General features: G+C 42.4%; 7 protein-coding genes across 25 annotated transcripts in view; 4 read left to right on the top strand and 3 right to left on the bottom strand.

Moving 5' to 3' along the window:
* The first annotated feature begins 13,876 nt into the window (after positions 1–13,876).
* col10a1a (collagen, type X, alpha 1a) lies at positions 13,877–19,712 on the top strand. The gene is made up of 3 exons (XM_062523578.1): positions 13,877–13,966; positions 14,691–14,831; positions 17,293–19,712. The coding sequence occupies exons 2-3, from the start codon at positions 14,705–14,707 to the stop codon at positions 19,134–19,136; spliced, it is 1,971 nt and encodes a 656-aa protein (XP_062379562.1). The 5' UTR covers positions 13,877–13,966; positions 14,691–14,704; the 3' UTR covers positions 19,137–19,712.
* A 4,332-nt stretch (positions 19,713–24,044) lies between these two features.
* fyna (FYN proto-oncogene, Src family tyrosine kinase a) lies at positions 24,045–36,303 on the top strand. 4 transcript variants are annotated; one of them, XM_062523181.1, is made up of 12 exons: positions 24,045–24,118; positions 26,518–26,774; positions 27,506–27,602; positions 28,986–29,084; positions 29,458–29,561; positions 29,832–29,981; positions 32,115–32,279; positions 32,837–33,016; positions 33,624–33,700; positions 34,441–34,594; positions 35,028–35,159; positions 35,550–36,303. In XM_062523181.1, the coding sequence occupies exons 2-12, from the start codon at positions 26,528–26,530 to the stop codon at positions 35,756–35,758; spliced, it is 1,614 nt and encodes a 537-aa protein (XP_062379165.1). In that variant the 5' UTR covers positions 24,045–24,118; positions 26,518–26,527; the 3' UTR covers positions 35,759–36,303. The 4 variants fall into 4 exon arrangements, with proteins under 4 accessions (XP_062379165.1, XP_062379164.1, XP_062379162.1 ...); XM_062523180.1 differs by having other exon boundaries at positions 24,079–24,230; XM_062523178.1 differs by lacking the exon at positions 24,045–24,118 and adding an exon at positions 24,483–24,556.
* Positions 36,304–40,525: 4,222 nt separating this feature from the next.
* Positions 40,526–85,449, top strand: si:ch211-266g18.10 (titin). 16 transcript variants are annotated; one of them, XM_062522497.1, is made up of 53 exons: positions 40,526–40,787; positions 42,551–42,715; positions 42,946–43,017; positions 43,284–43,388; positions 43,677–43,766; positions 44,055–44,159; positions 44,498–44,611; positions 44,774–44,869; positions 45,239–45,346; positions 45,512–45,541; positions 46,935–46,961; positions 51,858–51,923; positions 52,008–52,091; positions 61,010–63,367; positions 64,533–64,580; positions 64,877–64,918; positions 65,063–65,104; positions 65,942–65,983; positions 66,766–66,813; positions 67,006–67,041; positions 67,160–67,201; positions 67,387–67,428; positions 68,286–68,327; positions 68,521–68,562; positions 68,656–68,697; positions 68,823–68,864; positions 69,088–69,129; positions 69,658–69,699; positions 71,644–71,685; positions 71,813–71,854; positions 71,976–72,017; positions 72,158–72,199; positions 72,378–72,416; positions 72,615–72,656; positions 72,856–72,897; positions 73,025–73,066; positions 73,450–73,491; positions 73,683–73,724; positions 75,544–75,591; positions 76,213–76,260; positions 76,420–76,458; positions 76,567–76,614; positions 76,876–76,917; positions 77,373–77,414; positions 78,138–78,179; positions 78,287–78,334; positions 78,565–78,612; positions 78,919–78,960; positions 80,195–80,242; positions 80,439–80,477; positions 80,762–80,809; positions 80,959–80,997; positions 81,113–85,449. In XM_062522497.1, the coding sequence occupies exons 1-53, from the start codon at positions 40,766–40,768 to the stop codon at positions 81,196–81,198; spliced, it is 5,160 nt and encodes a 1,719-aa protein (XP_062378481.1). In that variant the 5' UTR covers positions 40,526–40,765; the 3' UTR covers positions 81,199–85,449. The 16 variants fall into 16 exon arrangements, 15 of the variants coding, with proteins under 15 accessions (XP_062378481.1, XP_062378483.1, XP_062378480.1 ...); XM_062522499.1 differs by having other exon boundaries at positions 68,653–68,697; positions 80,442–80,477; XM_062522496.1 differs by having other exon boundaries at positions 68,653–68,697.
* Positions 85,450–90,437: 4,988 nt separating this feature from the next.
* fabp7a (fatty acid binding protein 7, brain, a) lies at positions 90,438–91,659 on the bottom strand. Its single transcript, XM_062522488.1, has 4 exons — positions 91,498–91,659; positions 91,215–91,387; positions 90,886–90,987; positions 90,438–90,764 (listed from the first exon to the last, which is right to left on the bottom strand). The coding sequence occupies exons 1-4, from the start codon at positions 91,565–91,567 to the stop codon at positions 90,714–90,716; spliced, it is 396 nt and encodes a 131-aa protein (XP_062378472.1). The 5' UTR covers positions 91,568–91,659; the 3' UTR covers positions 90,438–90,713.
* Positions 91,660–96,546: 4,887 nt separating this feature from the next.
* gja1a (gap junction protein alpha 1a) lies at positions 96,547–99,102 on the bottom strand. Its single transcript, XM_062523431.1, has 2 exons — positions 98,919–99,102; positions 96,547–98,371 (listed from the first exon to the last, which is right to left on the bottom strand). The coding sequence occupies exon 2, from the start codon at positions 98,353–98,355 to the stop codon at positions 97,252–97,254; it is 1,104 nt and encodes a 367-aa protein (XP_062379415.1). The 5' UTR covers positions 98,356–98,371; positions 98,919–99,102; the 3' UTR covers positions 96,547–97,251.
* Positions 99,103–99,963: 861 nt separating this feature from the next.
* On the bottom strand, positions 99,964–110,004 carry si:ch211-266g18.6 (synaptotagmin-like protein 2). The gene is made up of 15 exons (XM_062523224.1): positions 109,654–110,004; positions 109,047–109,192; positions 108,797–108,854; positions 108,517–108,559; positions 108,382–108,424; positions 105,920–108,112; positions 104,770–104,828; positions 104,134–104,235; positions 103,234–103,406; positions 102,402–102,504; positions 102,023–102,184; positions 101,719–101,797; positions 101,516–101,615; positions 100,729–100,934; positions 99,964–100,382 (listed from the first exon to the last, which is right to left on the bottom strand). Exons 1-15 carry the CDS (start codon positions 109,779–109,781, stop codon positions 100,243–100,245), a joined length of 3,735 nt encoding a protein of 1,244 aa, XP_062379208.1. The 5' UTR covers positions 109,782–110,004; the 3' UTR covers positions 99,964–100,242.
* A 1,579-nt stretch (positions 110,005–111,583) lies between these two features.
* fam184aa (family with sequence similarity 184 member Aa) overlaps positions 111,584–132,500 on the top strand; it is a 35,706-nt gene continuing 14,789 nt past the window's right edge. Inside the window, exons 1-10 of the mRNA XM_062523586.1 lie at positions 111,584–112,277; positions 113,364–114,218; positions 114,663–114,798; positions 115,985–116,166; positions 117,653–117,838; positions 119,015–119,137; positions 120,472–120,633; positions 121,355–121,476; positions 123,251–123,401; positions 128,727–128,939. Coding sequence (XP_062379570.1) covers positions 112,095–112,277; positions 113,364–114,218; positions 114,663–114,798; positions 115,985–116,166; positions 117,653–117,838; positions 119,015–119,137; positions 120,472–120,633; positions 121,355–121,476; positions 123,251–123,401; positions 128,727–128,939 — 2,313 coding nt within the window. The 5' untranslated portion in view covers positions 111,584–112,094. The remainder of the gene's footprint in view (positions 112,278–113,363; positions 114,219–114,662; positions 114,799–115,984; positions 116,167–117,652; positions 117,839–119,014; positions 119,138–120,471; positions 120,634–121,354; positions 121,477–123,250; positions 123,402–128,726; positions 128,940–132,500) is intronic.

Genomic DNA, 132,500 nt, shown 5'->3' with positions numbered 1-132,500 from the left:
TCGGTTTTGGAGAGCAGCCACGAGGGGGGGGGGGGGGAACGCTCGGAGCGGACCACTGGAGACGCCAGGCAAAGTGGCCGCCGCCACAGGCTCCAATCCTGGGCCCGGGCTCCCAGACGCGGGCTACGCACCCGCCCCAGAGCCAAGCGGAGCGGTCCCACATCGGGTCAGGGCGGCAGGGCGGCAGGCAGAGACACAGGCAGAGACACAGACACAGACACAGACCCAGGCGGAGAGAGAGGCATAGATCATGGGGTGACCCCGCACCACCATATTTGCATTGTCTGAACATGCAGTGGTCGGACTGTCTAAACACAGGCTGCTCTGTTTTGCTCGCTCGTCTCTTGTAAGATTACTGCCTCAGATGGGGATTTATGGAGGCATTTTCATATATGATCCTCGCTGCAGAAACTACCACAAAACCATCTCAATGTACCCAGATGAACTCCAGTTATGATATACACTGCATACACTGTATATGGACAGGTGCATAAACAATGTTGTTACTGAAGACATGTTTACAGCTGTTTTGGTCAGTATCAACCCAATGGGCAATACATATCAAAACAAAAATATTTTCCACAGATAAAAAAATATTTTCCTCAGATAAATTCTGCTTGGCTACTGATCTAGATCAGGAATTCGATTGTATTCATAACTGCAAAACCTTTTTTTCTCTTTATCACCTTGTTGAAGCCTACAAATATGAATAAATATGTTTGAACAGAAAGCAATGTTAGCATGTGTCCTGAAGTCAACTGGCGAGCATGATCGTCTAATTCTGTCTTATCAGTCTTTAGCAATCTGCACAGCAGGCAGCAGGTGGGGGTTGGTTTGTGCACACATCTGTGGCCTGACACCAAGCATTACCCCCTTTTCCATCTTTTCAGTCGCTAATGACCTGTGGGATTTCAAAAGGCAGGAACTTCCAACATTTCAACAGTCTGCCCATTCTTCGCCTCGTTCACCTTCTTTTTCGGGGCCTGTAATGATGGATAAGAGCTGTTATGCAGGGAAGTGATTTTCGAGAGTTTCTTCAGGCACGCTGACAAAAGCGAATAAGCGAGAGCTTCCAGAGATCCGACCCAAGGTGTGGTTGTGTTCGCTGGGTCCTGAACTCGAGGCGATGAACGCCTGGCTGCCCCGGAGTCCACTCTAACCACTGTCCCTCCCAGAGACTCCGTCAGATTTCTGGGAAGAGCTCCAGAATTTTGGGTGCTGCATGCTGACTCATGCAAACTCTCAAACTAAACATTTGCCCCATGCGAGAGCTATAAACAGCCTGGACGGCCCTCTCCAACCCCACCAGTCACTTAGAGCACTTTAGCACTGTCAGCAAGAAGGCTCTTTGCTTTTTTTTTTTTTTTTTTGACATTTACATACTGGTGATAATTGTCAAATGTTATCCGACATAATAAGATATTTACCCTTTTTGCCACTGAAAACAGGGCTGGGTGTGTTGTAGATTAAACTAAACTGAATGTACAGTAATGATTCCAAGGCCTTAAAATACACTGCGCAAAATGGCAGTCAAGATGGTATCTTTTAAAGTCATGCATTGCATATAGGAAATGCTTGTGCAAATGGGCTGTGTAAAGTGCACGGAACGCATGTATTTTGTACACTGATGAATGATTATCGGCCTTGATCTCCAGCACAATGGGTTAACGCTGTTGCTAAGCTATGCCAGGCTACAGTATCTTTCAGAAGATCTTTGAAAATGCTAACAGTAGCGTGGCCATCATCCAGAGTACAGAGAGGACGATCTGCGTTGACTTGTGGAAAGTTTTTGAGGCGGGAATGCCTTTCGCGGAGTCACGGTGGTTTGAACGCCTGACAAATACAACAAAATATTTGTGCAAACACACACACACACACTGCCTAGTGATCGGCCTGTTACTGAATGGTGGGAAAGTTCACACCTGGAGTTCAACTGCAGAGTAAGGAGTCGTACACGGCCAGCAGAGAAAGCTGCCACTGACCACAAACAGTGGCTTAAAATAAGATTACAAAGCAGTGAAAATGTGATGTGAAACAGGTGGAAAAAAAACACAATGGCCAATAGTTTATTGTTTTCCAGGGCAAAGCATTTAAAGGAAAACTAGGATAGGAGGCATCTTGAATCATCCAACACAGATCAAATGTGCACATAAATGAATGTACTGTACTGCAAATGTGCATTTATTCACTTAACTTAAATACGACTAGCGAGAACAATAACTAACTGTTACAGTGACTCCACCTTGTCTGGCGTTTCAAATCACCTTCCATACATTTATACGTTTAAATACGTTTATCATTCTGTCAGATAATTATGGAGAAGTCAGTCCGAAGTCATTTCTGCAATGTCATAAAGTCCAAATGTATTCAAGGCATCAATGAAATACAATGCTGTAATTTGCCCGGTTCTGAAAGATGTCTGTGGCATCTGGCAACCCCAGCTGTTCAATCTTTCACCTGCCGGTTGCCAGTAAGGCCAGCATGCAGTGACTAAGCAGAATCGGGAGTGGTTGGCTCACCACAAATGTAAAGGTAGTGTGAATGGAGAACTGGTTTTAGCAGATGCAGCGTGTACTTACTCCGGACAACGCTGCCAGTTTCAGCTGCTGGCAAAGGCCACACTAGCGCTTGAGCTGGCTTGAGCCGCTCTGCTTCGGCTGCACGTTTGGGCCAACGGATCAGATCTCAGTGTATAAAAACATCTGATGAGATCATAAGATCATAAAATCACAGAGAGGGAGCGACTATGAACAGATCTGCACATAATGAAAAGTAAGACTTTGGCCGAGGCAGACTTGTGTTTATTTCAGAATGAGGAAGAGAAGAAAAGGAAAATCTTCCTCATTCATCTTTTGTAAACCTGATCTGCAGAGTCGCTAGAGGATCAGTAGAAATTGCTGCATGAATGACCACATACTTCTTCACTCATTTGAATCTTTAATCTTCTCTGTCTGGCCTTCACCTCCAGAAAATCAATCATACCAAGAAGCCTATCATATGCTGCAAGGCATACACATTTGCCTAAATATATACATGACATTAAAGCAACACTAAAGAGTTTTTTTGTACCTTAAAATAATGTTTCCAAAATCATTTCAGTGGTTCATTAACAGATCGTAACAGATCATAACAGGGGGAACGGTACTTCTGCATTCGCTTCGCGGCCCTCTATCGGCTAAAACCGCACTATTTAAAGTAACAATAAGCTCTTTTCCTCTGTTGCACGCATGCTGTTTATCCACCTAATAACGATGTCCACAGACAAGCATGTTGCATGATTTTATGAACGTGTAATGTGTTGCGACATCGAAGCAAGTCAAATTTGTAGTTTCTTAGGTCTCATTTCATCTAACTACAGGGACGCTACCTGATCTGGTAAAGTTACATAGTGTGGTTTTAGCCGATAGAGGGTCGCGAAGTGAATGCAGAAGTGCCGTTCACCCTGTTACGAGTTGATGAACCGCTGAAATAATTTTGGAAACATTATGTTACGGTACGAAAAACTATTTAGTGTTGCTTTAAGTTTACCAGATCAGGTAGCGAACCTGCAGTTCAATGTAATGAGACATAAGAAACTACAAATTTGACTTGTTTTGATGTCGCAATACATCATACTTTCGCAAAATCATGCAACATACTCCACCTTGTCTGTGGACATCGTTATTTGCCGGATAAACAAATAGCATGCGTGCAACAGCGTAAAAGTGCTTTAGTGTTGCTTTTAAAGAAGAGAAAAGGAACAGTCAGAACACTTTTTATATATTGAGGAGCAGTATCTCACATGTACATTTACTTTCATTCATGTCAGACGCTTTTATCCAAAGCCACTTACTGTACATACGTACATTATCATTTCAGTGGTTCATCAACTGGTAACAGGGGGAAAGGTACTTCTGCATTCGCTTCACGGCCCTCTATCGGCTATAACCGCACTAGAGTCATTTCCCGCATATAAGCCGCATTGTGTATAAGCCACAGGACAGTGTTTTATGCAAGTTTAAAGAAACAAAACCATATTAATACCATATTAACTGTTTACTTTTATTCATGTCAGACGCTTTTATCCAAAGCGACTCACATATGTACATTATATTACACAATTTTGGAACCCGAGGATTGACTCGCATTGTATCTAACATACAATATATCAACACATCCGTCCAAGATGTGGATTTGAGTTGTACATCAAACATTTCTACTTGTGCGATTTATAGGGGCCCCCATAATGCATCTTGCATGTTGCGGCTACGAGGGCTGCAAATCAACGTGCCTGACCTGAAGTGCCCCTGGGAGACAGAAGCGTGTGTGTCGTTAAGATCTTCTCTGGGAAGAGGCCCAGGGTGGGGCCCTAGCGGTTCCCCAAACAGTAGTGCAAACAGAACATTTGCTTTCAATTGTTCTGTCACACGAGTCGAGCCACAAAGAGTCCTCCACACACAGATCCTAATCACTTTTAAAACCCGAGCAGCTTCGTTTAACTGCGGCTCCATGGAAACAGTGGTTAGGTTATGCATTCAGTAATTCACTGTAAAAATAGACCTGGTATGAGCTTAGCAGTGCACCCTTAAGAGATTAAACCTTCACAGCTCTCTGTTGGAGCCCGCAGGTAATTTACTTCTTTAAAAAAGGGGGGAATATAATCTGCCTCTGCTAAGCAAATGTATAAAAATAAAATAAAAAACCCTGAAAAGACCCTGTCTACCCGTGTGAAAGCACACTCCCCTATCCTCCCTGCTGTCTTACACTCTCATCTACCTGTCAGCTTCCCCACAGCCTGAAGAGTGATAGCCGTGTGTGTGTGTGTGTGTGTGTGTGTGTGTGTGTGTGTGTGTGTGTGTTCAAGGCCCCTTCTCATTAGGAGTGGGCAGAGAGCAGTTTCAGGCGGCTCTCCAAGCCCATAGATTTCACTGTGAGATAGGCTGAGAAGCCTGGGTGGACTCGCTTCCAAAAAAGCTCTCACACACACACACACACACACACACATACACACACACACACACACACACACACACACACACTCGGCTCGTAATGTCAGGCTCTGGCACTTGTCAGTCCTTTAATTTGGAGAGGGGTGTTTCAGTGGCGGCGTGGAGAGCCTGTTGGGGCGTAATGTATAGAAGTCAGAGGAGAGAGAGTTTCCAGGCGCGAGTATAATTACTTTAATTTGGGCTGAATGCGGCACTTGATGGGAAACTGTAAATGGGGTATGAAAGTGATAAAAATCTGCAACTCAGGAATTTTTTGGAGTACAAAGCTCCGAGACAGGTGATGCGCTACACAACAGCATGGAGCCTAGCTGTTGATAGTTACCTGTCTGATGTCATTCTGCCACGGTCTGACTGCGTGCACTGAAATGAATCTGCCTTGAAACTCTGTTTTCTAATACATGTGTGGTCAGTGTTCATTAGAATCACCAAAACCCCAATTCTACTCAACAAAAAATGGTGCGGCCTACAGACTCAACAGTGCAGTAGTTCTGCTCTGATGTTTGAGGATTAAGATTGACAGTCTGATTAGAATCGTCGGGAAAACCTCACATAAACAGGTTTAAATCCTGACCATATTAGAGTTATTTTCCATGGAATCGCTACAAATCTATGTCTTCCCCCCGTTTACCGCAGCGGGATTAAGGAATGCCGTAGGTGCATGTCCGTCTGACCAGACGCGGACCGCACTGTTGAATCGGGTCCAAATATAACCAGGCAAAGGTAAACTCCTTAGAGTCACATCCTGGGATTCAGCGGGAGCCGTTTTCTCTCTCTCTCTCTCTCTCTCTCTCTCTCTCTCTCTCTCTCTGCCAGCAGACCAGAAGGCCCCATATTTAGGGCCCATGCACAGAAGGGCAAATACCTGAGATGTCTTTCAAGCAGAGCATGAATGTTTGGGAAATAGCTCTCTCGTGCGAGAGCTTCTGTTCTTTGCAGTTGTTTCAGCTCCAGAAAGCAATGACCCTGGCCTTCCTTATATGCCTAGAAAGTTAAGATGTCAGTTCTTCAGGTTTTCTCTGTGTCTCTTCAACTCTAGAACTTTTTAAGGAGGATTTTTGGCAAATATGCACAAACAAAGGGGGTTTTTGTACTGTGAACGTGAACAAAGCTTCAGAGAAGAACCAGGTCTTCTAAAGAACTCACTCAAATACAGTCCCTTGATTGATGGCAAGGGTGGCAGAGCTTTTCTTTAACTTGAATGGAAAGGCCAGTGGCAAATATAGAGGATAGGACCGTAAATACCGCCGAGTTTCACAGTAATCATGATTGTATACATGAAGCTATTGAGGAAAAACCACGGATGTGACGTCATAATTATTACCTCGGAGGGAAGGGAAAGTCTTACATGTGGATGTGCCTGGTTAACAGCACTGCTGCTGTGGTAACTAAGAGCTGCTTTTGCACAAAACTAAAATTACAGAGATGACTCAAGGCTCCTGCTCACTGCTACAGTCCCCTGGGGTTATTGCAGGACCACATGGGGTAGACTTTCCACATGGGGTCCGTTTGCTCAACCAAACCTCAGCTGTCTTCGTGTCCTGACAGCGTTCATTGTTTAGCGAAAGAGAAGACGCTCTTCATTTTGTGTGTGTATAAACCCAGAGCTCCAGCAATACCACCTACCCAGTGGCATACAAAAGGAAACTACTATATGTGGAGAACCGAGCAATTACTGTACGGTACTGAGATCATAAAACTACCTCACAAGCACAATTCAATGGCTAATTTATAGACTAACTAATCCAGTATGTCCTACCCATAGACTGTATATGTCATAATGTGTGTAAATGTGGATGTACAGTACTGTATTGTTGCAGCCTACAGTATCTGGATAGGTAGGACCATAGAGTGTACTGTATATACTATCCAACCTATCCAGATAGGCTGCCCACACAAATGAAGCCTGCCTCAATAAATCCACATTTACACACATTTATCATTTTGTTAATACACTGGAAGCTTTCCTGATATTTTGGATGAGGTCAAATACCTGTCCTTACTGGCAACCGGCAGGTGAAAGATTGAACAGCTGGGGTTGCCAGATGCCACAGGCATCTTTCAGAACCGGGCAAATTACAGCATTGCATTTCATTGATGCCTTGAATACATTTGGACTTCATGACATTGCAGGAATGACTTTGGACTGACTTCTCTATGGACCATTCAACGTCAAATAGAAAACCTATAACATCTCAAAATCAAAGCAATTATTAGGCTGCTATTACATACTGTACCATAATAAAGAACATGTGCATTTCAGGCGACGTGGGGTACAAGGACTCAGTCTTGTAGACAACACTGGGAGCTTTTGCGAATGACCAACATAGAGCATTTGGTCAAACTAAAAACCAAAAGGCAAACACATCTTGAAGCTGACTATGTTGATTCTGCACACCCTATTTCAAAATGGCCTATAATTACAGCCATATTTGTCACGATTTATTTTGGGTTTGCTTTGCTTTCATGGTGAATTAAGAGTGATTCCCATGGCTTAGAGTTCCCTCTTCTCAGGGGCCATCTTCTGAAAGTTAATTTAATCAGTGTAGTTCAAAAGCCCATCTAAACATTCCCACTCACATCACAGGCCCTGAGCTACCGGTGACCTTACCCTGCGCTCAATAAGCTCCCGTAATAATAGCAGAGGAAAGAAATGATAGTTTAGTTACACGTCTTTGTGTGTCAAACATTCTGGTTGCAGGTGCAGAGACACACAGCTGGCCCGGACTGGCGGCCATTAAAAACCACTCCAGGGACCACCCTAGGTGTAGCCTCGGTGAGCGTTCACACGTCGATGGCGCTCTCGTCACGTTCACAGCTCGCCTTCGGCGTGCGATTGTGAAAAAACGGGACACACTTGATCCCCGGCAGACAGCAAGCTAGTGCAGACCTGTAATTTGCACTGGCATGCAATCTAAGATTAGTCATTATCTTTAAATACAGGATTTCACCACCGACACTTAGGCCCTGAGAAGACTATTAGGGTTGCTTTATTTAACTTTGATTCCTTTAATTGATACCACAATAAGCACGGGCGAAGCAGTCATCTTTAGAGCTGCCTTTGAATGATGGACATTAAAGAAAACCCAAAAAGACAAACAAGGAGACAAGTTGCAATGGCAGTGAAAATAACCAAAAAGACACAAGTTAATTGTTACAGCTTTCTCCCCCAACAGAGAGCCCGACAGATTAACTTAGTTGAGACGGGCATTTTACTTTATGATCAAATGCGTGTGAAGAGATCATCTCACTCTTTGAGCGGGACGCCTCATAAAACTCTTAATGGACCAGACGGGAGCCATTGCTTTGAGTGCACGCGTCAGCTGATCGTCTGACGGCCAATCAGGAGCCAGCTGCAGTACAGGAATGCACCATATGTACGTACACATGTAACATGCTCTGTGGGATTGCATGGGGGTCCTATGACATGACAGATAATAGTGCGACAGATGTAGCGTGCTGTTCCCAGGCCCCCACTCATGGCCCCTGGAGGAGGACAGATGATTTACGCACACACACACACACACACACACACACACACACACACACGGTCACACACACACACACACACACACACACACACACACACACACACACACACACACACACACACACACACACACACACACACAGTCACACAATCCTCTTAACTACACCAAGTCTGCGTCTGGAACTAGAATATGATGATTGATGTTCAAATGTATGCTTTTTTAAATCTATTTATACTGGCAATCATCATTAAATCACAACAATGCAAGGCCGCCAGAACACCATAAGCACGAAGGAAAGCCACAGGAGCCATTCCCTGACGCCTAGCGTGGACACAGAAATGGTTCCTTTGCGCCTAGCGCCGACACTTTTGACAAGTGTGTCTAACACTTCTGTAAAGGGAAGAGAGCGGTATTTCACTGGACGGCAATCGGAACTTAACAGACGGAGAACGGGCAATTTCCATGTTTTATGGTGAGACGAGGAGCTGGGCCAGAGTTTTGAGGAGTGAAGCGTGTTGTCAGTGGTTTGTACCGAGACCTGAGATAGCAAATTGCCGCTGGTGAAAAATGTCCTCCTACGCCATGCGCTGCAAAAAAATAACGTTTCCTCTGTGGTGTTGCGCAATACCTGAACTGGGCATCAGACTCTGATGCCTCTGGAACCAACTCATTAAAATGTCCCGGTTGACAAATAAAGCCTGGAGATTTCAAGGCCTCAAATGAACATGAAGATTATACCTACCAATTTGCCCACAATAACATTTCCCAAACAATTGAATTTTTTTTTCAGCCTATGAGGACTGCCAGAGGACTGTGTCAAGTGTGTGCATGAATTTATGTGTGTGTGCGTGTATGTGTGTGTGCATGTGTGTGTGTGTGTGTGTGTGTGTGTAGCAGCGTGCCAGAGATCTAGCCACCCTGCAGGGGAACCCATCTGCTCAGGTGAGCTAGAGTGTCCAAATGAACTTCCCACTCAGACACACAGTCATGGCTGCTACGCTCAACACATCAAATACTTCTTCTGTTGTCATCCAAAGCCGTCACATAACACTAGTATCACCACAAATAAACAAGGAAAAAAACTAATAAAAATGAAAAAAATGACAGCTCTGCATGCAATAAAATCATACATCAAACCCATATACAAATGAAAATAAACTGTCTCAAAAGCAAAGCCTTGTCTGTTCTCTCAACTAGTAGACACACCTACAGTAAGGTGTCAGGCCTATGCTGTGACATTAATGTGCACCAGGTGTAACTAGACAAAATATTTTGACTGGGATTCTTATCAGCCCCCAATTCCAGTGAAAAACATTCACATTTATTTGCCACCGACTCCTTGAACTGACGACGGCAGACGTGTACCAGTGCTGAACCGCATCACCTTGTGCAGTCAAACACGCGCCACTATTTCATGGAGGTGGAGCTCATTCTCTCTCTCTTGACACCTCTCCTCTATAATTGTGACACCTTGATCTGCGAGCAGACTTGCCTGGGAGCCCCCAGGGAGTCTAAAGACAGGTTCATGGAGTGTGCTTGAGCTCATCGCTGATTACACACACTATATTCAAATTCAGCCAGCGTCTTTATCCCCTGCAGAGCTGATATTCTCCACCACCGAATGGGAAACCAATTACAGGCCCCATGGATCACGCAGATTTGATCATTAAAGGCAATCAAAATGCATCTAGGAAGAAATAGTTATGGATTGGCTCTCTCTTCAACGCTTGAGCCGTGCTGATCTGTGTACAGTACAAGCACCATTGGCATGATATGTTTACATCCATATGGAGCTATAGCCCTGCTTCCTGTGTGTATACAGTGAATGGTTTACATCCGGCCGCCAACTCGGCGTGGAGTGCCATTTTGTGAAAGTCTGTAATTTCTCCAACAATCACACCGGGGGGACACGGCCAACCCTGCCATTCATGAGACTGAAAGTGGCTCTTAGTGGTGTGTCGAATGTATCAAAATCTCAAATTTGCTTCCCAACCTATAGCGGATATCTTTAGCCTTCACCTCACGTGTGAGTTGTGGTCGAATCAACTGACAATTAGGGTATGTCCTCTTGGGTGTCTGAGACACACCAGGAAGGAAAACCAGATAAGTCTAAGTTTGAGTCGTGAGAGTGTGCGCAGACTGCGCACGCACGCACACACACACACATACACACACACACACACACCTCCCCACCACTTCAATGACCTCATGGGGACTAATGAAATTTGTGAGGCCATGAGGCCCACAATCCTTTGGTGTTCTTTTTTCCTCTTTTTTAGAAACAAAAAAAAAAACACACACGGATATACGGTCTGCTGTGTCATCACTTCTCTCACTGAATTCTTGTAAGACACCCCTCCATAACCTATTCATCTCCCCCTCCTGCTGTTTTCACAGTCTGCAGCACACGTAATGAAATTGTTAATATCCAGACCCAAAACTGCAGCCTACAGTACCCCCCTTCACCCCCATCCCTGCACCCCCCCCCCCCAGTCCCAGTACATGGCAACCAAACAGACATGTTTTACTGAGCCCCAACACAGTAAATGAAACAAGAGCTATGTCATTCCGTTTTAATATCTAAGTGGAGAGTCCTCTCCCCACAGCGGTTATCACAATGGGCAAGCACTGACCACATCAGAGGCCCTGGGATCGGGTAATGGCTTTAGCAGAGCATCCCACGAAGACCTGCCCATGCCATCATGGCCGCTCTGTCACAGGTTTCCATAGAGTCGGCTAAAGTTAAAGATACAGCCATGTCTTCCATAGCCTCTTCTTCTTCTTCTTCTTCTTCTTCTTCTTCTTCCTCTCAGGGAAAATGGCGACAGCTTGGCACATGTCATTCCATACTGTGCGCTATATGCTGTGGTACAGTATAGTGCACAGGGTGGCCAGAGTAAACAAGCTCTGTATTTTCCCCAACACGTGCCTCAATGCAAACAAAGATGTATTTTGGCTATGAACAAATCTTTGTCAAAAAATAGGACCAAAGGAGGAAACTATATTTTGGGGCTGTGTGGTTTGACAGTTTTTTATACACTGAAAAGGAGAAGAAAAAAAAAAAAACGAGCTGGAATTATGTGAGGCGGCGAAAAAAAAGAGAGACTCCACCCGCCAAAGCTCTGTCATTTGGCTGGATGTTACTAACGTTAGCTGAGTCTAGCCTCTCTTGTGGGCAGTAAACACAAACATAGCCTGGAGGAATAACTGACTGATACCAGGGAAGGTGGCAAGGGCAACACATTTTGGGAAGTCAGGAGCCAACTCAAAAGTTGACTTATTAAGCAGATGCTTTCTACACAAGAAAAAGATGTGCATAACAAACACAAACCTGTTCAGGAGTTGAATTGCTTTTGAGACGTGTGTTGATTGATCTGTCTAACTATACATTTGCTGTCACCTCGCAATCATGTCTTAATGAATGTGAATCATCACTCCTGCTGTCTCTAAAGCAAGCTACAAAATGTCAAGATGGTGTTCTTTTTTTCTTGTCTTTCAAAAGACAATTTCACCTAAGAAGAGGAGCATGCACAAACAATGCCTCTCAGCTCTACTTAAACGCCATAACTACACAGCGCAGCAAAGCATCACTTTGGAAAATTGTACTTGATCGTCTGATTCTTAGAATTTAAACGCTCAAACACGCCTTGTGCTCACGGAATGCTTAATTACAACCCTATGCCTAGGCAGTCCCCCCTCAGTCGCAGTATAGGAATCTCCCACATAAACCTGGTAAACCCCGACGACACAAATAGATACGCAAATTATCAGGCAGCAGAAAACGCCGTCGCGGAATCAACCCAAAAGTGTCATTATGTACAAAATGATTTACAGCACAAAGTGTACATTGACAATTCTAATCATACTTGTGAGAGGCCCTTTGGGTGTGTACACCTTGTCATCATTGGGGTGTGTGTGTTTCCTGTGTGGCCAAACACAACCGAATCAAATAATTGCAAGTGACAACCTAATTGAGAAAGTCCCGTTTGGCGGGTTGGATGACTAAAACCAGGGATGTATATGGACACAATTGATTGATTCAGATGAGCTGACGATTACAGGCTGGGGAGTGAGGGGCCTTTGATTATGGATAAGCCAAAGTGTGTAGGGTCTAGGCAGAGAAATGAGACCGCAGCTCTGAGGCATTTTCAGCATCAGGATGCCGTGAGGCCTCAGAACTCTTTCTGCCCCCTGCTGGAAGTTTTATAGTACTGCACCTGTGACCTGCACACTATGGCGCTTTCAGCATGAAAAATGTCAAGCCAAACTGGATGTATTTTCCAGCGCGTCTTTTTATATCTTTATTAGCTGTTTCTAGGGCAAAGTACTTACAAAAATACACAAGCAAAGGACTATAAACTGTTTGGCCTGAAATAGTCAATTTAATGAAAGCCTCACTATACCCTGCCAAACAGGCAAGCTGACCAAACATAACCGGGGCAGTGCCACTGTCCATCACAAGCTGAGAATTAGACTAAACATGTTTGCCCCCTGGGGAGCTGTATTAGGATATTAAGCTTGATAATCACCAGGGAGATTTGAAGCTACTGATGAACGACACCAATGATTTATTTACAAAAGATTCCCTCAAAATTGTTACTAGGAGTTGCCATTTATTCATATATAAATACTTATAAACTAAATGCTAAGGTGGTAAAAAAGCTGTCTTTGAAATAGTCAACCAGAAGAGGATGAACTGTATGTCTATAATGTGCTGTAACTCAGAATCAATGTCTTTTTTCATGTTAAATGATTATTTATTAGCTATTGGTTATTTAATGTCTTTGTCCTTGTCTTTGAGGGACATTCAAATAAGATTTTCATAGTCAATATGCTGAATGGTGAATGTAAATGAATATTGTAACATGGTTCAAAATGCCTTGCCTCCATGTTAAACATTGTATGTCTGAGTGTTAAGGTGACTTGAAGATACATAAACTTATGCCTTATAAAAATAAATATTTGCTGTCTGGCTACAACTTATTTCAGTCTAAACGCACCAGACAGTGTTTTGATGTCTATATGCTGAAAGATAGAAAACATTTCTAAAACATGAACATACCAGTGCAAACACACTCTCTCTGTTTATTTCTATCTTACTGTAATCAATTTGTGAATATGGATGAAAAAAGTGGAAAATCGTAAGATTAAAGAAACATAAAATGCACCCTTATGCATCCTCATATCTCAAAGTTAAAATCTAATCATGGGGTCTAAAAACAGAGAGAGCACACAGCTCTTCCTGACGTGACATGCCAACTTTGGGCAGATCGTAGTCTTAATTATAGCCCCAGTTAGAGATGGGAGGTTCTAGTGTGGTAGGTGCTTTTTTAATGATTCGAGAGAGAGAGGGACAGATACAGTATAAATACCCTCAGTATTGTCCTGGAGAGCAGCAGTTTCTGAACGGGCTCCTCACCCAAGGATATACAGAGGCAGGAGCACCAGGGCTGTGATTTCTCTTTTTTTGTTTGGATCCAGGGCTTGCCGGTAAGAGCCACTCTCCTTACTTCAGCTCAGCATCCTCACAAGCAGCTTTGCTTGCCTGAGGGATGATACTTAGTGCCTTAGGGCCTTTACACTCTATGTCTAGTGATGTCTAAAATGTACTGTTTTCTTGCATGTGAACTTTGTTTTATTGTTTAAAAAGTTTTATTTCAAATAAATGTGTTTAGATTCTAAATACATTTATTCAGATGCTTGAATAGTTGCAGACTTAGGGACTGTGGAAGTGAATACTGCTTGCACTGAAGACAGAGACAACAGCACTTGCTGGGCTCACTGCACACAGGAGCCCCAGAGGGCATCACTCTCTTGCAGTGACTTTGTGAGCTCAGCAATACTGGTTTGCATGTGACTCCTCAACGCAAGAGCACAAGGAAAGAGAATGATCTGGCCTCACCATCCTTGTTTAGGTTTAACACAGCGTTTAGAAACTCAAGGGGAATAGCCTACTTGTAGCATAGCAGAGATACATTGACTTTATTCAGCACTTTGCAAGTAATGCATGTGGAATGAAACCAATAAGAGATCATTCTTCATTTTCTATTCATTTCCACTGTTCAACTACATACAGTTCATGCATCTTTTTCATGCACAGAGATGCTGCCATACCGGCAGCAATCACAGCCAAGTCATTTCATTTGAATCTCAAGAGGAGACTGAAACACTGCATAACAATCTCCCATCTCCTGTTCTCTCCCCTGTACTGTAGATTTGACCTCAGAAATGGACCTACGAGTAGCAACCATCCTCCTCCTGTCCGTGGCCCTTGCGGCGGCCACTGGAAAAGGATACGTCGTCAAGAAGGTGATGAAGGCCCCCCAGTACCAGCCCTACTCCGTGAAGAGCCATGGTGAGTATTGCAACTCCGTACTGACACACAGAGGTGTGTGTTGTCACTGGCCCACACACACACACACACACACACCACTCTTCTTTAGCACAGAATTTGACAACAGAAGTGCTCTTGCTTGAAGTCATACAGCCGCACAGGTGGACTGAGGCAGGAGCAAGATGTGAGATGCACAAGCTATAACTTTTAAAATTGCTCAGCTTTAGTCATTTTGTCAAGTTTAGCCAGTTCATTGCTCAGCACTGGACTGCTTCAACACACAGCCTGTGCATGAAAGAACCTGAGCCTATTTTCATGATAGTTGGAGACCACTTTCAATTCAATTCTGTGTAGCTACTTTTTGTTTCATTTTGAAGTAAAATGGTCAAAATTGCAATGGAACACAATGAGAGTTAAATAGTGAACTAGAGCAATGCATTTACCAGCTACAATATTTCATTCTGATCATCAACTGGGATTACAGCATCTAAAAAGGCACTGAAACTAACTGAATCATTTTCAAGTGAAAATGAAAATGATTCACTGAATCATTTTCAAGTTTTTGTTGCCTTCAGATATATGCCTAAATTTACTGCACCATTCAATATAATGGCCAATTTGATGTACATTTGTATAACTGTACAATATCTTCTCTTACTGTATATTTGGCCTTCCAGTTCTTTTTACATTTGAAGTTCAGCAACATGCAGTATGTGAATAGCTACTGTACAAGACATTCAACATTATACAACATTTTGTAAAACATTAACTGTAAGCAGTGTGCAAAGAAAGCAAGAAATATATAAAGTGACTTATTTGAATCATAGACTGAAACTTACTTAATCATAGTCTCAATACCTCTTGCACTAAACTAAAGTTAGGAGACAAAAAAATCGGAAATACAATCTCACCCAAACATGGTTCAAAGGAACCGTGGAAGACTGGGGCCACTTGAGCATGTGTACACCTAGTTGAAAAAATAAATCATCCAACATCTGTTTTGGTTCATAGAAGTCATGTCTCCAAAGTTGGCCGATGGGAACAACAGAGTTTACGCACTGTTGAATGTGACCACATTAAGACGCCCATAAAAAACGGGGGCCTTCAATTTCACCCCGGGGGCTCCACACACGCACTCCCACATCTGCTGGTGAGAACGGCCGTAAACGTGAACACTATTTTTGGCTCAGAGTCTGGAGTCATTGCAGCCGCTGAAAACCACTGCAAAGTGCTCCAAACCTGCCCCACCAGAGGCAACCTGAGGGTGTGGGCTCGGTGAGCAGCTTAGGAGCGGGTGTGGCCCAGTCACGATCCACATGTACTCCTGGCTTGGCACAGAATTAGCGGCCTCAGTCCCCCTGAGTACTGTAGATGTGCTGTTTACTAACTGACTGACTGCCTATTCTATGGAATGTAAATCCTCTCTAAGCAGACTTCTAGAATGCATTTGGAATGGCACAGTGAGCTTCTGGAAGAATCCATTCCACCATTCTTTCAAAACATGCACAACTTTATATGCTTGTTCTGAAAGTAGTAGAGATATGTTTGCAGCAAAATAGCCAGTAGTGTAAGGCTAGGATAAAAAAAAAAGTCTCATAACAGCTTTGGGGTGAAATACTGCACTGGAAATACTTGTTCAGGATGATATGCACCTCTCCTCCAGTGTTGATAATACTGAACAGATTAAAGTAAGGTTGTAAAATGTAGCTTTCAGAGGGAGTTAAATATGCTCTGGATAAAAAACACACATTTTAAAACATGTTATATTAACTTTTTGATGTTTATACCATCTGAGGAGCACAGTTAATGAGTATATAAAATTATTATTGGCCATATTAACTCGACTTAATGAAAATGAAAAATGCCATGAAGAGACTGTAACAACCATTGCACTGCCTCAGCTCACTGTGTTTCAAACAACACTGTGGGCATGGCACAGTTTCTTTTGTTTACAGTCTGGGGCACAAGGTCATATGACTATTTTTCATTAAAACGTGAAAAAAAAAATATCTGTATTCAAAATTGCTTCAATACTAATAAAAAATGACATGAACAACATCTTTAACTAGCCTAAAAAGACCACCTACAAGACACTAACACACACACACACACACACACACACATACACACACACACACACACACACACACACACACACACTTACTTTACTTACACATAGTTTATTTTGCTGATAACATTTGGTCTCAAAGAAAACCACAACTGAGCCTTAAAATAACATCTGAGAGCATCAATTGACAAAATGCCAAAATGTGTTAGTGCTACTGCTGCCACTTATGGCAATCACTACAAACTTGCTGTTGTCACTGTAGATGTAGACACTGTAGATACATTTGCTGTATCTAAGCCACACACCTGTCACTATAACTGTTACTGTCTACATACACCTGTGATGCACCTGTTTCTGCTACCCCTTGACACACCTGTCATATCACTCATGGCGGCCCTGTTGTTCTTCCTGCAGTGGTGTCCGTGGCTGGAGAGCCAGGAGCACCAGGTGAGCCCGGCCCAGCTGGTCCCCCCGGAGCCCCCGGCCCCGCCGGCGAGAACGGCATCGGATACCCCGGCGCCGAGGGACCCGCTGGACCTCCCGGACCCGCTGGCTACTCCGCTCCCGGCAAACCCGGCACCCCCGGCGGCCCTGGCAAACCCGGCTCCAACGGTGCCCCCGGAGCCAAGGGAGAGACCGGTCACACCGGCGCCCAGGGACCCCGCGGCATGCCCGGCCCATCTGGAAGCCCCGGACCTGCTGGCCTCTCCGCCACCGGCAAACCCGGACCCTCTGGCATGCCCGGCGCCATGGGCCCAAGAGGAGAGCAGGGCGCCAAGGGACACACAGGTGCACCAGGTGCTCCAGGACAGAAGGGAGATAGAGGTGTCGGCTATCCCGGCCCACAGGGTGCCACAGGTGCAATGGGTCCCATGGGTCCCTCTGGCCCCGCAGGTGAGCCAGGTGTAGGAAAGCCCGGCAGAATGGGTTCCCCAGGTGAGCCAGGAAAGGGAGGCGTGCCAGGTAGAGATGGTGCTTCCGGAGCCATGGGTGCCCCCGGCCCCAAAGGTCACACCGGCGCTCCCGGTGTCGGTCTCCCAGGTAAGCCAGGTGACAACGGCGCCCCAGGTATGCCCGGCTCCGCTGGTGCCAGAGGCCCTCAGGGACCTTCTGGTTCAACTGGTGCTCCTGGTACCCCAGGTTACGGCAAGCCCGGTGCCAACGGTCAGAAAGGTGAGAGGGGAGGTGTAGGCAGCCCAGGAACCACAGGTCAGAAGGGAGAGCCAGGTGCCATGGGTAGCACAGGTGCCACAGGTGCAACCGGAGCCATGGGCTCATCCGGCCCCCAGGGAGCTAGAGGTTTCCAGGGAGAGAGAGGCGCAACTGGCCCCAAAGGTGATGCAGGTGCTGCAGGTATGCCCGGACACAAGGGCTTCAAGGGAGATCAGGGACCTCAGGGTGTTGAGGGCAAACAGGGATACACAGGTGCCCCCGGCTCAGTCGGCCCAAGAGGAGCTACCGGAGCCACTGGCGCTAAAGGCGAGAATGGTCACCCAGGTGCCACTGGCGCCCCAGGTTCCTCCGGACCCGCCGGACCCAAGGGCAACACCGGCTACACAGGTGCTGCAGGTGACAAAGGTGACGCAGGTGCCCCTGGACCCAGAGGCCCAGTTGGCCCATCAGGACCTTCCGGTTCTCCCGGCCTCAAGGGTCACCCCGGTCTGCCCGGCACACCTGGCCCCGCTGGCGTAACCGCCAAGGGCATCCCCGGACCCCAGGGTCCTCCTGGACTCCCAGGTACTGATGGCCAGGACGGTATCCCCGGCCCAGTCGGTCCCCCCGGACCCCCTGGCCCCCCTGGTGAGGTTATCTTTGAGAAGAGCATGGGCATGGGCCCTGGCGAGATCACTATGGTCAAAGCCCCCATGTCTGCCTTCAGCGCCACCACCTCCACCCCCTACCCTCCCTCTGGCGAGCCAATTAAGTTCGAGCACATTGTGTACAACGCTGAGAATCACTATGACCCCGAGAGCGGTGTCTTCACCTGCCAGGTGCCAGGAGTCTATTACTTCTCCTACAACATGCACGTGAACGGCGCTAACGCCCTGGTCGCCCTGTTCAAGAACGAGGAGCCCGTGATGTTCACTTACGACGAGTACAACAAGGGCTTCCTGGACCAGATGTCCGGCAGCGCCGTCCTTCAGCTCAACGAGCAGGACACCGTGTACATCAAGATCCCCGATGACGAGGCCAACGGCGTCTTCGCTGCCGACAATGTCCACTGTTCCTTCTCTGGCTTCCTGATCGCCTCTACGTGATAACGTGATCGAGCCATTCAAGCCACCATTTCTAAATCCGTGAAATGTTTCTCTTGAGTAAAATAAGTGGCCTGTTGTGAGTTGACCAGACAGGATGCTCTTTATTTTTGAGAAATAGAGGCATCTTGACTTGAAACTCCACGCAAAAAAGGGTGCTGATGAGGATAAGGTAATTTATAAAAACAGGTTATCAGGGATTGGATATCAACAAACAGCATGATCAGAGATACTGTTTTTGTTTTGTTTTGGGTATTTGTTTTTTTTTTATTATTTTTTTTATTTGTTTGTACTTGCTTTGTTTTTGTGAGTGGATACAGCATGTGAAGGTTTAAGTTTATTTTGTGTTTTGGTCATTTCCTATCTCCAATTTTCCTTTTTTTACACCAGGTGCTCAAAATGTGTTAATGTCCGTTTTTTTCACAATGTTTTCATGGCCTTTTTAATAACTATATTAAATTACATAACAATATGTGATACGTTTATGCACAATGTTGTTTCTGACATCATTGTATCTGACTTGAATATTGTGAAATGGTCAAATTGATCATCAAGAATCATACGAGATATAACACAAAAACAACAAGGCAAACTGTGTCCCATCCAGGTTGTTATATCAACAAGATTCATTGTGCTATGTAAAACATAATGGTTGAAATAAATACTGTTTTAAAGAACACACCGTCCTTGTTGTTTCCTTTTTCCTTCCTATGCACACATGAATACCACATGGTCTAACTGCTTCAACGACGCACAGTTTTAGAATTTAAGGGGGGGGAAAAGGAAGGATATTGCAAGCATTTGGTGCTTCAAACCATCACATAATAAATCCCTTTGAGGTGAACATGGAGAAGCCAAAATAGCACACGTAACCCTCACTTGTACCGAGGAAAGTAAACAAATATGTTTGCCATAATGGTCATAACATAAGTGGCTTGTCTCTCACATACTGTATGTGCGCCAGCATAATCCCGTCTGTGACATCAATAGGGAGTCAATAACCAAATACAAACTATACTTAAACTGGCTCTGATCGACAGGAACAGTCGAATCACTGTGGAAACCTGTCTAATGTGGATTCCTTTACTGAAAAAAACTGGGATCCAAGTCAAGGAGGCAGTGCACCACAATTTAGGGTTTTTACTGGGTGTTGGTTGGCCCCACAGTTTGCAGAGGTTTTCTTGTTCTTCCTTTTTTGCGCAGAAATAGCTGGAGGTTGGCAGTAAATCTGGGAGTAGGCACAGCGATGTGGAAGTACTGGATGTGAAAGAGACACTCTCCACAAACACACTCACCACAGACAAACACACACACACACACACACACACACACACACACACACACATATACACCTATACTCTCTCTCTCTTTCTCACACACACACACACACACACACACACACACACACATACACACACACACACACACACACACACACACACACACACACACACACACACACACACACACACACACACACACACACACACACACACAGGCTCTGCTCCAGACACAGAGTGTTCCCGTGGAGGTAATTTGGGCCTGCCTGCCACAGGCCACAGACAGCTGAAGTGACAGCCATTTTGAGAGAGAGGAGAGAGGGAGAGGGAGAGGGCTGTGGTTTTAGCGAGGCGCGGTAAGAGGTTGGTGGTGAGCGCTTGGAGCCATCATGAGAGGGCAGGCACACGAGCTCTCCGTACATGTGAGAAAAGAATGGGCACAGAGCGAGAGAGAGAGGCAGAGAGAGAGAGAGAGAGAGAGAGAGAGAGAGCTGAAAGCCACAAGAGCTAGCTCCAAAAACGATACCCAGAGCAGGCTAGGGGCAGCAGTATTGGGTGAAAACACACCCTTCCTGTGGCGACTGGATTAGTAGTGGGCGTGTAATCTGGGAGCGCTGAGGTTCTAGGTTCTAAATTCTAGGTTTAAAACGGGCACAGACAGCAAATGACCGAAAACCCCCAAGTTATGTCTTCAAGTCATTTCTCTGTACTTTGAAGTACTGCTTTCAGTGAGGTTTGGATGGGCAGCGGTATTGACCAGAATGTGACGGTCAATTTCACTGTGTTCCCCAGCTGAACCGAGGATGTGTGTGTGTGTTTCTGGAAAATCATGAGACTAAAACAGAAGTCTGGAAGGACAGTGTTATTGTCTGATTTGTGTTTTTGTCCCAGGAACAACCCGGAAACATCCCACGAAAAGCCCAAGAATTTTTATCTAAGAATGGCAATGTGTGGCAAACAACCCAGAGACATTCCACAAACTCTCCAAGAATTGTATCTAAGAATGGAAATGTGCGAAAAAACAAACAAGAAAAGCACAAACACTCAAAAGGTCATATTGTTGAATGACAACAAAACATCTTAATATTTTGTATTGCTCCTTTATCTTAAGGATAATCATTCTGGAGATATCAAAAACTTTTCTTTACTTTGAAGCATTCTGCTTTCAGCAAAGTTGTATAAAGTATCCAAAGCCCACATTTGAGTAGAAGTACAGATATATGATCAGAAAAAGACTTGCGTCAGAGAAAAAGTAATCTGTATAAGCATACCAGCTTACTGTAAGTAAAAGTCTTAAAGTGTCTACTATTTACAGCAATTAAGTATGACAAGTAGCCCATAATGAAACATACTTAAGTACTGAAAGGTGAAGTACAGTACAATGTACTTCTTCAAAGGCTTTTAAGGCCAGATGGAGGGACAACTCCCTCCCTTTGCTATGTTTTTAGGGGGGAAATCTCCAATGCGCATAAACAGTAGGCCTAGTTCTAAATACAAACAAACAAGAGACATGCCACAAACGCCACAATAATTGTATCTAAGAACAGAAATGTGTCATCAAACAAGAAACATTCCATGAACTCCACAAGAACTGTATCTATGGGAATGTGACACACAAACACACACACACACAAAAAAAAACAAGAAAAGCTCAAACACACAAAAGGTCCTAAGTACGTCGTCGAATGACAACAGAACATCTTACTCTTTTGTGTTTTGTGTAGCCGAACACTCTGATCCCTCAATAATGTATTAAATGATTATGAGACCAGAGTGTGCGGTTTACTCTGTCTTCAAATTGATAATCTCCTGGCCAGCACCTCTTCTTGGGTGTACAGTACATTCCTCCTCCTCCTTTTCTTCATGATTTCAAAAACACTCAACAACAACAATCAGATGGTTAGCACTGAGTTTTACAATAGCAAAATAAAAATGCCATTTAGTCCAAGTATATCGTGTCAATGTTTGTCTATACCGGAGTTCCATGAATAGCGATTCTAAATGTGTGTGATAATGCATTTGGAGCAAATTCTTGTTATAATATTCAGCAGACACATATTGAAAATGGGGAAAGTTTTACAATGTGGTCTTATACAAATGCACATGTTTAAAAGGATGGGTACAAGGGGGCTTGTGTTGGCTTTGTAATACAGTATAATTATGCTTGTTATCTATATTTTCCTATCTTATGTTGGTTCAAATCACCTTTTTTCACTCTTTGGCCCAATTGGACAGGACGGCTTGTTAATGTAACATGTCTAGTAAAAGATCAGTTGTACTCTGCATCTTAACCACAGGATGGTGCTGTGTGCACAAAGACAACTGCAGGTGCCACTGTTCAGAGACTTACTTTTATCAGTTCTACTGTTTACCTGTTACATGCAACACCAGCCAACATCTGTACCTACGTTACATGTGGATGCTTATTCTTTAGAGGACAATATTTTTCTCATTGGGCCTACACATGCTGTTTACAGTAACTGATATTATTTAAAGAAAGAAGATTCATTCAAAATAAACATCATACTAAATTATGTTTTTATCCTTTATAGGTGGGGAGGGTTTAAAGACAGGCTTCCAGATAAACATAATACATGTAGATATTTCTTGATATAGTGTATCACCATTCATCAGATTGGGGAATACAGCATGTACTGTAGTGCCAATGAGTAGAACTAAAAGGCATGAACTGTCATTTAGACCTTTTAAGGTGTTTTTAAATGATATTATAGTGCTTTATAAGTCTATATCCTCCTCCTGTTTGATGCAATTCAGGTTGCATTGTTTTAATAATAGTGATTTCAATAGCAATCAATCAATAACATAATATCATCAATCAATCTGTCAGTGAGTGTGACCTAAATTTGATGGTAGGAATAAACAACAATATTCTTAATGCACAGTAATTTCAGCCTGAGCCAACTGTTCACCTCCATCCTACAGTTCAGTTGTCATCCTGGAGACTTCAGAAGTGCACTCTCATCATGGGGTTCAACCCATCACCATGGTAACTACTTCAGAGGGGAAGCATCAATCTATCACTCAGCAGACAGCAGAAACACTGCAAAACGTTCCACATGTCTTTATGCAGTACTTCTACTTCAACTGCAATGGTCTGGGTAACATAAAACATGATTTCCCGTTAGCATGTTCTCCATGTTGTACAATAAGTGTAAGTGAGTTTGTGCGAGAGCAAAGGTTGTACCATAAGCCTTATAAACAGACTTAACAGAGAACATGTGACTTTTTCACATTTTTTTTTTGGTTTTTTTTACATTTCCATAGGCAACCGCTTTGACAACAGCCATCATCATAAAAATCAAACTGTGAAAACATGTTATCTGTTTTAGGCCTACTTTTTCTGCTCTCTGAACTGTGTTCTGTAGCCTAGGTTAAGACACAAATCAGAATTTACAAACCTGTAGGCTAAAAAAATATATAGTAGGCCTACTTCTGGAAAAGAAAATATTATTCTATCATTATTTATACAGATGTCGTTATCATAATAGATAGCTTTAAGGCCCGAAGCCAGGTATTTGTCTCACAAACAGATGTGAATAGTAGGCGAGGTGGTGTCTCCACTTGAACGCAAGCGTATGGTGATCGCCGATTGGTGTTTGCTGCTGTCAATCACACCTTTCCATGAATCCGCTTCAACATCGCCATCATCTGATGCTTCGCGGTCACAACCGTCTAAAGCATTAGGTTAGATTATGTTATTTTCGTTTTTCATGTTATAAAATATACAAGTAGCATTGCGTCGATGTACTTTGCATCAGCAGAAGAGCGCATAATGTTTTAAACGGCTTATTTCATGGTAAGCACATGCTTTATTTCTCCTGCATTTCTGCATAGTGGGTACATTCGTCTGGTCCCCCCTTCTACAGATTTCAAGTTAATTCATGGGGGCGATGCGGATAATAGCCTACCTCGTATTATACTGAGTTTACTGTTGTTTCTGACGCTAGGCGTCTTCTATTAAGAGCATATTGTGCCGATCGCAGTCACTCAAAAGGAAGTGGTTATCCATAAATGACGTGATTGTGCATGCTTCCCATTCGGTACCGGAGCGGAATCGGCGTTGTCTTACTGCAGCGGCTGATGCGCAGAGCGGAGGGCAGGGATGGAAAACCTATATCGCCTGTAAATAAACTAGCCCAAAGGCCAACTTTAACGGGAGTGGTCAACATGTTTTCTCCGGTTCAGTAGAGGCTTATGTCAATGAGTAGTAGTGTTGTAGAAGATCATTCTGCGCGTTGCAATAGGGTTGCTGTGGCTGTCGGATGAACTGTTGCAGGGCAGATCAATGGGGTACCGTAGGCTTGTCTTTTAGATATGTTGTTTTTATGAATATCGAGCATATTCATTCTGTATTTCCGTGAGCATCATGCCCCAGAGCGCCGTCGTCATGTACGTTTATGATAACAGACGGCCTCAAATTAAACCTCTACTGCACACTGGCGCATCCTGATAGTGTTTATCGAAGCATCTGACTTGATAGAGTGCTATCAGGATGTCTGGTAAATCGAACGTAGGCCTGCTGCATGATGAACCAGTAAACAACATTACATCAATGGGTGAACCATGAGTGCCACAAGGGGATGTGGCACCCACGTCTCTAAAGGGGGAGGCGGTACCAGACACTGCTGGCCATAGCGTGTTTTCCTTTAGTGCACGTTTCATACGCAGTTTGCTGGCTTTATGGCACGACAGGCCCTATGGGTACATCCACATCCGAACCGAACCTGTACAGAACAGGGCCAGATCTCCAGCACGGGGCCAGCGGCCTCCCTGAACAGTTCATGATGTTGTTGTTGTTTACCAATGTTTACAAATCCTTTTGGCTTAAGCATGCAATGGACATTAGCACGTGATATAGTCTGAAATGAACTGAGGTTCATTCAAGGTTGTAAAACATGCTGAATGCTATAATCAGTCTCCGATTTTGGAAGAGAACTCAAGTCTTTAAAGCTTTGTACAACTCATCTGTTTGCAGTTTTGTTATGCCATATAGCCTACTCTATCATGACATTGCCCAAAGCCATAAAATATCTTTAATCTAAACCTTTATTTAACTGCATACCCGTATTTAACATGAAAGGAACTTCTGCTATATAGGCTGGGGCCTACAGTATATGTTGTTTGAACTCCCTGACAAGTTGATGTGGAAACTGATGCTAATGCAATTATGTGGCCTGCTGTGAGGTTGCAGTGGACTGGGCCTAGAGAGACACCAGTAGACATTCATCTGACATAGGCTACTGTACATCTGCCCACCCTGGGTCACACTGCTTACTGTACTTCCCTGATCTAGGCTATCTGTAATGGAACACATTCTAGGGATAGAAAGTAAACTATCTGTAGACAATAAATATAACTAATGTCCCCTTAGTGAGCATCCTGGCAAATGGCTAACACGTGAAGTCAACTTCATTGTTCCTTTGTAATGCTATAACATCAATCTTTTGTTATAGCTTTTTCCTCAAAGTGCCTCATGTTTATTATTTATTTATTTCCATTACTGATTTATTTCCAGTTATGACATTTGAATGAATGTGGGTCATATGATATGATTTATTTCATGTTATTTATTAATTATACACACTTCTTGGCTATTTCTGACCATTAGCTGAATGCTGCTCGTCAGAGACTGGTTGATTGAGTTGTGTTGACATAATGGGGTCTCCGCTAATGACACCCATTCAGCTAGGTTACACTTGGGAGCTAAACAGAAGTAAGGTGCCCAGTTACACAGAGCAGTGACCTCATAAATCTCCGGGTTGGAAAGGACAATGATTTTGACACTGTGGAAAGTATTTAAGCAGGGGTGAAGCCATTTCTGTGTTTGTTATTGTACATTTCTTGGAGATATATCTATTCAGGGCCTTAGTTAACTGAGATAGTAATAGACATAATTATTATCCTCGTGATAAGACAAAATGATTTTCATTTTAAAAAAAAAAAAATTGAAAACAAAACATGATTTATGAGAGTCGCTGTCATACGAAAGTGAGAATTGAATTCTCGAAATCCGATTTGTCATGTTCTAACAACGTTGTCGGACCTAAAGCGGATTCTCTCTGCCTTTCCCCTCCCACTGACAGACGTAAAATAATGGGCTGTGTACAATGTAAGGACAAAGAGGCCACCAAACTGACGGACGAGAGAGAGAACAGCATCACGCAACACTCGGGGTACCGCTATGGCTCCGACCCCACCCCCCAGCACTACCCCACCTTCGGGGTCACGGCCATCCCCAACTACAATAACTTCCACCAGCCCGTCAGTCAGGGCGTGGCCGTCTTCGGGGGCGTCAACTCCTCCTCCCACTCCGGAACCCTGCGCTCCCGGGGAGGGACAGGTAAAGCGGAACATCGCTGTCAGAAATTGTTCCTGTGTCGCTCATAGTTAAGGGTAGCCTGGGTGTTCCCATGCTGCCTTGCGCGCGATTTTATTCAAGCTGCTATAGCAGTCTGGAAACTACCACCCTAATTTTTGCCTGAGACAGGGGACCAATTACAGAACAGGGGGGCAAGCAAGACGATGATGAGCTATGCACAGACGCATTTGATAGACATCCGTGGCGCCCAATGAACGGATCTGGGCATTTTTTTCAAATACAAGAAAATGAACGTTTGGTTGCCAGACCACGTCTCATTTGAGTTAAGGGGGGAATTCATAGCTGATGACAGGCACTGCAGGTCCGTCTGGAAACAATCCTACTGACATCCGTTTCCGAACATCCTGTTTCATGACTTCCAGGGGGACAACCAGCAGTGAAATTAAACTTAAATTGGAGCATTAAACTCTTACCAAATCATTTCAGAAATGCAGCAAACACATCTTTCCTTGATGTTTACTCAATTTCTAAGAAAATGCACATTCCTAGGCTTTCGGTGATTAGGAAACAGACATCAAAGGGCTTCTTTCTAGACCAACCTGCAGTGTAAATTCAAATTGGGTTCACCTTGGCTATTAAAGTATGAGTCCTTGTGATATTATCCTGTTATAATCATGTGTAGTTTCTTAGGAGTGTTAAATCATTCAACATCATGATCTTTTGTCATGCTAATACCATTTCTGTCCAAATAGGAGTCACCCTGTTTGTAGCACTTTACGACTATGAGGCAAGAACAGAAGAGGACCTCAGCTTTAGGAAGGGAGAGAAGTTTCAGATACTCAACAGCACGTAAGTCTTAACAGTTACTGACATGCCTTAGAAGTCTACTCTACAATGCTACACACATGTATGGTCTGTCAGGAGATGCACAGGCACAGGGCTCAAAGCAACGACACTCTTAAAACAAATGTGTTGAAAACAACACAACTTGTGTCCAAATAGGGACAACACAGTTTGTGTTGCTTCCAACACTTTGCTTTTGTTATTTGTTACACAATATATGTTGAAAATAGCACAACTTGCGTTTTCTTTTTTAAACACATCTCTGTATCCAGATAGGGACAACACAGTTTGTGTTGTTTCCAACACATTCATTTTAAGAGTGAATGTTTGAACCCTGTGTTTTACTCTCCCAATTCATGTTTTGACTGTCCAAGGACCATGCTGTAGATTGTTGTTTATGTTTGAAAGTGTTGCACCACGACTGTATGCAGAAATCTGTATTTATGGAAAGGAAGGAAGCCTGAGGTCTGACCAAGTCCACACTTCTATGAATAGTATGCATACATATACAGTACAATGTATTGCTATATGATGCTGTAACCACACTGTCTGGGACTTTTGTCATTTCACATTCGCAGAATTGTGGAATGGCTCCCATGCATTGCACATCTTTACACTTAAAAATCTCTTGAAATAGCAGAACTAGACGTGATTATGACATTCTAAAATACTGCTTGTCTGTTGCTACCATGCACAAAAAAAAAGAAAAATGTTATAAAAAGTGTTCAATATTCACATGAAATTACACACCACAGTGTAGGTAGAGTGTTTGCTGTCTGTGCGATGCTTTCCTGCAGTTTACCAGCCTGTCCCCATTAACCAAATGAGCTCTGGGCATAGGGAACATGGATTTCCTATCTACTGTAGTTTGGTTTGCCTATTGAAGACATGAGCAGTTGAAACATTACAACAATGAATTCTGTGGGAGCATAACGTCAGCGTTAGGACGGCTGCTGTTTTTTGTCACGCCATTTATTGCTGCCAGTAAAAGACGTGATAAAACCGATGCAAAGTGCCAACACTGTCTTTCCTTTTATTGTTGCTGATAACTCCTTCTTGCCAACCTGTTTGCTTCTCTCGGCGTCAGAAATCTCAGAGTTAGAAAACGTTTTTCTTTAGTGCCATTGCAGGCATAAGTGTGTGTTTCCAAACCAACCAAATAAAATAAGAAAACGTAACTGTCACAAAAATATATGATAAAAATTAGCTACAGAAAAGTAACAATATCAGTGTAAGAAGATACACTGAACAGGTACGTAAGGTATACCAAAAGGAAGTGAAGCTGTACAATATGTGAAGGTCTGACCACCACACAGTATGACTTAAACACGATGTTGAATGATATAATGATACATCTTTGATCATATCATACTATATGTCTCTGTGCAGTGAAGGGGACTGGTGGGATGCCCGGTCCCTCAACACCGGTGGAACAGGCTACATTCCCAGCAACTACGTGGCCCCTGTCGACTCCATCCAGGCAGAGGAGTAAGTTTGATTACTGTTCTCTCTCTATCCTTACATCTATTAATCAGCAACTGCAAACAGAGCCACTGTTTACTACAGTAGATAACCTGTTGGTGAGTTGGTAGAAGGCCAGAAACCAAAGGTTGGAACCCTGCTTGCAGCTTCAGCAGCTCTCTCCTTTTAGAGCGTTGATATTTTTAGAAAAGTCATTAGCACTATATAATTTAAGCAACTTTGAAATTGGAAATGTATATGTGCTCTCGTCATCACCTCTTCGCATATTTGCACAAACTCGAATTTGCACTCGTCGAGGCTGTGTGCAAAGTGAGCCCTGACTCCGTAATCCTGCTGTCTATTTCTGCCTGACTGTGTTTCGCCCTGTCGCCCTTTTTAGCTGGTACTTTGGTAAATTAGGCCGCAAGGATGCGGAGAGACAGCTCCTCTCCAATGGCAACCCCAGAGGCACGTTTCTAATAAGAGAGAGCGAAACCACCAAAGGTAGTTGTGACAAGCTATTTCTCACTTCCAGAATGAACCGCATCCACCAAGTCATTTTCGTATGGTCTCTAATATAGTGTATGAAATGAAAATCTTGATAAGACATGCTGTGATATTAAATCTTTGCGGGATGATGTGATGTTACAATCTATGATGTGCTTTGTGTTATCAATTGTTGTACTGTAGGAAGCAGATAAGCAAAATTGAAACCTTACATGAGGTGTGATGTGGTGTTATGTGCTGATAATGGCGTGGTGTGTGTTCTTCCAGGAGCCTTCTCATTATCTATCCAGGACTGGGATGACGTAAAGGGGGATCACGTGAAACACTACAAAATACGCAAACTGGACAACGGAGGATATTACATCACCACTCGGGCTCAGTTTGAGACTCTTCAACAGCTTGTGCATCACTACTCCAGTAAGATCAGCGTACTGTATACTAATGTCCAGTTTCCCCCACACACAGATGAAAACTAGCTATAGACTTCAGTGAGGAATCTTCACTGAGAAAGCTTTCAGTCAAGGACTCCAGTAAGATCATCATACTGTAGTGTACACTAATGTGCAGCTTCCCCAGACACAGATGAAACATAGCCGCAGACTTCAGTGAAGATCTCCACTTCGAGAGAGCTTTTAGTCCAGGGCTCTGGTAAGATCATACGCTAATGTCCGATTACCCCAGACACAGATGTAACCTCGCCGTAGAATTCAGCGAAGAACTCCACTGAGAAAGAGCTTTTCGTCTAGGACTAGGCCTTTTAGTCTAATCCTCACCTGGGGGAAAAGAATCTAAATGATGTCATTCACACACTTTGGTCCAGTAAGTCCAGTGCTGGAAAGGGTGTGACAGTTTAATTGTGTTATGGTGTATTGCAAATGAGATGAATGTAACACAAGCAATTGCATAGCAGTTATTACAGACCAGGTAGGCTTTTAGGCTTTGCCACGTACAGTGAAGCCTCTGTATCTGAGTGGAATATGTTCCAAGACCTTCAGCAGATAGATGTCACTGTGGATAATAATGAACAGCGTATAGAAATGATGGTTTATAAACAAAGTTTGGGGGTAGCCTATAGGGTTGATTGACAGCCACTCACCCCTACTTCCGTTTGTAGATGCAACCCTCTTTACTTCCCCACTACGTCACGCTCTGGAGTTGCATCGTCCTCCCCTTTCCCCCTCATTTCACTCTTAGCCCTAAGCTCATATTACTTATCCATAAGCGGGTGTCAGCAGACATCACTCACATACTGTATACTGTAATCTCCACGATTGGCATCCCAGGACCATGGCCAGCTACCAAGACAAAACAAGATTATTCTCAGTATTATGAGACTACTTGTTTTTTGAGCCAACGACATCTTTATATGTTATGAAATATACTTTTTGAAAAGGATAATAATTTAAATCAGTGTGACAAGGGCTGAATAGACCTCCACTCGTTCCTTTCTTCCTTCCTTCGTCCTTTGTTAGCTTATGCCCTAGCTCTTCCATTATACAGAATATATACGTATGTATATGAAAAAAAAAATATGTTAAAGGGATGATCCTAAGTTAAAACAACCTGGGGTCTATGTATGGATGATAACGAGTTCAAACTTTTGTTTGTGAGCAAAGCTACGTTAACTGGTGGAGTTCTGAGCTAGACCGTAGTTTGCATTAGCTACAAAACGGTTTATAGCCTGTAGCGGTGGGCATGGAGCCATGACAAAATAAAGAGTGGATAGGAACCCTACAGACAAAATTAAGCAAACTCTGTGAACGTTGAAAGTGTACAGAGAGGCTATAACAAGGACTGTTTCTGAAGGCAGCTTATTGCCTTACTTTGTGTTCCGGTAACATCAAATCAGTGGGATTTCTTGCAGTGCTGTGCAGATCTGACTGACATCTTACAAACATTACAAACTAGCACCATACTCAGCCAGATCTGCACACTGCTGGAAGAAGTTGAACACGGCCACTGATTTGACGCTACCGGGACACAAACTACCACACTGTACATACATTTAATTTCCTCATTATCCTGTGTACTCTCATATGCCAATCTCTGTGTGTGTGTTTATTATGCTGGTGGGTCCTCCTATGTCTCATATTCATGTCTGTGTCCCTGATTGTCTGTTGTCCTTATTGCTCATATTCTAGTCTTCATCCCTGACTGTCTGTTGTCCTTATTGCTCATATTCTAGTCTGTGTCCCCGTCTGTCTGTTGTCCTTATTGCTCATATTCTAGTCTTCATCCCTGACTGTCTGTTGTCCTTATTGTTCATATTCTAGTCTGTGTCCCCGTCTGTCTGTTGTCCTTATTGCTCATATTCTAGTCTGTGTCCCTCGCTGTCTGTTGTCCTTGTCACTCATATTCTAGTCTGTGTCCCTGTCTGTCTGTTGTCCTTATCACTCATATTCTAGTCTGTGTCCCCGTCTGTCTGTTGTCCTTATTGTTCATATTCTAGTCTGCATCCCTGACTGTCTGTTGTCCTCATCTCTAATATTCTTGTCCGTGTCCCCGTCTGCCTTGTGTCCTGATCGCTATACCCGCCGTGTCTCGTCACAGCCAGGGCCGCCGGGCTGTGCTGCCGTCTGATCGTGCCCTGCCACAAGGGCATGCCTCGGCTGGCAGACCTGTCCGTCAAGACCAAAGACGTCTGGGAGATCCCACGGGAATCCCTGCAGCTGATCAAGCGGCTGGGCAACGGCCAGTTCGGGGAGGTCTGGATGGGTACGCTCTCGCTCTCGCTCTCCCACCACACCGCCACAAGCCACATCTAAAGGCAGGGCTACTGTAGGGCACATGTTAACAGGCTGCTTCATAAATGCAGCTATCAGCTACACGTTTGATTCAGTCTACTGTAGTACAATGAGTTCCGTAGAAATCCACGGAAACTCTGCTGCCATACAGGATATTACACTGACATTTTCTCTGTTACTGTGATTTTTCTCTACTCGGCGGAGTTCAGTTTATCTGTTCGTCTTAGTGAAGCCTGGAGATTTAGCCGCAGGGAGCTTTGCATAATGGAAAACGTAAAAGATTAAGATGTTGTTTATTAAAACCGGTAGCATAAAAACTGAGTGCCTGGGAGAGGTTTTCATTTATTTTCATTTAGACATTCTTTTTCATTTCAGTTGCTTAAGTTTGTTTTTCATTTTTGTTATATCAGATGATTTAAAAGTCCAGATCAGACAATTGTTCCTGGAATCATTTCAGGCTTGCCTTCTAAATACTGCTGCTGCTGCTGCTGTGTGTTTCTAACTGTCTGTCTGTCGCGCTCCTGACAGGTACATGGAATGGCACGACTCAGGTGGCGGTGAAGACTCTGAAGCCGGGGACCATGTCCCCCGAGTCCTTCCTGGAGGAAGCGCAGATCATGAAGAAGCTGAGACACGACAAGCTGGTGCAGCTCTACGCTGTCGTGTCCGAGGAGCCCATCTACATTGTTACCGAGTTCATGAATAAAGGTCAGTAATGTCCATCTACATCGTTACCGAGTTCATGAATAAAGGACAGTAGTGTCCATCTACATTGTTACCGAGTTCATGAAGAAAGGTCAGTAGTGTCCATCTATACCGTCCACTCAAATATTGTGAATAATGTGACATGGACAATACCATAATTTCCTAACTGTTAGCCGCAGCATATAGTACATTGATTTGGCAACATTTCTTCAGCTATGAGGTTAATACACGGGGGGCAGTTAATATGGTATTAATATGATTTTGTTTCTTTTAACTTGCATAAAACCTTGTCCTGCGGCAAATACACAGGGAATTACTGTAGCAGCATTTAGTCTTATTCTCTAATCAAGTACAGACTATCAATTGGGACCATTTTAATACTGAAACAAAGACATATATCCATGATCTTTCTTGCATTTTATTTATTAAGTAAATAGATTTTTCATTAGCTAGGCTCCAGTCTCCCAAATGTTTCCTGAGGTACATCTGATTTTCCACTTCATATAGCCTCATCACTACAGTAATGCCAGTAAAAATGGCCAAATCACTTCGGTGCACATTTTGTCTGATGTTTTGCTGCTTTGACTGACAGCTTGTTTTGGATTTGCAGGAAGTTTACTCGATTTCTTGAAGGATGGCGAAGGGCGAGGACTTAAACTACCAAACTTAGTGGACATGGCAGCGCAGGTAAGGTCATACAATATATCAGTCTGAATAATGTTTGGGGAAAACGCTGCATTGTTGTGTTGACACGCCATATTTAAAACGCTCATGTATATTTGCTTATTTATGCAAGCTAATGTAATTAACCTTGAAATGTAGTTTGTGCCCTGTCACCTCGTCGCCTACTGTACTTCCCAACGGTACTCTGGTGTGTGCTTATTTTTCAACTCAGTTCAGTTTACTGTTCAAAGGCTGTATGTGGCGATGGCTTACACTCAGTAGAAGCTCAAAACCACAAGGCCTTATGGGCCAGTTTTAGTTGAGCACTTCATCGAAGTTCACTTTTAAGGGCCGTTCACACCAAGAACGATAACTATAACCATAACAATAAAAGTGTTCACTCCGACCAACGATATATATTTTTTAAATAAATGTGATGACTAAAATGCGATGGGTTCTGATCGGCTGTTAGCTTTGTATCGGTCTCAAAATCGCTCTGAAAGTGATCCCCAACAACATCATTCTTCATGTCGTTATCGTTATAGTTTATGTGTGAACGTCGTCATTAACGAGAGTGATATTTGTTTATAGTTATCATTATAGTTACCGTTCTTGGTGTGAACGGCCCTTTAGTCTGGTCCTACTGTACATGTAGGCTTATTTCATGATCAGGAAGCCAGTCCTATGCTTGATATTACAGCGTTACCCTTCCTGTGGTGTGCTGATGCATTGGTGGTCTGATGCATGAGACTCTCTATCTGCAGGTGGCCTCGGGGATGGCTTATATTGAGAGGATGAACTACATCCACAGAGATCTCCGCTCTGCTAACATCCTGGTTGGTGACAGCCTGGTGTGCAAGATTGCTGACTTTGGGCTCGCTAGGCTGATTGAGGACAATGAATACACAGCCCGGCAAGGTACAACCACTTCTCACTCCAACACAGGAAAAGAAAAGAAAAAGAAAAAACCTATAGTTTTCACAACAGCCCCCGGATAAGAAAATGCTAGCATATTTAGCAAATTGTGTCAGTTACTTCAGTCTGAAGCATGGCATGCAATTAACACTTGGAAAAGGATCCATCTAGAAACTTCAATGTCTTTCCACATAGGGAATATCAGAAAGGTGACACATAAATATTATAATGGCCCTAAGTAGCACATACGGTGTCTGGAACAGGTGAAATAGCTATAACAAGTAGCTACTTGAGGCATAACAACTTTTAAGATTATAAAATACAATCGCATCTTGCTAGGCTGTCAGGAGACCTTTTAGTGGCTCTGTCACGAGTGCAAGCTGAGTGAGGTGGAAATGGCCTGAAGGCTGCATGTGTCTTTTTGGGTCTCTTTCAGGAGCCAAGTTCCCCATCAAGTGGACAGCCCCCGAGGCGGCTCTCTATGGAAGGTTCACCATTAAATCTGACGTCTGGTCCTTCGGGATACTGCTCACGGAGCTGGTGACCAAGGGAAGAGTGCCGTACCCAGGTGAACTACACGTGCCCGCTCTCCAGTTTACTATAGTTCATACAGCATTGTATTTTTGTGTCTGTTCATGTGTCCATGTTTGTGAGTGTAGATGTACTAACTATCGTATATGCATGTTGTTGTCAGGTCTCATTAATCTCTATCTGATCAAGGCCTACCTTATGTCCACAAATAATAAATTATCATGATATATTAGCAGTTTGTATGTATGTATGTATGTATGTATACGAGTCACATATATGTCATTGTCTATGAATATGTTTGTTTAGCTACAATACTCACTAAACATTGCCTCTATGGTGTGTGTGTGTGTGTGTGTGTGTCCGTGTGTGTGCATACGTGTGTGTGCGTGCGCGTGTGTGTGTGTATGTGTGCACGTGTGTCCACCAGGCATGAACAACCGTGAGGTGCTGGAGCAGGTTGAGCGTGGCTACCGGATGCCGTGCCCCCAGGACTGCCCCCTCTCCCTGCACGAGCTCATGGTCCAGTGCTGGAGGAGAGACCCCGAGGAGCGGCCCACCTTTGAGTACCTGCAGGCCTTCCTGGAGGACTACTTCACTGCCACCGAGCCCCAGTACCAACCCGGAGACAATCTCTAAACGCACCACACGATCTCTCCACCAGAGGACGCTCTCTCCCTTTTGTAATGCTATTACTACTATACTTATGATGATGGTGATGATGATGGTGATGATGATGATGATGATGATTATTATTGTTATTATTTAAAACCTGACTGACTATTTGACGGGACACGGACCCGCCACGGTGAAGCCAACGTGTGACAAGAGGCTCTTCCATACTTCTCATCGAATCTCATCGCTCTGAAGTACAAAAAGTACGAGACTCCATCTTCCATCATGATGATGTGAAAACAATGCTATTAGGAGAGTCAAAACAATGTTGTTGGGGAAAATGCAACCTCTGTGGCTTTGCCCTCCCAGTGTTTTAAGAGGAACTCTTAAACGTGATGGTGTGCTTATACTTACTGTAAATATCACCTGTGGGTTAACTGAACCTCTGTTTATTTTTGCCTTGTTTACATTCGTTTACGTTTTTTGCAACCCCCCCTCTCACACAACTCCCGCCCCTCTGACTAGTCCGCTGTTGTAAAGCATTAAAAAGCATGGATCAGGATGCCTAACGGGTGTGATGGAATGACAAATCTATTGTGAAGACTGACTGTGTGGTACAGTAGCATTCATCATCATTACATTTTTTGTGTGCTTTAAGGCCAAACGAGAGAGCAGAGTTTTCTACAATGGGGGCATAACTGGAACACAGTAAAGGAACACTCCAGCAGTTTTCACATAGACCTCTGTTTCTCGAGGTCACCGAATACTGTTGGTATGACAACAGATCGGCACTACCTACAGTAGCTCGAGTTGCAGCTGCCAACAGCTAGAGCAGACAGGCAGCTACAGTGCTGATACACTGTCCACTGGGGGCGTGATTTTAAATATGCCCCCATAGTGTAACACTGAGGTTGCTACAGTGCTGCTACACTGTCCACTGGGGGCGTGATTTTAAATATGCCCCCATAGTGTAACACTGAGGCCGCAACAGTGCTACACTGTACACTGGGGGCGTGATTTTAAATATGCCCCCCATAGTGTTACACTGGGGGCGTGATTTTAAATATGCCCCCATAGTGTAACACTGAGGTTGCTACAGTGCTGCTACACTGTCCACTGGGGGCGTGATTTTAAATATGCCCCCATAGTGTAACACTGAGGCCGCTAAAGTGCTACTGTACACTGGGGGCGTGATTTTAAATATGCCCCCATAGTGTTACACTGAAGCTGCTACAGTGCTACACTGTACACTGGGGGCGTGATTTTAAATATGCCCCCCATAGTGTTACACTGGGGGCGTGATTTTAAATATGCCCCCATAGTGTAACACTGAGGCTGCTACAGTGCTACACTGTACACTGGGGGCGTGATTTTAAATATGCCCCCAGAGTGTAACACTGAGGCTGCTACAGTGCTACACTGTACACTGGGGGCGTGATTTTAAATATGCCCCCATAGTGTTACACTGAAGCTGCTACAGTGCTACACTGTACACTGGGGGCGTGATTTTAAATATGCCCCCCATAGTGTTACACTGGGGGCGTGATTTTAAATATGCCCCCATAGTGTAACACTGAGGCTGCTACAGTGCTACACTGTACACTGGGGGCGTGATTTTAAATATGCCCCCCATAGTGTTACACTGGGGGCGTGATTTTAAATATGCCCCCATAGTGTAACACTGAGGCTGCTACAGTGCTACACTGTACACTGGGGGCGTGATTTTAAATATGCCCCCAGAGTGTAACACTGAGGCTGCCTGGGTTCTCTAGCTGTTGGCAGCTCAAGCTAGGCGGCGCCGATTATCGTTGTTTTTCGTACCGACAGTACTCTGTGTCCTTGAGAAACAGAAATCTATGTGAAAACTTGCCAGAATTTTGCCTTTAACATAAAAACTCTCTGTCTGTGTCAGTGAGCGTTAAATCATATTTGAACAATTAATTATGAGAATTCAGAACTTCATCTGAAATGCTGTAGATTTATATTTAAAATAAGTGTCCTATATTGGGCCCTAAATTATTATTATTATTACAGCGCATAAGTCTCAAGTCTTCATGTAGAAAAAGCATATTCACAAAAGCAAAATTCTCAGTAAGACGTTTGAGGGAAACAGACAATTGATTATGCTACTGTCATAGGTTTCCACCACAAAAAAATGAAATTCAAAGCTAATCACCATAAAACAATAACAGCATCCTTAATTGTTACTCATGTTTAAAACAAAAATCACAAAAGTTACCCGTAATAATATTTTAATGTGTCATTGTCTCACCCATGAAAATGGACTTTTCTAATTGTTCTGTTCCACATCCTAAATGTTCAGTTCCTGTAAATGATCCAAGCTAAGGCAGCTCAGATTTCTGTGACATTATGACATCTCCAAATGTGAAATTATTGGCAGCAGGAAAACATTGCCCCAAACCAAGTTCTCATCTGCCCAGAGTTTTAGAGAAGACATTTTCATTTTAGGTCAGTAATTCAGCAACTGTATTTCAGTTTTTACAAGCTACAGTAATAGACAACAGCTGTGATATAATTATGCTTAACTTGACTTTAACACTTACAGAACTGATCACTGTTGAACTTTAAAATAGATAATTTTATTGAAGTTAGAATGTTGTTTGGTTTTCCTAAAAATTATAATGTATTTGACCAAATGTATATTTAATACTGTTGATAAGCAGTCTCCCTCCCTCTCACAGACATACAAACCCATGCCTGAGGCACTCTCTCTTGTGCTTTGCATCCTGTCAATTTCTCTGTCTTTGGAGAATTCAGTGTCTGCTTGAATGAGTCTAGCCCCCTCTAGTGGTGACCACCCCTGAACTACATCTATGCTAACATGTCGCGGTATAGCTCCCTCTACTGGTGACTGCCCATGAACTACATCTCTGCTAACACATCACAGAATTACACCATGGGCTCCTTAATGGAACACAATTTGGTTGCTGTCATGCCTGAATTTCTCTAACGAGTCTTAACAATGTGTCTGTTTTTTAATCATACTGCTTTTTTACCTCATGTTTATTTTTGTATCAGATTAGATTAAAAATCACTCATCTTCAGAATATTGTTTGATTCCTCAACATGATTATTTTGTCGACGTTATTACCATGCTCTTATTTTGTAAAAAAATAAAAGTTCATGCTTCTTATTTGCTGGTCCCATGATGTTGGGAGTGAGTATGTTGGCAACGCTGGATTTGAAGTGACACGAGACAGAACTCATTATGTTGAATTAATTAGTATCTGAAATTTTCAATAATTGATAGTAACGTTCAGTTTTAACATTAACATTGTTTTGTTTGTTTGTTTGTTTGTTTGTTTGTTTGTTTGCATCATACATGGTTGGCTCACTTTGTTTTTCTGCTCTATTCCTCTCTGGGTCTCACACGGCCCTACAGGATACTTCCTATTTCTATCTGACAACATATTTCTTTCAGGTGGCAGAAGACCTACAGTACATCTATTTCATTCCCTCACAAAAATGGCTACCAGATCTTACCTCTTGATTGTAAGTTAAAAAACTTCAACTTAAAATGATTTGGGTCACTGCCAGTGAGTCAAATCCGATAGTTAAAGCATACATTTAATCTCAAACAAACAAACAAAACAGCAAGGCTTTCAAAGAATCAATTTTAATTAAGGTCCATGTATATAAAACTGTCATTCCCACACATCCCAGCAGAGAGCAGAACTCCTCACATTCTGACATGTGGAAGTTCGTTTGGTTCCACAGAGGTGATGTTCATACTCGCGCAGTGTTTATTTCTATGAATATTCTATAAATACAGTGGAAGTCATCTGCTGTCAATGAGATAGGACTTCACACATGACTACATGACCCCAGCGATTTGATTAAAGTTGCTGGATTGACAGGATGTCATATGACAGATGAAAACTTATCTGCTGCAACTGATAGGCTCATTTGCAGTTCTATGAGGTGTAAAGCATACCATAAATACACATCTACAACGTTAAAAAAAAAAACCTAGACAAAACCTGAAACGTGAAAGAGGAAGAGAAAAGCCAAAGGGGTAGCAGATGGAAATCTGAAATATGCAAAGTCACCATGTAGATAGTTATGTATATGTGAATAATGTGTGCATTACTATAACGTTTCTTCTTCTGCTACCAATGCTAATGCTACTTAAGGCACCCTGACTTTTCACATAAATAATCCTCTCAGGACAAGTGCTGTTAGTTGTGTAGACCACACTGCCGTGTCCTGCTGTTTCCTGTGGCATTCGCACGGCACTCTGGTCCTGCGTGTCGCTGGGCCCAGGCCAATGACGGAGGGAAAGGTGTGTCTGTGCGTGTGTGTGTGTGTGTTTGTGTGTGTGTGTGTGTATGTGTGTGTGTGTGTGTGTGTGTGTGTGTGTGTGTTCTTTCAACCCAGAGTGAATGATGATGTCCCTTCCCTTCGTGCTTGTCTGCTGGGGTCCCCTGGTGGGATCACGCCCCTGCTGCCAAAAAAGGCCAGGGTGCAAGCAGCTGGCAGAGGGAACACCGGCTAATTATAACCCAGAGCCGCGAGGGGGATAAGGTTACCTTGGAGGTCCGCTTGCTTCTGCCCACCCGCCCGTCCGCCCGCCTGCCTGCCTGCCTGCCTGCGTTGTGACCTATTACCATGTGAGGCGCAAATAACATTGGCTAAAGAGTTAGCCCATATCTGCTGCCCCCTCCGTCCCCGAGTCCCTTTGCGCCTCTCTCACCCTGTTTTTTGCTCTCCGTCAGTCCCGTTCCCCCATAGACTCCCTTCTGCTATGCAAAGAGACCAGCCACACTGAAACTTCCACCTATTCTTCCAAGCCCCCACCACGCCAAATGATTTAGCTAAAAAAGTTCAACCTTGTTGGATTATATGGCGGACACGCACGGGCAACACCATTTGACAAGTGGTGTTTAAAAAAAGGATTTAAAAGAAAGACAAAACAACAACAACAACGACAAACAACAACAAGATCAGAGAGAAACCTGGCTAAGCCTCCTCGATCTGTGGAGTTTCAGCTGAAGTCACCTTCATTTCACCATGGCTGAGGAAGAACCGCAAGGTACAGCTTTCTAATTTGTTTGATGCTAAAGAGTTTGGCCAGTGTTGAAGCCTTCCTCATAGCAGTGGAGGCTAAGAGAGTCAATGTCAAAGAGCATGGAATCTCACACTTAAAAGATTTGCCAAGTTCTCATAAAGCAGGATTGGAAGAAAGTTCCAGGAAATGGAATGTTATTGAGGGCCACTGAGTTACAGAGGCTCAGATTCCACTCCATAAAACTGGTGCTATTAGAATAGAACAAAATTATACAATCCATGACAAATAATATTGGTGAAAGACATGCTTATTTGTTGATAATGTGACCAGACCGTGATTAAAATGTATGTTTTATTATCAGCAACATTGAAGAATAATTCATTGATCACTGGTCAGGTTTTGTCTTTGAGCCAAAGATAGAGTATGTCAGAAATGTGTAGTACAGACAGTATGGAGTGATATGTTTCAACCAATGTAAACAGTGTCCTCTGACGTTCAAGTGATTAAATGGCCCATTGCTGTGCTCGTCAGGTGGACCGGCGTATTAGTTCCCCCTTATTTTCAGTATGGGAAGTAAATGGAACGCCATGTCCGAGGGAACTTGTCTACTCAGCACTTGGATTGAGTTCATTTATTATTTATGGAGTACTGTGAACTTGATGGATTTACACTTTATGTGAATATGGTGGTGTTGAGGAACCAAAACAGTGGGCATTATAAGGGTGGGGATGTTCCTAGAGGATCTACAGTACCACCACCTGTTCTGCACTTAACAGAGTTTTGACAGACAATTTTCCACTGGCAGACAATTTTAGCTCTCGTCCACTGAGGTGTAACACAATAAGGTCTCAGATAATTACATAATTAAAAGGGGAAAAATAACTGTTTAAAGGGTTTGGGCTCAACAGACTTGATGTTTAGAGTGAGATTTGTTTATAATTTTAACCAACTAGGCTGTTTGTCATGATGGCACTGGAGTTGTCATCTGATACTAATGGTACTATGGAAAATACAGCAACAGCACAGACATATAGTGACTGTGCATTGCCACTGATACTGTTGAGTGCTGAGCGTCATGGAATATAAAACTATCATAAGACTTATTTCTAATGCATATTTCTCCTTGAAACGAGGTCAAGTTTTAGCTCTTAATCTATAATGTGCCCTTACGGAATGTGGTCACAGACTTCTATCAGCTGTTCTCCTGAAATCGCTTATTAGCCTTTGGCCAAGATTAAAAAAATAATGATGACTCTTCACATTTTCTAGTTATTCTATACTGTGCTAAAGTGTGTATTCGTCATGTACAGTACTTGTCATGTGTACTTACACACCTACAACAGACCATTGCCTAGAGGTGTTCAATCTTTCATTTCATTGGTCATTTCATCAGTTAATGGGGAATCAAGTGATTTTATCCTCAAATAATAGATAAAAACATAGTGAAAGGATTATGTGTGTGTGTGTGTGAGTATGTGTGTGTATGCGTGTGTGTGTTCATGTTACGTGTGTGCGTGCATGTATATGTGTACTGTGTGTGTGTGTGTGTGTGTGTGTGTGTGTGTGTGTGTGTGTGTGTGTGTGTGAGTGTTTGTTGGTGTGTGTGTGCGCGTGTGTGTGCATGTACGTGTGTGTGTGCATGTATGTGTGTACTGTGTGAGTGAGTGTGTGTGTGTGTGTGTGTGTGTGTGTGTGTGTGTGTGTGTGTGTGTGTGGGTTTGTGTGTTGGTGTGTGTGGGTAGAGGTAGAAGATATGCAGTACTTTATCCATTAACTGTGATCCCCAGGTGCAGAAGTGGAGTCTATACCGCAACCCCCTGCCCCCCAGGCCAATGGATTCCTTAAGAACCTGAGCAGGCCGGTCCAGTTGGTCATCATCATTGCCCTGGTCCTGTCCTGGTCAGCCGCTGGCCTCTATATGTTTGACTTTGTTGATGACAACCAAATAGCCGGTGAGTTTGGCACGCACATGCCATCAAAACACCATCAACAACACTGCAGTCCACTGACTTTTATGTTACTTACTTATGATGAAGACGTGGCAAACGTCGAAGCGTTAGTCCACTATGTTGGCACGTTAATAAATATCTAAACTTCACATCTGAGCTGCTCCGGTGAACCTTGATTCATATTTGTTTGTTTGCTTGTTTGCTTGTTTGTTTTGTTGGGAATGTGGTTACAGCTTTTCAAGAATTAAGCACGAATCCCGCAGCGGTAGCCAACATGGTGTCTGATGCTGTTTTCAACGCTCCAGGTAACAGCCAGTGTTATACTGTGTCTTACACTACTGTACATATATGATACCAATACCCTGCATCTCAAGTGATGAACAACAGCCTTGACATATTGCCACATACATTTATGTTAAATAGACATAGCCTTTGATGCAGTGCAGTGTAACTAATATTATTATGTACACTATAGTTCTAATGAACAATACGATACTATATCACAATTGTGTAGTAACAACATGATAAAGTGTTATCTCATATGAAGTATTCTTTTTTTCTCAATCTCCAGAGAATATACGAAACTCGGAACTCCTAAAGTCTGGCGGTCTACTGATGGAGGACATACGAGAGGGCATGAAGGGGGTTGTTGTCAGCGCTTTTGACATCTTTGAAGGTAATCCCACTGACCAACAAATTACTGTATACAGTACATTAGCTGACTGATCAGAAACAAGAAGATTTAGAAGAGGATGCAGGATTATTGATTATTTGAATTATCAAATGTTGTTTGTTAATATTTTATAACATTTCCATTAAAAAGGGTTATTGATTATTTTAATTATGAAATATTGTTTGTTAATATTTTATGACATTTTAGTTAAAAGGGTTATGAACATCAGAGGTATGTTATCGTTCAACATTATCATATCTTACAAAATATCTTAATTTGTTACTTCCTCAGGAACAATACACACAGTGACCTACTATCCAGACAAGATATTAAGCGGAGCAGCGCATGCAATCAAATACGTGACAAGCATGACGCCTAAAGGTATTTTACTATTCTAACTGAATCTGAACACACTCTCTCACACACACACACACACACACACACACACACACACACACACACACACACACACACACACACACACACACACACACACACACACACACACACACACACACACACACACACACACACACACACACACACACACACCGTGTATACCAGGACAGAGCAAGATCAAGATTTTTTTTATATCTTTGTATAATCATTTGGAAAATTGTTTGCAATGACATCTCTAACAATGCTCCATGCGTTGCCTGATATTTCCAGAGGCCCCTCTCAGCCTGGACTCTCTGCAGTCTGGTGGTGCAGTAATGGAGACCATGCGAGATGGAATGAAGACTGTCGTTGTCTTCGTATTTGACATCTTCGAAGGTACAGTAACTCCTCTAAGCAACACCTAGTTCTTAACATGATATACTTCTTAAGAATTATATTTGTGCAGTCTGTTTTTTTGTTTTTGTGTTTTCTATGAAGTTAGAATTTGTGGACATCCTCTTAACATTGACCTACTGCTTGTTCTGGTGAACAGGGACTATCATTGCCCTTCTGTATTCCTGTTGCTTTTTACAGCTAAAACTTTCGTATGTTATACTCATTTTATTTTGTACTTCTTATTTCTAATGTATCTTTTTGGTTAAATAAAACTTGACTTGATTGACATAAGAATGCACTTCATTTGACATTTTCTGTAAAAATGCTTTTATTTGTAGGAACACTCAACGCGGTGACCTACTACCCTGAGAAGATTCTGGGCGGAGCAGTCGATGGGATCAAATATGTCGGGAGTGTGGTTTCTGTGCCAGGCCTCCTTGCTGCCCCTAAAGGTATCTCACGGCTCTAGAACGTGTGCACATTAAATTAAATACTATGCAGGTTTTATGCAGCTAAAATGGTGAGGGGCAAAATAAGTTTGAGATAAATAAAATTCCTACTACGGCTCTCTAACACGGTGTCTTATCATGAGTCTTGGTATTTTTGTCTTGTAGTGTGGGTATCATATCCAATGGATGCCATCACATATGCAACTGAAGGAATCACAAACTTGAACAAAAATGTCTTTGGCATGTTCAAGGGCAGTGAAGGTACACTCTTGCTTAACTCCGGAAAATAAATGTTTCTATAGAGCTAGCCTACATTAGTATTCATGCTGTTTAAGCGATACTTTCTAACGCTCAGGCCTAGGCAACACCAGGCACGCAACTGAAGTGCTCTGTTCACGGAGCGTAGAAACATACGTAGTTTCAGAAGACTGGCCTAATTTTGTCGAAGCTGTGCGCCGCTTACCCGTCGTGTAGCCAGTCCCACTGATTATAGCGGCAGATAATTGTCGCAGAAAACGCTCCACGAAGGGAACGCTACAGTTACATGCCTGGCGTATAGCCTTCCTGTCAAATCGCCGATAACAACACTGCTGTTCTGTAAACTCAGTCCACCTTTTCTGGTAATTTTAGAAGTAAGCTTTGATCCCATGAAAGTTGTGAGTGATGCGGTCGAGGAGATCACCGATAAGAGGAACACCTTTTTGTCTTATCTGTCCAACGTACTGATGCAGGACAAAGGTGACAAGAGATACTGATGTTTCACCATTGATATTTACTCCCCCTACTAATAGCACCGACCACTGTGTGAGACATTTGAAAGTACTGTTGTGTGTTCCGTTTCTAATTGATTCTTGTGTCTAAATGTCTGAGTTACACATACAAATCTTCTCCCTTTTGGTGTAGATGACGCACCACCAATGACAAGGAGGAAAGGTATGTACTCAGATTTTTAGAAATGAAACAGATATTCAAACAGATATATCTGTTTATAGAGAGAGAGAGAGAAGTCCTATCCATAATAGGCCAGTCAATCTAGCTCAAAAAAGGGCCAAACCTGTAACTAATTGCAATAGTAATGGTTCATACTTTTTATTGATCCTTAAACCCTCCTGCATCACATATTAAAAATCTACCCATTTATATTTAGTGGAACATGCTTTTATTCAAGGTCAAAGGTAGCAATTTCCAATGCATTTTGCCATTGGGATTTACTACAGGTGAAATGGGTGAAATTTTAAACTATAGATATCAAATTGAAAATGTCACAGTTGTTTACTCACATTAAGGCAAATATTTTTTGTATTGCAAGTTTTCTGAAATGTGATGTTTAGATATGCAAATGAGACCAGTTTTACCTAAATATGCAATAATTTGCATATATTTCTAGAAAACTAAATCTGAACAATAGGTACAGTCAGCTTCAAAATAATTGCTGCATTTTGCTTCTATATTGGATACCAAAAGCCTATGCAAAGGGAATGTTAGATATTACTTAATTTCACCTCAGAAATGAGGAAATCAAGTCAAGTCAAAATCAATGCGTTTCAATGGAAGTACATTATAGAACAAATGATTGTCAATGATATGGTATGATGAAAGTATCTCAATGCATGCCAAGTCACATAAAGAAGATATTGACCTTTAGACATAAACATATCAAGTGAGTTGGCATGCACTGAGATACTTCCATCATACCATATCATTGACAATCATTTGTTCTATAATGTACTTCCATTGAAACGCATTGATTTTGACTTGACTTGATTTCCTCATTTCTGAGGTGATATGAAGTAATATCTAATATTCCCTTTGCATAGGCTTTTGGTATCCAATATAGAAGCAAATTGCAGCAATTATTTTGAAGCTGACTGTACCTATTGTTCAGATTTAGTTTTCTAGAAATATATGCAAATTATTGCATATTTAGGTAAAACTGGTCTCATTTGCATATCTAAACATCACATTTCAGAAAACTTGCAATACAAAAAAATCTTTGCCTTAATGTGAGTAAACAACTGTGAAAGTTTCAATTTGATATCTATAGTTTAAAATTTTACCCATTTCACCAGTAGTAAATCCCAATGGAAAAATGCATTGGAAATTGCTACCTTTGACCTTGAAAAAAAGTATGTTCCACTAAATATAAATGGGTAGATTTTTTATATGTTAATTAGATATACCTAGGGATCACAAAACACTTTGAATGATTACTATTGCAATTAGTTATGGGTCAAACGCTAGATTGACTGGCCTATAATGCTCATTATAAGTTTGAGTTCTTGGGTTTATATTCATCCTTGTTCATAATCTTGCTCATCATTCACAGGGGAATTTCTGCCTCCAATGGAAAAAGGTTTGTTTGTACCTGCACACATCATGTAAAATATACGAGTACATAAAAGTAACGTACTTATGGCTAGTGTTGTGAAGAATTATTTCTCTTTGACATGCCTACATACATTGCTTCGTAGTTTAACGCTGAATCGCTTTAACCTTTATTTTCAAAATATAATGTACTGTGGTATATGTCATTGTAAGGTCAAACCTTACATTCCGTTCACACATAACCACAAAATACTAATTTTCTATCTTGCCAGCTTTAATAGATCTGAAAAATTACATAAATTGCACACACTAAACAACTGACAAAATAATACTCAACTTATACCCTGACAAACCGGCAAACAGCAAATGCACGTGCCAACAAATAAAACACTCATACAGTATGTACTGTGACTATGGATTACTTATGACTGAAATGAAAATATGCTTATATGTTCAGTGTTTTTCACCGTTTGTCTCATCCTAAGTGAATGCTTAAGGCAAAAACAAAACAAACATTTTGTTTTCTGTATTGAGATTTTTGCATTCACTCAATTGTCAGCTCATGTTTGCTCATGTGTGATCCGTTTGTGTCTTGTGCTGTTCTGTTGTACAGTGTGCAAAACTATATTAAACTTAAAATAACGGATATGTATTCTTTAAAATGTGCGAAGCATGGGGTCTTTCTGAAATAAAAGGTAGTTCTGCAAGTGCATTTCTCTCCGATTCGAATGCATTCATTCACATCTCACATCCGCCCTTTGCCCTTTGGCCGCTCAATGTAACAGACCTGAATGACCACGCTAATGATGCAATATGATAAAACAAAATAGTTAAAATGTAATAACAAAACAATATTTAGCCCATTGTATGAATGCAGCATGCTGCTTTCTGGATTTACTGGAATGGATTCTGTTTAAACGCGGACGCCTTTACATTTCCTAAATATCTCACCATGGCTGAATTCATTCATGATGTTTGTAACTTAGATCACTTGTGACATGTGCATTATACACACTTGTATAAGTATGCATTATATCACATGTTACTTAATGGATTTGAGGTGGTAACGAAACAGATAAAAAACAGTTGCAGAAATTATGAAAACACAAGAAGAGGAGGTTGAGAAGATGAAGATGAAGCTAGCCAAAAAAACTTGGCCACTATACCTCCTGAAAGATGAAGAACCAGTGGACGACCATGTTGAGAAACATTTGACTGTTCGCCAGGAGGAATCTGATGTCGTCATGGAACCGACACCAGACAGTGATGCTCAAGATGAAGATTCTGACACTGAAGAATCACCTGTCACTGACAGCACTGATGCCATATCCAAAGATGAAGAAATTACCGAGATCGAGAAGCAGGACACAACTCAAGAGAGTCAAGATGATGAGGATGGTAATGATGATGATGATGGTGGAGAAAGTGATGAAGAAGATAGCACAGATGAACAAGCCACTGAGGAAACAGACATTGATGAGGCTATGGATGATACAGGTGAGGATGAGGAAGAGCAGGCCAATGTGGCTGATGAATATGTGATTGATTACAGTGACACTGATGGACATGATATTGAGGAAGAGGAAGACTCTGATGATTCCCAGGAAGTTATGGAGAGTGAGCTCGGTGAAGAAGTTAGTTTAGACACAGATACAGCAGAGTCTGAAGAGGATGATGATGATGATTCTGAAATCAGTGAAGATGAAGATGAAGATGAAGATGAAGCTGAGCTCCCTGCTGATAGTGAAGCTGAATATCAGCTTGACCCAGCTGTTTCTCAACCAACTGATTATTCTCAGACAACGGAAGTTGAGGAAGAAATTGAGCTTACTTTTGATGCTGAACTTGTTTCCCAACCTGTTGACTCAGACAATTCTGAGACAACTGAGGTGGAAAAGGATATTGATCTTATTTTTGATGCAACTGAAGCAATTGATACAATTGACACTGCTGCACCAGAGCTAGTTGATTATGATAATTTAGTTATCTCAGAAGACGAAGAAGAAACTGATCACTCTTTACACAAACTTGAAGAAGAAGAAACACTTGACTCTATCACTAGCTTGTCTAACACTGATGCTAGTGAGGATGATGAAGATGATTATTTTGATAATGATGACGAAGATTTAGAAACGACTGAAATGTCTGTACCTGAATCTGTAGAGGATGAATCTAACATAACAGATGATGGAGATGAAATTCTGGATGATTACGAAGAACCGAGTGAACTTGAATTTACACTAACTGACCTTGTGGACAAAGAGTCTGATTTTGATGAGGACTATATCTGGTCTGATACTCATGCTAGTGATTCAGACATATCTGATGATGATGATGATAATGACTCTGAAGACGATGCTGAAGATCTTGTAAGCCCTGACAATTCTGCACTTGAATCTGTAGAGGATGAGTCTAACTTGACTGAGGAAGGAGATGAAATTCTGGATGATTACGAAGAACTAGAACCTACTGATCTTGAATGGACTCTGTCTGACCTTGTTGACAAATATTCTGATTATGATGAGGCCTCTATCTGGTCTGACAATGACGCCTTTGATTCAGGCATATCAGACGATGATAATGATTCTGAAGATGATGATGAAGACCTAGCAACCACTGACATTTCTGTACTTGAATCTGTAAAGGATGAGACTGACTTAACACTGGATGAGGATGAAATTGTGGATGATTACAAAGAACAAGAACCTACTGATCTTGAATACACTCTGTCTGACCTTGATGACAAATATTCTGATAGCGATGAGGACACTATCTGGTCTGACACTGATGGTAGTGATTCAGACATATCTGACAATGATAATGACTCTGAAGATGATGTTGAAGATCTTGTAACCCATGACATTTCGGTATCTGAACTTGTAGAGGATGAATCTAGCATAACATTGGATGAAGATGACATTCTGGATGACTACAAGCAAGCTACGGAACCTGAATTTATGCTGACTGACCATGTTGACAAATATTCTTATGATGAGGACTCTATCTGGTCTGACAATGATGCCTTTGATTCAGACATATCTGACGATGATAATGACTCTGAAGATTATACTGAAGATCTTGTAACCACTGACATTTCTGTACATGAACTTGTAGAAGAAGAGACTAACTTAACCGAGGACGGAGATGAAATTCTAGATGCTTACGAAGAACTAGAACCTACTGAGCTTGAATGGACTCTGTCTGAACTTCTTGACAAGTATTCTGATTATGAGGAGGACCCTATTTGGTCTGATACTGATGCCTTTGATTCAGACATATCTGACGATGACAACGAATCTGAAGATGAGGAAGATCTGGTAACCACTGACATTTCTGTAAATGAACCTGTAGAGCATGAGTCCAACTTAATTGAGGAAGAAGATGACATTCTGGATGACTACGAAGAACAAGAACAAGAACCTACAGAGCTTGAATTTACTTTGTCTGACCTTGTTGACAAATATTCTTATTATGATGATGAAGATGATGATGATGAATATGATGATGATGATGATGATGACACTGATATCAATGTGGAGGATTCTGAATATCCACATCTTGTACTTGAAATTGCTCTACCTGAGCCACAAGGGAGTGATTCAGGCTTACCTGACGAAGATCACCTTACTCTATACAACGTCACAGAACAGACAAAAGAATCCGTCACTGACGGTGCTGACAATCACATTACTGACGATTCTAACATCCTAACTGAGGCAGGTGTTATTCCAGTTGAGGAGGCCCCTGTCCCGGACGAAGCTGACGATGATGACGAGAACAACAATAACAACGAAGTCAAGAGGGGCAGGAGCACGCACCTGAAACGCTACAGACTTCACTACGACACTGAAGAGACAAGCCAAGGCTTTGAAAAAGGTATCAATGTCATTTGTCATCAGGTATGATCTCTTGAGGGAGAGAATGAGTACTAAGCAGGCCTCAAATAGAATGACACATTAATATTCCATTCTTTTTCATCACTTACTTTACATTAGATTTGCTAATTTGCTTGCTTATTGTTATGCTATTCTGTAGATGCATACTGTATGCTATCAAACAAAATGTCATCGATATACTGTACATCAGCCTTTTGCTTTAATTGATCTTTAATTCATTCAAGTTATTAATATTTATCATTATGGGTTAACACTAGATATGCTGAGGCCTTGTAACCTTCCTATTCTACTGGTATTGCCAAAGTAACCGATAATTACCTAACTTACTGAATTTCTGTGAAAGCAAACATACACTGAAGTCAGTATGAAGTTGTCTATGTATCCTTCAAAGGGAAAATAATGCATCCTGGATTGATAATATACTAGAGTCTCTGTACATTGAGATGGTAAACGCTGCGCACTGCCCATTGTAATTGAAATGGTGCATGCGGCCTGCATCTCGTAATGTGGCAGATTCCTGGTAAGGCTGACTTCTGTTGTACTTGATATACACAATAGACTGTACATTCCTAGTGATGAGTGGTTAGCAATTAAATTCATGTACAGCTATACCAACACTAGATAGATAGATACTTTATTGATCCCCAAGGGGAAATTCACTATGCAGCAATGGAGGGCTGTTGGTTCAGCTACCCAGTGTTACCCATGAAAGACCACATGGTTCATGGTAATACAAAATCCACGGTTAGTTAACATTCAAAATAAAACAAGACTGTCCTCAAAATTCCATAAAATCAAACTAAGAGTGCCAATTGGGACAACAACTGGATTCCTTAATATTCTATAACTAGTTAACTGTGCTGACAATCATAAGTGATTGTTTTAAAACAGTCTAATTGTACACGGTATGGGTGGTTGCATGCTGAGCTACTGTACTAACTGAGTCCGTGTCAACCTAACACCTGTCGTGTGAGCTTCTCTACCTCGTTCTGGTCCTACATGAGCTGATTAATGAACATGTCTTTTAGTTCTTGAACAAGAAAAGCTATCCAAGCAACAGCGGACGAGAGAAGAAGTATACAAAGTTATTCAAGGTACATTAGTGGTTTGTCTTATACACATACAGTAAACTGGGAATGAAGAGTTAATTCCCTTCACAAGCATGTCTGTTTCAACAGAGCTCAAAGCCTCCAAAGCAGAAAAAGAGGCAGTTATGTTAAAACTTGAAACCATACAAGAGGACAAGAAGAGAGGCAAAAAAGGTAAGAAAATGATGAGTGCTAAAATGGCGGCACAACGCAGTAGTTCTGTTCTACAGTTAGGTGCTGTGTCCACCAAACACGTTTTTTACAGCCAAAGCGCCCTCGACCTCCTTTTCTCGGTGCTTCGATAAGTGTTTATTGTTGCTAAGTTACGTTCTAGAATCTTTGGTTTATAACGAGAAGTGACATTGACGAGCCCGGCGCTGTTCCAAAAGTTGAACAGATTTCAACTTTGAGCGCTCTGAGCGCTGCGGTAAAAAATGGTCAGCGTCGAGAGCTTTTTTTCGCCGAGGGCGCTCAGCGCTGTGAACGCTGAGCTACATAGACTTTTTTCGCCGTCGGCGCAAAAAACGCATTTGGTGGACACAGCACCTTAACATAGTATATGCTCTAGTAGGAATAACTTTAACTTACTAATGTCAACCATAACTTTGTATACTTCCTCTTAACCCTCAATACATTTTCATCCTCCATAAACATAATATGCCTAATATTACAATAACAGCAATAATACCATAGTTTGCTTACCTTATATGCCCTTTCAAGAATACTAAGCTTCTGTCATAACTATAAGAAGATAACACTAACTGTATTACCAGACGTAGTATCAACTATGCACATACACACCGATCACTCAAACATGGACAACACAAGTTCCTCAGAAGCATGTATGAAATTATATCTGCTATATATCTGCTTCTAGCCTAGTGCTACTATAGTGCTACTTAGTGAAACCAGATTGTGCAGCCTTCATCGACATTACAAATATCAAAGCTGGTAACATACTGTAACATAACAAACATAATTAAGTCTCAAGGTGACACGCAGCTGGAGTTCAACAGAGACCTATGATAACAACATACACACTCACTCACACACACGCGCGCGCAAGCACGCACACTTACTCAGAGCTACAACAATCAGCAGCACTCAAAACATCACTTACAACAACAACAACAACAACAACAACAACAACATACAATAGCAGAACGGATACTCGTATTATCTTGCAAGAGGTGGCCTGCCAAAAGATGTTTATTCTCTACTGAGATATAATAATAACAAATGAATCTTGATTCTTTAAATCTTAGCATCTTAAATCTTTAAATCTTAATAGAGACTGGACCGCTAATTGATGATTATATTTCCTGGATATTTTCAAATAGCACCGATCATAAGAAAAAGGAAGAGCTTGTACATCTTGAGAGGTACATCTTGCTAGCATATTTAGCTGACAGCAGAAGAAAACGGAGGTGATGACAGCCCTTTGGTCGGGCTAATGTTAACAAACCTGAAAGCTCACTGAAGTGTCAAAATTGACAGTGTGAATGCCTGTCTATTCAAACTGAATTGCGTGCCAAGACACTATGCGGCAGGCACATTGGTGGTGCTCCATCACCAATGACATTACTTCAGTGAAGGGAAGAAATCAACACACACAAGGAAAAGACAATATCAAGCCTACTCAACACGGATCTTAAGAAAACAAAATTATGTCTATTTAAAACTTATGTTTACATAAAACAGAAGACACTGTCAAAACAGAGAAACTGCCTAAAATGGAGGCAAACCTTGGAGCACTGCAGGAAAAAAGATGAAACCTAGAGGTACACAGACCAAACTTGAAAGCTACACTACACTACACACTTACAAAAACAATCGAATGGATTTGTTTTGCATTATTTTTCAAGACCTATAACATTCTAGTAATGTCATGTGGCTGAATCTTCGCTATGCAATAAGTAGTGCAAAAGTCATCACTAAAGGGTATAGAGGAGGATGCACAAAAGTAGAGCTTTCACAAAATAGAAATGAATAAGCACCTTACAAAAATAGTTTACAATGGAAATGGAGAAACTAGGAGTTCACTCTTGAAGCCTATGTTTGGAAAAACTAGGAGTTCACTCTTGAAGCCTATGTTTACAAACAGAGGACACGGTCACAGCTGAGAAAGAGACTGCAAAGGAGGTAGCAGCTGAACCAGAACAGGCAGAAGCGACTGAAGACAAAGGCGATGCAGTGACTCCAGTTACCAGCAAACGCTGGAAAAAAGTGGAAGCACTGAAGCCCGAAGGTAACAAGAAAAGACCTACAACTTTACCTCAGGTTTAGTTGAATGAGAGAAAAAGAAAAGTATACCTACTGCAATAGCATCTTTACCAAGATCGACAATAGTTTACTGTAAACAATGGCGTTCAAGCTTTATTTACTCGCTGACTTAATTGTAATTCAACGGTATCTCTCTGCCAGAGGATAACACATACTGTATTGAATTGACACTGGGCAAAAAAATAGGGGCCTAACGAATTCATGTATAAAATGATATTATAGTATAGCCTGGCTAACGCCTACCACTTCTCAAATGAGACGTAGTCTGGCAACCAGACGTTCATTTTCTCGTATTTGAAAAAATGCCCAGATCCGTTCATAGGGCGCCACGGATGTCTATCAAATGCGCATAGCTCACCCAACTCGTTCGTATGCAACGCTAAGGGCTGCCATTGACATCAGTGTAAATCCTTTGGCGTCGAATGTAGACGCAAGAAGGCAATGGAAACTTCTCGGATGTTCTGTGATTGGTTCGCCAACATCAGGCGAACATTTGGGCATTTGTTTCCAGACTGGCTTAGCAGCGGGATTGAAATCACTGCGCAAGGCAGTATGGGAAAACCCAGGCTAATTATAGTATACTATTTAGGTAAATGCTACAAACAATATATAACAGTGACACAAATGACACACTTACAAGTGATGAAAATGTTCAAAAAATTAGGAAATTGGAAAAAAGTTATGTTACCCTTGAAGCCTATGTTCACAAACAGAGGAGACTGTCACTGCTGAGAAGGTTGCTGAAAAGGAGGTAGCAGCTGAACCAGAACAGGCAGAAGGTGATGAAGTGACTCCAGTTACCAGCAAACGCTGGAAAAAAGTGGAAGCACTGAAGCCGGAAGGTAACAAGAAAAAAAAACAACTCTTCTAAACCTACCACTTCAAAATGATTCCTAATCAGAAGTTATGTATAGATACTCTTAGCAAGTGGCAATACAATGGCATATCTGCCAGACTCAGAGGATAAAACTAAGACAATTATATAAGTTTTTCTGCTGGTTAAAAAAAGGACTGAACACACCCAATGATGCTCTATAATATTTACGTAAATTAATGTTGCTCTTTGACCCGGGGATATATAAAAATGAGGAAAATAACAACTACAAGTGGCCAAAATATGTTTACGAAAATGGAAAATGAGATTTTTACTCTTGAAGCCTATGTTCACAAACAGAGGAGACTGACACAGCTGAGAAAGAGGCTGAAAAGGAGATAGCTGCTGAGCCAGAACAGGCAGAAGGTGATGAAGTGACTCCAGTTACCAGCAAACGCTGGAAAAAAGTGGAAGCACTGAAGCCGGAAGGTACCAAGGAAAAAAACAACTCTTCTAAACCTACCACTTCAAAATTATTCCAAATCAGAAGTTATTTGATACATACTCTTAGCAAGTGGCAAATCTTTATTGAATTACTGATTCAAGTGCAATACAATGGCATATCTGCCAGAGGATAAAGCTAAGACAATTATATATGTTTTTCTGCTGCATATAAAAAGGACTGAACACACCCAATGATGCTCTATAATATTTACGTAAATTAATGTTGCTCTTTGACCCGGGGATATAAAAATGAGGAAAATAACAACTACAAGTGGGCAAAATTTGTTTACGAAAATGGAAAATGAGATTTTTACTCTTGAAGCCTATGTTCACAAACAGAGGAGACTGACACAGCTGAGAAAGAGGTTGAAAAGGAGATAGCTGCTGAACCACAACAGGCAGAAGGTGATGAAGTGACTCCAGTTACCAGCAAACGCTGGAAAAAAGTGGAAGCACTGAAGCCGGAAGGTAACAAGGAAAAAAACAACTCTTCTAAACCTACCACTTCAAAATTATTCCAAATCAGAAGTTATTTGATACATACTCTTAGCAAGTGGTAAATCTTTATTGAATTACTGATTCAAGTGCAATATAAAAGACAATTATACGTTTTTCTGCTGCATATAAAAAGGACTGAACACACCCAATGATGCTCTATAATATTTACGTAAATCAATGTTGCTCTTTGACACGGGGATATATAAAAATGAGGAAAATAACATCTACAAGTGTCCAAAATATGTTTACGAAAATGGAAAATGAGATTTTTACTCTTGAAGCCTATGTTCACAAACAGAGGAGACTGACACAGCTGAGAAAGAGACTGAAAAGGAGGTAGCTGCTGAACCAGAGCAGGCTGAAGTGACTGAAGACAAAGCTGATGAAGTGACTCCAGTTACCAGCAAACGCTGGAAAAAAGTGGAGTCTTTGCAAGAGCTGAAGCCTGAAGGTAACAAGGGGAAAAAAACAGTTATCTGAAGGGAAAAATATACCTAAGTGCTTAAGCATTGGATATGAAATATACTTTTTCGTGGTCATATCTTTCAACAAAAACAAAAAAACATTTTGTTTGGTCACCAAACATGTCTTCTTTTCATTATGACTTCATACGATGAAATAATCTTTACAGTTGAAACCAATACTCGCTGAGAGAAACAACAGGATAGCTGTTATTAGTAGGAGAAGAAGGGAGAGTAGTTGGTGAAGTAAAAGAAGCTGGCCAAAATGAGTCGGAAAAATAAGTTTTTATTCTTGAGGCCTATGTTTACAAACAGAGGAGACTGTCACTGCTGAGAAGGAGATAGCTGAGGTTGAAAAGGAGATAGCAGCTGAACCACAACAGGCAGAAGTGACTGAAGACAAAACTGATGAAGTGACTCCAGTTACCAGCAAACGCTGGAAAAAAGTGGAGTCTTTACAAGAGCTGAAGCCTGAAGGTAACAAGAAAAAGAAAACTCCTTATAATGTACAACTTTACTTTAGGGTTAGCTGAAGGAAAAAAGAAGAACATATACATAAAAGGTACTTTCAGTATTGCTACAATGATCAAAACTACAGTATTTGAATGATTCTCTTGAGGAAACAGTGCCAAATCTAGTCTCTGAATTCAACACCTCTGATTAATGTTCTTGTGCAGATATGTGTCTGCACCTTTCTTACACTTTGATAAAAAGAGCTAAAGCCCTTCACTAAAGGATAGAGCATGTAGACACAAAAAGTATACTCTTCAAAAAGAATTAGGTACCAGTAAGTCAATGGTATCTGCTCACCCAAAGATATGACTGAAATGATTATACAAAGCTATCTGCTGGATATAAAAATATCTGACTTCATCCATCGATATTCTGCAATAGCTACTGTAGATATATGAATGCTGGTCTAATAATAAATTAAATATAACAGTGAGGAATAAAATGAGTTGATTTGAAAAAGAGTTTTTTTTACTCTTGAGGCCTATGTTTACAAACAGTGGAGACTGTCACTGCTGAGAAAGAGCCTGAAAAGGAGGTAGCAGCTGACCCAGAGCAGGCAGAAGTGACTGAAGACAAAGCTGATGAAGTGACTCCAGTTACCAGCAAACGCTGGAAAAAAGTGGAGTCTTTACAAGAGCTGAAGCCTGAAGGTAACATAGAAAGAAAATTACTTGAAACCTCCAATTTTACTTCTGGCTTACTAGTCAGGTAGAACCCCAGGATAGGTGTGACATAAGGTACTAATGCAATATTTTTGCATAATCTGATAGTTTAGGGGGTGTAGACTCAGAATCTGACGGGTGCCGCTCCGGCACCCTTGAGCATTTTCCTTAAAATTACATCATCTGCCACACCCCTTTTTGATCATAGAAAGTCGTCTAAATATACATTAACATATAAACCCATCATGTATGGTATCAAATTAAAGCTCTTCTCATGCAGGAATCAGCTTTGACCATCAAAAAGATGAAAACAAAAAAGTTTTTAATGACATAATAATTTTGTTGACCATAAAAAAAGAACTAGACTCACATTACTGTATAAAACCCATCATGTATGGTATCAAATGAAAGCTCTTCTCAAACACAAATCAATGATGTCAATTTAAAAAATGCTAAAAATTATCCCTCCAGAGAACATAATAACTGTAAAATCTGGTACGGTCACACCTCTGAAATGGTAGACTGAGCAACAAATTGTATCAACCCTCACCAATTAATCAAACAGACAACAAAGTAGTACTTTATCACAGATTTCTGAAAGCAACTATATCAAGAACATGTTGCCAGGCTGGCCTTGTACACATCACAAACATCAAATGTCTCCTCCAAAGAACATTCATTCAATCAGACATTTCTCCCTCGCTGTCATCAGTATCCTCCACTGAAAGTTGAATTTTTATTTGCACACTGCTCATCACCTTTGCAATGGATCCCTGAAGCAGACGACCACCTCGTGACCCAAATAGAGAGCCATTAAGAGACCAGGAAGGGCAGTACATCTGCTACACATGTGGAGAGTCCGGTCACACCAGTCAACAGTCATGGCCAAGTCACCCGGCAAAGACATGCTCCAGGAGAGGCAGACAGTGCACAGAATACTTCACCAGAGAGCAAACCAAGGCCCCCTGGTTAATCAATGATCAGGAGTGGGCTGGCAGACTGTGTTGACACTGAAGTCGACCAGTTCCTGAAACAAAATGCATTTGGTCACTGCTGGACGGTTGACCTGATGATCTCTGGAGTGAAGACAAGCTGCCTTTGGGACACTGGGTTTGAGGTCACCACCATCAAAGAGTCTCACTTTAGAGAACACTTTGGGGAGGAACAGCTAAAGTCCACCCATTGGGTGGAGCCTATGGACTGAACATGCCGGTCCTTGGTTGTCTTGAAGCAGATGTTGAGTGTTTTGGAACCACTCTTTAGTGGCGGTGCATCTTCATACTGAGAGACACCCATCTGGATGACATATAATGCCCGGGGCCCATTTAATATTCATCATTCACATCCAAAAAGCGCACGTTTTTGTATTTATTGGTAGACATTTCACAAGTGCAATTTCATTACGTTACGTTAACGGTATTTGTTTTTAGACATGGCTGGATTCACTTAATGGTAGCTTTCTGGCGATGAACTTCTGGCCATCCATTCATTCTAACACGTTGGGCAAGTCTCCCCTTTAGTGAAATGTGTAGTGTCAGAATCCCAGCAGTTTTGTAAGGATTCTTGTGAGTGCATAGGTATAACGACAATGTGCTAACGTAGCTAGCAGCATTTGCAGTACATATCCTCGATACGGATATACCCACAAGGTGAATGGCAGAGGTGGAAAACTCCAGCTTCAGAAAGTAAAAGTCCAATCATGTATTGGCACTTAACAGGTGATCTCATCAATTAGCTGCTTGACCTGGCTGAAGAGTTGTGTTAAATAGAATCAGCTGGTTTGAGTGAGTGGTTGGCACAGATATGTGGTAGGACTTTTACTTTCTGAAGCTGGACTTTTCCATCTCTGGTGAATGGAATTAAGTCTCATGCATTACATATCTCTGATGTCTTCATTTGATAATCTACCCAGTACCGCAGCCCTTGCGGCCAACAGGTGCAACACTGAAAATTTCTTGCGGCCCTCTGGTTAAGAATCACCGTAAGTCTGGGCCGCGGCCCTGTGGTTAAGAATCACTGTATTAGGCTAAATGGCAGTTCCATCATTTATTCAATTTAATACCAAAATATGACATGATTTAGAGTTAGCTATTATGCGGCAAAAAGGAACGTAATCTGACCTTAAAGGTCACTTTGCAAATGGTATTTTGTTCTCTGAAGGGACCTGAACTATTTTTTTTCATCTTTTTGATGGTCAAAGCTGATTCCTGCATGAGAAGAGCTTTAATTTGATACCATACATGATGGGTTTATATGTTAATGTATATTCAGACGACTTTCTATGATAAAAAAGGGGTGTGGCAGATTATGTCATTTTAAAGAAAATGCTCAAGGGTGCCGGAGCGGCACCCATCAGATTCTGAAAGGACACCCCCTAAACTATCAATTTATGCAAAAAAATTGCATTAGTACCTTATGTCACACTTATGCCCAAATTCCACAAAGTTCTACCTGACTATACTTAAAGAATACTGTAGAGGATGTAGATCCAAGACAAAGCCAAGACAAAATGGCTCTTGACATTTTAGGTGCTGTACAGTAGTCCAATGGTATCTGTCCACCAGAGGATACAAAAATTAAAGACCGCTATCTGCTAGGCATAAACATATCTGAATGCACCCAAAGATATTAGGCAGATGAATGCTGTTCTTTGATCAATAATATACAACTGCAATTGGCTAAAAATTAGTTTACATTGTAAACTGGAAAACTTGAGTTTTACTCTTGAAGCCTATGCTTAAAAACAGAGGAGACTGTCACTGCTGAGAAGGAGATAGCTGAGGCTGAAAAGGAGATAGCTGAGGCTGAACCAGAGCAGGCTGAAGTGACTGAAGACAAAGGTGATGGAGTGACTCCAGTTACCAGCAAACGCTGGAAAAAAGTGGAGTCTTTACAAGAGCTGAAGCCTGAAGGTAACAAGAAAAAAAAACCTCAAAACCTACAGTACAACTTTTCTATGGGGTTACTGAAATGGGAAAACTGGTGGTAGACCTTGTCACAGAGTTACTGTACATACAGTATAGGGAAGACATGCACATATGCACATAAGGTCTTCATTACATCTTTACAGCTTCAATTAGAAACTAAACTTTGCATGCATGCTAACTAATTACAATGACTCATTAATTGTATACAAATGCTAATATACTGTTATGAGTTATTCTTCATTCATTTCTGTGAAAATATGAAGCACAACCTTCACATTTCAATACAACTTGATGGCTTGTTTAAAAAATGAAGCACAACCTACACATTTCAATGCAACTTGATGGCTAGTTTAATGCTACCAAGATACAAGAAGCTTTCCTCCAACATACTGTATGTGTTCTATGTTACTTCATATTTCATCAAATCCAGAGCCTGCACCTCCACCTGTGAAGGAAAAAGATGAACCAAAACCTGCACCCACAAAGGTGCAAGCTAAACCAAAATCTGATAAAGAGAAACCTAAACAAGAGCCCCTTATGGAAAAGGCCAAGTCAGAGCCTGAAAAGGTTAAAGCCAAGCCGGAATCCATAAAGGAGAAAGTCAAACCAGAACCTATTCACGATAAGGTTGAACCCAAGAAAGAGAAACCTAGGCCAGAATCTCCAAAGGCCAAGGCTAAACCTGAGCCAACAGCAGAGAAGGCAAAGCCAGAACCGAAAAAGGAGAAAGCTAAGGAAGAACCTATCAAAGAGAAAGCTAAGCCTGAACCTGTAAAGGAGAAAGCTGAGCCTAAGCCCAAAAAGGAAACACCTACGCCTGAACCTGAAAAGGAAAAGGCTAAGAAAAAACCTGTAAAAGAAACGGCAAAACCAGAACCCACAAAGGAGGAGGTTAAGCCAGAAGTAATAAAGAAGAGCATTATAACACCAAAAGAAAAGGCTAAGAAAGAAGCCATGAAGGAGAAAACTGAGCCTAAACCAACAAAGGAGAAGGCTAAAGTAGAACCCAAAGCAGTTAAAGAGAAGCCTGAACCAGCTAAAGGAAAGGATAAGCCAGAACCTGTGAAGGAGAAGGCTAAGCCCAAACCTATCACTGTGAAGGAGAAGCCTGCACCAGAACCTGTGAAGGAGAAGGTTACACCAAAGCCTGCACCTGAGAAAGAGAAGGCCCAGAAAGAACCTACAAAGGAAAAGGCTAAGCTTGAAGTGAAGCCAGAACCCTCTAAGGAGAAGGTTAAGCCAGAACCTGTAAAGGAGAAAGCTAAACCTGAATCTGTAAAGGAGAAAGAAAAGCCACAGACTAAAGCTATAAAGGAGAAAGTAACACCAGAGCCCGTAAAGAAAGAAAAAGTTCAAAAAGAACCCGCTAAAGAAAAGACTAGGCCAGAGACTGTAAAGGAGAAATCTAAGCCTGAAGCTGACAAGGAGAAGGCCAAGCCTGAACCCTCAAAGGAAAAAGTGAAGGCAGAACCTTTGAAGGAGAAGGCTAAGCCCAAGCCCGTCAAGGAAAAAGCTAAACCAGCACCTCCTAAAGAAAAAGCTAAGCCAGAACCTGCATCTGTAAAGGAGAAGGCTAAACCTGAACCTGCCGCTGTAAAGGAAAAGGCTAAGCCAGAACCTGTGAAGGAGGAAATTAAGGCTGTACCTTTGAAAGAGAAGGCTAAGGCAGAGCCCATTATGGAAAAGGTTAAGCCAGAACCAACTAAAGAGAAAGTTAAGCCTGAACATCCTAAGGAAAAAGCTAAGGAGGAGATTAAGGAAGTATCCGTGAAAGATAAACCTAAGCCTGAACCAACAAAAATAAAGACTAAGCCAGAACCAGTGAAGGAGAAGGCTAAGCCCGAACTAGCAAAGGAAAAGGCTAAACCAGCTCCTGTGAAGGAGAAAGTTAAGCCAGAACCAGTGAAGGAGAAGGCTAAGCCTGAACCAGCAAAGGAGAAGGGTAAACCAGAACCAGCAAAGGAAAAGGCTAAACCAGAACCTGTGAAGGAGAAGGCTAAGCCAGAACCTGTGAAGGAGAAGGCTAAAGCAGAATCTGTGAAGGACAAGGCAAAACTTGAACCTGTGAAGGACAAGGCTAAAGCAGAAACCACACCCATAAAGGAGAAGGCAAAGCCAGAACCTGTGAAGGAAAAGGTTAAACCGGAACCTGTGAAGGAGAAAGCTAAGCCAGAACCGGTGAAGGAGAAGGCTAAACCACAACCTGTGAAGGCTAAACCTGAACCAGCAAAGGAAAAGGCTAAGATGGAACCTGTGAAGGAGAAAGTTAAGCCACAACATGTGAAGGAAAAGTCTAAACCAGAACCTGTGAAGGAAAAGGCTAAACCAGAAGATGTGAAGGAAAAGGCTAAACCAGATCCTGTGAAGGAAAAGGCTAAATCAGAACCCACACCTGTAAAGGAGAAGGCTAAGCCCAGAGCTGTGAAGGAAAAGGCTAAGCCAGAACCTGTGAGGGAGAAGGCTAAACCAGAACCCACACCCACAAAGGAGAAGACTAAACCTGCACCTGTAAAGGATAAGGCTAAACCAGAACCCACACATGTAAAGGAGAAGACTAAACCTGAACCTGTGAAGGAGAAAGCTAAACCAGAAGCTGTAAAAGCTAAGCCCAAACCTGTAAAGGAGAAAGCTAAGCCAGAACCTGTGAAGGAGAAGGCTAAACTAGAACCCAAACCTGTAAAAGAGAAGGCTAAGCTTGAATCTACGAAGGAGAAGACTAAACCAGAAGCTGTAAAAGCTAAGCCCGAACCTGTGAAGGAGAAAGCTAAGCCAGCCAAAACAGTTAAAGGTAAGACCTAAAAATGTGCATCATTATTTACAGTTATAATGGCAAAGCAAAACCATCTAATTTAGTACTGGCATTACTGTGTATGCAGTGTAACATTTTAAGTAGAGTAGGACATATACTATTTATGCTCTAGCCTTGTAGAGAAACATAAAGGTTGCATTGTTTTTGTGCTTAGAACCCGTGGCTCCTAAAGAAAAAGCCAAACATGCAAAGAAAGGTACCAAAATAATGAAATAGAATAAAATACCACAGAAAGTTAGCACATACACAGATGTAAAGCTTTATTCTGTTTTTATCATTTAACACAGATGTAAAGGCTGAAAAGGAGCCAACCAAACGAACAGACAAGAAACGTATCTATCTGAACTACTGCTTGCTATGTGCAGTAGATGCAACAGCTGACTGCCACTGTGCTTACTTGTCTACTTGTGAAATTAGAATTAGAATAGACACCTCTGCTTTAGTCTTGCTTATCTCACATTGTCATAGACAATTAGCCTGGCTAGTGCCTACCACTTCTCAAATGAGACGTGGTCTGGTAAACAAACGTTCATTTTCTCGTATTTGAAAAAATGCCCAGATCCGTTCATTGGGCGCCACGGATGTCTATCAAATGCGTCTGTGCATAGCTCATCATCGTCTTGCTTCCCCCCCTGTTCTGTGATTGGTCCCCTATCTCAGGCAAAAATTAGGCCGGTATAGTTTCCAGACTGCCTTAGCAGCGTGAATGAAATCGCGCGCAAGGCAGCATGGGAACACCCAGGCTAATAGACAATGGCATTCTTCAAAGAATTATTTTCTTCAAGAATGTATGGTACACTAAATGTGATATTAAATAGAGCTGCACTTTACAGTTAAGAAAACCCATCTGCTATGAATGTCCCCACGTCACCACAAGTTGTTGTGAAAAGACTGGATGCAACTTAATGCATGTTTCATCAAAAAATCTGGACAATTACCAATTCTTTGAAATTACAGGAGCACGAAAGAAGCAAGAGGAAAACGCTGTAGTGTGCTTGAGTTCTGTAGCCCAACTGCTAGAGCAAGTACTTACAGTACAGTAGCGATAAAAACGCATATCAGCAGAACTGCATGACTGAACTGCATATTTGTGTAGTCTGCCAGCCGAGACTTTACTGATTGTCTCATTGTGTCTGTAATGTAGAGCCTGAGGAACCAAAAGAAAAGGCCAAAGCAGTTCCTGCTGTAAAAGGTAAGAATGTAATTTACGCAATGACAACTGAATTCATGCTCAGTTTGTAGGGCATATGATTTTTTTTTTTTTTTTCAGTTTGATATGACTTCCATAGCTCCAAATTTACTTTCAATTTAGATTGTCAAAGACTGTTATTGGTCTTTCAAATCTGACAAAACTAGACCAATAACAACTCACAACTTGTGTAATATCAATTCGATTCATTAAAACATTTCTCAGCTGGTATGAAAGGTAGATAAAAGGAGAGTCAAAGTCAAAACTGATACAACACTGGATGCTATCTTTCAATTTAGCACCTGATGTTCGAAAAGAAAAAGCCAAACCTCAAAAGAAAGGTACAGCAAGCTACGCTTGAGTTATTTAACCCAGTAGAGATGATGCCATATAAAACAGCTGGCTCTAAACATATTACAGCCATTTGTCTCTGTGTCAAATGAAATGGCCTCAAGTGTGAACCTACTTCTACATTTACCATTTAGAGCCCAAGGTCCCACAGAAGGAAACCAAACCAGCAAAGAAAAGTAACTCGGTTCTGTTTGTAGTCAGTAGTGCGCCTGTGTGCTTTTATGCTACATACTAATTGAGTCATACAGAGAAAAACAGTTCTTTGGCTTGTTTGCAGTGAATGCTGTGAATCAAATATAACTGTCATTTTATTTTAAGGACAAGCCAAAGAAGCTCTATGGTTCATCATTTTGTGCAAGCGCTTTGCTTATGGTTTAAAAGTATACAAGGTGTTCATTAAAATGTCTTAAATGAAGTCAATCTAATAAGTTGATCAATCTCACAATGCATTTATTGTGATTGCATATTACATCTGCTTTTAGACTGGGTAAACCCAGCCCAATCTGCTGGCGATTTGATTTCGCCCTGCAGCTCAGGCTGGAAACCTCCACATTTTTCTATCCTGCTTCCATTACAAATCTGCAGGGACCAATCACAAACTGGCTTATACACTTGGCACACCTGGGTCATTGGTCTGATTGGTTGAAGGACTATCCAAATGCATACAGAGTCATTTGAACCATGCCTGTTGATCGTGCGACTCCCCGGACTAATGTTCAATCTTAAAAGATTGAGCTTGGTCTGGTGATAGCCCGGCTAATCTGCTTTCATTTTGCTACATTACATGTCATTTCAATCTCAATGATGCAAATATAGAATATATCAAGCGTATGATCTAATGAACGCATGAATGTTACCATATGAAAATTACATTTGTCGACAAGTTAATTTGGTCAACAAAATAGAGTGCTAACATGTTACACTAAGTCCCTTATTAACTATCATTACATAAACGTATTATAACAGATTTTTTATGATACATTTTTAAGAAATGTTTTCCTGTCTTCGTCTAGAACCCAAGGTTCCAGAGGTCAAGGCCAAACCACTCAAGAAAGGTATGGGATTTGGTAAATTACAAACCAAATCCCCTGAAAGCTGTTGTATCAACCCAATTAATTTGCAGTCTAACACAGATTTGCTTTAAGTGACGGGTGTAGAGTTCAACATAACATTCTACTTTCATTTTGCTTTCAATGAAACAAGAGCAGGCCTTTGTCCTTTCAGCGTTATTGTGTTTTAAATGTTTTTCTCAATGGACAATAACATTTGAGTTGAACCTTGAGCGATATGCTTGCACTTTCACTTGTGCAGGAAATCCTTGAGAGTAAATTACATAGAAAAGGCTGCTAATCCTATTGCCACCGCTTAATTCTGCTGTGTTGTGGTGCAGTCAGTGAAAAGTTGTTGATATTTGAGCTTAACAGCTAATATCCACAATAGCAATTAGAAAAGCACTCAGAGAGTGCAGACCTCCGCCAAGTGCCTCCTGGATCCAGACGGATCACTCCCAAAATGTATTAATTTCTTCCTTGGGTCATTTTAGACCTTTCCTGAAAATGTCATCGACATCCAACCATAACTTTTTTGAGTTATCTCCTTGGCGGAGGTAATAATATGAAAAATGGCTTGGCATGAAAATTGAGAAGCTTGCCATTAAAACATTCTATCAATAAAACAATGTGCTATTTTAACAAGCAATCAACAAACAATATGTTAACAAGGACAGCTCAGCAATCATTTAGATTTTGGCAGATAGTGGCATTCTGTACTACTCCATTAGTACATTCAGAAAAGTGGCGTGAAAATTGTACTGACCGAGGTTTTTCACCTGCTCCAGAAGCTGAGGTTCCTAAAGAGAAGGCTAAGAAACCAGCGACTGTGAAAGGTAGGAATTATGTTGGTGTCAACATTATTTTTCATTTTAATTGTTTTCCGTAATATTTACATGTACAATTTTTAAATAAATCAATTGTCTAACTTATGCTAAAATGACAACCTTACTGTCACTTTATGATATGGTAAGACCATATAGGGTAAGACTTTAGAGTGATGTTTTTTTACTGCATGGCTTTTTCAGAAACAACGGAAAAACCAAAACCGCTGCCAAAGATAGGTAATATCACATCCTAAATTGTTCACGTCCTAAATTGTAAAAACTTTAAAATGGTCATTCTATGAATGTGGTGAGGAAATCAGGAGATGATGGACTAATACATTATCTTTTGTGACAGTTCTTCCAGTACCTAGAGCAAAACCAGCACCAGCAACAATAGGTACACATATTAATTTCAAGTCTGTAGCACATACACAGCCACACCAGTCTGAATGATGCTTTCTCATAGCTTGCTTCCTACATCTCTGAAGCTATAGGCTACTATTGGATAATAATATCCTAATATCCTAGAAGCTGTCTTACTGTGTTTTACGCATAGTTACTATGCACTCCTTTCTACTACAGAGTCTCTGAAGAACATCACCAAAATAATTTCAGGAAAGAAAGGTAATGTCCACACCATGCCTGCTAGCTCAGGTCTGATGTGACTTGATATCAGAAAAAAAGCTGAACATTACTATATGTAGATCACACAATATATTTCTGACTTGGACTGAATCAGTATACCTCTTGACTTTTAACATGCACATAAATCAGTTGTGTTTACACTGTCATTATGTGAGGTACTCTTTAATTTCCAATTCAGTCATTCATTTGTCAGTCTTTCAATAAAAAAGCCAATTAAGCTGAATGAATGGGACTTTGCCCTGATGAAGACCTAGCTATGGTCGAAACATGTTGGCATTTTTAATTATCAGTTATGAATTAAAGCTTTTTTAACTTTTTTGAAGAGTGCCTTGGTTAATTCATCATTATCAGTATAAGCTGAATGAATGCTTGTATGCAGCAGAGGAGACTGTACATGTGAATGACAAGGACAAAGCTCTCTCTCTCTCTCTCTTCTTCAAAGTATACAAAATGTACATAAATCAATATATGCATGACTACATGAATACGTAAGTCCAGTGATTTGTAAATGAACACAATCACACACACACACAGAAAGGCAGAGGTAATGATAATACCTCTACCACTGTTCCTGCTGTATAACTGATGAGGCTTGACATTCCAAAGGAGGAGCCCAAACAAGGTCATTTCTGGTCGAGGAAAGATATATATCTCTAAACCAGATCTGGGTATTTGTTTTAGTGTGATGTGGCATGGTGCCACAAGAACAAACTGTACTGTTAATTGTGCCGACAGTTATATAATACCCTACTGATAACCCATGATTACTATGGATGTCCTTTGAAACCAGATTTTACAAAAAAAAAAAAAAAAACACTTTTCCATGTCTCATTCAGAACCCGAACCTCCAAAGGAGAAGGCCAAACCTGCTACAAAAGGTATCTGTGGCTAGCAGAGGATTGATTTTGTAACAGATTATTTTATGAGCCAAAGCTAACTGCCACTACTCATTTCAATATACAAAACTGATGCTTTTCACCTAAATTTGCATAAAAAGATATGCATATCTGCTTTAGTGCCCTATACCTTCTATTACATCCCTAACTGACATGACTTTCATGTCACATTCAGAGCCTGAAGCTCCGAAAGAGAAGGCCAAACCAGCTAAGAAAGGTATCCCTACTAGCAGTTGCTTGAATCTATCTAACAACAACCTTTATCAGCCACATCTAATATTTTTTCACCTCAATTATCTTTGTAAAGCAGAGCCTGAGGTTCCAAAGGAGAAAACCAAACCAGTCACTAAAGGTACATGCTACTGTAGCAGATGTCTGCGCTTATAACAACAATCATCCACCTCTAACAGTCACATCTAACTGCTAACAGCTGGTCTTTGTAGTTTTTCCACTTACACTATCTTTTGTGAAATGCAGAACCTGAGGTTCCAAAGGAGAAAGCCAAACCAGTCACTAAAGGTACTGCTAACATATTCAGAATTAGCAGGAATGTCCTTCACTTTAGTTTATCATCTAAATCCTATTTTATGACACGTGGAACCTGAGGTTCCAAAGCAGAAAGCCAAGTCAGTCATTAAAGGTGTATGCTTCGCTTTAAAATATAGCTTTGCCACCTTTTCTAATGGCATAATTTGCATTAAATTGCAATAAAAAATTATACCCCTTTTCACATTTTCTTCAGAGCCTGAACCTCCAAAGGAGAAGGCCAAACCAGCTAAGAAAGGTATCTCTACTATACCAGATACTTAAGTTGACAAAAGCAAATATTATCTATCAACTCAGTTTGTTCTTATTCAGACACACTTCAACCAAAGTCGTTTTAGGCAAGTCCCTTCACTCGGCAGCCATATTGCAGTGCATTTTGGGCACTTATCGAGCATCTATTTCGGCAGAACTGTGTGCACAAGGCGTCACGACACAAATCTCCCTCTTGCTGCGAGATGCAACACATGATTGCCACAATGTATTCACAACATACAGTACCACATGATTGGCACGACGTATTCACAACATACAGTACCACATAATTGGCACGATGTATTCACAACATACCACATGATTGCCATGATGTATTCACACGTCAACTTTTCACCATACATCTCTATAGGAGATTCTTTGAGTGCTGTGTCTCCTTATTAGAAAGTCTCTGCTGAAATCACGTAGAACACTTAAAGATGTATATCTTTAACATTTTTACATTAAAAAAGACCATTACTCTTCGAGAAAACTCTGTTTTTCATGTTTCACTCAGAGCCTGAACCTCCAAAGGAGAAGGCCAAACCAGCCAAGACAGGTATCTCTGCTTGCAGATGCTTGAGTAGGCTATAGATAAAGTAATCAGCCAACTGCTGATGCTAATATTTCACCTTACTTACCTTTTGTCTAACACAGAACCTGAGGTTCCAAAGGAGAAAGCCAAACCAGTCGTAAAAGGTGCACTTACATGCATTTCTGTTTTACGCGCTTCAAGCCATAGCTGTGCTACCTTATTTATAATGCCTTCATTTGCAATGCATCCCTAACCAAACAGCCTCACTGTCCCTGAAGATATTCCTTATATACTTTTTCTTATGTTTTCATTACTGTTGAATCTGCGGGGAAAAAATCCGCTCTTTTTCATACCTTTAGAGCCTGAACCTCCAAAGGAGAAGGCCAAACCAGCTAAAAAAGGTATCTTTACTAAATGCTTACGCTTACAACAGCAAATTTAATCTAAAAATCTGTTTCCTCTTATCTAAATACATTCAAATCACCTAGAGGAACACTAAAGGAAGTGCGTTGTTGACAGTTTTACATAGTAAAAATACTACTGTAGAACATGGGAAGACTCTGTGTTTCATGTCTCATTCAGAGCCTGAACCTCCAAAGGAGAAGGCCAAACCAGCAACGAAAGGTATCCGTACAGATTCAGTTAACAGCAAATTAGCTAATTATATGAGCCAACTTTAGCTGCCTCTGATAATATTTCCAATAAAACACTGACTCCTCAGTTTAGCATTTAACGTAAGTTATCCTTGTCCAATGCAGAACCTGAGGTTCCAAAGGAGAAAGCCAAACCAGCCACGAAAGGTATCCGTACTAACAGTTTAAGTTAACAGCAAATTAGCAAATTATATTGAGCCAACTTTAACTGCCTCTGACAATATTTCCAATAAAACACTGACTCCTCAGTTTAGCATTTAACGTAAGTTATCCTTGTCCAATGCAGAACCTGAGGTTCCAAAGGAGAAAGCCAAACCAGCCAAGAAAGGTATTGGTACCCACAGATAATTAAGTTAACAGGAAATTATATGAGCCGACTCTACCTGCCTCTGATAATATTTCCAATAAAACACTGACTCCTCAGTTTAGCATTTAATGTAAGTTATCCTTGTCCAATGCAGAACCTGAGGTTCCAAAGGAGAAGGCCAAACCAGCCACAAAAGGTATCCGTACTAACAGATTAAGTTAACAGCAAATTAGCAAATTATATTGAGCCAACTGCCTCTGACAATATTTCCAATAAAACACTGACTCCTCAGTTTAGCATTTAACGTAAGTTATCCTTGTCCAATGCAGAACCTGAGGTTCCAAAGGAGAAAGCCAAACCAGCCACGAAAGGTATTGGTACCGACAGATAATTAAGTTAACAGGAAATTATATGAGCCGACTCTACCTGCCTCTGATAATATTTCCAATAAAACACAGACTCCTCAGTTTAGCATTTAACCTAAATTATCCTTGTCCAATGCAGAACCTGAGGTTCCAAAGGAGAAAGCCAAACCAGCCAAGAAAGGTATTGGTACTGTCTGACAGATAATTAACTTAACAGCAAATTGTATGAGCCAACTCTAATATTTTCCAATAAAACACAAACCTTCTTAAGCTTAGCGTTTGATCTAAATGATCTCTTGTCTAACACAGAACCTGAGGTTCCAAAGGAGAAAGCCAAACCAGTCGTAAAAGGTGCACATACTGTACATATTGCACACACTTTAAACCATATTTATCACGTTTTATCTTATTTAATGCTTTCAACTATAATATACCACTAACCAAACACCCTCACTGTCCCTGTGAAGATATTTCATTAATAACAGTCAGTCTATTGATTTGTTTTAATAGGAGAAACCAAAGCTATTAAAATGCACATTTCAATATAATGGTCATAAAGCCTAACTTTCTGCCACAAGAATAGTGTTCATTTCTAGTATAGTAGTAGAACATCGGAAAACTGTGTGTTTCATGTTTTACTCAGAACCTGAACCTACAAAGGAGAAGGCCAAACCAGCCAAGAAAGGTATTGGTACAGGCAGATAATAACGCTAATGTTATGAACCAACTCTAACTGCCGACAACACCAATATAACACTACAGTACGTGTCTGCAGTCTAGCAGTTAACCTCAATTATCCTTGTCCAATGCAGAACCTGAGGTTCCAAAGGAGAAACCCAAACCAGCCCAGAAAGGTATTGGTGCTGACAGATAAAAACACTAATGTTCGGAACCAACTCTTACTGCCGACAACACCAATATAACACTAATGTCTTCAGTGTAGCGGTTAACCTCAATTATCCTTGTCCAATGCAGAACCTGAGGTTCCAAAGGAGAAACCCAAACCAGCCAAGAAAGGTATTGGTGCTGACAGATAATTAAGTTCAGATCAGCAAATTACATGAGACACCTCTAACTGCTTGTGTTAATATTTTTCAATACAACACAAGCTCTCTTCAGTTCAGCATTTAACCTAAATCATCTATTATCTTATGTAGAACCTGAGGTTCCAAAGGAGAAAGCCAAACCAGTCGTAAAAGGTGCACATTCATGCATTCATTCTCTATGTGCTTTAAACGCATATACTTAACATGTTCTAATGTCATCATTTGTATTACAACCCTAACCAACACCCCCACTGTCCCTAATTATGGACATCTAACAAAAAAACAGTATTGGTGTCATTCATTTTTATCGATTATGTTTTACCCGAAGCAGAACCTGAGGTTCCAAAGGAGAAAGCTAAGCCCTTAAAAGGTACACTTCAATAGAATGGCCATGCCATAGGAATAGTGGCCCTTAAAATGTATGATTACACAGACAACTACTGTAAAATTTGATGATGAACAACACTAAAATCAGTGTAGCAATTGAGACAAAGTTTCATAACAGTCTCAGCACAGTTGTCAGTACCGTTGAATATGGCAGAAACACTGTATTTCATACCTTCTTCAGAGCCACAACCTCCCAAGGAGAAGGCCAAGCCAGCTCCGAGAGGTATCTCTACCAGATGCTAAATATGACAAAAGCAAATGTTATCTATTTAATCAGTTTGTTCTTGTACAGGCAATTACACTTAAACCACATACACACTCAAATATGTATATCTTTGATATCATTCTTACTTAAAAATAAATAAATAAAAAAAACATTACTCTAGAACATCGGTAAACTTTGTGTTTCATGTCTCATTCAGAGTCTAAACCTCCAAAGGAGAAGGCCAAACCAGCCAAGAAAGGTATTGGTGCTGGCAGATAATTAGGTTTAAAACCAAAGGCCACCTCTAACTGGCAATTACACCAATATACTGTAATACTAATGTCTTCAGTTTAGCGGTTAATCTCAGTTATTCTCGTCCAATGTAGAGCCTGAGGTTCCAAAGGAGAAAGCCAAACTAGTCGTAAAAGGTGCACATATACAGTACATGCATCTGCTGTACGCACTTTAAACCACCATAGCTGCATTATATTAACTTGTCTAATGCTTTCTTCCACTGAATCCCTAACTAAACATCCCCATTGAATCCCTAACTAAATATCCCCACTACCCCTGCTGAAATATAATACAAACTAATTTGTATGATGGGCAATGTCGTATGTCTAACTAAAGCTAATTTAATGACTAGACAAAATGCATTTGCTAATTTAACATCATAAGAACCGCAGCCTTGATGAGGCAGCTCAATGTTCCCACAGGCCTCACAGTGGCTATAGTTCATGCATGGCAACTTTGCTTGTTGACAGATTTAAATTAGAGCACATAGTCATCAATTATGTTTTGCCCAACACAGAACCTGAGGTTCCAAAGGTGAAAGCCAAGTCAGCTTTGAAAGGTACACTTCAACAGATAGGCTGTATAGCCTAACTGACCATTTACCATTTAAATCAATTTCTGACTACAGTATTCAGAATAATCAATGATTAAACTAAAAACAGTATGACACTGAGACTTTCATGTGGGTTTTTAGGATAAAAGTCACTATAAAACCTCAGAAAAATATTTTCTTTTTCATGTCTCATCCAGAGCCTGAACCTCCAAAGGAGAAGGTCAAACCAGCCACGAAAGGTATTGGTGCTGAGGCTTGTGCTTAGAGCAGCGAACTTCATGTGCCGCCTCTAACTGTTGCTGCTAACATTGTCAGAAACAAGAGCAATGCTATTCAACTCAGCTATTCACCTATTTATTCTCCGTCCCATGCAAAACCTGAGGTTCATAAGGAGACAGGCAAACCTGTCCTGAGAGGTGCACTTACATTAATGTGAGCTTTAAAGGCATTAAAGCGTAAGTTTGGCGGAAAATGAAAATAAAGCTATTTTCTGAATGAAAATACATCAACTAAGCCGTGGAGGAAGTAATTTTCGCTCATCACGCAGTACAGAGCTAGCACTGGCAGGACCTACAGCCCAAAATCGCAAACAGTGGGTCAGCATTGGGCTTTCAGCCATGCGCTTTCAAAATCGCATTTTTAAACCACTAACATTGCTCAAAACAGCGGCAAACCTCGTCAGCAGCTTGCTCTAGGTGTCTACACATAAAACGAAGCACCAATCAGTCTGTAAACTTTGGAATAGTCTGTATACACGTGGAATCAATTCGAGACCGCAACACCGTCTGAATCACAGAAATGTCTCGCGAGATCTCACACGGAAGCACGGGAGCTATTCCTACGGGTAGTCAAAATCGCATTTTTAAACCACTAACATTGCTCAAAACAGCGGCAAGCCTCGTCAGAAGCTTGCTCTAGGTGTCTACACATAAAACGAACCACCAACAACTTGGCTCACGAACCCGACGTTTATAAAAGAAGACTGTTATGAACACTAACCTCTTCCAGTTCCTCACGAAGGAAAGTCCACGAGCTCTCGTGTGAGATCTCGCGAGACATTTCTGTGATTCAGACGGTGTTGCGGTCTCGAATTGATTCCACGTGTATACAGACTATTCCAAAGTTTACAGACTGATTGGTGCTTCGTTTTATGTGTAGACACCTAGAGCAAGCTGCTGACGAGGTTTGCCGCTGTTTTGAGCAATGTTAGTGGTTTAAAAATGCGATTTTGAAAGCGCATGGCTGAAAGCCCAATGCTGACCCACTGTTTGCGATTTTGGGCTGTAGGTCCTGCCAGTGCTAGCTCTGTACTGCGTGATGAGCGAAAATTACTTCCTCCACGGCTTAGTTGATGTATTTTCATTCAGAAAATAGCTTTATTTTCATTTTCCGCCAAACTTACGCTTTAAGGTGCATCCTTAGTGTGTTCCATTTTATTACCAGCTCCTAAATGGGTGTTTGGGAGGTCATGCAAGACATTTGTCCTGCTACTGTCAGTTCTACCAGAAAGACTCAATAAGATTTAGATTAGCGTAAGATAGAGTTTAATCCTGAATTGGATGCACGGCATAATAGGTCAGAGTTGGTCGCCTGAAAGCATCAGAGAGGTGAATCAGATGCAGCACTTTACAGACGAGCACAAGCCACCCATTGAATGAGCGGGTGACATCATACTGTAAGTCTTCCTTGTAGAACTTTCGCCTAAGCTTTCACTTCCCAATTCAGCTTTCCTTGTTGCCAGTGGCACTAACTCATGCTAAACCCATCACCTCCCCTAACACTTCCTGTCTCCCGAGGTTGGAATGTTGGAGTGTATGGATGGATTCCGCAGCTGACTCCTGCACGATTCCCCTTCAAGGTGTTTTAAGGATCCTGGCCAGAGACCTCGCCTAATAACTAACTCTTCTGCTTGCATATCTCAGGCAAACTCAGGAGGCGAAGGAACTCGTGAAATGTCTTCAATTGCACGGCAACCCAACCTAAACCTGCTGCTGTCTCCGATCATTTTTAGTTCATAGGAAACAGCACTAATGACATTCTTTTTCTCGGCCCATGCAGAACCCGAGGTTCCAAAGGAGAAAGCCAAGGCTGCACCAGGAAAGAAAGGTATACTGTCCTTCATACAGAAATATGAATGCTATTACATGGAAGACTCTGAATGGCATCGTACTATGAAATGAAATTAAATTAACAATTAACAATTAGGAAAAAATGTGTGATCTTCAATGAATATTGGTGAAGATTGTGGTGAGATAAATAGGTACAATGATAAAGGTATCTGACATCAAACACATCTAAACACAAAAGCCTTTTTTCCATTTATACCCAATTTCTTGTTTGATTCAGAGCCAGAGCCTTCCAAAGAGAAGGCCAAGCCAACTACTCAGTGTAAGGGAAAAAACATTCAAGCTACCCATTTCAACCCTATGGCAATCCAATATTTAAGTACTGATATCCCCAACTAAAAGTCAGTCTACAGTAGTTCAGGCAAATGTCCTCAAAAACTTTCTTGCAACATTTGGACAATAACAAACTTGAACCTTGGAAAGGGAGAGGTTACCTAGCATTTCTCCTGCCCATCATTGCTGAAGTGTGATGTTATGCAACTACAGCCTGATTCCAGGTTATGGATATAGTCAGTATAACAGCAAATGTTCACTATTTTAAGCTTTAAGTCTCGCTAGACTTACACTAATATCCCATCTCGAAATGTCTTAACCTATGCAGAAGCTGAGGCTCCAAAAGTGAGAGCTAAGCCAGCTCCACCAGCGAAAGGTAACACATTTTTAACGTTACCCTAAGGCTTTTGTAAAGGAAAAGGAGACATGGCTTTATTCACTTAAAGTAGTAGAAATAATGTACTTATGTTATGAATCACAGGACAGATAGGGCTAATAGTTTTTGGGGGGTGTTTGCCTTTTTTATTTACCTCAGAACCTGAGATGCCAAAGGAGAAGGCTAAGCCTAAGAAAGGTAGCTCCTTTTAGTTCCATGATTACATGATCATATTTACAAATAAATGAAGAGCTAAAATGTCTAATATCTCATTTCTGATCTGCAATCTGACATATTTAAACATAGACCAAGAAGTTCCAAAGGCAATAGTCAAGCCTGCCCCAGCAGTAAAAGGTAACAACTTGGATATCTCAATATAGATATAAATAGATATATCTTGGATATATCTATTTCCTTTTCATTATTCAATCTATCAGTGATGTGTTTCCTCTTAATAACTATGAGTTACCCCACAGTAGCCGTAGGTGAGGTTTGATTAACCAAGGAGATGAGGTAGTATCATAAATGACATGCCCCTGCCAAGCACATGTCATTTCCTGCCATGGGTCTTAGTATTTGTTTTGTTTGTTTGTTGTGTTTACTTATCTTATTTAGCGCCTGTACCTCCAAAAGAAAAGGCCAAACCAACCAAGAAAGGTCATTGTCATTCTGTGTGTCTACTGTGGATGCTGAGTCGGCTAGAGTAGATGCCTTCTGTCTGTGTGTCTGTCTGTATGTGTGTGTGTGTGTGTGTGTGTGTGTGTGTGTGTGTGTGTGTGTGTGTGTGTGTGTGTGTGTGTGTGTGTGTGTGTGTGTGTGTGTGTGTGTGTGTATGTAATATGTATTCATGGGTTTCTTCAGGTCCCTTTCCACAGGTGTATAAAATCAAGCACCTTGATTATGAATGCAGACTGCATGGTGCTTGATTAATACACCTGTGAATATCCATGAATATGCACATGTGTGTGTGTGTGTGTGTGTGTGTGTGTGTGTGTGTGTGTGTGTGTGTGTGTGTGTGTGTGTGTGTGTGTGTGTGTGTGTGTGTGAGTAGACGTTTCTACAATCAATTGGTTTACATGTTCTCATCTCATTACGTTTTCTATCTGACTCAGAACCAGGACCACCCAAGGAGAAGGCCAAGCCAGCTAGGAAAGGTGGGTCTGTGGGACAGCTATGATGAATGGATCTGGACTGCGTTTCTCAGATTCGTTAAGAAGCTCTTAAAGAGACCCTATGCAACTTTTTCATAGTCATAAAATCGCTTAGAAATCATTGTTTTGCTTGACTGACCAGTTTGATCGAAAACAGTAATATTTCCTCCCGCCCCCAGTGTCCCTATCCGCTATTGCAACCTTGCAGTTTGTGCAGGAGGCGATCGCTCCTTGTTTACATCTGGAAGTCTGAGACGCGTAAGGAACAAAAAGAACCACGCTTGCAATTTATTTTTTAGATATATAGCCTATGTATGTATAAATATACACGCTAAAGCTGTAGGGGAAGCTCTGCAGAGAAATATGCAAGCATAAAACGAGAGAAAACGAAAAGCGAAACCGAAACCGGAGATGAAATCGCCAATCCTGCATAGTTTGTCTTTAAGTGCTAAGAACTTCTTAGGAGCGTTCTTAGAGCGCTCCTAAGAACTGGGAAACGCGGCCCTGATCCGTTGACTGTGACTAGTGCATGAACTACAGCATTGTGTTGAGATGTCCCAATCTTTGAAGTCAGCAGGAAATGTAAAGATTACTACCACAATTTGCATTACTTGTGATTCAAATGCTGTTCAAAACGCAAAACACCAGAGTAAAAGGCCTTTCAAACACTGTTATTTATTGCCAATCAAATATTTTTAGCGTTGTCTGTTCTTTGTTTGTCTGTAGAACCTGAGGTTTCAAAGGAGAAAATCAAACCTGCAAAGAAGGGTAAGGCTGCTGCTATTTCTCCTGACAGTTACATGGAAATGTGTGGATGCAAAATAGAATTTGAGCAACACTGCCAAAATCCACATGACATTTTCTGCCTTTGACAGAACCTGAGGCTCCAAAGGAAAAAGCCAAACCTGAATTCACAAAGAAAGGTAACCAGATAAATTAATTTCCCCCTTTTCTGTCTAATTACATACTAGTAGGATTCTTAGAAACTAAGTAGTAGTTCATCTCATTTATGAAGACAGCAGGTTAAAAATAACATATCCTCCTCAGATTCAGGTTAAGAAAATATATCTACTATCACGTCAGACACTTGAGCTTTTGAACGGTTATCTCGGTTGATGACATAGTTATTTGTATCTGGTTTATTTCCGAATAGAATTTGATTCTCTGAAAAATATTACAAAAGCAACACCACCAAAGCGAGGTAAAAATCGTCGATTTGAATAACACATTATTAATGCATCCTAAGATACACTGGTGATCACTCTTGGTTGAAATAACCAGTTGCTTGTCAACTACATTAAGTACCCACCCAAGCATGACTCTTTCCAAAGGGTGCATGTTCACTTGAGGCCTTCGTCTGCTGACATACTGTATGTACTGACTGTATATCACTTGGTACTCAGTTAATGTCAATGTATTGATATCCAGCAATGTTATTCAAAATAAGCTTTGAATTGAATGTGTTTTCACAGCAACCACATATATATTTTTTTCCTGTTTAACTTAGAACGCAAAGTTATAATGGAGAAAGCTAAACCAGCCAAGAAAGGTATTTTGCAAAGATGCAGCAATGTGCGCTTGTTAAAGATGTAGCAAGACGTGCCTAAACAAATGTTGCTTCACAGCTAAATTGACATAATTTGTTGTGTCATAGTGTCGTAATTGGCTTGCGTAAACAACATTCATTGAAGGCACTCAAGGCAATACTGTTAAAAATCTGGAGCATCACTCTAGTGACGGCTCTCTTGTCTTGCCTCCTGTCGCATCTTTTACAGCAAAAGCAGACGTTAGTTTATAATGAGAGACATCGGCAGCAGCTTGTGCAGTAGCGGTAAAGTGACTGACAGTGCCAGAGCGCTTGGCATCGTGTGCTGACGCTAATGCAGTGGTTCTCAAACTGTTTCTGTCGTGCCACACTTTAAAGGTTACATTTTCCAGCCCCACCTGATCCTCTCAACCCGGAAAAATGGTGACGCTAAAATACTTTTTTTTTTTCACATCTTGGTTACAGTGCCTTAATTCCTAGTGACTCCCCTCTCACTCCGCTGGATCAGGTGTTTTTTTTTATTCATATGTCAGTCTGTTTATCACTTATGTTTGTGTGTGGCTATTTTGTTTTGAATCTATCATCTTCTTTGCCAAAAAAGAAAGGCATTATTAAAGATAGGCACAAAAGAACAAATTTCCTCCTGTTCCTCGCGTCCCACCTGTCATGTGTCTATTCCCCACTAGTCGGGCCCGCTCCACACTTTGAGAACCACTGCGCTAATGTGTGGTGTGTGTGTGTGTGTGAGAGAGAGAGTAACGAGTACAAGTACGAGTGAGTGAGTAAGTGTGAGAGAGAGAGAGAGAGAGAGAGGATTTTGTGTTGAATTACTTATGTTTTGTAACAAAACTTAAGTGACAGAGTTTAAATTGATGTTAATCAACTGCATGAGCTTGAATCTAAAATCCAGGATAAATTAAACATAAAGATACAGCATAGTCTATATACAGACTACTGTACATGCCTCAAGATCCACCAAGGTCTCATAAGCACAGCACACTGGAACTAGCACACTAAGCACACTGTTTTGCATAAATCAGCATGTCTTAAATAGATGGCTGTTAATACTTAAGGTAATGAAAGGAGTGGCATCAATAAAAATGTGATTTAAATGTAAAGAATCATGTTTTGAAATATAACTTAAACTGTACCACATATACCTCATATAGCCCATATATGTGTAAAAAAAACTTACTTAGTCTGAGTTTCCTTGACAAAACTCTGTCTCCTCACATAGAACCAGTGGTGCTGAAAGAAAAACCAAAACATGTTCCAGTGATTAAAGGTATATACGTACTAATAATAATTTGTGTAATGGCACATACGGTACCTGTGATTAAAGGTATACTGTATGTACAGTATAGAGGACTTATAGCAATATGATCAATGGCACATATACAGTATACAGTGAGTAGTATCATTATGGGCAATCTGATCTGAATTCTGACAGTTGTGTCACTTTACCTCCGTCTTTGTTTCAGAAGTAGAGATTCCAAAGAAGGCTAAACCCACAAAGAAAGGTACAGTATCTCACGCTGTGTTTGATATGTTTGCATTGAATGAAGTACAGTAGTTTCCCCCATATAAGCCGCATTGTGTATAAGCCGCAGGACAGAAACAATACCATGTTAATACCATATTAACTGCCCCCCTGTATTAACCTCATAGCTGAAGAAATTTAGCAAAATCAGTGTATAAGCCGCGGCTAATATTCAGGAAATTACGGTAATTCTAGAGCTATTTTCAGTTATACTGCCAATAGAAAGTTGGTGAATTCTAACATGGTCTTGATGTTGCACAACAGAGCCCGAGGCACCAGTAGAAGTTGTTGTACCAGCACCTACAAAGGATGGTGAGATTTGTTTGTTTGACTTCCTCTGTAAATCAATGTTGTGGTTTCATTTGCATAAACAATTATTCAAATCATGTTTGATTATCAAATAATCATAAATAATAATCATAAATAATTAAATTAAATGAAAATAAATAAATTATCCCTAGAACCAGCCATAATGGACGGCCTTGGAGTGGAGGAGGAGGGTAAGCATATGTGGAGAGATGTCAATCATTTGCTTTCACTGTGTGCATCTAAGGCCAGGCTGAAACTTGGTTCATATGTTTCTGATGCTTTTCTCTGGTGTTTGTCCAAATCCAGACGACATCCCCTACTTCCAGTGCTTCTTTGTGGATGAGGAGGACACACACTACCCATTCTTCCCATTCTCGCCACCACAATTATGAGACTACCCCATCCACGGACGACCATGGAGATCCCAGGACTTGTGGAAGTAGCTTGGTGGAGAGTCAAGTCACATGATTACCTTTATCGCTGGACTGGGCTGTGCGAGAGCAACCACTGGTTCGACACGTCTAACACGACAGCTGCTGTCCATCAGCAAAACTGGTGAATGGCGAATGGTGGTAACAGTTTTGTTTGTACACCTCAGTATGCTTTTAACAGACCACGGAAGCAGGAGAGACCATCTTTTTCCCTAGTGTAAAGACCTTAAACATTATTTGTGTTAGTATTTTAGAAAAGCTTTTGTTTAGTTGTTACAGTGGAGTGTAGGAAAGGTCAGGATGTCATTTAAATAAAAGCCTTGTCTTACTTGAATCTACATTTGTCTTGACAATGGCTAAATAGTTTCAATGTAAGTCTGTACATGTAGCAATATTCGTTTTTTTGTGCTGCAACATGTAGTCATAAAATGTTTAAGCAATTTTGAAAACACTAACAAAGTTGGAAACATTGAAGTTGAGGGACCTGAACGACCAGCAAAAGAGCAAAGCTGAGTGTTCCTGGAGCTCCTTCATGTTTTATGTGTCTACTGCTCTGCTTTCCTGTTCAGATCAGGAGAGGGTGGCGCTGTGACTCCGCAAGAGCTACCGTAGGTGTCTATCGACCACCATATTATTACTACCTGACAACCCCTTTGTGGGTGTGTATAACAGTATGTCTGTGACTGCACAGATTAAGAAGTCTTATTTCAACATCTAACGATAGGATAACTGTCGACATGCTCCTCATTTTGACAGGGTGCTGATTCGAAGAATTCCATTATATTAGCCGTCAGAATGAGGTTTTCTTTTTTTTGATATTGTTTTCTTTTATTTCCTTTCTTTTGTCCTCACAAAGTTTCAATCAACTTGAAGTTATATTTAACAAATTTACACAATTCTGAGGTCAAAGTTTTTCCTTTTTTTGTAACAACAAGCAATGTTTTTTATAGTATCTTGAGCCTTTGAAAATACAGTGGCAGCAAAACAATTTCTTTCGTCACATAATATCAAGGCCATATTTCTGATCTTGTTGATTAAGCCGCACAAACTTCCTGTTTGCTTAATTACAAACCAATTTCATGATTCATATTTTTATTCAAATTGCAGATGGTGCAACAATTTAATACATTTAACAGAGATAGGACTGATGCACTGCATGTGGTAGAGACCAGGTCTGGAGGAGTAAAGTCTTTTTTTTTCAATTCCACAGACCAAATGTCATTTAGAGCTAATATAAACATTTTTAAACACATTAAAACACATTTTTAAACACATTAAAACAAATGTTTAATTGTAAAGTTGCATACAGTATGTAAGAAAGAAATATAAATATTTAATGATAATATCAATTATTTTATATATTTTACTTTTTATTTTTTATAATATCTTATAAGGAGACCTGTAAAGAAGAATATACTATTTCGCCTTTTTCCAAGGACATATCTCAAAGCTAGATTTGATGATTTTGCTCATGTTGAGATTTTACTGGCCAACAAGAAAATACTTTCAATTCAAGCGATGTTAGGTCTCAATGGCCTAATTATGGGCATAAAGGGCCTAACATTGAGATATAGCCTATATTCTTTTTTGCTTTTTTGTTTGTTTGTTTTTGTTTTTCAATGAGATCAAAAGTCATATTTCATTTAATCCATCAAATCTAAGAAGTATTTAGTTATTTTCCTTCTTTCTATTTTAGTTAGACAAAGCAAATGAGGTGACAATTGAATGAGGCCACATTATGAGCACAATAACGCATTGTAGAATTAGAGCATGAAATGCGAACGCCGTTCACTCTTCCTGTGTCCCTGTACAGCATCATAGCGTAAACCGGTGGCTCCCAAACTTTTCATGGCAGGCCGCCCTTTCACAATGGCAAGGAATAATGAATGAATAAATGAATGAACTACTTTTCGGGTTCCAGATCCTAACCAACTTGTCAGGTTCCGAACCAATTTATTTTTGGTCAAAATGCTTTGAATAATTCAACATCTGGAGCATGAACCAGAATGGAGACAATTCTCTGTTGTCGGAGGACGCCTATTTGGGAACCACTAATGTAGACAATACACCTTTATAGCATACTGATGATGCAGTAATATGCTTTTGGTATGTCAACACAGTATTGTGCGATTTGAGAGGGCATGTAGGCCTACAAGGCAACAAATGACAGGGACCATACAGTGAGTGTATCAGCCTACATTGAGACAGCCACTTATGATAGTGCAAATGATTGGCCAGGACAATATGACTCTTTACATATATCTTTTTTTTAAATCTTTTTTCTTTTTAAATTAATTTCTGTTTTTGTATTCATTCTTATAAGGACATAATAATCTAATAGTGTTTGCCTGGACATGACTTCTCACGTCCTGAGCAAATATGTCAGTCATCCTGACACAGACCATATACCGGATCTGTGCGGTGTGTCCGTTTCGTCACAGGCTTTAAGGGGAAAAAACATGGCTGCTAACAAAATATGACACGGTAATGCTGACGGTTTGTGGTTGTAAACAGATTCAGGATAGCATTTTGAGGGCCGTGACATGGTGGGTATACAGGCCATACTGTACCAACACAGTCTATGTGTATCTGAGTATTCGGCTGGCGTGAAACTAGCTAACTTACATGTCTTTGATCACTTAAGCATACAGAGAACATCAACATGCAAAATGCATTTTGAACTCATACTGTAAATCAATGCAAGTGACACAAAAAGTGCTAGAAAGCTGGATGTCCATATTGTGAATATCTTTACATAAGTGACACCAAACCTTTCATGCCATGATAGTGACCTTGTTGTAGCCCTCGATGTTAATCTTAACAGATTTTGTTTACACAACTGTATGAGAAAAAGTTCAGATGGATATGTTTACATTACCTCAACGAGATATTTTCTCACAGTACTGAATGAAATACCATGAAAAAATGGTCTGATGTTAGACTACACTATCTTGTTTATTGTTATAACGGTCATTTACACATTTTATGAATATCAAAGTATTAGAATGACAACATTATGGTTGTGATGTTACAATAATGTTTTGTGTTGTTGATGTAATATTATTACGACTAAGTGGGGACAGGAAACCCAATAAGGCCAAGAGTCATCTGTCGAGACATTGTCATGCCAACGCTTGAGCGATGAGCATGTTGATAGCTCTATGCTCAATGTTGTGCTAACTTTCTGACCAGTGGTCAACTGAATGGTCTCGTACTACAGTATGTCTGAAATGTATGAAAAAAAAGCATATCTTTTGTTGTCATCGAAAGTCTGATTACAAATAAGAGCATGTTTTTCAACAACCATGCTTACTTATTTTATGGCTTTTGTGCCAGTTTAGACACACTACTGATGAACGATTTTAAATGAACATGGAATGCTACTTGTATTATTTGAACAAGTAGCCTGATCAACTGCATGGTGTGATACTTTTGTGCTTGTAAACATGCTAACCAACTGAGTTAAAGCATTACTAGAATCAGGTGTGTTTAAACTGGAGTAATGTGTATAAGTTTGCCACGACTTACAGAGAATAACCCAGGGATTTGTGTTCAGCTTTTTAATTCTGATTCTTGTGCATCCTTTTGTGTGAAATATTTGCCATATTATAATAAGATATAATATAATATTTAGATCCATTGGGGTACAGTAACATAGGTACCCATAGTTTTTCCTTAGGCCTTGAAGTTTTGGCACTGTGTGTTGCATACAAATTCAGTGTACTCCGGTTGCAACAGTATGTCTTAGCACGAAGCACTTACAATAAGGAGGATAGTGTACATCCCTCCTTCATGTCTTCACCTTTCGGAAGATAATTTAGCAAGATCTTCTTACACATAAAGATTGATTCAACCTGGTGTGATAGTGCATGTAGCCTACATGTTGCAATAGCCAGTACAAGATGTGTGGCAAGGCTTATGGTCACTTCAATCATTGTCCTACAAGTGGCATATAAATTCAAAGGCTATCAGGTTTTTTGTCAGTTGTCAATATTGCACTTTATATGCCGGTTTGAACCTGTTGCAATGGGGCCAGTTGCCTCCCCACTACCCATAAACTCATGTATTTGACTCCCCCCTTTTAAAAGCAAGAATCAGAACTTCACATAATACCAAAACAGAGCAAAGTTGTTGATTGAGCTCATTAGTTGAGTTATGGCTATGTTGAAATCTGTCAGATATGTCTAATAAACTTCTCTGTAGTGAAAATGACTTGTTTTGTATGTGTCTCTTGTCTTGAATGTTAATGATGAATTCATTAGCATTTGCCTCAACTGTTTGTGTCCATTTATGAAGCCACTAGATGCCACCACAACACAGAGGTGTTGGCCAAAGCATCTACAGTCAGACAGACTAACTACATGACACTATTTATTTTTTATAGCATGCTACATTATATTTCAATTTCTAATCGTCAACCCTTTCTCCCTTATACTTAAGTCTCTATCTTTAAATATTTACCTTTTGCAAACATATTTATTTCAGAGATTTTACATTTGGAAATGTGGAAAATCTGGAACAATCCTGCATTACAGCAAACAAAATGTCAACCACATTATATTATTGCAAATTGTACTGATATTTATATTTATATTAGAATACAGCAAATTGCCCCTCAGGGACAAATAAAGTGCTTTGAAACAGACTTAATTGAATCCTGATAGTTAACAGAGAGGCCACTTACAGATACCTATCCTCCCTTTTTTTTAATCTTTTTTTCTTTTCAAATTCATTTCTGTTTTTTGTTGTTGTTGTTGTTGTTGTTGTTTTTCATTCATGAGCACATACAGTAATCATTTAATAGTGTTTGCCTGGACATGACTGCTCATGTATTTATACTACTATACAAGACAGCAAATTGCCCCTCAGGGTCAAATAAAGTGCTTTGAATCGAACTGAATTGAATCCTGATAGTTAGCTGAGAGTCCACTTGCAGAGGACACTCCTCCCAGGAATTTGAATGTAGCTGTCATCAGGGTCACTATGCTGTCTTTCCCTGAATCACGCTAGCCATAATGAAGTCCCATTCCCCCGGAACTCGGCTTTGTTAGAGCCTGACTCTGCTTCATTCTGTTGACTGTCCATGGGCTGTCTGCTGTTCCCATAGAAGACCTGGAGAGGTTCCAATCATCCCTTTTGTGTTTCCACAGGCACACAAGCAGACACTCTTTCAGAACACTTGGCACCATGTGACAGTGATGTCACCCGTAAAACCTCAAAGCGTATCACAAGACAAGTAAAAAAAAAAAAAAACAATCAGGTTACACAGAGTCTGCCAAGACAAGAGGTGCAATCAGGTTATAGCTAGACCTGAACTCCAGCTCCAATATACAGCCAAAGGGGTCAAACATGCGGGCATTCTCGCCCGCTGCCAAAGTGGCATGAGACAGAGAGAGTGGCCGACCCTCTTTCTGCCTTTCCCATACACACTGGGCACCCTCTCTTTCCATTCAGTACCCAAAGAAAGCACGGCATCAGACACTGCCAACTGCATAATGACTCGGATTTCTATCCCAGCGGAGCTAGACTCGTCTGCGCATTTTGTGCGATTTAATTTGCACTCCCAAACTTATTTTGGATTAAACTAATTCTGTGGGCAAGCAAATCAACATGCACAGCAAATGCACAAGTAATCCAATATAGGGCAATAACACTTGCACCATAGATCGAGTAATTACTGGCACTAGCAGGACAAGTAGGACAATACTTCCGTCCTGAAGTTAAGAATGCTATCGAAAGCACACAGAAGCACAATGACTCTCAGCCTGGGTACTGTATCACCAAGGAGATTCCCTCTTTGATCATTCCCTAGTCTTTGACAGAGAGAGAGAGAGAGAGAGAGAGAGATGCCACACACTCCGAGTTATAAGTCTTTTTTTTTTTTTAATAAAGCGGTAACGTTTCGGCCTTTGGCCTTCTTCAGATCTCATGATCAGATCAACAGATCTGCCAGATCGTCCTCCATGAGGATTAGTGTGCCGGGAGGGACCGGCAGCTCCTGGTGGCCGTGGACGCTAACTGACACGCATTCTAGACAGTCGTCAGGCACCTGCAGACAGGTGTTCACAGGAGAGGGGCACACACGTGTACTGTATGCAGCACGACATCATATCACATCACATCAGATCGTTCATTGAGCCCTGCAGGTGAAGGAGTCCGCAACACTCTTAAAACAGATGTCTTGAAAACAACACAAACTGTGTTGTCCCTATCTGGACACAGAAATGTGTTAAAAAAAAAACAAGTTTTGCTATTTCAAACACATATTGTGTAACAAATAACAAAAGCAACAAATTGTGCTGTCCCTATCTGGACATAGAGTTGTGTTGTTTTCAACACATTCATTTTAAGAGTGAACAAACCATTCATACTGGGACATGTGACCCACTCAAGTGAGTTCATTTGTAGCCTATTTACATAGATAATAGACACACGTCTCTACAACACATATCTCTCCAACACTATGCTGTATGCACAAGTTTTGATAAAATGCTAAAACATTATCTTCAGCTAACTTTTATGATATTGGGAAAATGGAATTGTGTTGTGTCATCCTTGTGCAATTTCAGAGCTTTGACATAACAGTGCATCAAAAGCATTGTGTGCATTAAAGACAGGACACAATAGGCTGTTTTCTTCCACTCCAATTACTGTGCCTTTGCGATAGAAGGAATCCATTCATTAACAGTCTGCTGTTTAGTAGAAGATATTCAATGGCAACTGAATCAGCAGCCTTCCGCCAGGAATCAGTTCAGAGTAGTTTTTTGCATGTAGGCCTATGTATTTTCTTTTTACAACACCTATGTGTTTTTAATAAAATGTTTTAATATTCTGTAGGCCTATGCTATATTGATAAAAATGCAATGCTATGTTGAGACTTTTAATGTTCAGTCAAATACTGCTACAGACAGCATACAGATGCACTTAACTAATTGTTTTCCACTTAATATTATGATATGAATTCTTTTTGTTCTATTTTTTTTTTTTTTTTTCAAATATGCCACATACAGTATATTGCCCAAACGTGGTTGGTTGAATTCTATCGAATGTTGTCCCGATGTAAAGACACACTGGATTAAGAGATTATCGTTGGGCGACCGATGACAGCACACACCAGTGGCAGGTGGAAGTCGCTGAGGTTACTCTAGGTCATTCTCCTTCATCAGTGTTTCTTCAAAAAGAAACAAGGGCAGTTTGTGCCCACAGCTGTCAAATGAAGAGCCAGTGAACAGTGGCAAGCCTGTGCCCTTTTCGGATCTTTCAGTTTGTCAGTTTGTGAGGCTCACAAAACTCCTATCTAAGACCCATGAACATGTTGCATGTGTGACTGGTGAGTTTATTTTAATGGAAACTCAGTTCAAGCACCTCTAACGCCATCACCCATTGCTGAATAATATGGACCATCCACCATGGAGTCCTACCTGGTCTTCTCGCTCTGATCACACCTCCAGTTCAGTCTCTCTGCCCTGAAAAATTGAAAAGCCATTACTATACACTCCCTTTTTAAAATAGGCTACTTGTGGCAAGGATGGGCAAAGTGAGGCTTTGTGAAACACTGAAACATTCAAAGAAATTGTGTTCAGAAACACTTCAAAAAGATTAAATTTGCCTAACCGTGGTGATTGGCGTTTTAAAGCAGTGTTACGAAACACTTGCTCTTCGAAAGGCAGATTCTATTTAGAGACCTCAGTTTCGAGCGTCACATCCCTAACTGGGTGAAGTGAAAAAAGTGAAATTAACTAGTAGCCTGCAAACATGCTATTCCTGTAACAGAGAAACGTAGTAAGCCTGCTTAAAAAAAAATAGAATGATAGTTAAAAGCGTAAGTCCAGCTAAACATTCAATAATGAATAGCCTATGCATTCGTGTCTGTTGGCATTTTTGTAAAATCCGCAGAAACCATGTTACCGTATGAAAGTAAGGCTAGGCCACTCATTGCTGCTGATATTAATATGGACCATCCATTATGGAGTCCTACCTGGTCCTCATGGTCAGAGTCAGACTCAGGTCACACCTCCGGTCCACTCTCTCATGGCCTGTAAAGTCGCAAAGCCACTACGGCTACTTCTGGTGGAGAAGTGAACAGAAGAATTGATAGTGTTGAGACTGCACAGGTCTACTTTATCCTATAGGGCCTAGGTGCAGTAAACAATGCGAAGACTATGGATTAGCCTACCTGGGCAGATAAAGCCCCAAATCATGTAACCTAGCCTGTCAATGTTGTAATGTCTCCAAATTAATGCAAGAAAGGGCTTTCTGAAGCTCACTTTTTACCTTAAGCCCTTAGGTAGGCTAACAAGTTGAAGCTCGAGCATCACATCACGAGAGGTTCATAGGCTACTAAAGCTAAAATTATTGCGGAACATTTTAGCCTACTTTACCTTCGTCTTTTAGCGACTGGGCCATCCATCTAGAGACCATGACATCTGTTAAGAAGGTTTAACTCTAACATTAGGCTCCCGACTGTTCACCGTTGGCGTAAGAATTTATCAAGATTTGGTAAGCCTATCCTACTAGCTGAAGAATAGCAGGAAATCAAGGTTACCCACAATTATTCGACTAAGAAGCCATGGTTACCTTTATTGCTGCGCGCCTTAACGCGCAGAAATGTAGAAGGTGAGCATAGGCTACACATATCAGTATGGTGCTGACAGACAGACAGAGACAGACAGTAGATAGATAGCCTAAGGTTTTAGAAACAGTTAAATCCTGTGTATAGTTTGAAACAGGCCTGCATGAACCTTATTCTTTTAGGCTATATATTATTAAAGTTAGTGGCAGCAACGGAGTTTACTAAACTGTTAGCCAGACACAACTGGTTTCCCATTAGATGATTTTGTCAATCTGTCTAGTGCTGATGTCAGCTCTCAACATAAACACTGTGTGCTCATCATTGCAGCTCAGGAACCTGGGCAGCATTTAAATATGAAATATAAGTTATAGTTTAGTGTATTATTTTAAAAAATAAAATAAAATAAAATAAAAAACATATCAAAGGTTGCTGAGGTAGCCTACAGCAAAAAAAAAGTTTTTGAAATTGTTGAAATATGAAACTGTAAGAGCATTGTTGTGGCTGATAAATAGACTACTATTATTTGGGAGTAGTAGGCCTACAGTTCATCAGAGGCTTAAATAGGCTATACAGTAGGCCTATTGTGCACATGGTTAGGCTTGATAGTAATTAAACACAAACAACTCAGTGATCAGATGGCTTGTTTATTTTTAGACAATACAAATATGAATTGATATGCAGTTTTCAATTAATACAAATAACTCATGGACCATTTCTGGACAATTCATTATAAAAAAGATGCAATTCACAAAACACTCTTTGACATTGTCATTCAATTTAAAAAAAGAAAAAGATGCAGGACTTCCAGATGCATCTGCATTCTGCAGAGAAAAGAGTAGGCAAACCCAAATACTCAGTCAGCAGGACATCACACCAGTGGCCATTTCTCGGATTCTGATGGACTTTACGCCTTCTCGTATGTGCGAACAGCCTCCACGCCCTCAAAGCTCAGATGCTGTCAATAAGAAATGGAAGTTATTGAGCCATAATTACCGTGAGAATATTCTGAGGATTTGGCACTTGACTGCAAAACTGCATCCAACTCATCACCACGGCCAGAGATTATGAGTGCTCACCATGATCATCTTCCCATCCTTGATCTCCCGGACGAATTTGCTCTCTTTCCCATCCCATTTCTGGACATGCAGCAGTTTGTCTCCATCCATAGTAAGCACAGCCTGCATTATTGGAGGTAATTATGCTCTCACAAAGTTACACAGATAATACTCAAGTTGCATGCATATGTATATGGACATCTGCTTTCTCAACTTTAGTGCAATTTACTGGATTTTAATGTAGCCTATACTGTAGTGTCTGTTCACTTTCATCAATAGGCCTATTGTATATTTCAATCCACACTTGCATAACTGTTGTCTGAAGCCTTAAATCATGTTAAAATACAAACCTTCACTTTCCTGTCGTCGGCAGTGGTCTCTTCAAACTCTTCCCCGAGTTTGAATGAAATCTCTGTATTCTTGAAAGTGCTGAGGGTTTTCACGACAATTTTGTCTCCTTCTTGACTGATGACGACGGTCGGCTTGGTTACATTGCCAACCTGTCTCGTAGCGAAGGGAACACCTGTTTCAGCGAAATGATAAATATGCATGAGACTATGCAGGCTCCAGAATTGTCCAATTTTACGCAGTGACTTTCGTGTGGGTGTTCTTTCTAATGCTCAATTTACTCACCCAGTGCTTTCATGTACTCATCAAAGTTCTGGCTGTCAATCAGCTTCCAGGTGGCACAAAATGCATCCATGACGACAGTTCAGTTGTAGGCTATACTCACAGGACGGACGACAGTGAACGGGTAAGGCAAGAGCGCGTGGTGTGTGTGTTCTGAGTCGTGGAGTCCAATCTAATTAATACTGTCAAAGCGACGAGGTCAGACGGAGGCAGCGTCTGGGCGTCCTGATTGGATGATTTGAGACCTTGCGTGAAATTGTGATTGGTCCATAAAGATGGCGAGAACGTGGTACTGTACATCACTAATTTAATTTAACCTGTTTAAAATCCCTTAATGATCCCCCAGCAGCACCCAGCTGCTGTTTGAGCTGAGGTTGCAAAATTCTCAGCAATGTATAGATTCCGTTAAGAGTGATGCTGAAAGGATTTGTGGTATGATCAAGATAAGATAGACTTAAATGCTTTAAGATTATATGGGGTTTATTACTGTAAGATTAAAATAACGGAAGTGTGTAGGCTAGGCTATGCATGCTATATTCTATCGCTGGCAACAGTCTTGCTCTTGATTTAGCATAATAATTATGCTGCATAACGAAACGCAACAGAGCACAGGGGTCCAGCATCAGCATCACCTTCCTGTCGCATCACTTCAAACATATGAGTGCTACACATGACATACGTTGTCAGTGTTATCATACATTAAATGTAGGCCTATTACGTTTATACATAAAGTAGACTATGTAGAAGTGTTATTCTGTATTTCCTCACACAATTGGAAACAGTTAGGCCACAACTAATGACACCCCAAACCTGTACAGGCTAAGCTTTGTGAGGGACACTTTTGTGTGGGAGCAGTGAGCACATTCGGATAGGGAGGAGAACATGTGGAAGGCAATCGCTTGGAACACAGAAGACACAATATAATTCATAGAATAGGCCTACACGGGATGCAGGGACGCTGAGTGTTAACAAGTCTTTGAATTTACATTATTTTCTATTTGCGTAGACCTGCATTGTATAGACCTTTATCCTCCGCCTTGAAATATTCTGAGTTTGAATCATATCAAGTATCACTGAGTCATATAACTGAGTCATGTGAATGATTCAGAGAGCGTAAATTCGCCAAAGTGCCAAGTGTAATATAATACAACTCCACAAGATGTCATCCAAGAGCTATAGTTCAGGTGAGAAAATGACTGTGGGTTTCCTTCATCCATTACAAGCTTCAGTTCCAGACATGTTCGGGTACATTAATTTCAGCACGTTCAGAACAACATGTGCTTCACTAATCCAAACAATGAAAGTTTACAACTCCTGGGCAACCATCAGCTATTAATCATTCTCATCACGTTTTAAATCACTTCCAAACAAAGGTTTTAAAGAGAAGTTTATCAGAAGCAGAATATTTGATCATCTGTTTTACACTGTGTTTACCTCTTGTTGTATAAAACCAACCATACAATATTATTAATCTATTAATCCTATAATCTTAAATGACTTTATTAGTCTTTATATCCTCTTTATCTTTTCATAAACAACACATCATGGTGCATTGGGAGGGATCAGTGGTAGCAGCCTGCACAAAGACTTGGCACAAAGATCCTGCCATTGAGCAAGTCAAGACCCCTCACACAGATACAGTGTGTCCACTCCAGGCCTCTGCTTGGGTAAGCTGACCCAGAGCAGCCCAAATGCAGCCTTTACAGAGGCAGACTGGGAGTCCATGGGATGACCCAGGCTATAGCCGGGAGTGCACACTGAGGTGCCACACAAACTCCAACTCTAACATTACGAGTTATGAACCACTCCCTTGTTTGTAAAAATTACAGAGCCGGATGACTGTCTGTGGTGGGGTTGCTGGATGAGCTGAACTTTCTACTCAGCCTCTGCCTTTTGCTGTATACGTGTTTACGGCTATTTCCTCAGACGTTTTGCTTTGCACTGAGCCCTGAAACAAGCAACGACAACGACTATTTTTGGAGAAGTACCACCATCAGCTTTGTTTTAAGCTCCTGAAAGTTTACCTCTCATCCTTCCCCAAACATGACTCAAACATACCACACATTTTCTAAAAATAGCCCCTGGTTAGTGTTTATTATCAAAACCACTTCCATAATAAGTCACGTTTCGCCCCGATACTGTGCTGTCCAAACATGGGTTTTAGCCTGATGAGACGAAGACTCATTGTGGTAGGGAAAAGTCTTGAAACTTCAGTCGCCACTGCTGGTTTCAATTAGTCTCCAGGTCTGAATGGCATGTCCGCTGGTTGTAGATCTGCAGTCTGGCAGAGAGAGGAGGCAGACCGTGCCAGAGCTGGCGTCCAACCAGCAGGGGGCAGCAACGATGCCATGTCACCACTGGCTGATCTTCTGATGCGTTTTATCATCACAAACTAGTTTAATCTCAATAAAAGTATAGTCATGTATTATTACTCAACATGAACAAATATATGACAATGTATAAATGCTGTCATGTTTATGTTTGATGTGTTGAATAGATAGATAGATAGATAGATAGATACTTTATTGATCCCCAAGGGGAAATATGCATTAAAGATCTTGGTTTTTACTTGTATTAAGATAGTATTATTATTATTATTATTATTATTATTATTACTATTATTATTATTACTATTATTATTATTATTACTATTGCTATTATTATTATTATTATTATTATTGTTATTATAACAATTTAACAGTATTGGAGTTTTATCGAAAGAAATGTTTCAAATAAAGCAGGACAGTGGGAAACAGTTGAAGTCACTGTTGGTGTTGAGGAGAAAGGCAGCCAGAAACTAATGACATTGACTAGCATGGGACCCCTTGGCATTGGGCCAATGGGAAACAGCGGCTACTCATTTGGAGTCGGTCCTCAAACACTTATTATGCACCTCAATGGGCTAGAATACAGCCCACTTACGGTGGGAAAAGTACTGTCAGAAGCATTGTTCAAATACATTTGGACGAGTCCGAGAGGAACCTAAACTCTTCCCCATCTGGAACGTTTGGAAGGACAGAGGATGTGACCTTGGTCAACGTTTCTAATTTTAACTCTATCAAAACATCCTCTCGTATGTTTGTGTGAATATGGAGGTTCCATGGGACCCTATGTGATGCTGTTCTCATGTACTGTGAACCATCTGCAGGCTCGTTTTTGTCAGCTGAAAGACTAACCCCATGAAACGGAATCCTCTAATATAAACTTGAATGCAATACAAAGAGTACTCAGACAGTCTGTGAGTGGAATATGCTGAGGATTCTATGTCTAGAAACTGAGTGGATTTGAATGGATCTGCAGCTCTCCAGAACAGGACTCCTCGAAGTTATCAACAGAACAATACCCACTGGACACAGTCATTCTCATGAAGCAGTTTGTGATGAAACCTACTAGACTTATTCTATCAGTACATTTTGAGATGTTCACGGACACATTATTTCTTTTTGTTGTTCTCATGTTTAAAAGCTAGTAGACTTCTACTGTTCAAGTTAAGTTCATTGTTTTATGTTTGTTTGTTTATAGTTCTGAGCAGATTATTTTGTCCAAAGGGACTAACAATAAAATTAACAGTTTGAAGTGAAGTCTTATGCTCTAACTTTCAATGCCAATAATAGTAGGCCTAATAGACAATAAAGAATTAAACACAATGATAACAATAATCATGAATATATGCAAACCATGACTCTGTCAGAATTAATTAAACTTCAAAAAGTAAATTAAATCAAAGTAAACAGAAGTAGACCAAGAGAATATGTCTTTAGACACTTTTTAAAGATCCCAAACCCATCATTAAGTCAATCATTCTACCAAGAGGAAAGTGTCTTGACTGTGACCTTTAAGTGTTGATGGAAGGTCAATATAGCAGACGCTCATCAGAGGACTGCAATGGGAGAAAGGGAACATATAGAGCTGGATAATGCAATTCAGAGAGTAAAGGTGCAAACTACAGACACAGTTAGTGTCATAAGGCCAGAGTGAGGGATTTGAATTCAAATGTATCTCCAAGGGGAAGGAAATTACGAGTATAACTACTGTAACAGGAGGGACATGTGTCTTCTGTGGCTGATCAGAGACCAAACGTACATTTTGAATAATCTAACTACACAAGCAGGTAGGCCATGGCTAAAAATTGCATTGTAATGGCCAAGACGAGAGAGCCATGGCCTGGGTGAGATATGCATTTTCTATTTTTACTCTACGTGTCTAGTCAAAAGTTTAGGTAGAGTCTGTCGAGACAGAAGCCTGAGGTTGGAAACATGAGTTTCCACAGGGAGAGCTGAGGCTGACTCGAAAAAAATGAGCAGCAGAGTGGCTCATGTGGTCTGAAAACCACATTCATACAATGTGCCGCATATTTTCCATCTGGCTGCCCTGCTTTACAGTATAGAGACCCACCCTTCCCATACAACTACAGTGCGCTCTCACACTCTCTCTCACTCTCTCTCTCTCTCTCTCTCTCTCTCACACACACACACACACACACACACAGACACACACACGCATACACGCACACAGAAAAACGTTCTGACTGTCTATCTCATATTAACAAACAAAAAAAAAACATGTCTAATGTTTTCTTCTGTTTTTAATGATCCATAAGCCCGTTATGTAATAAATTAGACAGAACCGAGTCAAGAGAATTCTTTTGGTCAGAAGCAAAGTGGAACAGAAAGACTTTGTTTCTTTATCCACCCACATATGGCCTTTTGAGCGTTACCCAAACATATGTTTTCATTTAACGCTGTGAATAAATAGGAAAATCTGAGGGAAGGGGGGACTATTTCAATCTCATTACCTCATTTAATTTTCAAACGATGAAAAGACCTAACTTCATCATTCTCTACGCAAACAATTTGTCACAAATGTTGCAAATAAAAGAGCCATGTTTGACAAACTCTAATTTAAATAAACACTGCTTCAAAATCTGTTAATCCTTTAGATTATCTGACAAGCCCGGCGCTGCGAAAAACCATGAATGGCACGTAAGCCAGAATCTGATACTTATAGATAATGGTCTATTAACAGCACTCAGACAGACACCTCAGTCATGGTAATTCATCCATGTAAACATTTTATATAAAACATAAGAAACGTCTAAGACATCAGTGCAAACATTGCTTCTAACAAAAACGTACCATAAATGCAGGAATTGAGAACATATTGGATTGTTAAAACCAAACTCACTATACTGCACGCAGAAACCATTGGCAAGAATATCTGCAGCACGGTTCTCAGAAAACAGCAAGAGCTCTTTGAGGAACAGTTCATCCTTAGAATATATTACAGCTCTAAATTCCAGAAAAGAATGCTCAGCTGAGCTCCAAAACCAAACCAGAAACAAACAAGCCATAAATAACTTCTGTTTGTGTCATCCATGCATCATTCACTCTCTTAAACTACAACACTCAATAACTTACAACCATAAAACACTGCATGAAGGATTGTCTCTTCTTGAAATAAAAATAAAAATAAAAAACAAAAGAAAGAAACTTCATAAGACCACTTGTATAAATGTAACTTTAAAGCTGTTGGCAATAACGTGGTAAATTCAGAACAGTCTGAACACAGAGAAAACCACTGGTCTCTTTGCATTTCAAGTCTGAATAACCCAATTGAGTCCCGCTGTCAATTAGGCTGGAATGTAGCTGAAGGATTTTTTGGCACATCAAAGTGTAAATCGGCACAGCCTGGTGCCAAAGCAGGGGGCTCCCCAAGGGTGAACTGAACCCGTTCACATGACGATCCTCTGATCTCTGGCTAGATGTCAAGATCATCTGGCCTCGCTCGACTGCTCGCCCGGCTACTGGGCCGGGGGTCCAGCTGCCTCAGCAGGGCCATGTCCTTGCCCGGGGTCACTTTCTCGGGGTAGTGGAACTCCTGGGTGTGGCAGCAGGGGTACGGAGGCACCTTCTGGCCCAGCTGGTTCTGTTCGGTGCTGTAATTGGTCCAGTTCTGAGCGTTGGCCTGCTTGCTGTAGCTGTCGCAGGAGTTGTTCTTGTCCGTGGTGTTCAGGTTGTATTCCAGGTTAGCCATGGGGGCCGAGCAGTCGTTGTAGTAGACGTAGCTGGACGGCGGCGGCATCTCGCCCATGCAGGGCTTGAGTCGTCCGTTCTGGTGATGCTGACGAGCCGCCTGCTCCCTGACCTGGTCTTTCATCCTCTTAAATATGACATAAAAGAACTCGAAGACGTTCAGGCCCAGGGAGACTAGTGAGACCACCAGCATGAAGATGATGAAGATGGTCTTCTCAGTAGGGCGGGACAGGAAACAGTCGACCTTGTGTGGACAGGGCACCCTCTCGCACGTGTAGATGGCACTGAGGTGGAACCCATAAATGTACCACTGTATCACCAAAAAGGCCACCTCGAAAACAGACTTGAGAATGATGCTCACGATGTACGTGAGGAGAAGGCCCCCTCTCATTTTAATCTTCCCATGTTCCTCCAGGCCATACTTGAACTTCCTCTGCTGAATCTTCTCGAGAGGAGCGTCCACGTTGCCACCTTGGCTCTGGATGGCTCTCAGGTTATCCTCTTTCTTGAGCAGTTTCTCCTCTTTGTGCATGAGGTAGAGGACGTGGCTGAGGTAGAGGAGCGTTGGCATGGAAACGAAGATGATCTGAAGCACCCAGAAGCGCACGTGAGAGATGGGGAACGACTGGTCGTAGCACACGTTCTCACAGCCAGGCTGCTGGGTGTTGCACTTGAAGGCAGACTGTTCGTCACCCCACGCTGATTCCACCGCCGTTCCCAGGACCAGTATCCGGAAGATGAAGAGGACGGAAAGCCAGACTTTGCCTCCCGCTGTGGAGTACGCCTGGACCTTGTCAAGAAGTTTTCCTAAAGCACTCCAGTCGCCCATGACGAAAACGGTTGCTCTGTACACAGGAAGACGGCCAGATTAAGAGCCTAGAACAGTGAATACAGTGAACCCTCACTGTTTACACTCTGTAAGCCCCCCCAAACATCCTTCAACATCTGTCCTCCACATTAAGGCCTCTTATGAAATAAAATGGTCTGCATCTTTCAGGTGTCATTACTGGTCATATACTTTTAAAACTGGGCTAGCCTAGGCTATCCATTAGCCTGTTTCTAAAGTCTCGGCACAGGAGCAGCTGAAACTCCATGTGCCATCCAGATGTGTGCGCACCAGTCCAGCAGTTATCAAACGAACTAGACCAAATACTTAGAAGTAACGATAACAATGTTGTACATTTAAACAGTGATGAAAAGTAATAGAAAACAACATTTCGATGTATTTCCATGACATACGAAGCTTTTAAATTAAACTTTTCCATAATGTTATATATCTAGGCTATACAATGCACATTTCCACTGCCACTGCGTTTATTACCATCAACTGTTTTAGCTTAGATCACAGCAAAGGAGCAGTGTAGTTTCTGAGAAACTTTTCTTGCCTCTTACCTTGTGTTTAGTCAGTGGTCGCGCTGGAAATTTCCAAACAGAACATACAGTACAAAAACGTCAAGTGACTTTAAAAAGTAAAGTTACACATTTTCAATAAACGTTCATATTCCCCATTTTCCATCGTTCCCTCTGTCTTCCTCATCTTTCATCTACCGTTTTTCGTTGGAATCGCCGGGAAAGTTTGAGGTCATCTGATTCCTTATGCAGCCTGCATGACTCCGTGCCTTGATTCATCCCATTTTTTCTCTCCTTAAAAGATGTTTAGGAATGCGAGGATCACAAGGGCGATATATCGCCACCTGGCGCATCATTTAGGAAGTACATACAATAATGATGCTGGAAACTGCACTGAGAAAATTGAGGATAAAATGAGGATACAATTCGATCGAAAACTACACACAAGATTGACACAAATATGATTGAGGGAAAAAACGGTGTTGATCACCCTTGTTATACTCGGGGATGATAATGGGCCTGCATAGAGAAACTTTTTTTTTTTGATCTCTTTGTTATATTACACTTGCTTAGCTTTATTACTGTAGTGTGTTTTGTATCTATCAAATGGGAGCTGTCTTCCCTTAGTTATCTTTCTGCTGTTACAATCATTGATCATGATTAGATTTTTTACTGCATTGTGTTTTATATCAAATACTGTTCCTTCCCCGAGCGCCGCTGTAGCAAGGCAGCTCACTGCTCCCGGTTAGTGTGTGCTTCACTTCACTGTGTGTTCACTGTGTGCTGTATGTGTTCACTAATTCACAGGTGGGATAAATGCAGAGACCAAATTTCTTGTATACACAAGTATACTTGGCCATAGAGACCTAATTAAAAAATCATCCTTATTATCCAGTCTTTTTTTTAAATTACATACTGTAATACCAACATAGGTGTGCTAATACCAACATAGGTCCCCCTTGAAAAGCTCACCCAGCTGTTAATGATCAATCCAGGCAGTGTGAAATTCAGAGCGTGACACAGGACAGTCCTTGACCTCACCCACCAGAAGCACAAAGGGAAGCAGCCATAACATGTTTGAGGAAAAGTTATTTATTCCAATCAGAGAACCTTCTAAGTAAACATCTCATTTAGTTGCATCTGAAAAGACAACGATTTCTGGGAAAAGTGGAGATGGAGGGAGATACAGCAGCGGTAGCTTTGCGTCACTAACATTTCGTATTATATACAACAACTGGCTGAGTCACAGATATCTGCCAGTGAGAATAACTATTCCATAAACATCAAGCCCACGTCATTGGTAGTTTTGCACGTAGTCAGTAGACACTCATATGACCTTCATTCTTGTGTCCTCCAAACGAAGACTTCACTTCTGAGGGGACATGGAGGAGCGGAGGGGGATGACCGCCTCCACCCAGTTGTTTGGCTTGGCCAACATTTGCTCCCAGATGTCGACCTCCTGATTCACCGAGTCCATCCAGTCCACTTTTTTGCCGTAGCTCTGGCCTGGGTCAGAAAAGAATAATCCATTGATAGATCATGAGGATGACTTAATTCATTCTAAAAGCGAAATTATGGTGTGTGAAAAATCAAAGGTTTTTGAACACACAGGACAGACAAGCTAGAGGATCATGTGGGACATTTCACTAAATCTGACAGGACAAAAAAAGTGGATCAAAAGTGGATCAGATAGCACCTTCAATCATCCTCACCTCAGTATTTAAATCGATCCATGCCCACAACAAGTGATGCCCACACCAAGCGATACCCACACCACCTGATGCCCACAAAAAGCGATGCCTACAACAAGTGATGCCAACAAGTCTTGCCCACACAGAGTCGACCCACTCACCTGTGCCCGCGCTGAGTCGCAGCCCGCCGAGGAACTGATTGGAGAGCTTGTGGTGGTCCCAGACGGTCAGCTCGCAGCAGGCCTCTCGCACCTCACCCGCCCTGAAGCCGTCGAACACCATGGCGTGGTTGTACACGGGGCTCTGAGACTTCTTCACCACCCTCGTCTTCTGGCGGCTCTTCTTACTCGTGTCCGGCAGCATGTAACTAGAGGACGAGGAAGGGCCAGAGGGGTACCACATCAGGCGCGGTCAGTGGAAAAAAGGGAAATCTACTGTGTCTATAATAATAATAATACATTTTATTTATATTGCACTTTACACCAAATCAATGACCTCAAAGTGTCTGTGGAGACTCCCTCAACTGTGTCCAATTCATTCATTTTCAGACTATATTTGCTCTGCTTTTTATGATTGTGAATAATTGATTTGTGTTTTATTGAACGAATTTAATGATTTAGAGAACAATTTATTTATGATGTATTTAAGTATTTTTCAATATATAAAACATAGGTAGGCCTACATAGTCCTCATACATATGTAATGAAAAGAATAATATCTATTTCTAAGTATCTATTTTGCAGAGAGGTTCTACACCTTTACACTGAAAAAATATTTTTCAGATTTTGGAAGCACTTTGGCAAACTTGCATTGTAGCAAAATCACTAAAACCAGAAAACTGACCTTGAGAAGCCAATAAAAGAACCCACTGAAACAGTTTAGAGGTCGGTCTACGTCAACAACTACATACGCTACAAACTACAAAGACCAAGAGAGAATCTCCCTTACCACTTCACAAAGGAGTCCACACTATTAGACTTCAGCTGACAGAGATCTTTAGCTTCTTTCAACCACACGTGAACTTCTCCAGTGTTCTGCTTGGACCCACCTACAATCACACCAGAGATGTGAGAAGAACAGGGCATCATCACATATCAAGGCTGATGTAGCAAATGATTCAAATAGATGGGATTTCAATCATGTGAGAGTACCTGCTGACACTTGAGGTATATATTTCAGTGCGACAGACAATGTTCCTCGATAGTCCAGAGATTCCTGCCCCTCACCACCCTTAACGTAAAAAGATGAAGGAAAGGAGAGAAAAAAACATATTCTTAAATAAAGAAAATTACAGATTGACATACTTTATACAAAATGATTTACTTTGTGTGACATTCAAGGCCTGAATACTGAACTATAACCTCAAAAGGACTTCGCTGTCGTGAGATCATAGCGCAGCAGGGCTTGCTCTGTTTACTTTGGCCTGACTTCTGTACCAGGTGATGCTCTATTTACCTTGGCCTGTAAATTGTACCAGGTGAGTGCCTCGTGTCCCCAGTCCCACGTCTTCAGGTTGAGCTCCACCTGGCCCAGAAAGACGTTTCGGCCCCTGGAGTCGTTGTGCCAGACGGACATGTGCAACGTCTTGTCCATCAAATCTTTCTTTTTAATCTTGTACTGCGAGGAAAAACAGAGTGAAATAAACAGGTGTGAACACACACTAATGTCCTGCGCAGAAAAACACGCCATGCTGCGTTATGGCTTATCACACACACTGTGGCGGTGGTATTGCTGTGTCAACAACAGGTAAGCAAGTGGCCAGGTCACCACTATGTACACAAGGAACCACAGACAGCTTTCCGCTCCATTCAGACGGCTTTGTGTAAGTACACACCCTGAGCGATTCGACATAAACTGGGCTGTTTGTGTTCTTCTTAATGGAGGTCTTTCTCTTTGTGCGTCGGAATTTATCCGGGAGGAGGTATGTCTTCACATATCTGGCAAGGACAAAAGGAAGGATTGAGGAGCTTATGTTAGTACTTCACAAAGACACTACAATTAGTGAAGTCATATCATCCGAGGTAAACAAGAAGAACTGCACAGCACAGCAGTTACTAGAGAGAATTCCACACAGAATCTAGGAAACAATGAGAGCTTCCAGGCTACAAGACACCTACTGTACCATAAGTAATTCAATAGAAGTGCTTTTACTGACACAATTTCTACAGGCACATACAGCATACAACTACAGTATATTCTACATACTGTAACAGTGGATTCTCCTAACACTGGGTTATTTTACATTACATTATGTTGATGATACACAAAGCAGTTTTTTGAACAATGTAGTTGGGCAATGTTCCTGAATATTATTGTTTGGGCATGATATTAGGCAAAATATCTTTGCCTAGAGAACTTAACTCTTCAATAGGCAAATTTTCATCGAAAGTGCTACCTTGAAATTGTAGTGCTACAGTAGATGGTGCTCTTTGGTCAAAGGCTTACTTAGTATCAATAAAATTGGAAAGATACCAAGGCACTCATCTAGTAGAAAGTTAAAATGCCTTTATTCTACTTGGCAATACATGACAAGGGAAATTTTCACGATCATTAAATCAGAACATATGTAAGTGGTTATACGACTGCCCAGCAACAGTGCTCAAAGAGTTACACCACATGTTATCAGTCTCAGGCCTTGAAGATTGTTGTGGTTGTGAGTAACCTACGGGTCGGTGCGTTGTTTGCGTGCACTGCCATAGGCCAGGTCTTGGCATTGTTCCACCATGATGATAAGCTCTTCAGCCGGGCTGAACATCATTGCGAACTCCACCGCGCCTTGAACCAGCACATTCCCATAATCCCCGGCGTCACTGTAAATGCTCATCAAACTGCCCATACGCTGCAGACAGTAAACAACAACACAGGAAAGAGTTAAGTGTGCAGTTACCTACAAACAACCAACACACATTCCTATCAACTGTATTTCTATATTGTAGAAATGGCTATAATAAAACTTGAACTTGAACCTTGAAGTCCTTGACTATGTATGAATTCATAAAAATCATTGACATCTAAAACATATTGCAACAATGAACAAAAGCATTTCTTCCCATAGAAATTCTTCTTGAAACATCTATGTCCATCAATATCCTTAGGGACAGTTTCTGATACACATTCCGACACACATATTAAGCATAGTTCTGGACTGGACTGGAGAATTTCAATTGAGATTTCCATTGGGAATAAAACGCTTTTAGTCCATGACAACAAGGGGCTAATCCATGTCGCTAACAAGCACTGTACATGGGAGCTTGTGTGCAGATAGTCTTTGACTTTCTTGAACACTGCTATGTTGGATCCTCCACCCATCCATTGGCCTTGTGGATGTGCATGGCCTTGCACTGCACTACGCTGCCTCTAAAGTTGTGCTGACCCCTGCAGATTAACACATTCGACAGGTGAGGGCTGCCCACACACCCGCCTGCCTATTCACAGTGTTTACTCGGGACCCGTATGGAAAACTGGCCTTTGCCAAGCTTGCATCTTGTGTCTCGATGCATATCATGTAAAAAGGATGGGAAATGAATGCTGAAGCAGTGGAGGATCAATGTCGAGTTTGTACCCACCCCTGCAGATAATGCGCTCGACAGGTGACTCTTCCTGCCCGAGAGCTCGGACCCGTAGCTGGACACTGAGCTCTGGTCATCGCCCGAGTCGAGTCCCTCATCCTAAAACACGGCACACAAAACACATCCAAACGTGGTGCAGTGCAGGAACCAAAACATATAACACCATGACATGGATTAGAGTGAGAAAACCACAGAGCGTGCTAAACAAACACATGCTATCTATTCACACTAAACAACACAGAACCAGAACAACAGTGCACGCCATGAGGCAAACTACTGTACAAGCAGATGCAGGCAATCACTGCAGAACATGCAATATTCAGAACACGTACTGTAGCTCTTGACACCTCCTCCATGCAAAATATATGGTCTAGACGGTACGTAGCATACAGAATGACACACTGAACAAACTACATGAATCACTCACAACGGCAGTAAATGCAAACTTACTTTACCTATAAAACACATGAAATACCTAGAAAATACATGAACATGAGTTCTCCTTACATGGAAGACGAGTGTGAAAAAGTAAATCAAATGAATGGAAATGTCCATTGGTAAACCAGAAACGTACTTTGTAGAAACATGTGTGTGTAAGTCATTTGAGAAATCTTAAGCAAAAGACACACTAACCTCCCATTCAGCGTTGGATGCAACAATCCCTTTGGTTGCTTCAGACAGTGGCCCTCCCTCTAAAACAGAAATAACATTATGCTGTCTATGTCTGATACTTCATGCACAGATATGAGTGTGTGTGTGTGTGTGTGTGTGTGTGTGTGTGTGTGTGTGTGCACTTCAGAAATGACTGCACTATTACTCTGTAGGCACATAAAACCGTAGTGTTGAAATGAGTGTGTTGTACCACTGAAAGCACATTAAAAAAATGACTGTATCCTACAAAAACAAGTGCTACTGTTTTTGGCACTCAAACCCTAATGCAACAGTGACTCAGCATTAAAAGGATTGGTTTGGGCCCAAAGGCCAGGCTGAATCAGGGAAGCCTCGACACTTCTGCAGCACAAACGAAGACACTTTTAGTGCGCACAGGGCCCCCTGGAGTTCCCTTCTCTCCGAGGGTGCAACTGAGCACAATTGGGCTTTCAGATCACGGTGTTTACAGACTGTGTTTAAAAAAGCAGAGAGTGTTGCAAGGCAAGCATTCAAATCCAGCTCAAGGCCCCTTCCACAAGCATAGCATTAATCAAAGCAGCCCTCCGCGGCTCTCCCTCTCCTCCCGTTCCCTATTTAGGAAGTCTTGGGAGAGAAAATCGGACAGAGCGGATGACAAACGATATCGGCTTTTAAAAGGGTGTGTCAATGCCAAGTAGGGTGGTGTTGCAGCTAGAATGTCACAGCTTCGGGCCGTGACACGAACACTCTAGCACAACACAGGCCGGGGCAGATGGCTGGGCTCTGAACTGTGTGTAATTTATGTCAACCATCAGGAAAAATATTTACTCTGCAGAAACACAAGAAATCTTCATAGCGTGTAACTAAGACAAAACATAATCTGTTAAAGTCATGATACATGGGTCAACTTTTTGAGCAATGTTGCTTGGCAACCATATAATTAGTTCCGTGTATTCTGATTAGACGACCATGACAATTTGCCTATACTGATGACTAACTGACTAACTGTTCTCCAAAACAAAATACCTAATATGAATGGAAATGTGCAAGCAACCACAATACACAAAGCCACAATGACTTATTGTGAAATTGTTTAGATTATTGTTAAAAAAAAATGAATACAAATAGTGTAAATACAAATAGGTTTACATACCTTTGATTCCACCAGCCTTCTCAGAGGGCATGACGACTATGGCCGGTATTTTGTAATTTCCATTTCCCAGTTGTACAGTTGGGTTGGGCTGGTCTTCGGGCCTAAGAGGACGTACATCAACACTTGAGGACACATGTTCAGGGGTCACGCTTCTCTCCTCAGACACATGCACATCACCGACAGCGGCAGACGCAAAGGGGTTTCCCTGCCGCGTTTCAAAGGGCGAGCCTTCAGACGCTTCGACGCGTTCAGGCAGATCAGCATCCCTCTTGCGCATCTCCTGCCTGCCGTCTCCACTAAGCGTCTCACTGAATATCACACTCCCCGTGGAGTCGCTGCCACTGAGCTCTAGATCGTCACTAACATCCCCATCTGTGTCGCGTCGTGGCGCACCAGTTGACACCGTCTCTTCCACTAAACCAGGGGCCAATGAGGAGGTGCCCGTCGCCAGGTCTCGGCTGACCTCTTGGGACTTGGCGGACAGGGGCCACGTATCCTCTTGATCGTAACCATGAGGTTTTGTGGCGCCTCTGATCTCGCCCACGGTCACTTCCTCTGAGAGTGTGTGAACGTCCTGTGCGCTGGTCATGTAATCGTCACTCGGTTGCGACGGCAAGACTCTGAGGGCCCTCGCAGGCTTCATTCGGGCGCTGTGGACATTTGCAGGCATGCTCCACGCCGCGTCCTTCTCCCCCATGGCCGAGCCCGACGTCGTTATAGACGAGGAATGTGACTCTCCTCCAAGGCTTATCTCAGAGAGAGTGTCGTCCAGTTCCATTTGGTCTCTGCCCCACGGGACCTCTGTTTGTGCAGCCGGCAATTTAGTCTCAGTACCCCTCTCATTTATTTCCAATTCATCTTCTTTGCTACGGACCTCAAAACTGTCCTCTCTGATATAGCTGTTTTCTGTCTGCTTGGCACGATGCCCGTCACCTAATTGTGAGCCGCTTAAATCGCTAGATAGCATTTCATCTTCTGCATGAGCAACTAGGAAGGAACGAGCGCTCCGTTTTGGAATCTCATATTCCACCTCAGGAGACTCCCCAAAATCAACTAATTTGTCCTCTGGCCGTTCGCGGCCAGCATACTGAATAGACTCGCTGGTGTCCACTGGAGAGTCTTGACTCTCTACTGAGGGAACTTCATTAAGCCGGGCTGGCTCGAAGGCCTTGTATTTAATGCCAAGAGCTTTGTTATCACCAACTGTCTCATCCTCTGTTTCCCTGCTTTTGAACTCTGCTGAATGTGAGCCCGTTTTGCCAAATATGTAAGCACTACCGTGCAAGTCCTCTCTCGGTGGACTCTCCTCCACATCTTTTGTGCTGGACAGCACCTGTATGTTTTCAAACTCCTCACTGCCTGTGACTTGTGGAGAATGTGAGGCACTGTGGGATAGATAACCGAAGTCCATCCGGGGCTGTTGCTTCAGTGTAATCATCTCTGGCCCCTCCATCTCAAACAGACTTTTCTCGAGAACCTCTGCGGGCTCACTGCTAGAGCAGGAAGTGACATCTGGAGATTGAGATCTGAAGGAAGCCACTTCATAACTTATCACTTCCGCTGGCTCAGTGGTGGAGTTTGAGGAGAGTGAACTTGTGGTTTCAGGCTCTGCGCATTCTGCTGTGTCAGAATCAGCGCTTCTCTTTACAAATGTTCTCCGCTGAGGCAGAGGCCTCTCGCTTACGTGAGAAATGTTTACGTCGTCCGAGACATTCTCCTTGTATTGCAGAAGGACCGGGTCACAGGGCGTTTGAGGGACAGACTGGGACTCTTCGGAGTCTGACGACGAACAACTAGTATGGGCCTCAGACCCCTCGTATCCATCACGCTTCAAGTCAGACTGGGTCACGGTGTTGGGTTCAACAGATATCTTCACCCAGCTGTCCTCCACAGATGCCCCTTTGCGCAAAGCGGGAGGGAGAGACACCATTCTGCTCGACTCGTGAGCCGGCGTGACAGCATCCTTCGAGGTGGCGCTGGACTTGAAAGGCATGAAGGCAAAACTCCTGTTCTCGGCAGGAGGTAAATCGTTTACTCCTGGTGAATGATTGCCAGGCACACTGGCAGCAGCAGCGCTGGCGGAGGTGTGTGAGTGTGTGTCGACGAAAGGGTTAGAGGATTTTCCAGCAGGCTGCTTTGCCCCTTCATCGCGGTAGCTTTGCGACTTTTGTCGGCCAATGTCAGAGGACGGCTCTGCAAGATAGGATGGTACTGTCATTCTCATGTTGACAGTCACTGCCTTTGACAGAAAGCGAAAGCATGGCTCTGCTATCCTACGCATGGTATATACTTCTATAGACACCATGACGGGCATTTGTAATATTACATGCAGTGCACATGTAAACAATGCCTCATCTAATGTCATGGAAATAAATGTTAATATCAATGTCAGGGAACAAAATATGCAAAGCGACATAACATGTGAAACAATGACTGTAGCCATTATTTCTCTGTAGACCCACCATCGTTCAGATCGAAATCTTCATCAGTGTATTCCCGGTATGTCTAATGGGTCAGTAAAACACTATTAATTACGGAACTGCGTCTGTTACATAATTGTTGTGCTTGAAATAAAAGAGAGTTGCATTTTAACAAACCTCTTCAGCAAAAGCCGGAAGATGCCTGGAGGTGGATAACTGACTAAAATGAAACACAAATCTGTTTCAAGCACATATTATTCAACAGAAAGACCCTGAAAACAACCATGGCCTTCATGTCTCTGAAAACACAAACCTTTGTACTGAATAAATACTTGTTTACATTTTTACAAAAAGCTTATCATACTACAAGGAGTGGTGGAAAGAATCACTGGACTGTGATTGGCTATCATGAGGATAGCAAAGTGGTGCATTAAGACAATCATAACTGTTACTGTACTTTGAGTCTCCCCGGCCTTCTGTTGCAGTGTAAGTCATGAAGGGGTTAATCTTGGGTGCTACAAAATAAACACAACAGGGGTGACTTATAGCATCTATAGGACACATTAAACAAGCAGCATACATCACACAAAGGCATAAAGTCTACAGAGCAACTATAAATTAATTTTGATACGTTCTGTAAAAGTGTCAAATGGCAGATAAATGACTGGTAACAAATGAAGCATGTGTAGCCAAGCCTAGTAGCCTACCTGGTGTTCTCTTTTTCCTCATTGAGGACTTGACGACAGCTGTGATGTCGCATGGCTGGCCGTAACGTTTCGCCTTCAGATCCTCGAACCACTCACCCGTCATGACCCTCACCTGCGTAGGGTCTGGGGTGGTGGCCTTCAGCCGCCTAAAACATAAAAAGGTTATGTCTTCATGATGACCATAACCTTCAACTTCCCCCAGACACCTGTGTGTGTGTGTGTGTGTGTGTGTGTGTGTGTGTGTGTGTGTGTGTGTGTGTGTGTGTGTGTGTGTGTGTGTGTGTGTGTGTGTGTGTGTTTTGGGTATCACAGTAAGCCTACTCCATTTTCAACCATGTATCTTGTGTCAGAATCGCACACACGCACCGTGCTGTTGACTACATCTTAAAGTGCTGTTGCAATTTAATTATTCACTTCAGCACACCGAATGCATTTGTTAAGATTAATTCCAGACCACGGAAGCTGAATTAATGAGCTGAGCCTTTTTTGGCAGCAGATGTTTAGAGGCATGGAGTGACAACAGACCATAATGGCAGTGAGCGAGTAGCCAAAGCCTACTTTCCTTGCCTTTGGTTTGTGAATATGTCTATCATCATAGGCTACATACCTTTGCCGTCCGGTGTCACACTTTCTCAACTCGTCATCTCTCTGCAAAACTTTAAGGATTGCCGCTTCCTCGTCTGCGGACAGAAAGCTCAAATCCAGGAGCTCCGGAAAGTTGGTGCTCGGCTTCATCGCAGACTGTCGTTGCTTCGTTCCACCTGTAACAAGCACTAGCCACAAAGTTCCCTCGAACCCTCTCGCCACTCTCTAGATCCACCCCTACTAATACTACAAGGCTACTATGTGTCCATTGTGAGCACGGGATATAACACTCATGTTGAAAACAAAGCTCTAACAAACTTGTCCTCTCTTTGAGTGGGCTGAGCAACAGGTTGGTCTTGTTTTTTTGTTTTGTTTTGTTGGAGGGAGAAGACTGCGTCGTATTTTGATATCCTGATCACCATACAGTGAGTAGCCCAAGCGGAGCACGGCGAGGTGTGTGACGCCTCAGTGGCGATGGTGTAGGCTACTCTCACTGAGCTGAAAATTGGGTAGACAAGAAAATCAAGAACTGCAACTCCACGAAACTTCTACTGTCAAATTTAGAAAGCACTAACCCTGACATTGAAAAGCATCCTATGCCTAATCATGAAATTGTAAATGATTGACAGAGCCATTGTGCACTTGGTAAACGCCCAATTAGAAAAAAAAAGTTTAATATTTACTCTCACAAGACCAAACCCATGTTTGTCATTCATGTTTGCAATCACTGAACAGTGTTAATGGTCGAATTGTTTTTGAACAGTGTGTAGTCTATTTCTGTCTTCAACTATTTCAAAAGAATGTGTTCATGCATGGGCAGCAAAGCACACCTAAAGCTTGTAGAGACATGTATTGGATATGGAGATGATAGCTGCCCTGGATCATTTGCAGTAGCTTAGCCTATTGATCAGGCCCAGGCCAGCCTATGCTTACGAAGGCAAAATATAGGCCTACATCCACACCAATACAGAATATAGAGTGTAACATTATGGTGCTAGAGTGTAGCAATGGTGCTGGCTGCGGGAGTTTCACACTAGCTCAAACAAGTTTCAGACAGGTGTTGTCCATTACAAGTTTGCCTCTCCTACAAGATGTGAAAAAAACTAAAGGCTGCCAACAGTGCAAAGAAAGACTATAGGGTATTACATTCACACACTCCACCTTCTCCAAATACAATTGTTCAGAGGGTGTGGACCTAAGCACCCTCCTTTACTTATTGTGTCATCGGTGTTCAGCTTGACTATCATTACTTAATCAAATCTGTGTTTGAGGTTACGTGCTTTTTGACATATCAGAGTCACCACTTACCATACATACACCACTTTGATGTAACTATGTTAGGGGTGAGCAGTGGTATTAATATTAATGAATGAACATGATTTTTTAAAATTATTTTTTATTATGGATCACAGACAGAGTGTTTTAGAGATGAATGAGAGTGCATTTAAGACACATTATGCTAAATGGATTGGGGTGATTGTTTTTTTTCCTGTGTGGGATTACAGTAATTCATTTGTTTTCTAAACTTTTAGTGAACATTGAAGTACAGTGAAACACCACTAGATGGCATTCTATTCCGATCATAAAATACTGGGAGCACTGGTAGAGAATGCTTGCCTTGCTGTGTCTTCCATTCAGACCTCAGTGTTCACATTCACATTCAAACTCGATTTTTACACAAATGTACCACCATTCCCAGTATCATACAATAATTCCACAATTTACAACATGTCCAACTACAGTCTATGTAAAGTAAGATAGGCTAGAGACCTACAAGACAACGGGAGAAATGGGCAAAGGCTTTAATTTCGAACAAAAGTGATTGTAACCATCACCTAAAGAGTCAAAGAAATACCACAGCACGGAACTGACAGACGTGATCTTTCAAAGCCAGTCCAGCGGCTACGGGCTACAGTCCCACCGGAGCAATGACGTCAGTAGCCTAACCAAGAGATGCGAAGTGACCATAGAAATGCCATTTCCAGAATCCAGAGCGCTGGGCTTAGTTGTTACCCTGAAGCAGGTCTCCACATTTGGCCGATCTGTTTCTGCTAGATCTGTGCATTGTACGCAAACCGGTGCTCACTGCTCAAGCTGTGATATTTCGGTCAAACCCAAATTCAGCGCTTAGTCGCTGCAGTTGGCATCCTGCAGGAGAAAGCTTTTCCGGACGCTCGTCAGGATTTTCATCCTAAGAAGTAAATTATTTATGATTCACCGGGGAGGCATACTAGAGCATCTTCTGTCTGACATGCAATCGAGCGACCACCGGGCTTGGTAGCGGGGAGTTTGTAGCGCGAGACGCGTAACGGGGAGTAGCGTGGAAAGAAACACGGCGGTTACATGGGTTGAAGCAGCGTTTACGAGCAGTTTTACCAACTGGACACTATGCCTGATGACAGAACGTAACCTCGTTCAAAGGCATCTTTAGCTGTCTGTTGTGACAGCGCGGTGGATGTGAAGATGGCGACGGGAACGGGCTGGCAGCAGCAGTACAGTCCTGCTTCTAGCAACCCCCCTTCAACCACTGGATTAGGGAATAATCCTTCAACGTCGTCGAATTTGTTTTACGAAACTGCTCTTACCATGGAGTACACGCAAGACCTGCATCTGAAAATGAGCAAAAAGATAGCACAACTGACTAAGGTTAGTAGCTGAAGTCTGCGCCTCATCATGGGATGCTGCTTTGTTCGTGCAAGGTGTCGCACCAGTGTTACGCTACCTGTTTTTCTTTGATTCTTTATTCATAGGGTACTTCGTACAAATGTAGGCCCTCTCCATGTACGTTTAGTAGCTATTTCTTACATTTCATTCAGCCATGATGGCATCCAAAAACTCGCAGTTTTGCAATAGGCTGTTGCCTAGATGCTGTGGGGAAGCTACCCTCTCTGAAATGCCTAAATACTGACCTCACAGCAAGTCCAACTGTACATCAATTGGCGCATACTCTTGTTTACCTAGCGGCTCCCTGAGTTTTTAAACATATAACAAAATGAAGGGCTTTTATTTATTTAATTTGGTTTGAATTCACTCCAATCATTTAGCCTCATGTCCCTTTATCGATTTGTAAATACCTGCGGGGGCCAAATCACTCCATCCCATTAACAAAATGTTTTTTGTTACATCCACACCATTCATATTGCAATATCTATGAGTGAATAGCTGGTTGGTAGCCTACATGTGAAACAGTTTTCTGTGAATACCAGAACAGAACTGTATGCTGTGATCACGACTTTTGGAGATCACTGTGACAGTTGGGGGTGTCATCAGCCTAATCTTCTTATATAACTCAGATCCAAGTTCATCAATCCGAATCCGCTAATGAGCGCATCAGTAAATAAACTAGGTTAAGTCACCACTAGGGAATAGAGGCACTCTCTCTCTCCCCCTCTGTCTTCAAAAACAAAATGTAAGATATGCAAGACGAATGTTTCCAAGCGTGTAGACTTAATTTGGCTTGGAGCTTAAAAGTAGAGCGGTTTAGGTGGTCCCTTCTGATTAAAGATTGTCAGCAATCTCTTGAGATTTGTATCAGCAGTATCACGGAGATGCCTCGCAGTGCTGTTTCATACTTCCATATAATGTTACTCTGCCTATTGTTACTTATTATCATGAGCGAGTAAAGAGCGATTTTAGGCCATGAAAACAGTAGCGTGTTGTTTGTTGATGTGCCGCTGTACAACACAATTTTGGGCCCTTTCAGTGACCCACTCTGCCTGTTGATTCCTCCAGGTCATTTATGCACTCAACACCAAAAACGACGAACATGAGGACGCCATCCATTCCCTGAAGGAGGCCCACGAGGATGAGGTGCAGCACATCCTGTCGGAGACGCGCGAAAAGATCCTGCAATACAAGAGCAAGATGGGAGACGAGGCCGACCTCAAGCGGCGCCTGCAGTCGCTGGAGGAGTCGGTCGAGCTACACGAACACATGAAACGGCAGGCGCTGGCCGAGTTCGAGATGTACCGACAGCGCATGGAGGACACCCAGCTGTGCACGGAGGCGCAGCACACGCAGCGCGTGGTCAGCATGTCGCGGGAGGTCGAGGAGATGCGCCACGACTTCGAGGAGAAGCTACGCGCCTTCGGCCTAGTGCAGGCCCAGTTCGAACAGGAGAAACGCCGCGCCGTCGAGGACCTCAAATCCACGCACCGGCATGAGGTCCAGGACCTGCTGCAGAGCCAACAGAACCAGACCGCCTCCTCCACCATGGACCAGGAGAAGCTGGCGGAACTGCACCGGGCCGAGGTGGAGGACCTCATGGAGCGCGCGGAGGAGCTCACGCAGGAGAAGGTGCGCTTGGTGGAGGAGTACGAGGCCAAGCTCACCAAAGCCCAGGCCTTCTACGAACGGGAGCTGGAGGCCATGAGACGCACTCAACAGCTCACCACCGAGAACCTCCTGGCCTGGAAGCGGACTGAGGTGGAGCTCCGAAAGGAGTTTCAGTTGCAGGAGGCTGCGCTGCAAAGGACTCTGGCAAAGCTGCGCGCCGAGCTCCAGAGAGCGCAGGAGGAATCTAGGGAGAACAGAGATAAGACAAACAGACTGCAGGCCAACATGAACAGCGCTGAGTGCACAATAAAGGTGAAACCACATGCGGCCATTTGATGGTGTTACAATGGCACACACACTTTGGGTTCATGGGGTGATATATAGAAACATGCCATTGAAACATTGTTTGGTTCTATATAGCGCCTGGTGTAGTATAGGCAGGCGATATACTATGAGCAAAATATGCAGTAGTATTTACACACATACACTCCCATAGGCCTCAGATGTCCTCACAGTACTCTGGCTACACTGTTTGAGGACATCGGTTCAGTTTTAATCTGAACATCTAAACATACACTGTGTCACACCTCACAGAAGAAAACCATTAGGTGAAAATCTTGGGAGAAATTATATTTGTGTTCCTATAAACTGCAGTGTTGCTTTGATGGTGCTGTTGAAGGACGTGGCGGTAACATTGCTGAGACCTTGTGTGTGTGTGTGTGTGTGTGTGTGTGTGTGTGTGTGTGTGTGTGTCAGGAGCTGCACAAGCAGCTGGAGGAGGCCATCCAGGACGGCGAGATCTGGGTGATGCAGCTGAAGGACACCGAGTACGAGCTGGAGTCGAGCCGGGAGCGCGTGCAACAGCAGGCCACCGAGATCCTCCACAAAGCCAGTGAGTGGCCTAAACCCCCCATGTGTTCGTGTCCACATGCTCATATCCACATGCATTGTTTATAAATAACGGGTCCAGGCAAGGCAAGGCAATTTTATTTACTTATCGCATTTCATACACACAGGCAATTAAGGACATGATTTTCCTGTAGCTGCCTGTGTATGTATTTGATTGGTTGGTATGTTAACAGAAGGTTTGTAGCGCTGGAGCCATGACAGCTGAGGTACCCAGTCTATCATCAGGTGCATGTTAAAAAGCTGTAGTTATCAGGGGGATTCACTCAAAACAGGTTTTCATGTCAGTGTCAGGCAAAGTGAGAGAAAGCAAAGAATATTCTCCTTTCCTTTCCTCATACTGTGGCTTTTGGAAGTCATTAATTTTTTTTTTTAACCCTCATCTTGTCCTTGGGGTCAATTTGACCCCAAACAATGTTTAACATCATAAAATATATGGTTCACTTTTTTTGTTTTGCTTCAAGTTTCATGACTTTTCCTCATTTGAAGGGTACAACAGAGTAAACATGAAATTTGCACAAAAATATGTTTCCAATGTCCTGTAAAAAAAATAGTTACGTTGGTGTTCTTGGGGTCAATTTGACCCCATTTTTATGAAACATGAGGTAAATGAATATTTGACACAATATGAATATTATTACTGTAATAGTATGAGAACATGTACTTATTATCATTATTACATAAACAAGTACATATTACATATAAGTTATTTTGGCAGGTCTGAAAAAGTCCAAAAACTCAGCCTTTGGGCTATTGACACTGGATTGGCCATATTGCCAGCCAGGGTTCCAGGGTTCATAAAGGGGTGTGGGGGTGTGGGATTGTTTTTTAGGGCTTTTGATGGTGGTTATTACACTCTTGTTAAGTACCTACCAAAAAAAACTGGGTAAAAAAAAATATTTCAATCAGTTTTTGAGAGTTTTGTTAGCTGGGGTCAAATTGACCCCAAGGACAACGAACGTCGGTAAGATTTGAGGACAACATGAGGGTTAATGATTCCTCTAAGTCTAACCCAACCCTTCACTGCCTGTTTCATCTATTACCAGTTCCTTGACAAGCTTTAGGCTGCTGCTCCTAACATGAGCAAATAAGTCGGCTCGGACGAGTCTCTCGTTATTGTATTGCGATCCCTGCGAGCCCGGCGGAGCGGTCACGTCTTCGGTTGTGTCCAGGTCAGATCGGGTCGCTGCAGGCGACGCAGATGAGCCAGGAGGCGACGATGCGCGACCTGGAGTCGGAGCAGAACCGGCTGCGCGAGCGCATCGTGGAGCTGGAGCACGAGAGGGAGCAGCTGCACACGCACAGCAAGAGCCTGGACGAGCAGCAGCGCCAGCAGATCCAGGCGCTGGAGAAAGTAGGACACACACACACGCGCGCACACACACACACGCACGCACGCACGCACGCACACGCACACGCACACACACACACACACACACACACACACACATACTCTCAGACACACACGCGCACACACACACACACACACACACACACACACACACACACACACACACACACACACGCACACACACACACACACACACACACACACACTCAGACACAGACACAAATAGAGCTGTGCATCCACCATGCAAACACCACCCCATCCTCCTCCTCCTCTCCCTCCTCCTCCTCCTCCTCTTCCTGCTCCTCCTCCTCCTCCTTCTCCTCCTTTCCTTCTTCCTCCTTGTCCTCCATCCTCCTGCTCCTCCTCCTTCTCCATCTTCAGCTTCCTCCTCTTCCTTAGCCTCTTCCTCCTCCTTCTCCATCTTTCGCTTCTTCCTCCTCCTCCTCCTCCCTTTTTCTCATCCTCTTCCTCCTCCTCCTCTTCCTTCTCCTTTTCCTCCTCCTTTCCATCCTCTGCTCCCCTTCTCCGTATGTCTCCTCTCTCCTCCTCCTCTTCCTTCCCTTTGTCCTCCTCCTCATCATCCTCTTCCTCCCCTTCTTCTCCTTCCTCTTCTTCCCCCTACTTCTTTATCCTCCAGTTCCTCCTCTTCATTCTCTTCCTCCCCTTCTTCTTCCTCCTCCAACTCTTCTTCTCCCTTCATCCTCCACTTCTCCTTCTCCGTACATCCCTCCCATTACACCCCAACACACACACATCTACGCAGTCAAGTCTCCCGGCCCGTGGCTCATCTCCGTCTGTGTCTTCTCATTAAACTCACTGCTGGGATGTGGAGCAGATCCAGCCACCCGTATCCCCTTCATCCTCTTCTCCATCTCTGCTTCCAGCCGCCTTACCCGCCTTACCCGCCTTACCCGCAGCATTAACCAAGATTACACCAGCGCCCCAAAGCCCCTTCTGATTGAGATCAGTCCGTCTGTGACTCTCAGCTATAATTGTTTGTGTCAGATGATGGAAATTAGGAAAGTAATTTCTTCAATAAATTCAGTCCCACGGACAGTATCGCTTAATTTTGAAAATCATTTACACATTTATTGGATGTGTGTTTATGTGTGACATTTTTTGCATATTTTTGATGGACATAAATTGACGGCTATGTAGCCTGTAAATACTTTTGAGTTACATAACTCCCTTTGTGCTGATGAACTTAAGATTTCAAATATGGAAGACCTTTTCATGGGCCATTTTCCCAGATCTAAAAATGAAGGGGAAATAAATGGCTTGACCTGATAGCGCACCTCCTCAGATATTCCTCTTCTATAAAATTATGATGAGTTTTAGTAGGAATGGGATATTTTGAAGTGCATTTTCATGCTTTCATTTCTAATGCTGCTTGTACAAGTCGCTCCAAGATGGAGCACAGAAATGGCTCGCTCTGCTCTTGCGGTTAAACCCACGTCTGTGTCTGTCGCTCCTCTCCCCCCTCGTCCAGACCCTGATGGAGGAGAAGGAGAAGTACGAGTCGGAGCTGGCGCAGGTGAAGGCCAAGTACGAGGAGGAGGTGGAGCGTCTGAAGGAGACGCAGGCGCAGGCGCTCGACGAGCTGACGGAGAAACACATCGCCATGCAGGAGAGCGCACGCACCGCAGCCGAGAGAGAGAAGAACCAGAGGATCGCTGTCAGTACACACTGCCATGCACTGCACCCCACTGATTGATTGATTGATTGATTGATTGATTGATTGATTGATTGGCTCACTGATGGATTTATTTGATTGATTGATTGATTGGTTCACTGATTGATTGATTAATTGATTAATTAGTTAATTGAGTTTTCAGCACAAATGGTATTGGGTATGAGGAATGCAAATAGATTGCGAAGGTTTAGTTTAATGTTTGGTTTTAGTAAATGGTTGCAGTAATGGAACAGTGAGCGAGCAGATTTCCACTCGAATAGACAGCCTTAGCCTACAGTCATGTTATAAGTAATACGTTGGAAATAGCTACAAATATCTCACATTTCAACAGTTTGTTGAGGGTATATTAGCACAAAATGAATCTGTATAATTTTCCCTGTTTCCAGATAAATTATACAGATAGATGTGCCAGCTTGATAGTAAAAGCTCAGCTAATTAACCCCAGAGACCGCTCATTTGCTGAGCTGCCGAGATCGCGCTGAAGGATTTATGTGAAAAAAAAGCAAAAAAAGTGTTAAGAGGGTCACTGAAATACAGTGCTGTTACAAGCTGTTAGAGGACACACACAAAGTGTTATGGCTCGGCCTGCAAGTCACGCTTAGAATGATTAATGTGTGCTGCGCTTCTATTGATTACTGTTTGCCATCATCTGCACAATAAGGGCTCTTGTGTGAAAGATTAACATTGCTGGCATGATACACAGTGTCATCAACTATAGTTGTAAACACCAATCACTCTCCGATGAGTCCTCTGCTTGTCTAATCAGCAGGCTTTTGTTTTAAGACAGGAATTGTCTCAGCTTACCCCACACATTGAGTTTAGTCTTTCACATGCAACCAAACACTGTGCATTTGTGGGTAACCACCTGTTTTCCAACGACAACGGGAAATTCAACAGAATGCCCCGTTACACTGCGGTCGCTGTTGCCCGTAGAAAATCAATGAAAGCCCAAGAGAGAGAAGACATCAGTCATCTTTATGTGGACATGTTGTTATGACTGAGCCTGTGTTGTTGCTGCTGCAGTGCAATTGTTGATGCAGTGCTGTTATTCTTGATGCAGAGCTGTTATGGTTGATGCAGTGCTGTTGTTGTTGTTGTTGTTGTTGTTGTTGTTGTTGTTGTTGTTGATGCCGTGTGGTTTTGTTCTGGTCCTGGCAGGACATGGGGCAGCAATATGAGATCCGGCGCATGTCGCTGGAGGAGCAGCGGAACCACCTCCAGCAGCAGCTGGAGAACCTCCGCGAGGAACTCAACGCCAAACTCAGCATCGCCAACCAGGAGGCAAGGAACACTCTCGCAGAACTCATAGAACTCATAGAACTCACCCTTTTAATTGAATTGGATTGGATTATTTTTTAATGTCCCCAAGGACCAATTTAGTTCATAACAAGTAGACACCAATAATTCACTCAATCATCATAAAACATGAGATCATACATAAGCAATGCAATGTAGCTATTTTACCTTACATTAACAGCTTCGAACACGTTTAGATGCTACACTCTCCTAAAATGAGGAAAATGTAGTCTCTGGCTTTGGCAATGTGTGCTTGGAATATGTGGTATTGTACTACATCGTTGTTGTTGTGAGTAGGACCATCTATTTTATACAAATTGGGTACCCCCTTCAAGTTAAATGGTGACACAGTATGTTGAAAACTGACAAATAGTGCATTTCCTACATGGTGTTACTTTAAAGCCTCTCAGAAAGCCTCTCCTAGCACTCCACTGGCTTTTCACAGCCTCTCTTATAATGGGGCTCGTAGACACAATGCATAAACGGCACCAGTGCTCTCGAAATATCTATCACTTCCAATGGCTTGCGCTACGCAACGCTGCTTTGCTGCTGCATCAAGCAAAGTGCTGTGGTGACGACTGTTTAGTGCTGAACCCAGAGGCCAGTACAAACTGCATAACTAGGGCCATCACTCAGAACTATCGCTGGCTTTTCAGAAATGCTTAGTTCACACAGCGCTTCACCTAATCACCTGATGGCTGCTCAGGAACGCTCCATCAACTTGGATCTATAATAGTCTTTAGAGGAAGGATCTCTTTGACACTTGAAAACTTAATGGCTTGTCTTGAATGCCTGTGTCCCTGTATGTTTTTCTTTTCATGTCACTAAAGCGAAAGGCTTTGACAAAAGCTTTGATATCTCCAAGTGGGAAATGATAGAAAATATTATATTATTTTTAGTATGACTGATGCTTTGACTCTGTTTGCTCTTTGAGACTTAATGGCTTGTCATCTGTATGCAAGAGAAACAGTTATTTGTAAAGTGACCGTGAGATTCAAATAGATGACTGATGTTTGAAATTGAGCACAGAAATATATTTTTGCTTGATTTTTTATCTGATTACATTGACTACACACTTATTCTTCCTCCTAACATTTTGCTGGGTATCAGAATCTGATTAAATGACACAAACCCACAAAAGACTTCAATTGGCAGACCTGAAGCTGCCCAAGCATGTGTCTAACAAGTCAATAGCAAAGCGCCCCACCCCACGCCTTCAGCACGTGTTGCATCTTGGATCGGTATCGATCTTTCAATCTTCGCTCTGAGCGCCGCAGATTAATTAATGATATACCCCGCTCGTCTCCTCGGCCTGTCAGGTGTCTCACCTGCAGGAGCTGGTGAAGGACGGCGAGCTCAATCTGCAGTCGGCCCAAGGCCACATCTGCTGTCTGAAGGAGACTCAGGAGAAGCTGCTCATGGAGCTGGACGCCACCAGGTCTCGCGTGCGCGAGACCAGCAACATGCTCACGGACCTCCAGGTGAGAGCCAGAATGACTCGGCATAAATCAGCACACATTTCTCTCGTTAATCCCAAGGGGGGGGGGGGGCTTGTCAAGGAACTAGCGAGACCAGCAACATGCTCACGGACCTCCAGGTGAGAGCGAGAATGACTCGGCATAAATCAGCACACATTTCTCTCGTTAATCCCACTGGGGGGGTGTGTGGGGGTGGAGGGGGGGTGGGGGGTTATTTATTATTTTGTCGAACAATTAATGCACAAAATGACTTGTCTCTGCGTGCTTTGACTGGCGATAAAAACATCAATGCGCCGGGGCTGTTTGAAGTGCGCTAGGCCTGGGAAATGGATTAGCCACCCTGGCAGAGTAATTAACAGAGAAATGAGTCCACACGCAGCTTCTGAGGCGACCCGCACGGCTGCCATTGTTCCTTTTCTCGGGGTCTTGGCACTCTAAAATGGAGACGCTCTCTCTCAGAGGACTCCATTTTGTGTTACGAGTGCTGTGGTTTTTTGACTGTGCTCGGTACACTGTGGTCGTGACTCATTCTGCTTTTTTTTGCATGTCTTTCTCCCACACCTAATACACACACACACACCCAAACACACACCAAAACACACAAACACACCCCCCACTCTCATGCACACACTCATCTCTGCACACGTACATATACCCTTATGAACAAATATACTCACACACACTAACCTACACACACACACACACATCTGAATGCACAACACAGGAGGAGATCGAGACCCAGAAACAGCAGCATGATGCCAAGGTCATCTCCATCAAGACCGAGGAGAAGCAGAAGATGGACAAAATGGCCGAAGACCTGGATATGAAGTGGACAGCTGCTCTGAGGTGACTTTCCTACTCCTATACTCATAGCTGCCCTCCCTCTCTTCTCCTCTTCCTGTCCTCTCCATCTCCTCTCTTCTCCCTCTGCCTCTCCCTCTTCTCTCCTCCTTTCCATCTCCCCCCTCTCTCCTCTCTCCTCCTCTCCTTTCCTCTCCTCTCCTCTCCTCTCCTCTCCGTTCCTCTCCTCTCCTCTTCTCTACTCCTCTCCTCTCCTCTACCCTTCTCCTTTTCCTCTCCTCTCCTCCTCTCCTCCATTCCTCTCCTCCTCTCCTCTCCTCTCCTCTCCTCTGCTCCTCTCCTCTCCTCTCCTCTCCTCTCCTCTACCCTTCTCCTCTACCCTTCTCCTCTTTCCTCTCCTCTCCTCTCTCCTCTCCTCTCCTCTCCTCTCCTCTCCTCTCCTCTACCCTCTTCCTCTCCTCTCCTCTCCTCCCCTGCTCCTCTCCTCTCGGAAGCTCTTAAATAGCACATCATGGTCTCCGTGTGTGCTCTCTCTCTCCGCTGCACAATCCATGGCAAATCCTATAAAGGAGTTGTCCAGGGGGATTAGCATATGCTAATTAGCGGCACAGTGGGTTGATATTGAATTTTCCGAGGCGGTGTAATTACTGACACTTCCTGGTGCTGAACTTTGGAGCGCCGGGAAACTCGCCGACGCGCTGCCATGGCGCTCCACTCACCGCTGTGACACGTTGTGATATCCGAACCCACTCCCGCACACACACACACTCCCCCTTCGCTCTCCGCCTGTCTCGCGTGTTCTTTATGCCGCGCGTACGTCTTCGCACTCTTTCATGTTTGGGCTGTTGCTGTCTCGCACTCTTTTATGTAGTGCTTTTGCTCTCTCTCTTTCTCTCTCTCTCTCTCTCACACACACACACACACACCCTCGCACGTCTGTCGTTTTATGGTTTTAGTGTCACACACACATGCTTCCCAACTCTCTGCCACACACACACTCACACACTCACACACACACACTCTGACGGTGTTATGTTTTGAAGCAGTCTTTATCACACTCCTGCTCCTCACTGTTGAGTTCCATGGCTTTCACTCAGTGTCAGGCACTTCCACCGTCCCTCTCGAGCGAGCGCTGAGCGAATACCTACGCGTTCACTCATACGGTGCTGAGTACATTAACTCCCTCTCGCTATCTCACAGTCTGCTACTCTGGAAGTGTCACTTATTCTCTCCCACCTCCTCTCTCTCTCTCTCTCTCTCTCTCTCTCTCTTCCTCCCACTGTGCTTCGCTCTGTCGCTCTCTCCCTCTCTTATTCTCAGTGTCACTATCATTCTCACTTTCTGTCTCTCTTTTGCCGTCTCTCTCTCTCTCTCTCTCTGTCACTTTCTGTCTACCCATCTTCTCTATCGTCTGTCTCTGTATCTCTCTATTCATCACCCCATCTGGCCGGCTGTCTCCCTCTCTCTCTCTCTCTTCCTCTTTTTTGGCTTCCTTCCCTCTCTCTTTATCACCCTCCATCTTTTCCACTCCTTCTTCCTCTCTCTCTCTTTTGCTCTTACATCTTCTCCCAGCTCCTCTCTAAAAGTGATATGAAATGTGATAAGATAACAGAATAAAAACAAGTGCAATTGCACCATGTTTCTACAAGTGGATATGTGTGTGTGTGTGTGTGTGTGTGTGTGTGTGTGTGTGTGTGTGTTTCTTCAAAGCGCTTCACAGATGAAGTAACACCCTCTCTCCCTCCTTCTCCCTCTCCCTCGTCTCCTCCCTCCTCCCTCTCCCTCCTTCTGTGTGTGTGTGTGTGTGTGCGTGCGTCAGGGCTGAGCTGGAGTCTCTGCGCGAGGAGCTGGGTGACGAGCACGAGGCGGAGAGGCAGGCCAGCCTGACGCAGCTCTCCCAGCAGAAGGACCTGGAGATGATGGCCGCCCGAGAGACCTGGCAGAGGAAGGTGGAGGACCTGCTGGAGCAGGTAGCTCTCTCCACACACACACACACACACACACACACACACACACGCACATGCACACATACATACACACACATACACAGAAATACAAGACGAGCATGCACAAACACACTGTAGATAGATAGATAGTTGCATACATACATAGATACATACTGTACATGCACACATACATACACATACAGACAAATACACATGCTCAGATTGCTCACATAGACACACACACACACCAACCTATACATACACTTTCGAACGCACAACCCACACACACACACACACACACACACACACACACACAGACACACAGACATACTAAGCCAGCCTATCTGGACACCCCAGGGGTTTGGGAAGCCTTTGATGGGCTGAAACAGGTGTGCCGTGTTGAGGCCAGACGAGAGCCCTGGAGAACTAGGAGCCCTGTGAGCAGAGCCTGAGCAGTAGCAGCTTACATGCCTTCCCTGGCTGGCACTGAGGGTGGACCAGCGACAACACTATTAGCCCCCACACACACTCCTCATTTATCTCTGCCGCTGGTGGGCAGAGGGGTTCGATATGCCCGGGATGAGTATCGACTCCCGCGCTGAACTAACACCCATGTTGTGGATGTTTCTCCTCCAACTTTAGATGTCGGAGCAGGATTTTGTTTGTTTGTTTGTTTGTTTTATGGGGGTGGTGTGTGTGTGTGTGTGTGGGGGGGGGGGGTTTCTTACGCGGCGTCTTCAGGGTAGCACAGTCTGTTCTGTCTGATGCCTCATCAGTCAATCTCGGGGGGGGGGGGGGCTTTGGTGTCATCCTGCAACACCCCCCCCCCACACACACACACACTAACACACACACACACACACACACACACACACACACACACACACACAGACACACACACACACACGCTCTCATTGATGCCCATCTGTCTATTTCCCTCTGCCTCACTGTCAATCCTCAATCACTACTGTCTCTCTGAGCGTTTAAAGTGCAAGAGTCGGAGGGTCTGTTTCAGACAGTCAGGCTTCACATGGGCTCTGTCAAGAGCTTTGAGACAATGCAGATTGGTGTGACGTAAATAAGTCCGTTTGAATTATCTTCACACGTATGCGCGGACACGCGTGTCCTGTGTCCGACTGGTGTGTTGGTTGGTGTGTCCACATCCTCAACAATGAAGAGGTGATATTCATGTGAACGTTAGGGAATGATTAGTATCTAGGTGTAGTCTGGCTATCACCATACTAAGATCAATCTTTTAACATTGAACATTAGTTTTGGGGAGTCTGCACTTTATTTCTACTGCATAAAAGGCGTGATCAATGGGCATAATTCAAGTGACTGTACGCTTGGATAGGCCTTCAACCAATCAGACCAACGATGCGGGTGCGCCTCATGGATAAACCATTTTGTGATGGACCTGGCAAACGTGAACAGGAAGCAGGGGACATAGATGTGCAGGTTTCCAGCCTGAGCTGCAGAGTGAAATCCAAATCACCGGCAGGTCAGACTGGGTTTTCCCAGCTAGTCTAATCTAGGTGCAGTACACAACCATTCATGGGCATGTAAGACCAGCTTTATTTACGACTCTGGGTCGTAATTCTGTGATCTGCTCTCAGTTGGAGACTTCCAACAACACAGCCTACAGTAGCACAGTACCCGCGCTGTTTCAATCACAGCACAATTTGGTTGTGTGTGCAAACTTACCCAAAAGCTTGGACCAATAAGAATAAACAGGCATAGAAAGGCCTAAAGGAGCACATGATGTAGTATGTCTGTGTTCGGCGCAGGTGTTTTGCAATCTGGCTTCATAGTGGTAATCTTCTGTCCAGTTATTAATTTGAATCTTCTCCAGGGCATAGTTTGGATTCATATTTCATACCGGTAAGATTATGATGAATGGTGCATATTTAATCTAGAGTAGATCTCATTTGAAAGGCGTAATTGTATTGCACTTTGGGGTCATATCCTCTGGACATCTACTGTAACTGAATAATACATACCTATTGCTCACATTTGTATGAAATGTGGGTCTCTTGTAAAGCAATTTCTGTTGACAGCTTATCAAAATGAAATGGCAAAGCTGATAATAATAATTTTAAGCTATTCTTTTCTCCAATGTGTGTGGTGTGTCCCCGAGTGTCCGCCGATGATGATGGTGTGTGTGTGTGTGTGTGTGTGTGTGTGTGTGTGTGTGCATGTGTGCATGTCCGTGTGTGCATGTGTGTGTGTACAGTATGTGTGTGTGTGTGTTCGCGCGCGCGCGCGTGTGTGTGTGTGTGTGCGTGCGTGCCATACATGTGCAGGGTGTCCATAGAGAGAGAAGTACAGCCTGAATAAAAGATAGTGTAAAATGCCAAGTACAGTACAGCTGCCTCTTTTACTCTTTTATTTTTATTTTCAGCTCCCTCTCTCCCTCCCTTCATTACTCCTGCTGCTAGAATGCCCAGAGATGCATACACCACTCTCTCTCTCTCTCTCTCTTTCTCGCTCTCTCTCTGTCTCTCTCTCTCTCTCTCTCTCTCTCTCTCTCAAATTCAAATTCAAATTCAAAAGTTGCTTTATTGGCATGACAAATGAAAACTTGTATTGCCAAAGCAATTGGTACATGTAAAGGTAAGACATAACAACAATTACAGAGACAAAACATATACATATACTTTAAACTGATATAGACATCTTTGTAAACATACTACTTCACTGAGATGTGTGAACAATAGTAAAGTACTACAATAGTACAACAAGAATACATCGGTTCAATAGAACTGTTCATTGAGAGCAGTATGTTGACTGGCTGTATGTGGATGTGGTATTTGTTCATCAGTGCGTTCGCACTGTGTGTGTGTGTGTGTGTGTGTGTGTGTGTGTGTGTGTGTGTGTGTGTGTGTGTGTGTGTGTGTGTGTGTGTGTGTGTGTGTGTGTGTGTGTGTGTGTGTGTGTGTGTGTGTGTGTGTGTGTGTGTGTGCGCGCGTGCGTGAGTGTGTATGTGTGTGTGTGTATCACTCGCTGTCCCTCAGCTGGTGGCAGGAGAAAAGGTATTGTGCAGCTATGAGACAGCTGTCCTTTTCTTCTCCTAGTAAGTATTGTAATTTATTTAGGTTTGGTAAAGAACTAAAACCAGGGTGTTTCTCATCAAGTTTTGGAAAGTAGATATCACGAACTGACTGGAATGAGTTGCACTCGGTCAGAAAGTGTAGCTCTGTCTCAACAACACTGTCCCTGCACTGCTGGCATAGGCGTTCATTACTTGGGAGCCATGTTTTTTTGTGTCTCCCGGTTTCAATGGCTAATCGGTGCTCACTGAGTCTATATTTGGTTAGTGTTTTCCTTAAATTTGTGTCTTTTATATTTGTTAGGTAGTCTGCTAAGACAAACCCTCTGTCCAATGTCAAGTAGCATTGCATTTGCATTTGCTCTCTCTCTCTCTATCTCCCTCTCTCTCTCTCCCTCTGTTTCTCTATCTCTCTCTCTCTCTCTCTATCTCCCTCTCTCTCTCTGTCTTTCTCTGTCTTCCCCCTTTCTCTCTCTCTGTCTCTCTCTGTCTCTCTCTCTCTCTCTCTCTCTCTCTCCCTCCGTCTCTCTCACTCTCTTTAATCCGCTGAGACAAAATTTCCCAGAGCCTCAAAGACTCCCACAGTGTAGGTGATCTCATCCGTTCTTCTTTCGCACAGCTCAGTGGCTGCGTCTGACTCGATGCGTGCACTGCTGCGTTAGCGTGCTGCTGCTACAGTACGGCTGCTGCTGCTGCTGCTACTGCTAAGTGCTAACGCTGTCTCTGCTCGTCCCTCTCTCTCCCCCCCCCTCCACCCCCCATCCTCCCTCTTATATTTTTAGACCCCGACTCAACAGCGCTTGCGATGAGGATTTGTTTTTCCGTTCCTTTGGAGTATATTTGCGCTCTTTATTAGTACTGCGGCAGTGTTCTCTCTCTCTCTCTCTCTCTCTCTCTCTCTCTCTCTTTCGTGTTCGTGTCTTTCGTGTTCGTCGGACTCTAATCTTGGCTCCAGCTCACCAGTATTTCAGATTGTATGAGGATCAAACTATTTGTTTTTGTTTTTCTTTTTTTTGTATAGATCCTCTTCACTCCCCTCTGTGCACGAGCGTGCTTGTGTAGGTTGGCCTGTTGAGATGCCGCTCCTGTGGTGGTGTTGTTGTAGATAGCCCTGTGGCGGCGCCGTGAGAGAGACATAGACCCTCACTGTGCCGTGTAGTAATAAATCATTGGCAAAGCCTCACTGTCAAAGACCACCTGCCGAGCGCACGCCAAGGTGTGCCGGACCCGTTTTCCTCAGGAGTTCCCCCTAATATGCTTTCAGCTGTCGCTAAAGGCCACTCCAGCTGTTAGCCAGATGATTTACTTCCCGGAAAAAGAAAAAAAAACAAGCAAATGCAATCAGTCATTCACAAACAAATGCAGTGTTTTTTTTTTTATTAAACAACCACAGGTCTTAAGGCACCGGTGATGTTTGTCTTCTGCTAAACTCCCAGTGTAGCCTCCAGGCCCCCACAGCACACAGAAAAGACAATAACAAAGCAATGCCATGAAGCACACTGCAGCCTGTCGAGCCGTGACACCTGAGATCCGCTCCGCTCCACTCCGCTCGCGGTTGTATGGAAAATTCAGACTCGTGTGTTTCTGTAAGCCGTGACTTTGGATGCTCCCTGTGTATGCATCTGTATCTCTCCTACTGTATGTTTACTCTCCAGCTCTGTGTTGTTTAATATTCTGAACAGTAACATCAAATCAGAAAACACAGAATCAAAAATGTGTAAGCGGTGTGTAAGGCATGTACAATACCTGTAGGGTCTCACATGGCATGTTTGAAGGTTCTCACGGTACCCATTTACAGGTTTTCTTGCCTGGAACTGTATAAAGTGTCATTCGGTGTGAACGGTGGTAGCGTAGTGGTTAAGGAGCTGAGTAGTCTGAAAAGTTGTGAGTTAAATTCCCGGCTTCCACTGTTGTGCTTCTGAGCAAGGCACTTAACCCCAAGTTGCTCTGGGGACAGTGGTCCATGTAAAATAATTGTCATAAGTCGCTTTAGATAGAAGTGTCTGCTAAATGAATAAGCGTAAATGTAAATGTCAATGGCACAAAGTGAGATTAACCATCAGCAAATATCTGACAAATGTCTTTCTCTCTCCCTTCTTTTTCTCTCCTCTCTTTCTCTCTGTTCTTTCTCTCCCCTCTTTCTTCATCTCTTTATTCTTTCTGTCTGTCTTTCTGTCTTTCTTGCTTGCTTTCCTTTTTCACCTCTATCTCCCTCTCTCCATCTCTATCCATCTCCCTCTCTCTCTCCATCTCTCTCTCTCTCTCTCTCTCTCTCTGTCTCCCTCCACGCTGTGGCTCAGATCTCGCTGCTGAAGCAGAGTCTGGAGCTGCAGTTGTCCCAGTCCAAGAGCGCCCTGCAGCAGATGCAGTCCCAGTTTGCCCAGGAGCGCGAGCACCTGGCGCAGGAGATGCAGGAGATGACCCTGGACAACCAGCACCGCGAACGACGCCTGCAGGAGGCCCACTGCATCGCCGTGCAGACCATGGAGGAGGCCCGCCAACGCAACCTCAGGGTATGTGCCGGTCACTAAAGCTCAGCTAACCTCAGGGTATGTGACGATCACTAAAGCGCAGCTAACCTCGGGGGATGATGCAGTCGCTAAAGCTCAGCTAACTTTATATTAGGGTATGTGATGGTCGCTAAAGCTCAGCTAGCCTCAGGGTATGTGACGATCACTAAAGCTCAGCTAACCTCAGGGTATGTCGCGGTCACTAAAGCTCAGCCAGCCTTAGGGTATGTCATGGTCGCTAAAGCTCAGCCAGTCTCAGCGTGTGTGCCGGCCACTAAAGCTCAGCTAACCTCAGGGTATGTCGCGGTCACTAAGTCTCAGACAAACCTCCTAGCACACAAACAACAAATGACTTACAGTTAGACCTGTTATGGTCCTGAAAGCCACAATATGTAGGGGTTTTTTTTAAAACCTTAACAGCTGTTAGTATTGATGGTACATAGATGTATAATAGACAGAATAACGTCTCTGTCACTGCTGATGTGTACCTGGTACACCTGGTAACTCTCTGCAGGAGTATGAGCCTATTCATCAGTTTCCAGTGCATTGGACACCCACAGTACTAAACAGGAATCTATCACCTTGAATAATCAACCCTGATAATAAGGCGTATGCCAATACAACATGTTGCTTCAAGTCTTGAGTCTCTTCAAGACCTCAGGCTATGTAGTGCTAGCCAGGGCTTGGCTAACCTCACAGTACAGTACTGTACTGTATGTGGTGGTTACAAAATGGCAACCTGTGGGTACATGATTCAAGCCAGAGCTTGTCTAACCTCAGGGTATGTGAAAGTGTACAGCCAAAAACCTAGGCAGCCTCAGTATACATTCGAGTCACAAGTGCTTAATATCCTAAGGGTATGTACCGTACATGCAAAGCAGGGTTCAGCTAGCTTAAGGCTGGGTTACCCTTACCAGTATTTAACCTGGATAAAGGCACAATACTAACCAGACGTTAGCAACTCAGGGCACAGATCAAGCTCACCCAAGTAGTAGAAGCAACATGAATGTACATTATGCCAACTAGAGTTGTAGTTTAGCATACAATTTGTGGAACCAGAGTTTAAGAGCAGCAACGCTAAGCTATTTAATGCTTAACACACAAGCTTGCCAATATCAGGGTTTTTTTTTTTTTTTGGTGTACTGACCTCAGGGAGCAGAAAGCTTATTACATTGTGCGTGCCCCATGGAAAGGAACACTAATCTGAGTGTATTAAAGTCATCATCTGCTATCTAATGAATATTGATATCCATCAGCCACAGGGGACTGAATGATATCCAGGCCCCACCGACTGTGTCCAGAGCACAGTCGCGCAAACACAAACGCACGGCTAAATCTGGATCTTAGATTCTCTGTGTGCACTTTGGTATACAATAATTAAGGCACTTACAGAAGCCGTTCACATTAAAAAACGGGTCAACCGCGGTGAATCACGGTCACGGATTTGGCTTGTTCCCAAACTTTGCCCTCGGTGGCAAACAAGTAAATGTTGGATCGTCATCCTAGACCTGCCGTGAACCAGTGTTGCTATTCCTGGGTCCCAGAGGCAGTGTGACAGGCGTGGTGAATCAGATAGTGTTCGTTTGAGTCATGGTTTCAGCTTAACATTTTCGGCTGCTTCAGAAGCACTTCCCTTGCTTTGTACTTTTTCTCATTTTTTACGTTTCATCACAAGTGGCTCCTTGATGCTTCAAGTGCCTCTTTGACACACACACTGATCTAGAAGAAAAGACTTTGTAAATGTGGTGTGCCACTGGCAGCACTGGGCCTTATGCCCATGAGTGTTTGTGTCTCTGTCGCTGTAGCAGGTCTCTTGAGGTGATGGGGAGCGTGGTTTACCCACCACACAGCACTGTACAGTGCGTCCTGGATACCGATGCGCAAATAAATAAACAAGCATGGCTTGATAGCATCTGACTGTGGAATGGATCTGATGCAGTGGTGACCCCAATCTGGTGCATTGTAAGGATGGATCCACCCAGGAATCCAAAGAAGAAGAAAAAACACCTTGATTCTGTCCACTAGCTAAACTGAGGTGTAAACTTGAATTTCCCCTTGGGGATCAATAAAGTATCTATCTATCTATCTATCTATCTATCTATCTATCTATCTATCTATCTATCTATCAAATCAGCAAGAAGGCAAATATTCACCAACATTTTCAGACAGCTATTCATTCACTTGTTTTTGAACTAACACATGCCAAGGCCTATCATTGAATTGTAACAATTTGAAGTTGTTTTGCACAGAAATATTCGTTAATATGGTTTTGTTTTTTCTAAGTTGCATAAAACACTGGCTGCGGCTAATTCACAGGAAATGACTGGATGTCTGTCGAATGATTGTCATCATCATTATCTCCCCATTACTTCCCCAACCCACCCTCACCCCCCCCCCCCCCCCCCCCGCCCCCCCAGGCTCACCTCCACCCTCATCCCACAATGCAGTGCAGTAGAACTCATCCTCCTCACCCCTACTGTTCGTCTTGTCACCATGGAAGCAACCCCACGGCATTGTCATCCTTCACCCCAGCACGACGCACTCCGTGACTTCAGTGATTCTGCTGTGGCCTAAGGGCCTTGGTGCCATCACACTCATGGTAAATGGGAGGCTGGTTTTTTAAAAGACTTAAAAATCTGCTGCCTAGGAAGCCTGGGTGAGTGGTTGAGCGGGTTGGATTTGGGGCTGCTATGGCTGTGAGAATATGGATCTCATTAGAACATAATGAGATGTTGTAGTCTCTTGTGGTGAATGTTACAATTTAAAAGCCCTAAATCTGCCTATGTCTGCTGTTTTTGAAGTTGTCTTTTTGGGGGGAGAGAGGGAGGTGGTGGTCTTAGCTGCAGTGACTGAATATGGATCATATTGGAGATTTTGTTGGGGAACTGGCAGTAAATGTTTTTCAAAGATGGCAACATCAAAAATGTTTAATTAGGGTAGGAGGTACTGGTTGGACTTGGCCTGGATGCTCCCTCCTGGATGCTCCCTCGTTTGTTTGAATCTCTTTGATCTCTGATTGGCCTGTTTGCTCGTTGGGTTTGCAACACCCTTCCCCATCTGTTCATAGCATGTTTGTAGTATTGGTGTGAAGTGAATTATTGTTTAATAAAAAAAGAAAGAGGGGAAAAGTTTTCCAAATAGCCTACCCTATTACATGTTTCCTTGTCTTAGAATTCGCTATCGGTATTGACCGCGCAATGACTTTCCAAGAAGACCAGAAGCTATAAGCAGTATCAGACTCATATTCTGACTACAATGTTGAGTATGACAACGTCAGGCTAGGTTGGACGGCGGGGGTGGTATGGGGTGGTAGTTGGACTAGGGTAGGGGGCGGTAGCTGGGGTAGATAGACTAGGGTTGGGGGTACTAATTGGGTTAGATGGACTAGGGCAGTATTTGGACTGGGATGGGGGGAATAGTTTTGGGCTGCTAGGATTATGGATGTTGTTTGAGAACTACAATTTGTCACCATTTATCATGTCCATTCATGTTGCTCATGAAAAGCTAATATTTAGGCTGATTGCTTATTTCCATTTGCCAGCCCCAACACTACTGTCACTCATG

This window comes from Sardina pilchardus, chromosome 20 (genome assembly GCF_963854185.1).
Source record: "Sardina pilchardus chromosome 20, fSarPil1.1, whole genome shotgun sequence".
NCBI classification, from domain to species: Eukaryota; Metazoa; Chordata; class Actinopteri; order Clupeiformes; family Clupeidae; genus Sardina; species Sardina pilchardus.
Note: the sequence above shows the minus strand (reverse complement) of the source record. Positions and strands in the feature narration are given on the sequence as shown.

Excerpts from the sequence above, each read along its gene's own strand:
- si:ch211-266g18.6 (XM_062523224.1), bottom strand. The coding sequence starts at position 109,781 with ATGAAGCCGAGCACCAACTTTCCGGAGCTCCTGGATTTGAGCTTTCTG. Across the intron at positions 108,560-108,796 it reads GAAGGCCGGGGAGACTCAAA|TCAGTTATCCACCTCCAGGC; the intron begins GTACAGTAACAG and ends GTTTCATTTTAG. Across the intron at positions 101,798-102,022 it reads GGTACAATTTACAGGCCAAG|GGTGGTGAGGGGCAGGAATC; the intron begins GTAAATAGAGCA and ends TTTTACGTTAAG.
- col10a1a (XM_062523578.1), top strand. The coding sequence starts at position 14,705 with ATGGACCTACGAGTAGCAACCATCCTCCTCCTGTCCGTGGCCCTTGCG. Across the intron at positions 14,832-17,292 it reads CTACTCCGTGAAGAGCCATG|TGGTGTCCGTGGCTGGAGAG; the intron begins GTGAGTATTGCA and ends TTCTTCCTGCAG.
- gja1a (XM_062523431.1), bottom strand. The coding sequence starts at position 98,355 with ATGGGCGACTGGAGTGCTTTAGGAAAACTTCTTGACAAGGTCCAGGCG.
- si:ch211-266g18.10 (XM_062522496.1), top strand. The coding sequence starts at position 40,766 with ATGGCTGAGGAAGAACCGCAAG. Across the intron at positions 64,581-64,876 it reads AGCAGTTCCTGCTGTAAAAG|CACCTGATGTTCGAAAAGAA; the intron begins GTAAGAATGTAA and ends CTTTCAATTTAG. Across the intron at positions 69,130-69,657 it reads GGCCAAACCAGCTAAGAAAG|AGCCTGAACCTCCAAAGGAG; the intron begins GTATCTCTACTA and ends TGTTTCACTCAG.
- fyna (XM_062523178.1), top strand. The coding sequence starts at position 24,537 with ATGGAAAACCTATATCGCCT. Across the intron at positions 26,775-27,505 it reads GCGCTCCCGGGGAGGGACAG|GAGTCACCCTGTTTGTAGCA; the intron begins GTAAAGCGGAAC and ends CTGTCCAAATAG. Across the intron at positions 29,562-29,831 it reads AGAGAGCGAAACCACCAAAG|GAGCCTTCTCATTATCTATC; the intron begins GTAGTTGTGACA and ends GTGTTCTTCCAG.
- fabp7a (XM_062522488.1), bottom strand. The coding sequence starts at position 91,567 with ATGGATGCATTTTGTGCCACCTGGAAGCTGATTGACAGCCAGAACTTT. Across the intron at positions 91,388-91,497 it reads TGAGTACATGAAAGCACTGG|GTGTTCCCTTCGCTACGAGA; the intron begins GTGAGTAAATTG and ends TCGCTGAAACAG. Across the intron at positions 90,765-90,885 it reads AGGATGGGAAGATGATCATG|CATCTGAGCTTTGAGGGCGT; the intron begins GTGAGCACTCAT and ends TCTTATTGACAG.